Raw genomic sequence first — 144,179 nt, 5'->3', positions numbered from 1 at the left:
AAGAAATATTTACTATTGTAAGATAAGCAGTCTTATAATGTATAAGTAATCTCTCTAATCGTTTCTTCTAAAATGGCTGAGGTTACTTATATTTTCAAGTAATGTTCAAATCACAAGACATTCTTTAAAAATATACATCAAGAAATGAGAATTTCAGATTCAGAATTTTACTAAAAATTCTCCTTTAAAAAGTTATCACCTGACAGAGCCTTATAAGCTTTTTATTGTGAAATAAAATCCGCATGGAGGAAAAATACAATCATCGCTCTCTATTCCTGAGAGATTAGTTCAAGGTCACCACCATCTACAGATATCAAAATCCATAGATGCTCAAGTCCTTTACGTAAACGGTGTAGTATTTGCATATAGCCTACACATATCTTCCCGTATACCTTAAATGGCCTCTACATTACTAATAATACCTAATATGATGCAAATGATTTATAAATAGTTGTTATACTATATTGTTTAGGGAATAATGACAAGGAAGTAAAAATGTCTGTACATGTTCAGTACAGATGCAACCATCTTTTAAAAACTTTTTTAAAGTATTATTGTTCTGGGCTTATTTGAATCCATGAATATGGAACCCACGAATATGGAGGGCAAACAGTCATCACAAAATGAAGTTCTGCATTTCAGAGTATTGTCACCCAGAAATTAAAAATGACCAGCATGGCAGCCCTCAAATCCTAAAATCCTGAGGCAGTGGCCTCACTTCTGCAGATCAAGGAGGCCACTGAGCATTCACCTTTTCTTTTTTTTTTTTTTTTTGAGACAGAGTCTCTCTCTGTTGCCCAGGCTGGAGTGCAGTGGTGCAATCTCAGCTCACTGCAACCTCCACTTTCCAGGTTCTAGCGATTCTCCTGCTTCAGCCTCCCAAGTAGCTGGGATTACAGGTGCCCACCACCATGCCCGGCTAATTTTTGTATTTTTAGTAGAGATGGGGTTTCACCATGTCGGCCAGACTGGTCTCGAACTCCTGACTTCAGGTGATCTGCCCACCTTGGCCTCTCAAAGTGCTGGGATTACAGGTGTGAGACACCATGCCAGTTCCATTCATTCATATTTAATGCTAATTTTTGGAGATGAAATGCAAGTTGGTGAATTTATTGTTTTATAAGTTGTTAATCAACTGAAATAGTAATGCCAGAACTTTCTAAGCCATGCCAAATTTTAACACTGATTAATCATTGTGATTTGACGCAATTTTTAAGTTAATATAGTAATATTTTAATTTCCAAGTTGAATTCCTATATACAACAGAATCATCTTGTTATTTTCCATTTTTAAAAGAGTTCCCTAGTGATAGATCTGGAAAGGACTGAAGTCTTTGAAATATTGTCTTCTAATCTATATGCTGATTAATTTATATAGAGCTTTAATTTATCTCACTTTTATTTTCTCTGAGAAGGTCTCATATATCACTCCCTATGTTTTTTTTTCTACTTTTCTGATTTTTCAGTTATATCCTAAGTGGTTTATTTTATGAAACATTATTTTTTTCTAAATGTTTGCTGCTTTTTAATCATTATATATTTTAGTAGTTTTCTCTATTGGATTAAGCAATTTGACTTCTATTCCTTGACTGAATATGATTTTCTTTTACTTTTAAATCACAGATGAATTGTGAACTTATCCAAAGCTCCTTCTGCATCTATTGAAGTGGTCATGATTTTTCTCCTTATTCTATGAAAGTGGTGAATTATTTTGAATGTTTTATTCAATGTTAAATCAAAACTGAATTTCTGAAATAAATTTATCATTATTAATAGCATTTTTAGCAGGCCTCAGACTTTAATCTTCTCATTTCTCTGGGTTACAAAAGGCTGCCAAAAGCATTACTAAGACCCATGGTTTCTCAATCCAGAAATTCTAGTGCATATAAATACTGGCTCAATTCCCTGGTCCTTCCAACCTCCGCCAGAACTTAACCTGGTGGTTCTTCCAGGTTTTATTAACTCTCCAGTGTCTTCAAGCAGATTTTTAAAATAATTATCTAATTGCATAACGCAGAGAAGAAGATGCAATATAGATAGGTAGAGAGGTAAATACACAATTTTAAATCTAATAGTATATGCAGATTTTAATAAAATAGTAAATTTAATTTTAATTAAATTCCCTTTTCAAGATAATAATCTAACACATTAATTTAATCAATGCATATAAATATTAATAAAATAACTATTTTTATTTAGTAGCAGTTAATTTTAATAGATACCCCACCACATGAATTGATTTTAGGTAATATACTGATGAAAAAATGTTTCTATAAATTAAAGACTATTTGTACTATCAAAGGACTGCTTAATTCATACCTAATAATCTTAAACAGTATAACCTCTTTACAGTTTCTATGCTCACAAATATATTTATTAGTTTATTGCCACTGAGAAAATTTTCTTATAAATCTACTATTATAAGGACTTGTCCATTTCATCTCAAATTTTATTTTATTAATTTTATGTTTTTAAAAATATATTATTAATTCCTAGGGGCCAAGGATTGTTACATTAGCTATTTAGAACAATTATAATGCGTAGTGACCTACATATATGTCCGTGTTAATTTAGCAATAGTAAAATTTACTTACATGTTTTTAATATAACTGCACATATTTTCTTCTGGTTTGTGTTTGTCTGTTATGCATTGTTTTTAAAACTTTAATCTTAAGCTTCAGGAAAACTCTTCTAAGTGTTACTTCATATCCAATCTGATTATTTGTAGAATTTAGTTTATTTTAATGTATTGTGAAGACATATACTTGGAGTCCTTTCTATAATTTTTTTCTTTTTTTTTTTTTTTTTTTTGAGACGGAGTCTCGCCCTGTCGCCCAGGCTGGAGTGCTGTGGCGCTATCTTGGCTCACTGCAACCTCTGCGTCCCGGGTTCACGCCATTCTCTTGTCTCAGCCTCCTGAGTAGCTGGAACTACAGGCGCTCGCCACCACGCCCGGCTAATTTTTTGTATTTTTAGTAGAGACGGGGTTTCACCGTGTTAGCCAGGATGGTCTCCATCTCCTGACCTCGTAATCCGCCCACCTCAGCCTTCCGAAGTGCTGGGATTACAGGCGTGAGCCAGCGCGCTGGGCCTATAATTCTTATTTTAACTCTGATTTGTTCCACTCTTCTCTTGTCTTCTTTTTTGTTTATGTTTGGCTGATTTTCCTTCGCATTTCAGTTTTCTTTTAACCTATTTGGTGGTGGAGGAGAATGCACACTCTATCACCATAATTCTATTGGTTAAAATGAAAACATTAATATTTAACACTAAAAAATGTGTTTAATTAATTAGTGAATACATAATATTTTAACACTTTAGTAAAATGCAAGACTTTTAGAATGTTATAATTTTATTAGATAATTTATGATTGACTTTTACCCAAATAAATACTTAGAGAAGAAAACTTGGACAACCAATAGTTAAAAACAGTAGTGCCTATAACCGTCATAACAGATTCATAAAAGTTAATTATTAAATTAATCTGTAAAAATTCTCAATATCTTTTATAAACATGGTAATTTTATATGATTAAACCTAATAAAATTGATATTTTCAAAGCAGATTTATAAAAATATAGATAACGTAATTAGAGACCACGTAACTAAAAAAAGTAAGTTCCAGCTAATGGGGATAAGACAAAAAAGGAAATAAAAGGTATATATTTTGGAAAGGAAGAAACAAAATTTTCCTGGTTTGTAGATGACATAATCATCTATGTAGTAAAACTGAAGGAATAATTTTAAAAAGCGAGAATTAATAAGTGATTATGGCAAGGTTGTAGGACAAGGTTAATATTCAAAAGTCAATACATCTCTTATATACCAGCAATGAACAAGTAGAATTTGAAATTAAAAACCCAATACCATTTACATTAGCAACCCCCAAGATGAAATGGTTTGGTATAAATATAACAAAATACATAGAAGATCTATATGAGGAAAACTATCATACAAAACTCTGATGAAGGAAATCAAACTAAATAATGGAGAGATATTTTAAATTCATGAACAGGAAGAGTTGATGGTATCAAGATGTCAGTTCTTCCCAACTTGATCTATAGATTCAATTTAATTGTCCCAAAAATCTCAGCAAGTTATTTTGTCAATATCGACAAACTGATTCTAAAGTTTATAAGGAGAGGCAAAAGACCCAGAATAGCCAACACAATACTAAAGAACAAAGCCAGCAGACTGACCCACTATCAGACTTCAAGACCTACCATAAAGCTATGGTAATCAAGACTGTGTAACCCTGGTAAAAGAATGGGCGAACAGATTAATGAAACAACATTAAAAAATAAGAAGTAGACCCACATGAATATAATCATCCAATATTTTTTTTAAAAAGCAGAGGTAATCAGTGCAGAAAAGATAATCTTTCCCCAAAGTGGTATTGAAATAATTGGGTATTCACAGGCAAAAAAAAAAAAAAAAAAAGTGAGTCTATATGCAGACCTTATACCCTTCCCAAAAATTAACTCAAAACGTATCATAAACCTAAATATAAAATGCAAAATTATATAACTCATAGAAAATAACAGGAAAAAACTTATGGATATGGCAATGTGTTTTTAAACATAACACCAAAGGCGTGATTTATAAAAGAAAGAATTGATAAGCCAGATTTCATTTAAATTTTAAACTTCTTCTTTGCAAAATATAATGTTAAAAGAATGAGAAAACAAACTACAAACTCGGAAAAAAAATTTTCAAACATATCTGAAAGGACCGTCATTAAAATATACAAATAATTCTTAACGCTCAACAATGAGAAAACAAATAACTCTTAAAACTCAACAACAAGAAAACAAACAGCCAGATTACAAAATGGGTCAAAGATCTTAACAGACACCGCACCAAAGAAGACATACAAATGATAGAAAGCATGTGATAAGATGCTCCACAATGTATATAATGGGGGGAAATGCAAGTTAAGAAAAAACAAAAACAACAAAATGACACAATACACCAATTAGAATGGCCAAAATTCAGATAACTGACAACAACTGCTGGTGAGGATGGGAAAAAACAGAAACTCTCATTCATAGCTGGTGGGGGGAGTGCACTTTGTTTAATAGCTTGGCAGTCCTTATGAAACTAAACATACTCTTGCCATACAGTCCAGTAATCACATTATTTGGTCTTTACCTAAAGATGTTGAAAATTTATGTCCACATAAAAACCTGTACACAGATGTCAACAGCAGCTTTGTTGATAATTTTCAAAACTGGGAAGCAGTAGGTGAGTGGATAAACACTCTTTAGTATATCCAAATAAGGGAAAATTATTCAGCGCTAAAAAGAAATGAGTAATCAAATCATCAAAAGGCATGGGGGAAACTTAAATGCATATTATGAAGTGAAAGAAGCCAGTGAAAACCTATGTATATGTATGATTTCACCCATAAAAAAATTCTGGAAGAAGCCAAACTATAGAGACTGTAAAAAAAAGAAAAAATTAATGGTTGCCAGAAGATGAGATGAAGATATATATAGGCAGAGCACATAGGAATTTTAAGGCAGTGAGAACACACTGTATAATACTGTATTTACCACCTATTTCATTATACATGTTTTCGAAACCGTAGAATGTACAACAGCAAGAGTGTACCCTTATGCAAACTATGGCCTTTGGGTGATTATGGTGTGTCAATGTAGGTTCATCAGTTGTAAAAAATTTAACACTCTGGTGGGGGATGTTGGTAAGGGAGGTTGTGTGTGTGTGAGGGCAGGGGATATATGGGAAATCTCTGTGTCTTCTGTTAATTTTGCTGTAAACCTAAAACTGCTCTCAAAAAAGATCATCAAAATAAATTTTAAAATATGGTCAAGTTGAAAATAACTTATTAGCCAATATAGTGCACACAAGTAATAAAAACAATGTCATATACAGTATTATAATACCCTATTTATTAACTACATTGCACAATTATCCTTTCATTTTTTTCTCTCAGATAAAAAATATCATTTGCTAGGACACTTGAAGTGATAACTTTAGGGTTTCTCTTTAATCTCTCTCCTGGCATAAATATGAACCTTGAAAAAATATGTTGATTGAAATTTCTAGCAAGTAATCAAAATTCTCATTTTTCCTGTTCTTGCATTCTCCAGTTTAGGACTCTCTTGATTTTACCAGGACTCTTATCATAATCTATTGCTTGATGAATACTATTTAAAAATGTAAAACGCAGTAGATATAAATGTATAATACAATAATAATAACAGAAAGATGAGTAAAGAATGGTAACTGTGCTGAATTATGTTGCTTTTATCCAAAATGAGAGACCACATATCACATTATTTTATAATTAGCGATAATGTGAGTTTCTCTCTGACTATATTTTAATAAATTTTAGAGCAGATTCCCAGGAGTATTCGAGTATTCAGCTTTCTGTTTCCTCTTTCTAAATCTATTGGGAGCCTATTTTTGTATATCTTTTCTGAACAACCATATATGTGATTTACCTTAGAGATGTAGTATAGTGACCTCGCATTTGATGAAACTGTAAAACTGGAATCTCTTTCCTCCACAGTAGGGCGAACGACATACTATAATGCCAAATACTACTCTTAACCTTTATAAATACATTAAATCTCATTAAGCAGGCAGAAATAGTTTTATTCTAATATGTGGTAGGCTGTGTCAGTGTATTAACCATTCAATTTTTATGAATTATTAATCTGTATCTCAAGTTATTGGCTACTAGATTAATTCATAGAACATTTCATAAACCTCAAGATAAAGGAACATATTACATAATACTAGGATTTTCAACTTACTCTATAAATTTACCATAGACATATATTTATACTATGCCCAGTTTAACATTTATGACTCATGGATATTTTAAAATTTAGATTTTTAAACACATACTCTCTCTCTCCATCTCTATATCTCACTTTATCCCAACCTTAGAACTCGTGAGTTGGCAATCTCTTCCACATAAGCACTCATCAGCTATCTATAATGATCTATAATGGCCAACTGTTGATGTCTGCAGACTAACTCTCTTGCAGAATATCATCTAGTATAATTTTAGTGGTAGAGATTATATATTTTCCCAGCCCTACTACGATAGTTTTGGGTATTCATGACTTTGAACTCCTCTAACCTGTGTTCCTGTCAACAGAGGTTAATGATTCGGGACCACATTCTTTCAAAGCCACAAGGCAATATTGTTAGTCTAGTTGAACACTGCTCTTAACTCTGTCCACAACTTTCAATCTTACTGTGTTCATGTATTCAAGAGAGATGCTCTTAATAGTTTTTTGTTTCTTTGTTTGTTTGTTTTTGGTTTTTTTTTGAGAGACAGAGTTTCACTCTTGTTGCTTGTTGCCTAGGCTGGAGTACAATGGTGCGGTCTTGGCTCACTGGAACCTCCACCTCCCAGGTTCAAGCGACTCTCCTGCCTCAGCCTCCTGAGTAGCTGGGATTACAGGTGTGCACAACGATGCCTGGCTAATTTTTGTATCTTTAGTAGAGATGAGGTTTCACCATGTTGATCAGGCTGGTATCGAACTCCTGACCTCGGGTGATCCACCCACCTCTACCTCCCAAAGTACTGAGATTACAGGCATGAGCCACCATGCCCAGCCTCCCATTAGTTCTAAAATGATAAAACTTCATGGGAGATAATATAAGAAATATTCCTTTAGCATTATTAAACTTTAAATATGCAAATATTGCTCCAACTCATGATTTGCATATATGAAAAATGGCAAACAGTGAAAAAGTGCTAAATTGTTTTTCCACCTACATTTTATTGAAAAGGCTATATATGTCATTCTCTGCATAATGCTGGTTCAGAGTTCTTATTCTTTTAGGCCATTTCTCTCAGCTTTGTAAAACACACATTCCACTTAGATTCCTATGATAGCCTCATTCCTCCTGGTTTTAATGATGTTGGACATTTTTTATCCTCTCCTATATTTCTGTGGGCATATTAAGAAGACTAACAGCGTTATACAAGAGTTTTTTTAATTTGAAATATAAGCTTGCCTTATTTAATTTTTTCTATTGTTAAGAAATTTATCAACACAATGTACATCTGAAGAATTCTTATATTGTTAGAATAATGTTTATGAAAAAAGCATTATTTGTTGAAAATAATCAGGGTTCTTCAACCTCAGCTCTTTTAACATTGCGGGTCCAATCTTTCTTTGTTGTGGGAAGCTGCCCTGTGTGTGGGAGGATGACTGGCCTCACTGTTGTCATCTACCAGATAGATGCTGGTTACACCCTACACCCAGCTGCAATGACTGAGTGTTTTTGGAGACATTGGAAACCTACCCTGGTTGTGAACCGACAATTTAAAACATCTCAATTCTCTATAGTCTATAAATATATTTCTTGATTTTCCAGAGATCCCATCAATACTGGCAATGTTTCCCCACAAAGCAATTGGGCATGTCTTTATTCACTCTGCCTGAGAAGTGGTTATCTCCTTCCTCGCCCAGAAACAGATGCAATAATATACGCTAACAAATACATTGCATTATTTAACTTGGATATTAAACATCCATTGACAGCAATTCATTAAATGACTATAGCCATATTAAATAGTTAGTGTAGCTATTTTACATGGCATTATCTTGACATAATAGGCCAGGCCGTGGTTTTCTAGACATTTATTTTACTGGAAGTTCCTTCATATTTCATGTTCACCAGTGGAAGGGCATAGCAAGTTCAATTGTAATTCAATGGATTCTAGCATGAAAGCTATGGCTACAACAAATATAGGAAAGCAACAGCAAAGAAAGGAATAAAATACACATCTATACATATAAAATAATTGCATATTCACATGCACAAACATATTTTATGTTTTTATTTTTTAAAGAGTGAAATTTTATGTTATTGATTAAATACAGTAATTATTTTATAATATTGTAGAAAGATTTATTTAGTAGTTTATTCTAATTATGTTTGCCATCTCCTTAAATTAAATTTCAAATATATCTATAACAGCTAATTATTTACTATATTTAACAATTTTTTTTGAACGTCATGATAAGTTTTCTTTTGTTGCTGAGAAAAGGGCAAGCCTCCATTTTGCAGCAGAATACTATATCATATGCTATTTACATCAGGCTTTGAGTAATTTAGAAATTGCTATAACTATAAATTTAAATGTGTGTTAATTGTGTTCACAACAATAATACAAACATATATCGTTGATATTTAAATTTTTAATTATTTTATACAAATTTAACATATTTAAGTTATACTACAGCCAAACCAGTTTGTTCTCTAAAGATAATTATTTTCATATTCATATATCTATTTGCAGATCATGTTGGAGGTGTTTCCATATATAAATATTTATATATAAAATAAGAAATGTTACTTGAGAATTTTATTAAATGTTATATTAAATTACCATTTAATTTGCTTATTAAATATGTGTTCTCAAAATATTTCCATGTTAGGACACTGAAAACTACATAATTTTTTAAAGTATCTGTAGGATATCATAGAAAACTTATTCTAAGTCCCTATAAGATTGTCAATATTTTCTTGTTGCTTTTAAAAAATAATGAATGAATTGCCATTTCTTATCTCAAGATAATAAACATATATTTTATGCATTTTCAATATTAAATATGTATTTTATGATTTATTTGTTGTAGTGCAATATAGTAATTATCTTAGTTAATATTTTTTTCTAAATTGCTCCAATTATCTCAGCCTAATTTACTGAGAAGTCTGTATTTTGCCATTGATTTAGAAAGCTTCCTTTCTCAGATGCTTTATCACTATTTGTGTGTTTAATTCTGCATCATTTCATCTGTTGTGTTTGATCTTCTTTTATGCTTCAAAGTTATTTTTACAGCTTTCAGTAGAACTTGATATATGCCAGAATAAAATACCCTTTTCCTTATGAAGGGTATTTATTTGTGTGTCTAATTATGCATAATTTCAACTGTTGTGTTTGATCTGCTTTTATGCTACGAAGTTATTTTTACAGCTTTCAGTAGAACTTGATATATGGCAGAATAAAATACCCTAGTTCTTACGACTATTCACAATGTGCTTTAATTTTGCATTGTTGAGTAAATAAACGTAAAAGACTCAACAGCACATGTAAGAGCCATGGAACAGCATTTATAGATAAAATGTCTAGAGAAAGAAAGAATAGAAGTGATCTCGTTTCTTTATTCCTCATCATAACATTGGGTTGTGAACAGGGACTTAGCAAAATTGAACCTCATCATTTTGATAAGAGATTTAGGACTATGATACTTAGAATTTTTGTAGTTGAGAGTTTTAAATTACCTCTGCTTCATGGAGAAAAGTTGCCCATAGTCTGTCCATCCCCTTATCATTAAGAATGAGGTGGTGAGTTTCACCAGCCCCTTCCTTGGTCTCATTAGGGACTGGGGTCCAAGTAGGCATACAGCTGTGAAATCTGTCAGATTTATGCAACTTTAATGTTCTATGATTTCAGTCCTTTATTCAGTGATAGGAGGTTTTTCTGTCATCCAAGGGTTTCATTTTTCAATTGCTCCTACTCTATATGAGATCATCAAAGACTCAGAGATGCAAGACATCTTGCAAATAATAAATTTCAGATGTTAACTTTTGTCATGTCTTATATATTAATATAGAATAAGGTGGTAAACTGCTCAAAAGTCTTAAGATTTCTAAATAGTTGACTCTGAGTTTGAAGGTGGGAGAGGAATTGGAGAAGTGGTATCTCCCAAGTGGAAGATTAAATATTTTTCATTTGTGATAAAAGTTGATATTCCAGCTAATCCAGATCTATTTTTATGGCTTTTATTTAGAAAAAGGAGTATAGAGATAGTGAATATATTTTATCTTCATTTAAATAGAAGACACACAGAGAAAATAAAGAAGCATGGAAAAGACAAGGTGTCATGGACTGTACGTTTGTGTTCCATCAAAAGTCTCATGCTGAAGCCCTCACCTTCAATGTGTTGGTATTTGGACATAGGGCCTCTGGGAGGTACTTAAGGTGAGATTAGATAATGAGGATGGAGCCCTCACGATGGCATTAGTGGCTTTACAAGAGAAAAAGGAAAAGGGATTTCTCTCCCTCTCTTTCTCCGTCCATGCTCTTGCAGCAAGGAAAGGCTATGTGAAGACACGGTGAGAAGGCAGCCATCTTCACACTAGGAAAAGGGCCTTCACTAGGAAGCTCCAGTAGCATCAAAAAGAAATGTCTTTTGTTTAAGACAAAAGATGTAAAGTGTGACATCAATAATATAAAATGGGGGTTTGAGATTAAGTAAAAGGGCAGATATTTTGGATGCAATTTGAAGTTGTTATAAGCTTAAACTTAAAATAGACTGTTACAATTATAACATGTTTTCATGGTAACCCTAAAAAAAAAACTGTAGTAAATTTATAAAATATAATGAGGAATAAATCAAATACCACTACAAAAACAATCAACAAATCACAAAGGAAGACAGCAAGACAGGAAAAAAGGAAGTACAAATCACACAGAAAACAATTAACAAAATGGCAAAAATATGCAAATGTGCCTAACTAGTAGATTAAACAATAGGGATAGCTAGATTGCATTATGACATAAATTTATAATTTAGCAACATGATCTTATGTGACATCTTTCATAATTGCAAAGGAATATAATTCTAAAGACAAGAAATATACCAAAGGAATACTAAAAGAAGAAGACTGCTTTAGACTATCATTTTGTTACAATAACACTCTATAAATAAAAATGTTTTATTAGGGAATAAAGAAGATCCTGGCATAAGGTTACTATTTTATAAATAAGGTATGGTACAATTCACTAGAAAATTATATGTATACATATGTAACTAACCTGCACGTTGTACACATGTACCCTAAAACTTAAAAGTATAATAATAATAAAATAAAAAGAAAATTATATGACTACTAATGTATACACTTAATAACTTAGTCTAAAATACGTAAAAAGCAAAAAAGTCACAAATCACAGCATTACTAGGAAAAAATGTACATCTTAAATCTTACCATACCTCTGAGTAACTATAAATAAAACAGGAAATTATCAAATATGTTCGATTTCAATAACACAATTAACAAAGTTGATCTAATACTCCACAATTGGGAAAGATCCATGTTTTGAAAAGCACAATACTTCTAAGAAGTTGGAGTAGATTCATTTTTCCTATTTTTCCCACTGAGGTTAGATAAAAACCTTTGGACATTATATGTAAACAAACATAACAAAATTCTGAAGAATAGAAAGAAGAAAACAGACAGCTAAGGGCTTTGAGACCAAACATGCTAAAATAGAAAAATCACATACTTACATCAAATTATACCAAAATAAGAATTTGATAAAATTCAGCACCCATTTATGATTTTTTAAATCTTATGAAGTTAGGAATAGAGAAAGTTTCCTCAACTTAGTAATATTAACATATAATATATAGCAGGTCTAGAGTTTTATTATTTGTTTTCTATTTCTCTTTCTGTGATCCTCCTTTTCTGCCTTCTTTGGTATTAATTTATTTTTAAAATAATTTTAGTGAAATCTATATGTGTGTGTGTGTGTGTGTGTATGTTTTGGGGAGATGGGTGTTTAAGTTACAACCAAGTTAAGTTAAATGGTAATTTCAGGCATTACATGTATATTCTTATTTATAAAACTTTTATGATTGTTAAGGTTGTAACACAACACAAAACATATATTCATTAATTTAATTTTACTAAAATGTGTATGTGTATAAATTCAATGAAATTTCATAAAATTTTTGATATAAAGTTATATACAAGATTATGAAATTCAGAAAAGTTGTGTGTGTTTGTATGTGTGTAAAACCATCTTATGCATCTGAGTTTCAGTCTGGTTTCATTTTCCTTCAGATTGAAAATCATGCTGTAACTTAACTGTCCTTATAGTGAAGGTCTTCTGATAAAAAATATATAATATTTTAATTGAGAATGTTTTCATTTCCCCTTCAGTTTTGAAAAATATGTTCACTCATGTAGAACTCTTGATTGACATTTTGCCTTTCTTTACATTTAGCACTTTAAGATGTTGTGTCTGGATGTATAATTTCTGACAAGAGGTCAATAGTGTTTTAGAAATTGTTGTCACTCTATACATAATGGTTTTTACCTCTCCCTATACATTTTGAATGTTATTTTTAGATTTTAAATATGTAATTGAAATATGAAAATGATATTTGGTGTGTGTGTGTGTGTGTTTATCCAGGGTGTTCTAGCTTTTAAACCCATGAATTAATGCATTTAACCAAATTGAATAAAAGGTCAAGTATTTTTTCAATATTTTTATTTCATTTTTCTCTCTTCTTCTGCAACTTGAATTTCAAGCATGTTGGACCATCTAAGATTATCCCATGACTCTCTTTAATTTTGTTTTGTATCTGTTTTTTACTCTCTTCGAAATGCATAACTTCTTTTGATTTTCTATAGCTTACTGATTCTTATTTCATTTCCTTTCTGTAGTTAATCTCATAGAGTATTTATTTTTCCATTTCAGCTATTTTATTTTTCTATTTCTAAAATTTCCTTTTTAGTTATTTTTTATAATTCTATTTTTATGCTGAGATTTCCTGTATTTTTCTTTACTACCTCCATAATTTATTCTACTTCTTTAAGCATAGTCATAATGGACATTTTACAATCATTGCCCACTGATTCTAAAGATCATATTGGTTGCATTTTCTCTTGAGAATAGATAATTTTCTTTTCCTCTAACACTGAGTAAATTTTATTACATTCTACATATTGTGAGTGACGTGTTAGAAGCACTCTAGATTCTGCTACGTTCATCCAAAGAGTAATGGTTTTTTAATAGGTAGCTAACATTTCAGAAATTAAATTCCGCCTCCCCTATAGTGTGTAGCACTGAAATATGAATTTAGTTCTTGTAGATGAAATTTGGCCTCTTAGAATACCTGCTGGAATCAGCCGGAGACGTAAGCAGTATTCATAGCAAAATTTAGATTCTCCCTGACTAAATCTCTCCATTCTAGAATTCACTCCTTTCCTTTAGTGGTGGTTTTGTTGTGAGCAAGTGGAATTTTAGAAAATATTTTAGTGTTGTAATTGGCCATATATTTGAAATGTGCTATCATAAGAAAAAAGGAAACATGTGCACCTAACACGAGTCTAAAGATAAACTTAGAACAATTAAAACAATCCAGTACCTTGGTCAAACAAAATACATTTGTTAAACTATTTTTAAAAATTCTATCAAAACAATGTACACTTCTAAAACTGATATACAATCTAAGTCCAATTTGATAGTATATACACTGTAACCCATCATAAAAACATTTTTGTTGTTCAAAAAAGTTGTATATGAATGGCTTCATTCAAGAAAAACAAAGATTTCCTCCGTTTTCTGCCTTAGTCATTTTTGGGTAACTAAAGCAAGGAGCTACCTACCATTCTAACATCATCTCCCAGAATTTACTATTTTTGTAGACAGAAATATTTACTTGAATCTTCTCCTGAATCACTTCTTCTGTAGCTTCTCTCTAAAGCCAATTATTCTTATATCCAGCTGTTCAATCATCTTCCACCCACCCTGGCAAGAGATTTCTGCTCTTTTTGAGATCATGGAAAATTGTATGTGGGACTCGCCTTACTTCCTTTTGACCCTCCATTCTTTCATTCCCCTGAACACTGCCATACCTCACTGTAAAGGCATGTTTCAGTTTTTTCAAAGGAGACCGTGAGTAGACCCCAGGGCTAATACATTCAATACAGTATAAACAGTTTAGAATATGTAGAATGAAAAACGTTACCTTACTTAGTTATTTTTGTAAACCACAATTAACTTTTGTGTATTTTTTAAAATATATGAAAAACATTACCTTTCATGCGCGTCCGTGTGAAGAGACCACCAAACAGGCTTTGTGTGAGCAATAAAGCTTTTAATCACCTGGGTGCAGGCGGGCTGAGTCCGAAAAGAGAGTCAGCGAAGGGAGATAGGGGTGGGGCTGTTTTATAGGATTTGGGTAGGTAAAGGAAAAAGGGGGGTTGTTCTCTGGCGGGCAGGAGTGGGGGTCACAAGGTACTCAGTGGGGGAGCTTTTGAGCCAGGATGAGCCAGGAGAAGGCATTTCACAAGACAATGTCATCAGTTAAGGCAGGAACAGGCCATTTTCACTTCTTTTGTGGTGGAATGTCATCAGTTAAGGCAGGAACCGGCCATCTGGATGTGTACGTGCAGGTCACAGGGGATATGATGGCTTAGCTTGGGCTCAGAGGCCTGACATTACCTTATTCAGTTATTTTTGTAAACCACAATTAACTTTTGTGTATTTTTAAGTATATTTTAAAATAAGTTGGCAATTATTACATTAAAAGGCATTAGTTCAATCAATTATAAACCCTTTTGACAAATGATGAAACTGAGGTTTAGAGAAATAATGAAAGGCTGAAGATCAATATAGATTTTCTGTGCAACCACATTCACCTAAATGTAGAAATTGAAAACTTAAATCATTTCTATCAATCCTTTCAGTACAGATTCAATTTCAGAGAACTTACTTTGTAGTTTAGATATCACTGCGATAACATCATTTAAAAAAAGATTATAAATTAACTTGAACCATCAGTCCATTTGTAAAAGGTTAGCTTTTAAATTCAAAGAAACAAGCCTGTCTTCTTAAATTAAGATATCTCAGACAAAAAATATGTGCTCACTACTGCGATTTCTGTAGAGGATCTATGCCAAATATTTTCAATCCTTCTGTATGTATTTATCACAATTGCACTTGTCAAACTGTTAAAAATTATATTCATGGTAATAAACAAATCACATTTTTTGGTTATTTATTTTTTAATCTAAATTTTGTTTTCACTTTTACATCTCTCAATTCTCAAGAGAGCAGAATGTTATGCTCTCTATCAAATAATTTTAATAGAGTTTTTTTTACAGTTATTTATTTGTTATCTATAGATAACATCCAATTTTATTAAGGGATACTTGTTGAGAATTAGACTCATATGCTATTTTATTCCTTATTTTGTTTTTAACCTTATATTTCTAGCTATTTATAAAATAAAAGAAGTATCAGGCAAAATTAAGAAATTATTTTAACAATAAGCAAAATATAATTAACTCTAATTTTAAAACTTCATTTGTGTAAATAAAATAGCAACTAATGTTCTTCTATAATAATATTTTGTTTAGCCACTATCATCAACACAAGGTTTTTTCTCTAGACAATAAGACTTGCATTTTTGGTGCACATTGAAAGGAATACAATAAGAATAAGTGATGAAGCTCTTACTACATATGTATTGATGTTGTGGTAAGCCACTTACGTTTCAATTTAAATCTAAATTATACATTAAAACATAGATGTTTAATTTGTATCAACATTATGAAGAATATCAGTAATTACTGAGTGGAGGAAGTAAAATTTTAATATGAAACCATTATTGCTTGAATAGTATACATATTTAGGTTTTTTAAAAATTAAAAAAGGCAAAGAAGCTGAAATATCAAAAAAAGAATTTCCACTTAAAATTTACATGTTAATTTTAAGATAGCACTTGTCTATCTATATTCGTATTGAGGTTTTCTATGTATATATTCTTATTCACCAGAGACTTTCAGCAATGCATGCAAGCTATCAAGGCTCATAAATTTAACATCATAATTAAAAACAATAAAATGGAAAAAAGAAAATAGAAATGATCCGATTCTATTGATCAGTTTACAGTTAGAGCTTTTTTGTGAAACTTTTTTTTAAGGTGGATGTAATAGATAATTCACAGGAAGGGAATGAAACACAATAAAGATGTATATTAGTACACAGTACACATTAAGATATTATACATATATATTTATGTACTTATGTGTACACATTTGTGTATATCTTTCTGTGTATATATATATTTAATAACATTTTGAACATATACTGTACTACTCAACATATTTACATTTTGCATATTTAAATTCATTCCTGAGATTTATGTATGTTTTTGGAAACATCTGGCATAGCTAATGTTAACGTGATAAATAAATCATATGTATGTTTATATGCCATTCTTCATTGAACTCCAGGTGAATGCTACCTTATATTTTTAAACATTTTTTATATATTGTGATTTGGAGCTTGTGGCAAAGCCTTCTAGGGGTATTAGAGAGGGTTCCTCAGCACCCAGCACTTAATTGGAACAGCATGTACTTTTAAAAAGGAAAACTCTCCCCATTTCCCAGTTTGCATGCTAAAACTGTTCCCCTAGGCATGCTTCAGTTCCTCTCTGTTTCCTTACTTTAAATATGCATGGAGAAGTAAAGTGACAGTTGTTTTGCAAATTTGGGATTGAGTCACTGGGCATGTTCAACTCTGTTTGCTTTTGCTCTTCTTAAACCTTAACTGCTTTCAACTCTAGGCTTTTCCTATGCAAGGAGGCCTATTTGAAGCAGCGCTGTTTGAGCATGAAATGTGCAAGGATAGCATTTCTAATTCTGGGATAATACTCGTGCCAAGCCCAGCTTGGTCGTGGAGACCCTAACCCAGCAGCCCTAGAGGAATTAAGACAAAGACACAGGAATAGAGTATAAAGGGGGAATCAGGTGGCTGACAGCCTTCAGAGCTGAGAGCCACGAACAGTCTGACCCACACATTTATCGACAGAAAGCCAGTGATAAGCATAGTTTCTATAGTTATAGATTAGCTAAAAGCATTCCTTATGGGAAACAAAGCATTCTTAGCAAGGAGCAGAGAAACAGGCCCTGGCTGATTTTCTGCAGCAAAAGCATGTTGTTAGGGCACAGGCTGCTCCTGCTACTGTTTGTAGTTTGAGTAGTTTTCCGCTCCAGGCGGACCAGGTTTTCCCAGTCCTGCTCCAGTAAACCAACAACTTCTAGCAGTGTGCGTGATCGCCATCACGAGCGTGTCACACTGCTGCAGAAATCCTGTTTATGGACAGTTTCTTTAAGGCTTATGACAGGGTTAGGGCTTGCTACCAGCAACTCTACTTCTCTTTCTCAGCAATAAGAGTGATTTGGGGGCCGGGCGCGGTGGCTCATGCCTGTAATCCCAGCACTTTGGGAGGCCGAGGCAGGCGGATCACGAGGTCAGGAGTTCAAGACCAGCCTGACCAACATGCTGAAACCCCGTCTCTACTAAAAACAAAAACAATTAGCCGGGCGTGGTGGCGCGTGCCTGTAATCCCGGCTACTCAGGAGGCTGAGGCAGGAGAATTGCTTGAACCTGAGAAGCGATGGTTGCAGTGAGCAGATAGAGAGCCACTGCACTCCAGCCTGGGTGACAGAAGGAGACCCCGTCTCAAAACAAAAAAGGGGGGATTTTGGTTCATCAATAGACATGCCCTTATTTTATTTCTTAAATTCTTCAGAATCCTGGTGAGGAAGAGGCGAACATTTTATTGGGTATCAAACATATGGTGGAGACTCCAGACATGTGGCAGTTTCTATACAGGTAGCGCAGGGTGGAAGTACAGTGTCTCTGACAGGCGTCAGAGAAAGAGCACAAATGTCTGAGAATTCATGGGCTAGAGGCCTAATGAGCATTTTCAGCTAAGGCAAGAATTAAAGAGAGAGGGTAGCAGGTACCACAGGAAGTCTCACAGCTACAAACTGCAGGAATAGTAGGTTCAGAGGCAAACTTGGATATGGGGGAAATAATCTTTATAAGGCTTTTAAGCATTGCATAGTTTGCCAAAAAAAGCATGTGATGCCTTTAAACTGGAAGACACTGAATTCCATGAGCTACAAAATATTGGAGAGTTTCTACCTTTACATGATCAGTGCCACATTAAATAGGCAGCATTAACCCACTGTTCTATGTTCTATTCTATATTCAAGACTGGGGAAGGAGGCCTGGAAGGGCTATGCTTTGATCTACTCTTGACCACAAACTCACAGAATGGCATTTTGATGTTTGTTATTTGTGCTTTCATTCAACTTCGGAATTTTACAAATTAAACTTCTAGTATTCAAAAAAAAAAAACAACTTTAAAAAATTGAACTTATCTAAACTTTAATATCTTTGAACTTTAAATTTCAAGAGGGAGTATTTTTGAGATTTTGGGGCACTTCCAAATTTTATTTTAATGCTATTATTTATTCTCATAGAAGAAGCCCATGCATTATTTTCAACATAGTGGTTAAGCATAATTTAGAAAAGGGAGTAGAATAAGGTGTGAAAATTCAGCCTTGGATACAGACTATCCTTGAGTCTGATTTCCAAATGAACTATTCTGATCCACATAGGATCTTTCCAGGTAAACCTTCTGAACGGAAATTGGACAGTGTACTTAAAGGTGTCAGTGTCATAGTCTGAATTGAAGAAATGACTTCATAAAGTTGGGGTGAATACTGTCCTAGTAAATTGCTCAACACCTCCTCTGGTTGACTACAAGTGTTAAAGTTTAGCCCAGTGACTGAAGAGAAGGAAAATATTTTAACAGCATGTTATAAGGGAACCAATTTTCCCACTTATAGTTTCAGTTCAAGCTTCAATCAGCCTTTCTTTCCATGCTTAGAGCACTCTAATTTTTTTCAGCTACTCTCAGAACAGATTCAAGGTTTGGGGTTATTATGAACCTTGTCTTTTAACTAGATCTTTTTGACTCCCTCTTAGCTCTCACTCTCAAGTTCCTTTGATCTAATCTAGTCTCATCCCAGCATCTCTTTCCATATTGCCTCAAATAAATCTTTATAGAATGAAGCTATTCATTAAACCAGTTTATAAAATGGCAATACATATACAGAAATAGGGCAAAAAATAAAATACATAACAAAAGCAATCTGTTAAGATAAGCAATATGCAAAAAACTCAGAGTTGAATATGTTATTAATTTTCAGCAGTTATACAGATTTTTTTGGTATAACTTTTTATTCAAAAACTTTACTTCTTTGTTTTACTTACAATTTTAATATTTAAAAAAAATCTAAGAGTGATTCTAGGTTTGATGGAATAGAGCTGTAGTTAAGACATGCTAGGTCCCAGCTCTCAGAGTATATTTTAATGGGAGGGAGAAGAAACAAATTTAAAAAGACAACTAATAAATAATTTCAAATACAAATACTTGCCTACATATATACTAAAATAATTTTCATACGATTTCAAGTACTATAAAAGAGGGCGGGGAATTTTTGCCTTTGAGAGGAGATCTGGATATAAGCAATCATGCAAAGCTCTGTGGGAAGAGATACTTTGGCAGAATAAAAGCATTCTCCAGGATTCTGTGACTGAAAGAAGTGTGCTGTGTTCAAGAATCAGAAAATAGGCCTGTGATGCTGAATGTTAGTGAAGAAGGAGGGAGCACTGTGAAATTTAATTAGAGAGGTAGAGTACCACACAAAATTTATGATACAAAAGCAGAAATTGTCTCTGACTAAATTATGCAGACAGTGAATGTAATGGAAAGATATTGGAATTTCAGAGAATTGACAAGAAAAATTCAGGCTACAGCTTCCAACACAGCCATTAATGTGCTACTTCGTCAGCCTGAGAAGGAGGTCACAACTGGCTTCATTGTGTCTACATCTGCGTCACCACTACCTGGACTCTGCCATTTCACATCACTCTTTCAAAGCTCAAAGAAACAAGTATGAATGCTCAACTTGATCCTGTCATAATATAGTTGCCAGGAAGAAAAGGAAAGCAAATGTCTGTGTCTCCCCTACAGTTTTCCATAGCCACAAGTGGGGGCCTATTGTACAGCAATTAATGCACCATGAGAATATCACCCCAAGTGGGAAGGAATTCATGATGCTGGGTGAGCCAAAATATAAAAAGTCCATTACATGGCCCTTTTATTGGCTGCTCTACATCCACATCTACACCTCTACATTAAATTTTAGGAAAAAAAATGCTTCTACTTAACTACTGTAGCCCTTTTTTCCTTCTATTGTTCTCCAGATATCAGTAATCTCCAGTATGTGTAAGCCCTAATTATTCCTATTTCTTTTTTCTAGCATATTCTTAATTTTGTTAATTTTAATACTAAATTGTAGATATATACAAACATGTAGCTAATTATACACACACACACACACACACACACACACACATATACATAAATTTTTAGGCATCACATTTTTACTGAAGATCTTAAAATGAAAAACAAGCCTCTTGTTGCAATTTTTCTCTGACTTGGTTTTGTTTCACAGAGGGAATCACTTATAACTGTTTCTCTTTTTTATTTTAATCTAAAGAAACTGAAAAAATCCCTAAATAACACTATTAAGATATGATCTCCAGTATGTGTAAGCCCTAATTATTCCTACTTCTTTTTTTCTAGCATGTTCTTTATTTTGTTAATTTTAATACTAAATTGTATATATAAACACATAACTAATTATATACACACAAAAAAATTAGTCATCACATTTTTATTGAAGATATTTAAATGAAAAACAAGCCTCTTGTGGCAATTTTCTTCTTACCTGGTTTTGTTTCATGGAGGGAATCACTTATTACTGCTGCTGTTTTTGATTCTAATCTAAACAATCTGAAAAAAATCCCTAAATAACATATATAAAGGTATGTTATCCTATGACAGTTATCCTAGAATAATGGTTTCAACAAAATAAAACTTCGTTGTTCTTTAAAATTAAAATCTAGCTGGGGAAGTGCAGTATGTGATAAGATGTTCCATGTATTAGGGATGCAGTTTTTAATCTAGTGTCTTCGATAAGTATGACCTCAATATCATACACACAGAAGATAGGTACTATCACCTATTTTCTAGGTATTAAGATGGAGAGGTAGACTTTATTTTGGGCAGTCATATGCCTAACTAAACCATTATAATTAGGATACAGCCAGTGGTCTGCAAAAGTCTTTCTCTTTAGCCATCTAATGTGTTTAGCTTTCCATTCACAAGCACAGTGCTCTTGCCACCATCCTCCAAGGGAGAAAACTGGAAAAGTTCATTCAGCTCATGAATCCACCCCAAATCCAGGACCTCTGAGTGATTTCCAATATGGTTCAAAGTTCTGAATGTGGCATCTCATGGCCATGTAACCTAAAAACTAAAGATGCAAAATATCTGTTATTACTATTACTAAATCATTCTGATAGAGATATTCTTTACAAATTCATCACAATGCAGTCAGCAGTGTGCTATCTCTTTATCTTTATTAAAGCAAATATTTCATTAACTCAGAGAGATGTCATATTCTCATTTTAAAGACTAAAAACTGAGGCATAGAGAAATGAAATAATTTTCTGAGGAACTCACATCTAGCTAATACAGAATTATCATTTAGAATCAAGTTTTAAATTTCTACTCTTTCTTCTCTCAGTGTCACACTTACTCCATGAGTAGCCATCACCCTATTGGTCAAAATGCCTGAATTTCTCTTACACATAAGATATCTACAAGATCTTCTACTAAACTATACATTGTCAGACAGCAGCATCTTATTAATCTGAATATCTCTTACCCGACAAAATACCTGAAATATAGTAGTTGCTGAATTGATGTTTACTAAAGAAATTAAGTATTAAATTTGATGCCTAAACATATTAAATGTTTATTTCAAGTACTTTGAAACAAAAGAAACTTTTATAAAAAATCATATAATACTGTACCAAACATCCAAAATTCAATATGTGTACTGCAGTAGAAACATGATGAATACTGTAAAAGTCACACTTGGAGAAGGGAGTAGAGTGGGGAATTAATGCAGAAACAGTTACTAATAACAATTATGAAAACTCTACCCTAGAACTTGAGTTCCTTGGTCAGACCTAGACTGGTCTGGTTATGCTGCCTTGAAAATAGATATTTATAGATATAGTGGCTTAGTCTGAACTTCTGATCTTTTACTGACTCATTTCTGTGCTTCTCTCATTTTGAGCTCTTGACATCATATAAAGCTAGCCACCTTGGAGTAATCTGTATTAGTTTTCTATTGCTGTTGTAACAAATCACCACAAAATTATTGGCTTGAAACAACACACATTTATTATCTCACAGTTCTAGAAGTCATAAATATGGGTTGTCTCTGTTGAATGTTCTATTTCGAGTTTCACGTATTAGACATTGAGGAGTTGGTTTGCTAGAATCTTTTCATGAGACCCTGGGATGAATCTGCGCCTAAGCTCATTAAAGTTGTTGGAGGAGTCTATTCCCTTGGGGTCATGGAAATAAGATTCTTTATTCTTTGCTAGATGTCAGCTGGTGCTGCTCCTTATATCTGAAAACAGATTTACAACTTGTACAAGGACAGTGTTATAACTGGCTAAATTTGAGGGAAAAAAACATTTTGCTTTTCTACTCTCCAAAGCTCCAAAGTGGAGTGAACCCAGTGAGTGAATTATTATGTCTCTATTCATAGATGGAGGCTCTACTTTCAACTCCTCTCTTTCATATATGCTTTCTAAGAAGAAATTGTTAATACACAACCATCCTCCACTTGTCTCTATAGGTTTTCCTAATGCTTGGGCCTCAGTTGCAATATAGGCTGATTTGTGTCATATTACAGATGACAGTCTCACTGGGTATGTTATCACTGCATTAAAGGGATAAATACATCATAGCTTTCCAACTGAAAAATCCATCTTCTTACCACTTCCTAAGTCAATGCCACTGTTTAAGCATTAGCATTGGCAGGACTCTACTTTCAGGAAAGAAATGTTGTATTAATAAATATCAAGGTTATATAAAAATGATAGACAAATGTAAAAATGGCATTTATACATGTAAATGGCATTTATACATGTAGACGATGTGGACAATGTATATATTTGTTCCCCTTCCTCTCACAGGTGAATTTGGTGGAGGCAGTATAGGGCTAGTGGCAAGTTCCTGTTGTTAGATGCCAGGGTGCTAGGTCCTTTCATCTGTGCTCTTCTTTCTGTAGCCTCAGTCTCATAGTTTAAGATGTCACCTTTCCTTTTCAAGGAGGCACGCAAAGGAAACCGTTTTGCAGAAAGACAGCAAAAGACACAGCTTTGCTCTCTCTTAAGGAAGCTTCCTGAAGCTGTGATACAATATTTATACTTACAGATCATTGGTCAGAAAACACACATATGCCCATATCTTAAAAAAAGAAAAGATAGGTGAAAATTAGGGATTTCAATATGGGCTTCCTTGAAGTTAAAAATAAAGCTGAAAATTCAGAATTTACATGAGTGACCCAGGCCTAAAACCTCTTTTATCCAAAGCCTGAAAAGTCCTTAAATTCCCTTCCCTCATTGGAAAAAACCAGAGTAGGCAGGCAGAGAAATCAACAGGAGGGACTGAGTCAAGGTAAGTCAGCAGGTGCAGAAACCCATCTTCTGTCCAGAAGCAATGGTGAACAGAAATGAAAAGAGAAAAGCAGCTACAATAAAAAGTCTGGCCCGGAAAGCCGCTTCGAACTTTGGATTGAAAATTCCTGTCCTGAGAAATAGGACTCACAAGGAGCACCTGTGGGGAATATTGAGCGAATGTGCCCCCACAGAGAGCAACCCAGAAGCCAGGCCTGGAGAAATCTCTTCTGCCCCTTAGAGAAGGCCAACAGAGGTCAGAGAGTGGCCCAGCAGCACTGCACAGGAAAGGCTCTGAGAATTAAACTGCCATTTGAACCACAGCTTATAAAAGTAGGACAAGGCCTGCATGAATCTCAACAAGGTGACTGACTGTTAAAGATTTAAATAGGAATTAGACTTGTCATGTATAACAGACAAAGTATCGAGGATACAATCTATGATCACTCATTATAAAAAAAAAAACCAAGAGAATCACACTGGAATGAACAATAGACAATGTAACTGATGCTACCACTGAGATTAATCAGATGTTGAAATTATCTGACAAGGATTTTAAAGCAGCCGTCAAAAAATGATTAAAGAAACAGTAAAAAGAAACTCTTGAAACAAATAAAAAATAGATAAGCCCAGCAAAGAAACAGGAATTATAGAAAAGAACAAATTGAAAGTTATAGAACTGAAAAATACATTAAGAGAAATATAGCAACTCACTGGATGTGCTCAATAGTGGAGCGGAGATGGCAGAGGATAGAAACAGTGAACTTGAAGACAGATCAATACCGTTCACCCAGTCTGACCAACAGACTGAGGAAATAGGCTGAAAACAATTGAACAGAGCCCCAGGAATCTGTGAAATAATACCAAATATCCAACGTTTGCCTTAAAGCCCAAAATGAGAAAAGAGGGAAAAAAAGAGTTGGGCTGAAAGAGTATTTACAGAAATAATGTCAGAAAACTTCCCAAATTTGGTGAAAGACAGAAATAACTAAGAAATTGAGAGAATACTAATTGAGATAAACCCAAAGATATTCATGCCATGAAAAATACTGTGTTGAAAGCTGAACAAATTGCATTATATTTAATGGTGAAAGACTGAATTTTTCCAAAGTAAGGAATATCCACTCATCACTGTTAGTCAACAATAATTGAAGTTCTAGATGTTGCTAATATACAAGAAAAGTAAGAAAGGCATGCAGATTGAAAAGGAAGACGTAAAACTGTCTATTTGCAGATGATACGACTACATAGAAAATTTCAAGGAATGTGAAAACCAAAAAAGGATACAAGATCAAACACAAAAATCAATCTCATTTCTGTGCACTAACATGAACACATAAAAAGCAAAAACTAAAAACTGAAAAAAAAAAAATTTGCAATCTCTAAAAAAAGGAAAGAAAAAAAGAAATACTTAAGTAGACACTTAATAAGACATGAACAGCTTCTATATGCTGAAAATTGCCAAATACCAATGAAAGAAATCAAAGACCTAAATTGTTGAAGAGACACACTCTTTTCATAGATTGGAAGACTTAACATGGTAAAGATGTCGATTCTTTTTAAACTGACCTGTAGGTTAAATGCAATTCCTATCAGCATCTCAGTGGGACATACAAGATACATAAGATCCATGTAAAGTTTATAAAGAAAGGCAAAGGAATTAGAATAGTTACCATGATTTTGATGAGAAAAGTTTGAAGAATCACTCTATCAAACAATAAGACTTAGTATGTAGCATCAATATTCAAGATTGTGACTTATTAAAGAAGGGATAGACACACAGGTTAAAGTAACAGAGCCAACAACACAGAAAGAGGCCTGAAAACATATGCTCTATTTATTGTGACAAAAGTACAAAAACAATTCAGTAAAGAAAGGCTAGCTTTTCAAGAAGTGACAAAGCAATTAGAAATGCATATGACAAAAAACCAAATCCAAGACAAAAACTCTATACAAAAACAACCTCACAATTTTTATTAAAATTAAGTCAAATAGATCATGAACTAAAATAAAACATAAACTCTAAATGTCTTAGCAAAAAACATGAAACTTTTTCAAGATGCAAGGCTAGGCAAAAAAGTTTTAGATTTGATGCCAACAGTATGGATATTAATAGGAAAAGCCGATAAAGTAAATTTCATTAATATTAAAAACTCTCTCCAAAAGTCTCTGTTAAGAAGATTGAAAGACAATCAAAAGACTGAGATAAATATTTAGAAAAGATCTACCTGACAAAGTACTAGAATTGAAAATATTTTTTAAAAAATCAGAACTCAACAGAAAAAAATAAAATGAAAAATGAAACAAATTAGAAAATGGGCAAAATAGCACTGGAGAGCATATACAGATGGAAAATATGCACATTAAATGATGTTCAACACCATTAGCATTAGAAATATGCAAATAAAAGTCACAATGTGTTATCACTACATACTTGTTACAAGGCTAAAATAAAAAATAGTAACACCACCAAAAACTAGAGAGAATATGACAGAAAATATAAAATAAGGCAGATACTTTGGAAAATAGTTCAGCAGTTTCTTATTAAAAAAAAAAATCACCTAAACACTGAATTACTATATTACTCAGAAATTATACATTTTAACATTTATCACAAATATAAATTTCTCTTCACACAAAAACCTATACACAAGTGTTGATAGCAACTTTATTTGAAATCATCAAAAACTAGAATCAGTTCTATTGTCCTTTAGCATTAAGAAGGAAGGAACTATTAATGCATGCAATAGCGTGAATGAATCTCCAGGGAATTAACTGAGTAAAAAAGACAATGTCTCAAGGTTACACATTATTTGATTCCACTTGTATGTAATATTTGAATTGACAAATATTAGAAGTGGAGGACAAATTAATGTTTGACAAGGGTTAATAATTGGGGCTGGGTGCCAAAGGGATGTGTGTCATCACACAATGGGAACATGAGGACTCTTGTGCTCGTGGAGCTGTTCAGCATCTTGATTTTGGTGATGGATACATTAAATTATAAATTTGATAACATTGTATGGAACAAAATACACAAATATGCACACACACAGACACACACACCACACACACACACGAGTAAAAGTAAAACTGGGGAAATCTCCATATGATGGTGATTTGTGTTAATGTCAACACAGTAGTCCCCTCTTATTTTGGGAGGTTGTGTTCCAAAACCTCCAGTGGATACCTGAAACCACAGATAGTACCAAACCTGATTTCTGTTAATTAAAACACATTTTTGTTCATGTCTTCCACCCAAACATTTAATGCATTTTCTATCTTAACTAAGCACATATCACACACTGTGGGCTTAACTATTGCAGTCTGAGGTGCAACAACAAAACTAGCATAAATTTCTTTTACCCTTCTTCATAATTTCATGCATAAAAGACCAGTTCTTACTGGAGATCTTAGTAACCTCACATATGATTTTTTTTTATTTACATATTAAGTTGAGAACTTTCTCCTTTTCACTTCAAGGGAGCACTTTCTGGCTTCTTTTTGGTATATCCGAATTGCCAGTGACACCACTCTTCTATTTTGGGGCCATTATGAAGTAAAATAAGGGTGACTTGAAATCAAGTACTGAGATATCACATCAAACAGTGCATCTGATAACCCAATCACTCCAAAGTGACTAATTAGCGGGCAATGTAGAGAGCTTCGATGCACTGGACACCAAGGGAGGGTTCTTGTCCCTGGCAAGTTAGAGGGGGACTGCATAAGATTTCATCACACTATCCAGAATGACCTTCAATTGAACTTACAGATTGTTTATTTCTGGAATTTTCCATTTAATATTTTCAGACCACGGTTTAACATAGGTAACTGAAATCCCAGAAAACAAAACTGTGGATAAATACAAAACGATATTTTGGTTGTAATATTATAAAATAGTATTGCAAAAATTGTACCATCAGAGGAAACTAGGTAAATATATATTGAATCTCTCTGTTTTACTTCTCTCAACTGCATGTAAATTTACAGTGATTTAATACAATTTTCAGTCAAGAAACAAATAAGAATACAAACAAAAATATTAATATGTTGAATACTATTAGATAATTTACCACTCTTTCTTTACACACACACACACACGCAAGAAATGTAGATGACTTTGTTAAGGTTTTATTATTATGACACATAATATAAACACTTTTCTGGTGTTTATATTATATATTTAATATAATATATTAAAATACATATTTAATATTTAAATATTTTAAAACATTAAATATATATTATCTTAATTATATATTATATTATATATAATTAATTAAATATATATTAATTAATTTAATTAAACTAAATTAAATATATAATATATTGAATATATAAAATATGTATTATATTTAATATAATATATAAAATATGTATTATATTTAATATAATATATAAAATATGTATTATATTTAATATAATATATTAAATATGTATTATATTTAATATAATATATTAAATATGTATTATATTTAATATAATATATTAAATATGTATTATATTTAATATAATATATTAAATATGTATTATATTTAATATAATATATTAAATATGTATTATATTTAATATAATATATTAAATATGTAACATATTTTATATATATTATATATAATATATATATTCTATATAATATATATTTTATATATAATATATATTAATATAGTATATATTATATATTAATATATAATATATTAAATAGGTAACCTATTTAATATATTAATTATATAATTATATAATATATTTATAATATATTATAATATATTATATTATATTAAAAATATATTAAATATATATTTATATTATATATTATATTAAATATGTATTCAATATAATATATTAAATATGTATTATATTCAATATAATAATATATGAAATATAATTTATGTAATACAATTTATGTATTATATAAATACAATTTATATATTATATTAAATACAATATATATTATATTAAATATAATATATATTATATTAAATATTAAATATATATAATATATATTATATCAAATATTAAATATAATATATATTATATTAAATATTTGATATAATATATTATATTTAATATTTGATATAATATATATTATATTTAATATATAAAATATATATAAATATATAAAATATATATTTATATATAAAATATAAATACATAAAATATATATTTATATATAAAATACATATATTATATTACATATATTATATTAAATATATTTATTAAATATATATTATATTTAATGTAATTTAATATATATTATAGTTAATTTAAATATTTAATATAATATATATTATATTTAATATGATATATTAACTATAATATATAATAATAATATAATTAAGCTATAGAATACTTGACTATGGCTTAAACAAATGAAAGATACTTATCTATTTGTTTGAATAACAAGAATGGTACATAGTTTAGCTACCTTGCTATATATATATTATATATTATATGAACATAGACCACATCTCTTGAGTCTCCACTTTATAAAATAAAAATTAGGCCGGGTGCAGTGGCTCATGCTTGTAATCCTAGCACTTTGGGAGGCCAAGGCGGGTGGATCACTTGATGTCAGGAGTTTGAGACCAGCCATGACCAACATGACAAAACCCTGTCTCTACTAAAAATACAAAAATTAGCCGGGTGTAGTGGTGTGAACCTGTAATCCCAGCTACTTGGGAAGCTGAGGCAGGATAATCTCTTGAACCCGGGAGTGGAGGTTGCAGTGAGCCCAGATCACACCATTGCACTCCAGCCTGGGTGACAGAGCCAGACTCTGTCTCAATAAATAAATAGGAGGAACCTTATTAACTTCTCAAAAGTTTCCTTCACTCACTCTTCTACTTTCCAAACTGTTTTAGCTGGTATCTTTTTAAGGTACATAAATTTACATTTATTTGAAGCTGTAATGGCATTTTCTATAATTTATTCATAGGTAAATTTGAAAGGTTGTGTGTAAAGAATAATTTAATCTTTAAGTTATAGAATACTTGACTATGGTTTAAACAAATGAAAGATACTTATCTATTTGTTTGAATAAAAAGAATGGTACATAGTTTAGCTACCTTGGTTTTAAATTAAAGGCAATAGGAATTTATCAAAACATTTTAGAATACAAACAAATTATTAAAAATTTAAACATTTTTAGTATGATAAAGGGCAGGGATATTACATTTTTTTTACACAGCTCATTCCTTGGCTTGTTGAGGGTAGTTATAAATTTTGTTCCTTCAATCATAATATTTTTTTCTTCAGATTTCTGTTACAATTTTGTATTTATAATTTTCAAGTGAGTTCTACTACAATATGCCTAGGTATAGTTATGTTTTAATTATTACACATCCTGCGTAGATATGTACAAATTGTACAAATTTGTGTTGTGATAGTTTCCAGCATTTTCTTTAATAGTAAGCTATTGTCTTTTAGATATCATTTATTTCACATTATTTCTTAGCTTTCCTTTTTAGAAATTCACTTACATATATGTTAGATTTTTACCTGATTGATAGGGTTTGGCTGTGTCCCCACCCAAATCTCAACTAGAATTATGTCTCCCAGAATTCCCATGTGTTGTGGGGGAGACCCAGGGGGAGGTAGTTGAATCATGGGGGCTGGTCTTTCCTGTGCTATTCTCTTGACAGTGAATACCTTTCATGAGATCTGATGGATTTATAAGGGGTTTCCACTTTTGCTTCTTTCTCATTTTTCTCTTGCTGCTGCCGTGTAAGAAGTGCCTGTCACCTCCCACCATCATTCTGAGGTCTCCCCAGCCATGTGGAACTGGAAGTCCAATTAAACCTCTTGTTCCCAGTTTCAGGTATGTCTTTATCTGCAGTGTGAAAACGGACTAATACAGTAAATTGGTACCAGTAGAGTGGGGTGTTGCTGAAAAGATACCTGAAAATGTGGAAGCAACTTTGAAACTGGATGACGGGCAGAGGCTGGAACAGTTTGGAGTGCCCAGAAGAAGACAGGAAAGTGTGGGAAAGTTTGGAACCTCCTAGAGACCTTTTGAATGGATTTGACAAAAATGCTGATGGTGATATGAGCAATAAGGTCCAGACTGAGGTGGTCTCAGATGGAGATGAGGAACTTGTTGGGAAGTAGAGCAAAGGTGACTCTTGTTATGTTTTAGCAAAGAGACAGGTGGCATTTTGCCCCTAACCTAGAGATTTGTGGAACTTTGAACTTGAGAGAGATGATTTAGGGTATCTCACACAAGAAATTTCTAAGCAGCAAAGCATTGAAAATGTGACTTTGAGTGTTGTTGAAAGCATTCCATTTAAAAAAGGAAACAGAGCATAACAATTCAGAAAATTTGCAGCCTGACAATGCAGTAGAAAAGAAAAATCCATTTTCTGAGGAGAAATTCAAGCCAGCTGCAGAAATTTGCATAAGTAGCAAGGAGCCTAATGTTAATCCCCAACACCATGGGGAAAATGTCTCCAGGCCGTGTCAGAGACCTTCATGGCAGCCCCTCCCATCACAGGCCCAGAGGCCCAGGAGGAAAAAGGGGTTTCATGAGCTGGGCCCAGGGTCCCCATGTTGTGGGCAGCCTGGGGACTTGGTGCCCTGTGTCCCATTTGCTCCAGTCATGGCTGAAAAGGGCCAACATAGAGCTCAGGCTATGGCTTCAGAGGGTGGAAGCCCCAAGCCTTGGCAGCTTCCACATGGTGCTGAGCCTGCAGGTGCACAGAAGTCAAGAATTGAGGTTTGGGAACATCCACCTAGATTTCAGAAGATGTATGGAAATGCCTGGATGCCCAGGCAAAAGTTGGCATCAGGGTCACGGCCCTTATGGAAAACTTCTGCCAGGGCAGTGTGGAAGCAAATTGTGGGGTCAGAGCCCACACACAGAATCCCTAATGGGGCACTGCCTAGTAGAGCTGTGAGAAGAGGGTCACCTTCCTCCAAACCCCAGAATGGTAGATCCTCCAACAGCTTGCACCATGAGCCTGGAAAAGTCACAGACACTCAGTGCCAGCCCATGAAGGCAGCCAGGAAAGAGGTTGTACCCTGCAAAGCCACAGGGTTGGTGGAGCTGCCCAAGACCATGGGAACCAAACTCTTTCATCAGTGTGACCTGGATGTGAGACCTGGAGTCAAAGGAGATCATTTTGGAGCTTTAAAATTTGAAGGTTTGCTGGATTTCAGACTTATATGGGCCCTGTCACCCCTTTGTTTTGGCCAGTTTCTCCTATTTGGAATGGCTGTATTTACCCAATACCTGTACCTTCCTTGTATCTGGGAAGTAACTAGCTTGCTTTTGATTTTACAGGCTCATAGGTAGAAGGGACTTGCCTTGTCTCAGATAAGACTTCGGACTGTGGACTTTTGAGTTAATGCAGAAATGAGTTAAGACTTTGGGGGACTGTTGGAAAAGCATGATTGGTTTTGAAATGTGAGACATGAGATTAGGAGGGGCCAGGGGCAGAATGATATGGTTTGGCTGTTTTCCCACCCAAATCTCAACTTGAATTGTATCTCCCAGAATTCCCACGTGTTGTGGGAGGGACCCAGGAGGAGGTAGATGAATCATGGGGCCCAGTCTTTCCTGTGCTATACTCGTGATAGTGAATACATCTCACGAGATCTAATGGGTTTATCAGGGGCTTCTGCTTTTGCTTCTTTCACCTCCCACCATGATTCTGAGGCCTCCCCAGCCATGTGGAACTGGAAGTCAATTAAACCTCTTGTTGTTCCCAGTTTTGGGTGTGCCTTTATCGGCAGTGTGAAAACAGACCGATACACTGATTCTCATATGATTTTTATGTTATTTTATGTATTTTATGTCTATCTCCTTTAGTGTTAAATGTTTATTTTTTCAGATCTACTTTTCTCTTTAATTACTCCATTGATACATTTTTTGTAGGTTCACTTTCCCTTGAGTTTAAAAAAAAATTCTTAGACTTTTAATTTATTTTATACATTAATTGTAGCTTTTTATGTTTGTGTGTGTTAACTCTAATATCTGTAATTGTGGGTGATTTCTATTGTCTGCTTTTTTTCTCTTAGTTTGCAGTCAAAATGTCTTTTATATGCCTGAATATTGAATATTTTAAGATTTTTTTAAATAATTTTTATTGTTTTGGTTGAGTGACAAATGTAGTATATGAAAAATCATAGAGCTCACATAAGGGTGTAGGTTGTTCTCTTCCTCTGGAGAGAGTCCACTTTTGTTCAGGAGGGTGGTTCTGCTGACAGCAATAGAATGATTGGAAGCTGTAATTGGGTCACTTGGCTATTGTTTCTGGTTCTTTCACTGTCAAAGGTATTTAATTTCGGTATTTTAAGTGAAACCTTTATGTCTTATTTGGAGCCTATCTTCCTTTGTGATCCCTGAACCACCGTTTTGTCTGGTACAGCATGTAAATTTATCTAATGTTCCCTTTGGCTTCTCAGTTTCTTACCGATGAATTTTAGAATTACCAGATGCCTCATGAGGAAAAGTGGGGCCAGAGGCTGTGTTTATTTCCTTGTGCCTCCCCTTTTCCTCCTGATCTTGTCCCACACATTCTTCCTGCCTTGGTAAATCTATGATGACTTCAAACAGTTTTGGGTTTTGGTTTTTGCTTTTGAATAGACTGCCTAATTAGGTATAGGTTTTCAGTAGGAAATGTGGTCTAGAATAAACTGGTCTACCATTATTACAAGTCACAATACCACTAACAAGCTTTAGAGGGCAAGGTAATAGAATTGGGAGTGTTAAAAAATATTCATGACACGTATTAAATAATAGGAAATCACACTTTTTGTAGGGGAATTATTGTGATAGATATAAGGACTATTGCATTGGCAATGAGGTTTTGAACTAGAGAAGAGAAACTGGGCTGAACTTAAAATAAAACAAAGTGGGAGTTTATAGCCAAAAAGCAGGGTCAGGGTCAGTGGGTGAAAAAACGCTAAGAGAAAACATCAGAGGTAAGGGGAATTTCTGGTTAAAATGACCTAACAGGAATCTGGCCAAAGGCAGGCCAGGATGAGTAGCTATTATCTGGGGAATGGTGTAGGATAATAACATGGATAGCTATGTTGAATTATAGGTCAATAAAACCTCTTTCCTTTATATAAATTACCCAGTCTTGAGTATTTCCTTATAGCAATGTAAAAACAGAGAAATACAGAAAATTGGTACCAGCAGAGTGGAACACTGCTATAAAGATACCTAAATATGTGGAAGCAACTTTGGAACTGGGTAATGGGCAGAGGTCAGAACAGTTTGGAAGGGTCAGAAGAAGATAGAAAGACTTGGGAAAATTTGGGACTTCTTAGACACTTGTTGAATGTTTTTGACCGTAATGCTGATAGTAATATGGGCAATCAAGCCCAGGCTGAGGTGGTCTTATTTGGAGATGAGGAACTTCTTGGGAACTGGAGCAAAGATCACCCTTGCTGTGCTTTAGTGAAGAGACTGGAGGCATTTTGTCCCTGACATAGAGATCTGTGGAACTTTGACCTTGAGAGAGATTATTTAGGGTATCTGACAGAAGAAATTTCTAAGCAGCAAAGCATGCAAAATGTGGCCTGGCTTTTTCTGAAAGCTTACAGTCATATGCATTCACAAAGAGATGATTTGAAATTGAAACTTATGTTTAAAAGGGAAGCAGAGCATAAAAATTTGGAGAATTTACAGCCTGACCATGTGGTAGAAAAGAAAAACTCACTTTCTGGGGAGAAATTCAAGCCTGTTGCAAACATTTGCATAAATAATGAGGAACCAAATTTTAATATCCAAGACAATGGGGAAAATGTCTCCAGGGCATCTGAGATATCTTTGCAGCAGCCCCTGCATCTGAGATATCTTTGCAGCAGCCCCTGCCATCACAGGCCCGGAGGCCAAGGAGGGAAAGGTGGTTTCCTGGGCCTGGCCCAAGGCCCCACTGTTCTGTGTAGCCTCAGGACATGGTGCCCTGTATCCCAGCCACTCTGGCTCCAGTCATAGCTAAAAGGGGCCAACTTAAAGCTCAGGCCATGGATTCTGAGGTGTCAAGACCCAAGTCTTGGTGGCTTCTACATGGTGCTGGGCCTGCAGGTGTACAGAAGAGTTGAGCCTTGGGGGCCTCCATCTTGATTTCAGAGGATGTATGGAAATGCCTGAATGTCCAGTAAGAAGTCTGTTGAAGGGGGCATAGCCCTCATCAAGAACCTATGCTAGGGCAATGCAGAGGTAGAATGTGGCATTGGAGCCCCCACACAGAGTCCCCAGTGAGGCACTCCCTAGTGGAGCTGTGAGAAAAGGACCACCATGCTCCAGACCCCAGAATGGCAGCTGACAGCTTGCACTGTGCTCCTGGAAAAAACACAGGCACTCCGTCTCACGTGCTTTAACCAGAAGAGCCACAGCGGTGAAGCTACCCAAGGCCATGGGAGCCCACCCTTGCATCAGTGTGCCCTAGATGTGAGACATGGAGTCAAAGGAGATTATTTTGGAGCTTTAAGATTTAATAACTGCCTGACTGAGTTTCAGACTTGCATGGGGCCCCGGACCTCTTTGATTTGGCCAATCTCTCCTACTCAGAATAGGAACATTTACCCAATGCCTGTACTCCCATTGTATCTTGGAAGTAACTAACTTGTTTTTGATTTTACAAGCTCAGAGGTGGAAGGGACTAGCCTTGTCTCAGATTAGATTTTAAATAATTTTAACTAATATATTCTATTTTTTCTAAGATGAATAATTACTGAGTATTTTGATAACAACACTTAAGAATACATTTGTCTCTTTTTTGTATTAAAATATACTTCTTATTTAAATAATTTGTATTTTTAAAATATTAACTCCCACAATATCACTGTAATGTTGGCAGTTGTAATATCTCATAATATTAATAAAACATAACTTTATACTCTTCCCTGCAAGGTAAAAATAGATTTAAAATAACAGGCTTATGTAATTCATGTGACAGAGTTTTGGAAGAACTTAGGTATCTTTATTTTCTAGAAAACTATTAAGATAGCTAGAATTCATTACTTTTATTCTTCTGCATAACATGACACTGTAAGCAATTAGCAATAAATTTATATATTTGTCGATAAATATTGAACACTTTAAAATTATATTTTAATATAAATACTATTTCATTTGAATAATATGAGTTCATTCACAGGTAGATTAGTATAATGTGGCTTTCAATGTGAAATATATTTTTAAAATATAACACTTTTACTTCATTGACTGTGAATATACACATATGAGATCTGCTTATTTAATGCTATATGTATGAGAAAATATAAGCATGTCAACACTATCAGGACATTTAAAGTTATCTTTCCCAGCTTATTCTCAAAATGATAAATAATTGCACATAAACAGTAAGAGGATTTCTAATGGACAAAATGCAGTTACTCTTTAAATGCAAATATTTTTTAAAAAGTATTCACAAATATCATGCAATCATTAGAAGTCCAAATATAAATAAATTCTAGAGTTTAAACTCAATTACGAATTTCTTAAAAGTGGTGAGAGAAGAAATGAGAGATCATGAGAAAACTGCATTTCTTGACGTGCCTCACAATTTATGTGTAAGATTTGATGCAGTGTTTCATTCCACATATTTTCACTCTCTCAAGGTTGTTTTAACTAAAAGTCAGCTTTAAATTTTACTTATTAGTGGCCATTTCTCAGTACTATAATGGTAATTGTATTTTTTATCATGTAACACCGAGTGAGTGATATGAAGAACAGAAAGTTTTACCTAAATTATTGCTAATTATTTTTCAACCAGTCAGAAGGCTACTGTTGGCTGGGCAAACTGTTTCATATCTGTAATTCCAGTATTTTGGGAGGTTAAGGCAGGAGGATTGCTTGAGCAGAGGGGGTCAAGGCTGCAGTGGGCCAAGATCACCCTACGGCACTCCAGCCTAGGTGACAGAGTGAGCCCCATATCAAAAAAATAAATAAATAAACAAATGGCCATTGTTGGTTAGGAGTATAGATTGTGGCACAGTTAGAAAAAATTCTGCAGCCGGGCGTGGTGGCTCACACCTGTAATCCCGGCACTTTGGGAGGCCGAGGAGGGTGAATCACGAGGTCAGGAGATCGAGGGCATCCTGGCTAACACAGTGAAACCCCGTCTCTACTAAAAATACAAAAAATTAGCCAGGTGTGGTGGCGGGTGCCTGTAGTCCCAGCTACTCAGAAGGCTGAAGTAGGAGAATGGCACGAACCCGGGAGGCAGAGCTTGCAGTGAGCCTAGATCGCGCCACTGCACTCTAGCCTGGGCGACAGAGCGAGACTCCGTCTCAAAAAAAAAAAAAAAATTGTGATTTCTCAAAACAGAATACATGAACTTAACTCATTAGATAATATACTCACAGGGAAGACAACATAAAAGGCCAAACTAATTTCATATTATTACAGAAGCAAGCTATAACTTCTTGCAATACAGAGAGGTCCTCGAGGTTAGCGTCCTTGAAAATAGAAACTTCAAAAGGAGTACCTACTGAATCTCCTTATTTCCTAGACACTGAGAAGACACTAGATTGATTTCCCTGGAAGCCTGGGGCATCAAAAAAAATTACATTGAAATTCAAGTATTTGAATTTGGGTAAATGGATATTGTCAGAGCAGATGTTCTTTAGAAACAAATCTGTGGTTTCCTTTGATCAAATGTTCATGAACATAAGAATTCCATGTGATTTATTAAAATGACCTTGGGGAAGTTAACCTAAATTTACTGAGTCAGTTTTCTTTTATATAACATGGATAAAATATTAGCTATGTAAATATACTAGGAGATAAAAATGAGATACATATTTTTAAATGCCTTTGCAATTTAAGTCCAATTTAGACCAGATAACCAGATGAGCATGCAATAACTCAACCTTATAGTAAACATCAAATGTTTAGTCGGACAATAACTAATTTTGTCAATCAGAAAATGAAAAAATTAATTTCAGAAACTCGACTTACACAAACACACACACACATAAGGACACACACACACTCACGTATTTAATTTTTGTTCTGGTGTTATGTATTCAGTTAAAAAGGGAGATAGCTCCTTGTGCATGAAGCTAGCATCTCTCCCTCTGCTCCTTATTCCAGAATTCTTGTTACATATATGCCCTGAATTTAATGAGCTAAGGGTTTAAGAAAAAAGAAATATTGAGGTAAAATCTGATACTATGCATAATACAGTTGGATGCATCTACTTATTCTTTTTTTTCTTTTTTTTTTGAGACGGAGTCTTGCTCTGTTGCCCAGGCTGGAGTGCAGTGGCACAATCTCGGCTTACTGCAAGCTGCGCCTCCCGGGTTCACGCCATTCTCCTGCCTCAGCCTCCCAAGTAGCTGGGACTACAGGCGCCCACCACCACGCCCGGCTATTTTTTGTATTTTTAGTAGAGACGGGGTTTCACCGTGTTAGTCAGGATGGGCTCGATCTCCTGACCTCATGATCCGCCTGCCTCGGCCTCCCAAAGTGCTGGGATTACAGGCGTGAGCCACCGCGCCCGGCCCATCTACTTATTATTTTCATTTATTTCTACTGTTTAGTCAAGAAATTGTTACGTGTAAGTTAGGGAAATTCCTCAGACAACCTTAACCCAAAGGGAAATTTATTATCATGTGTATCCTTTAAATGCAGGAGCTAGTAGTCGGCATGCCTGAGACATAGTGTCTCTAACAAAGTTGTGAATTTCTAAAACTTTATGTCTGGGCAATTTTTTCTCTAAGAATAAAATTAATTAATTTGTTTTTCTGTGTGTGTTTGTTTGCCTGCTTATTTATTTTCAGTCTTGAGTGAGCTAGGGAACATGGTTTCAGATATCCCAAACTTTCCACATTCTCATGACTTGAGATTTCAGAAAGTGCCCCCAGTGTTATGCCAAATTATGGAAAACACCAATGCACTTGTTTTGTGATGCATGGCCATCCCTCAACCAATAATTTTGTAATTATATGTATTGTCCCACTGGGTCCCATGCTAATTACTATAGGCATTGGGATGTGTGAATACACCGGATGAATACCTCCTCTCAAGACATGGATTGGGACATATGTAATTTCCCAAATGTCAGGCAAAAAAAGGTTTCTATACCACAAGAAAATTCAAGCTAATGCAAGTCAACAAAAACATTAAATGTCTTATCTGTATGTACTTCTTGGCTATGAAGCATACACATCCGCCATTTTCCTAGACATATAATTTTAAAAGGAAACTGCTACATACAACCAGGAAAAGTAACTGAAAAGCAGTATTGCATTGGCACTGACCAATCAGAAAGGATCCCATCTAGAAACAATATTTTGTCATAAGGCATATTGACTAAATATCACTAGACAAATAAATCTCAAACAATCCTTTGCTTGCTGAAAAACAAACAAACTGAGTGTTATCAGGGTGTGTCTTTCTGCCTTAGTTAATTTCAGCAACCAATGAATAAAAGACAAAACCACTACCAAAATGATGGCTATGCAGTGTTAGGACAAAAAAAAATGGGATACTATAATAGAATTTCATATTTTAAAAATTACAAGTTAAGCAGTTATATGAGATTTTATTTCAAATTATATACCACATCATAATGGACAAACACTGCAAGCACAACTTGATGTTGTAGCAAATTGATTTCATTGATCAGACTGACTGCTCAGAGTTTTGTTCTCAGAAACTCTCTTTCAATTGTTCTATCCAATTGTCGTGTGCATTTCATATCTCCCATTTGTGCCTCCTGATCCATTCCACATTTATCACTCTGCTTTCTGCTGTACTAAGTTCAAGGTTACTACATTATCTCTTGCAGTGACTATATACCTCTTGCAGGTTGAATTGTTATCCCTCAAAAATCTATGCTATGAGTCCTAATCCCCAGTACCTATACATGTGATGTTATTTTTGAAATAGTTTCTTTGTCAATGTAATCAACTTAAGATGAGATCATAATCAGACTAAGGTGAGCTCTTAATCAAATGACTGTTGTCCCTATAAGGAGAAAGAAATTTGGAGACACACAGAGATACAGAGGAGACACAGACAGGGGAAAATGCTAAGTTAGAATGGAGACAGAGATAGGAATAATGTAACTATAAGTCAATGAACATTATGGATTTTGAGAACCATTATATGCCAGGAGGGAGTCATTTATTGATTCTCCAATAGGGTATTAATAAAGAACCAACTCTACTGATGTCTTGATTTTGCCATCAAGCCTCCAGAACTGTGAGACAATAAATTCCTATTCTTGTATACCATCCAGTGGTGGTAAATTTTTATGGTGGTCCTGGGAAACTAATACAGCAAGCAACCTTTGGAAATAGTCCTTGGATTACTTCCACTGAGAAAGAGGCAAAGTATCAGGTTACTTTCAGCAAGAGCCCAGCATCGAGGTCACATAATATCCTGAGACTTGTCAAAGGCTATTGAGAGACTTGCAGTCATATGCTAGGTGACTGTTTACTGTGGAATAATATAATTAATATAACAATAATAATTTATATCAAGGGTCCCCAGCCCTCAGGACACAGTCTAGTACAATCTATGGCATGTTAGGAGCCGGGTTGCACAGCAGGAGGTCCGCTACGAGAGAGCATTAATTACCATCTGAGCTCTGCCTCATCAGGTCAGCAGTGGCATCAGATTCTCATAAAAGCACAAACCCTATTGTTAACTGCATGTGCAAGGGATCTAGGTCATGCATACTCCTTGTAAGAACCTAATGCCTAATTTTCTGCCCCATGGAAAAAATCGTCTTCCATGAAACCGGTAATTTGTGCCAAAAATATTGAGGACTGCTGATTTAGATTATAAGTAACAAAAATTGAGGATATTATATAATTACTTTGAGATTTGCTGATCTTCAGAAATTCAAAATGCCATAACTGGCCACCAGTCATAGTAGTTTTAAATGAAGTATTAGCCCAAGTGTCTTCTAACGATGGGTCCAATGTGACTATTGAACCGTTCTATAATTATTTCTTCCAACTCAAAACAGGTAGCCAGGATAGATACACTTAGCAATTGAAAGAATCTGCACACTGGTGCCTAACCTATGGAATGATAGCACAGACAGGAATCATAGCACATAGATAGGACTAGTTAGAAGCTTCTGGAAATGTCCACACTTTACAAAGAAGGTGAGCCATACCAGGATTGCATCCTAGAGTGAACTGTAGAGATTACTGTTACCACAAAAGACTTGAGAGATTCAGAGCTGATATTCGCTATCTTATCTCCATTTACACCTTTTAATCATCACTAAACCCAGATGAATTATAAAGAATTACCATGATACCATTCGTAGGTGGTGATGCTAATCATGGCTTGTGCTCCAGGTGTGGCGTCTTTATTGAAATAATGAAAATCTTGGCATCTATTATGCAACTTATTTCTGTAAGTTAGAAAAGAATGATAATTTAAGTTAGGCTAAGATCATGCTTGGTGTCCTGCCGCAGAGCTATGTCAATTTCCTTTCTCTTTGTCATAGAAAAGTTGAGAAGTGAGTTGATTATCTAAGACATCTGAATTCAAAGGGTCAATGGGTGTTGTTTTTAAGTAACAGACTTCCTGTTCCATCCACAATTTTGAAAAACGCAAAAGTCTTGATTTGTCTCCTTGGATTTTGGAGGAAACATATATCACAATTGGCTATGCTGCTTAACCCATTTATCAGGTAACCCATAAGGCTGCCAATGTTGAGTGGGTCTTGGAGAAAAAGACCTCTCTGCATCAGGTTCAAGCTGTGGTGCAAGCTGTCCTGCTTTGTGATCCATCAAATAAAAGAGTATTAGAAGTATCAGCGGCATTGATAGATTCTGTATAGAGTCTTGGGTGAGTCCCATTCAGAGAATCACAGCATGGATTGTAGTGTTTTGGGAGAATGCCAAGTTTTTGCCTGAAAATGAGCACTGGTAAAAGCTAAACTCCTGACTAGGGGACACCAAGTGACTATGAATCTCTAATCAGTCCTCATAAGCATAGTGTATAAGATAAATTAACCTGTAAAATTACATGTGTGTAGTTGCACTCAAATTTAAGATCAAATATCTATAATTCACATTCTACTCTAAACATGACTTTGAAACTGTAGGTCCTGAGAGTACATGTCAACTGCATAAGAAGGTGGTTCAGACCCCTGTTATACCTACCTGTTATAACTACTTTGCTACCTTTCTCTCAATTCATACCTAGGGTGTCATGGCGAATTGCCTATGACCTGTGCTTGTTTATAGTTGGATGTGATTTATTTTCCACATACAGCTGAACATGTGTGGCTGCTGCACTACAGTGTGACTTAGAGTGCCCTGAATGACTTTAGTGACAGGAAATCCTTCCAATAAGCAGATTCTTAGGTAAAGTTTCTTGTCTACTTTGTGTGGAAGTATATATGACCTGAAATGTGACTATATACAGGTAGGATTCTAGATAGTAACTATTAAGTTGGCCAGCTTGAGTAGAATTTGGAAAATAAAATAAAATTAAAAAATTAATGTAACAAAGACATCTCTGAGGAAATAAGTATGTTGGTGTTACTCTTTGAGTGGGCACATGTAGAGCGATTTATGGCCAATGTATATGCCTGCCAAGAGGCAACTATGGTGAAAGATCATGAGCTCCAATACATAGACTACTCTCCAGGATTTATCTGCATAATTTGGCTGAGTGTAAAACCTGCAAGCATGACAGGCCAATGCTATTATCCTGAAATGGTATCATTACCATGCAGTGACCAACTTTCTGTATAGTGGTAGCTTGATTACATCTTTTCTATTTTGAGAAGAACAGTGTTGTTTTTCTCATAGGAATGGAAACATATTCAGGATATACATTTTCCTTTCCAGGCGGCAGCACTTCTGCCAGCATTACTAGTTATGGAGTTACAATAATCCTCGTCTATTGCCATGTTGTACGACTCAATGTTGTTCCTGCTCAGGACACACTTTTCACAGTTTAACAAATGCATAACTTCCACATCTGACCAAGATGGAAAAACAGAGCACCCAGATTCATAAAGCAAGTCCTTAGAGACCTACAAAGAGACTTAGACTCCCAGACAATAATAATAGGAGACTTTAACACCCCACTGTCAACATTAGACAGATCAACGAGAAAGAAAGTTAACAAGGATATCCAGGACTTGGACTCAGCTTTGCACCAAGAGGATCTAATAGACTTCTACAGAACTCTCTACCCCAAATAAATATCATATACATTCTTCTCAGTACAACATCTCACTTATTCCAAAATTGACCACATAGTTGGAAATAAAGCACTCCTCACTCCTCAGCAAATGTAAAAGAACAGAAATTATAACAAACTGTCTCTCAGACCACGGTGCAACCAAATTAGAAATCAGGATTAAGAAACTCACACAAAACCACACAGCTAATGGAAACTGAACAACCTGCTCCTGAATGACTACTGGGTAAATAACGAAATGAAGGCAGAAATAAAGATGTTCTTTGAAACCAATGAGAACAAAGACATGACATACCAGAATCTCTGGGACACATTTAAAGCAGTGTGTAGAGGGAAATTTATAGCACTAAATGCCCACAAGAGAAAGCAGGAAAGATCTAAAATCGACACCCTAACATTACAATTAAAAGAACTAGAGAAGCAAGAGCAAACACATTCAAAAGCTAGCAGAAGGCAAGAAATAACTAAGATTAGAGCAGAACGGAAGGAGATAGAGACACAAAAAACCCTTCAAAATATCAATGGATCTAGGAGCTGGTTTTTTGAAAAGTTCAAAAAACAGATAAACCACTAGCAAGACTAATAAAGAAGAAAAGAGAGAAGAATCAAATAGATGCAATAAAAAATGATAAAGGGGATATCACCACAGATCCCACAGAAATGCAAACTGCCATCAGAGAATACTACAAACACCTCTATGCAAATAAACTAAAAAATGTAGAAGAAATGGATAAATTCCTGGACACATACAACCTCCCAAGACTAAACCAGGAAGAAGTTGAACCCCGGAATACACCAATAACAGGCTCTGAAATTGAGGCAATAATCAGTAGCCTACCAACCAAAAACAGTCCAGGACCAGATGGATTCACAGCCGAATTCTACCAGAGGTACAAAGAGGAGCTGGTACCATTCCTTCTGAGACTATTCCAATCAATAGAAAAAGAGGGAATCCTCCCTAACTCATTTTATGAGGCCAGCATTATCCTGATACCAAAGCCTGGCAGAGGCACAACAAAAAAAGATAATTTTAGATCAATATCCCTGATGAACACCAATGCAAAAATCCTCAATAAAATACTGGCAAACGAATCCAGCAGCACATCAAAAAGCTTATCCACCATGATGAAGTTGGCTTCATCCCAGGGATGCAAGGCTGGTTCAACATATGCAAATCAATAAACGTAATCTATCATATAAGCAGAACCAAAGACAAAAACCACATGATTATCTCAATAGATGCAGAAAAGGCCTTTGACAAAATTCAACAACCCTTCATGCTAAAAATTCTCAATAAATTAGGTATTGATGGGACATATCTCAAAATAATAAGAGCTATTTATGACAAACCCACAACCAATATCATTCTAAATGGGCAAAAACTGGAAGCATTCCCTTTGAAAACTGGCACAAGACAGGGATGCTCTCTCTCACCACTCCTATTCAACAGAGTATTGGAAGTTCTGGCCAGGGCAATCAGACAAGAGAAGAAATAAAGGGTATTCAATTAATAAAAGAGGAAGTCAAATTGTACCTGTTTGCAGATGACATGATTGTATATTTAGAAAACCCCATCGTCTCAGCCCAAAATCTCCTTAAGCTGATAAGCAACTTCAGCAAAGTCTCAGGATACAAAACCAATGTGCAAAAATCACAAGCATTCCTATACACCAATAACAGACAAACAGAGAGCCAAATCATGAGTGAGCTCCCATTCACAATTGCTACAAAGAGAATAAAATACCTAGGAATCCAACTTACAAGGGATGTGAAAGACCTCTTCAAGGAGAACTACAAACCACTGCTCAACGAAATAAAAGAGGACATAAACAAATGGAAGAACATTCCATGCTTATGGATAGGAAGAATCAATATCGTGAAAATGGCCATACTGCCCAAGGTAATTTATAGATTCAATGTTATCTCCATCAAGCTACCAATGACTTTCTTCTCAGAATTGGAAAAAACTACCTTAAAGTTCATATGGAACCAAAAAGAGCCCGCATTGCCAAGACAATCTTAAGCCAAAAGAACAGAGCTGGAGGCATCACGCTACCTGACTTCAAACTACACTACAAGGCTACAGTAACCAAAACAGCATGGTACTGGTACCAAAACAGAGATATAGACCAATGGAACAGAACAGAGCCCTCAGAAATAATACCACACATCTACAACCATCTGATCTTTGACAAACCTGACAAAAACAAGAAATGGGGAAAGGATTCCCTATTTAATAAATGGTGTTGGGAAAACTGGCTAGCCATATGTAGAAAGCTGAAACTGGATCCCTTCCTTACACCTTGTACAAAAATTAATTCAAGATGGATTAAAGACTTAAATATCAGACCTCAAACCATAAAAACTCTAGAAGAAAACATAGGCAATACCATTCAGGACATAGGCATGGGCAAGGGCTTCATGACTAAAACACGAAAAGCAATAGCAACAGAAGCCAAAATTGACAAATAGGATCTAATTAAACTAAAGAGCTTCTGCACAGCAAAAGAAACTATCATCAGAGTGAACAGGCAACCTACAGAATGGGAGAAAAATTTTGCAATCTATCCATCTGACAAAGGGCTAATATCCAGAATCTACAAAGAACTTAAACAAATTTACAAGAAAAAAACAATCCCATCAAAAAGTGAGTGAAGGATATGAACAGACACTTCTCAAAAGAAGACATTTATGCAGCTAACAGACACACGAAAAAATGCTCATCATCACTGGCCATCAGGGAAATGCAAATCAAAATCACAATGAGGTACCATCTCACAACAGTTAGAATGGCGATCATTAAAAAGTCAGGAAACAACAGGTGCTGGAGAGGATGTGGAGAAATAGGAATGCTTTTACACTGTTGGTGGGACTACAAACTAGTTCAACCATTGTGGAAAACAGTGTGGTGATTCCTCAAGGATCTAGAACTAGAAATACCATTTGACCCAGCCATCTCATTCCTAGGTATATAACCAAAGGATTATAAATCATGCTACTATAATGACAAATGCACACGTATGTTTATCGCAGTACTATTCACAATAGCAAAGACTTGGAACCAACCCAAATGTCCATCAATGATAGGCTGGATTGAGAAAATGTTGCACATATACACCATATAATACTATGCAGCCATAAAAAAGGATGAGTTCATGTCCTTTGCAGGGATGCGGATGAAGCTGGAAGTTGCTCATTCTGAGCAAACTATCGCAGGGACAGAAAACCAAGCACCGTATGTTCTCACTCATAGGTGGGAATTGAACAATGAGAACACTTGGACACAGGGTGTGGGGAACATCACACACTGGGGCCTTCTGTGGGGTAGGGGGAGGAGGGAGGGATTGTATTAGAAGAAATATCTAATGTAATTGATGAGTTAATGGGTGCAGCACATCAACATGGAACATGTATACATATGTAACAAACCTGCACATTGTGCACATGTTCCCTAGAACTTAAAGTACAATAATAATAATAAAAGTATACTGTTGATTGAATCACTAATTATAAACAAAATAATTAATTTAATGTATGTGTGCATTTTGTATCATTTTTGGTTAGATTTCTTTGAGCAGCTAATTTGGCATTGTGTAGAGCCAATTAGAAATGAAACATATACAAATGATTTCCTGTATTTTTGGAAGAAATTCATCATGTCAAAATTTATTTAAATATTTTCATAGGTACATATGTAAAATATTAAATTATTATATAACTACATATTTTAATAATTTCTATCAGTTAATGATTTTATTAACCCCTTTTTTCATTTTGAGAGACATTGAAGCTACTGTTTTACTTTCATTGTAAATCTTAACATGCATTCATCTCTTAAAGACTGTGCAGGTTGCTTAGCAAAGGAAGCTTTGTGCTGTCAGTACTTTATCATAGAATAAATGATCATGTCTATATACATGTAAATAGTACAAAGACTAATCCTGCCTTGGTGTATCAAAGCATCCCAATTCTGTTTCTAAATGATAAGTGGCATTGTACAGAGAAAGGTATCTAAACCTTCTTAGACATTCTGCATAAATAAGAAATGTTATTTAATTGGAACTAGCTGCATGAAAATGGGGCTTCTGTTTGGAGAGATTAAGGTGTGATTTATCATATTGGTAAGAGTCAGATTCTTGCCAATCCTGATCCACCATGTCAGCTGCCTCTAGTATATTCAGAAATTCTTTCTTCAAAATCAAATAAGCCCATCCACATTGATACTATTTAAGTGAACCCTTGATGCATTTTGAAAATTTGAGCAAAATTACAAATATTTTAAATGTGTTTTTCATCTTTTTCATCATTATTTTCTACAATGCGTCTGGACTGTTTTTCAGCAATCAGCAGCTTCATGTTTGGGAATACAATTCTATCCAAAATTTTTTAACATTTCTATTGGAGAAATTCATTGAAACTCCAGTGTTTTTACCTGATTTAGAATGCAATCTTGTTCCTGAGAGAAAATACAAATGAATCTCAAAACTATAGCCTTCTTGCATTTGATATTTCAGAAAAGCTTCTCAGAAGCCCCAGCTGTCAGGAATTGAGATTTGGACCTGCTTTAAGTCACTACGTTCAACAAATACACCTGAAGGGGATTATAAACAGCCACCACATCCCTTGTTATCACTTTGTCTGATGAACACTTTATTATCTTTGAAACCGTATAAGGACTTAGGTTGGCAAGTGTTGCCCTAAATTGGATTTGACATACTAGATTCTTAAAGAAAAAAATTATCAGCAGCCATAAGGAATATCATATTGACAAGAAACAGAGAAAAGCCTTTAGAAATAAGGTAACTGGAAAAATATTTTTCAAATTACCTTTGTTTATCTTGCCCCATTAAAAGAAAATTAGCTAGAAAATGAAAAGAGAATTAGCAGTAAAAGATAATTAGCGACAATACTACAACCCTTAGTAAAATTCAACATAACTGTAACAGATGAAGATAAAATATAATATAAATTAACTTAAACATTTGTTTTCCCACAAATCTTGGTAACATCATCATATGGAGTGTTCACATTCCAAGTAACTTTAATCTCACATATATAAGTTGTGCATGCATATTTATTCAGAAATCTGAATCTTTTTAGTAAGTTTTAGAAACTATGATATAGAATTTCTTGTCATATTTCCTAAGAAGCAAATGAAAGTAAATTCATTCATGCCGTCTTAATGAAAAATTCATGCTTTCACTTATGTTAGCTTAATTGTAATGATTTAGAATTTTTAGACAAGTCATAAAACCAATGTAGTATGAAGGTTCTTAACTTTGGAGCTAATGGCGAAGTCAATTTCATTGCAGTGTTTATTGAAGGCAGAGTGATTATATTAGAATCATTTATATGAGGATGCCCATTGCTGGTTGTCTCCAAATTAGAAAATAAAAAAGATAGTCAGTCTCCCATGATGTTCTTAAAGCTTCAGAGAAAAAAATGAATAAAACATGAACTGCATCTAGCAACGGGATAAAAAGATTAAGATAGCATTGATCACAATTTATATATCACAATATAAAGAGGTTCTGGCTCCATGTCCTTTTTTTCCCTTGAACTCCATTTTAGTTATAAAGACTTTGTTAGAAGTCTTCCTTAATCATAGCTTCCATTTTCAAATTGTTTAAAATTAATGTTTACATTAATAAAGTCATTTTATATACAAATTAAAATGAACAAATTTATGACTAGATATATTTTTACTTACATGAGATAAATATTCAATGTACATTCTTGACATTCCATCAATCTAATTTTTAAAAATTCAATCCAATAGCATAAAAATCACATTGAATAAAAGATTTTTTGAACTCATTTAAAACCCAATGATGGAATCAGGAGAACGATGTATACACTCTCGCATTTATTGCTTTATCTGTAGGCCAGGGAGAATTGGGGAAGGCCAAAACTGCCCTAGGAACTCCATGAACAGGCGAAGTTGGGCAGTAGTAATTATTAACATTATCTTCCTTGTTTAGTAAAAGAAAACAAAACAGGTTTATACTCTTTATGATGATGGTTGTTTAGGTTTGCTCGTTAATGATATCTTTGTTCCTCATAGCCACTGCGCATTGGAGTGCAAAATGCTAGTGTAGATGGAATATGGGCTAGCAGTGACGTGTAAAGTATCAGTGGGTAAGGCTTTGTTCAGATACATCCTAATTTAAGCCCTGTGACAAATGCTTTGCATAAGTGCTAGCAACATATTCAAATAATTCTTTGGGAACTAAACATGTACCTCTGACTCAGCAAAGAGGTATTTTCTTTTTCTATATAGTATCATAGGAATAACAAATTGCAATATATGTGAAAAAACAATATTGAAATATGAAAAATAAATAAAATGAGAGTTGATTTCCCAAGATGAAACTGTAACATTAATAAAAACTTTAATAACAATTTCTATATTTTTTACCAATCATTATCACCACATTTTGTGTTCATTATTATATAATAGCTAGTAGTCTTTCTTGAAAAAAATCATTTTTATAAAGTAATAAACAGAAACAATTTTCAATAACAATTTTGAATGAACATAAAAGCAGATATATGTAATTGTGATATTTAAGCATCTTTTAGTGAATTTAATCACACCACATATAGAAAGAGACAACAAAACTATAGTTGCTTTCTAAATGTATAATTACCATATCTGTGTATTATAATGAGAAAATGTTTTATCATTGAGCTAAATACTAAGACCACCCTAATAAGCCAACAAAATTAAAAATTTAAATGAAATTCAATGTAAGTGGTTTCTCCATCTTCATGGTAATAGTGAAATGACCAGTTCTCAAAAATGGCATGCAATAAAAACATTTACCATGTTAATTTTAAAGATTTAAATAATTATTTTTCTCATTCATATAATCTCAAACATATAATGTCATTTGTATTTTATGTATCATTTATTTTGCATACAAAAATATATAGTGAAAGTACAACAAAGCAGGTCACGGTTATTTCAGGCAGCCTATGTTAGACATAGGATGTAAACATGAAGAGATATAATTTACATAAATTCAGAACCTAGATTTGATTTAAATGGTAGCACACTATTCTACTTTTCCTGCAGTTTCTGAAGTTTTCTGGAACATTTTAAGCAGACTCATCTTTTCTATTCGAGGAAGTGGATTTAATTATCTAGTCCTTTAATTCTACCCAGTGATAAACATTACTTTTCAAATTTTATATTAGCAATAAACCACAATAATAAAATTATTGATTAGAAATCCATGTATAATAAAACCATTCATGTATTGACAGGAAATTATGTTCCAGGGATTGTACTAGCTATTTTAGAAAAGAATCGTAGTTAGAGATAAGAACCTAAAGCTTAGCGAGAGTTAATCACTTATTTATTACAACATAGCATACAAGTGGCAGAATCTGAATTGAAACTATGTTTCTAAAATTGGCTTTTTCCAATCCTGCCTTACTCCTATATGAATTTTGTTAAAGAAAAGTTCAGTGAAATCCTCTTTCTTTCCATAATATTATTAAAAGTCGATGTAAGTTATTTTTCTTTAGCATAATTGTGCCATGAATATAAGAATTATTTCAGTCATGTTTGGATTCAAGAAATTAAGAACTACTTAAATTTGCCTAATGCTCTATTGGGGATATATTTACTATTAATTGTGTATACATTTGAAAAATGGCTTCAGGATTATTTTTACTGACTGAATCAGAATGTCATTACTCTTATGCATATCTCTATTATTTGATATTTGATATCTAACTGATTAATAGACTATAACTTGAGAATTATAGCATAATGCATTCACAGCTATGTTGTGATCACATTTTAAGAGATCTTCATTTTCATTCCTATTTTGCAAATCGTATCTCTTTTAACATTTATTATTTTAGATGTTTTTATTCAAAAAGTAAGATTCAATTCAGAATATTATTTAAGTTCAAATGGCCTGTGTGGAAAATAATTTTAGTAACCCCTCTAAGTCTCAATGTATCAAGTAGCAGAGGTATTATGATGGTTAACACTCCGTTACTTTCTATAGTTCAAATAATCCCCCTATCAAGTTTATAAAAGCCCTGATGTGTTCCTTCTTTAATCATAACGCTTCTCATCAAACAGAGTAGTTTGCAGCTGCTTAGCTTTCTTGCTCATCTGCTGGGACAAGCATCATTACTGCTAAGAGCTTCCTAAGTCATTCTTCATTTTTCTTAATAACAATGCAGGTTCAGAATTGCAACAATTGTCATTCATTGGGTATCCTCCAGCAATGTAATGAACAAAAGGTGGCTGCTGTCACTTAGCCACTCCATCAGGAATTGTGTTTATTCTATCCGACAACTACAAAGACTTCTAATTTCAGAGAACAATTTCTTTCTGGTTCATTCTAATCACTAAGGACTCTGGTTCACTTTTAAAAGGAAAGAAAAACTGTGCTTTGAAGAATTTCAAGCCTTCTTCTGAAAATCAAGCTCAGTGTTTTGTTGTAATTTTGTTACAGTTTAAAAATACTCTTTCTACAATGCCTGAATATGTGGATTTCTAAAAAAATACAATATGAAACATTTTGCCTTAGACTCTGTTTATTACATGGCCTCTATAGTATCTTACTGGATAGATCTTATGTATATAAGATTCACAATCTGTTAAAATCCACAATCCTTTTAGCATATTTGTTTATAAAATAACTTTAAATACTAATCTCACTTAAATTTTGATTTACTTATTAAATTATAGTGACTTTCACATACACGTTTAGAGATAGCTCTAGAAATAGTGTTACATAAGAAACATTTTAAACCCACGTTTCTCGTTTTTTATCTAACCACTATACACAGCCACATACACAATAAAAAAAAACTAACTAAAAAACCATAAGCATTTATTTTCCTAACCTATATGGTGAGTTTAATGCAATCTTGGTTTGAAAAATATTGGTGTAATACATGAGAATATATTTAAGGCACACATGTAAACAGTGGTAGTTCACTCCAATGCCATTATTACTATGCAAGAAACGTTATAGACTGCTCAAATTTAAAAGAATAAAAAAAGAAAGTACAAATAACAGATTTAGGCAAAAAGTGGCACAGAACATAAACAATATTTGCTGCTTGTCGATTGAAGGGCATACTTGACAATATTTTTGTTATAGACACTAAGATCCAAACATATTGTAGTGGTGACCTATTTGGGATCCTCGAGGAACATTAAACATGAGAGGAAAATAAATACACTTTCAGAAAAATAAAAGCTGAGATAATTTATACTTCTAATTTCCATTTTTTTGTTCAGCCTTTTTGTGATTTTATATTTAAAGTATGCATTTTAGGTAACATATTATTCAGTGTTGCTTTCATCCCGAATACTGAATTATTCTTCTTATATGAAGCATATAAAAGTCAAACGTATAGAACTTACTTCTTTCCTGACTTACTTTACATTAGTTAAATATTTTTTAGTATTCATTTTGATTTATTCTATTGGCACCATAGCTCAGCTGCCTCATTATTTTGCCCATAGGTGCTCTATGGTTATCAGTATGCATTCTTACCTTATCAAAGATTATTTGGAGTTAATGTTGTTACCAATTTACATTATAAAATTCACTTTATTCTTGACACTTTCCACTTACTATGTCATACTTGCCAACTTCCTTCATTCCTCATATTTTCCAGATTCTACATCACATCACATCACCTTGTCTACTTTCTATATTAAAAACTTATAACTAAAAACAATACAATCTCATTTGGCATTGCCCATCCTTCTGCTTTTGTGAGATGTCTTTTCCATTATATATGCATATATACTATATATATATGTACACATATAATATATATACATACATATATGTACACATATAATATATATACATATATATGTAATATATGTTACATATATGTAACATATAAAATATATAATACTTATATACATATATTATATATGTATATTATATATGTAATATATACATCTATAATATACATATATAATATATACACATTATATACATATATAAGTGTATATATAAGTATATGGTATATACACATGTAGACTATATATGCATACATGTATATATAGTATATGTACTATATATGCATATATACTATATATGTGTATATATACATATATATGTGTATATATAATATATGTATATATACATCCTTCTGCTTTTGTGAGATGTCTATTTCATTATATATGCATATATACTACATATGTGTATATATACATACATTATACATGTGTATATATACATATATTACATATATAATATTTGTATATATACACAGATAGATATATGTATATGTACACATATATAATGTATGTATATATACACATGTATATAATATATATTATATATTTTACATATTATAATTATGTGTATATATTATATATTTTATATATTATGTATATATATACATTATAATATGACTACTATGTATGTATAGATTATATAATATATGTATATATACACATATATATAGTATATATGCATATATAATGGAAAGACATCTCATATATACATATATAATATATAATTATATATGTATATACAATTATATATAATTATAATTATGCACATATAATATAATATATTGTATATATACATTATATTATAATATAATTATGTATCTATATATATTATATACATATATATGTATATATACACATATATATTATATATGCATATATAATGGAAAAGACATCTCACAAAAGCAGAAGGATGTATATATACACATATATACGTGTATATACACATATATACATATATATACACATATATACGTATATATAGTCTATATGTGTGTATATATACATCCTTCTGCTTTTGTGAGATGTCTTTTCCATTATATATGCATATATATACTATATATGTGTATATATACATATACTATATATGTGTATATATACATATACTATATATGTGTATATATACATATATTATATATGTGTATATAATATATTATATAATATATAGATACATAATTATATTATAATATAATGTATATATACAATATATTATATTATATGTGCATAATTATAATTATATATAATTATATATACATATATACATATATATTATATATGTATATATGAGATGTCTTTCCATTATATATGTATGTATATATCTGTATTATATATGTATACATAAACATATATACATATATGTATACATAAACATATATACATATATGTATACATAAACATATATACATATATGTATACATAAACATATATACATATATGTATACATAAACATATATACATATATATGTATATATATACACATATATGTGTATATATAGTCTATATGTACGTATATACTATATACGTATAAATACTTATATACTATATGCATATGTATATACTTGTATATGTATATGTGTATTTGGGATTGCGTATACATATACATGTGTAACTAGGATTACAGATGCCCGCCACCATGCCCAGCTAATTTTTGTATTTTTAGTAGAGACAGGATTTTGCTGTGTTGGCCAGGCTGGTCTCGAACTCCTGACCTCAGGTGATCCACCCCACTCAGCCTCCCAAAACGCTGGGTTTACAGGCGTGAGTCACCGTACCCAGCCCAATAAATGTTTAAAGAAGCATCTGTTTTCATCTTTATTTATATTTCTTCACCCTGAGGTATATCAATTAGCATTTCTTGGAATGTTTGTTGAGTGATGATAAAATTCCCTCAGGTATTTTCTTATCTGGTAATATTTTATTTTGGTCTTAATTTTAACATAGTTAAAAGATCATGTGTTAACATTTTGTTTTTATCTTTCCGCCCCTTAATAATGTTATTCCAGTGTCTTCTGGTCCACACTGTCTCTGATTGGAAGTAATTTTTCAAGTATTTTTCTCCTGTGTTTTGTCCTCTGGTTGCTTTAAATGTTGTCATCTTGACTTTCATTTTCGTCAGTTTGATCATGAAGTGCCTAAATGTGATTTTATTCTTTTGATTTTTATGTTGGGATTTGTTCAGCTCTTTGTATACCTGCATTATTCTTTTCAATCAAATTTGAGAAAATGTTTCTATTACAATTTCCTCAAATATTTTTCCATTCCATTATCTCACTTTCTTCCTCAGTTAGGATTCCAGTTAGCCACACATTAAAATGCTTAATATAGTCCCACAAACCCCTGAGCATATTTTCATTTTTATTCATTTAAAAAAATACATTTGTGATTGAAATATTTTTATTAATCTTTCTTCAGGTTCAGTGACTCTCCAATTCTCTTTCTCATTCTGTCATTTCTAGTTTATCCTTAAAGCAATTTCAGTTAATTATTCATCTCAATGAATATAATTTTTTAGATCTTGAATTTCCATTTGTTTCTCTTTTTTTTTAAATTATACTTTAAGTTTTGGGATACATGTGCAGAACGTGCAGGTTTGTTACATAGATATACACGTGTCATGGTGGTTTCCTGCACCCATCAACCAGTCATCTACATTAGGTATTTCTCCAAGTGCTATCCCTCTCCTAGCCCCTCACCAACCAACAGGTCCTGGTGTGTGATGTTCCACTCCCTGTGTCCATGTGTTCTCATTGTTCAACTCCCACTTACGAGTGAGAACATGCGGTGTTTGGTTTTCTGTTTCTGTGTTAGTTTGCTGAGAATGATGTTTTTCAGCTTCATCCATGTCCCTGCAAAGGACATGAACTCATCCTTTTTAATGGCTGCATAGTACTCCATGCTGTGTATGTGCCACCTTTTCTTTATCCAGTCTATCATTAATGGGCATTTAGATTGGTTCCAAATCTTTGCTATAGTAAACAGTGATGCAGTAAACATATATGCGCACATGTTTTTATAGTAAAATGATTTATAATCTTTTGGGTATATGCCCAGTAATGAGATTACTGGGTCAAATGGTATTTCTGGTTCTAGATCTTGAGGAATGGCCACACTGTCTTCCACAATGGCTGAACTTCCCACCAACAGTGTAAAAGCATTTACACTCCCACCAACAGTGTAAAAGCATTCCTATTTCTCCACATCTTCTCCAGCATCTGTTGTTTCCTGACTTTTGAATGATTGCCATTATAACTGGCTTGAGATGGTATCTCATTGTGGTTTTGATTTGCAGTTCTCTAATGACCAGTGATGGTGAGCTTTTTTAACATGTTTGTGGGCCACATAGATTTCTTTTTTTGAGAAGTGTCTGTTCACATCCTTTACCCACTTTTTGATATTTTTTTTTCTTTTTGTAAATTTGTTTAAGTTCCTTGCAGACTCTGGTATTAGCCCTTTGTCAGATGGATAGATTATAAAAATTTTCTCCCATTCTATAGGTTGCCTGTTCACTCTGATGGTAGTTTCTTTTGCTGTGCAGAAGCTCTTTAGTTTAATTAAATCCCATTTGTCAATTTTGGCTTTGGTGCCATTGCTTTTGGTGTTTTAGTCATGATGTCTTTTCCCATGCCTATGTCCTGAGGTATTGCCTAGGTTTTCTTCTAGGGTTTCTATGTTTTTAGGTCTTCTCCTTAAGTCTTTAATTCACCTTGAGTTAATTTTTGTATACGGTGTAAGGAAGGTGTCCTGTTTCAGTTTTCTACATATGGCTAGCCAGTTTTCGCAACACCATTTATTAAATAGGGAATCCTTTCCCCATTGCTTGTTTTTGTCAGGTTTGTCAAAGATCAGATGGTTGTAGATGTGTGGTATTATTTCTGAGGGCTCTGTTCTGTTCCATTGGTCTATATATCCGTTTTGGTACTAGTACCATGTGTTTTGGTTACTGTAGTCTTGCAGTACAGTTTGAAATCAGCTAGTGTGATGCCTCCAGATTTATTTATTGATTGATTGATTTTTTTTTTTTGCTTAGGAATTTTTTGGCTATACGGGCTCTTTTTTAGTTCCATATGAAATTTAAATTAGTTTTTTCTAATCCTGTGAAGAAAGTCAATGGTAGTTTGATGGGGATAGCATTGAATTTATAAATTGCTTTGTGCAGTATGGCCATTTTCACAATATCGATTCTTCCTATCCATGAGCATGGAATGTTTTTCCATTTGTTTGTGTCCTCTCTTATTTCCTGATCTAATGGTTTGTAGTTTTCCTTGAAGAGGTCCTTCACATCCCTTGTAAGTTGTATTCCTAGCTATTTTATTCTCTTTGTAGCAATTGTGAATGGGAGTTCAGTCGTGATTTGGCTCTCTGTCTGTTAATGGTGTATAGTAATGCTTGTGATTTTTGCACATTGATATTTTATCCTGAGACTTTGCTGAAGTTGCTTATCAGCTTAAGGAGATTTTGGGCTGAGATGATGGTGTTTTCTAACTATATAATCATATCATCTGCAAACAGACAATTTGACTTCCTCTCTTCCTATTTGAATACCCTTTATTTCTCTTTTACACGTACTTTAAAATTGCTGTCTGAATTATCTATATTTTATTTACTTAAATGATTTATTTATTATTGTTTATATTACTGACTTTTAATTTTTGAACACATTTTCTGTAATTATTTGAATCAATTTATAACACCTTTAAATTTGTCTCTTCTAACAGTAATATCTGGCTATTAGGAGATCTGTTTCTTGAACTTGGGTCACATTTTCTTGTTTATTTTCAAGTCTAGTAATTATTTTATTGTGCACTTTTGTTTTAGAATAGTTTATAGCTATAGAATAAACGTAATACATATATAATATAATATATAATATATTATAACTGTGATATATAAATATAATAATTATAGAGATTTTTCTATAACACCCAAGTATTTTTAATTATCAATGTTTTATATTAGTATGGTAAATTTGTCATAATTCATGAACCAATTTTGATTCATTATTTCCTAAAGCCAATATGCAACTCAGATTCTCTTAATTTTTATCTAATACCCTCTTTCTCTTCCAGGATCCTGTCTATGACACTACTTTCTTTTTAGTAGTTATGCTTCCTTAGGCTCCTCTCGGCTCTGACAGTTGTAGTTAATTTTCTTTATTGTGTAATGGGCATTACATATGATACACTGGAGATAATTAAATATTATAATGTACCTTTTAGAGGTAGGTCGTAATGTTGTTACCAAAACACTAGGCATTTGGTCTAGTTACTGTGGGTTACCACACAGAAAGCCAGTCACTGAGACAAATTAGTATTGTTAGGGAGGAAGGCCTTAATTAGATGCTGCAGCTGAGGAGATGGAAGATAAGTCTTAAGTCCATTTTTCTGACCAAATAAAATTGGGTGTTTACATAGAGGGAAAGAAATGTAACTACATGCAGGTACACAGAAATTAGGGAGGGGTAAGGAAGAGAAGGTGGTCGCTTAGGCAGTCATGATGAGTGAGGGGTCTAGTGTCTCATTGTGCAGATGCAGTGATCTGGTAAGTTTCAGTTCCTTGATACTGTCTGGGAGGCCTGATGGTTGATTTCCTGAGGAAGAAACTGAGATAAGGCAAACATAACATTCTCAAGTTTTAAGACTAGGTGAGTCAATTTCTATGCTTATTCAAAAGAATCCCATAGACATCAATCCTCTGAGACAACTGGGTCCGTTTCAGTCCCCTACTTTATATTTATTAATTTCTTAATAATAGCAAATCTGATAGTTGATCTTTCTGGCTGCTTCATGCTGAGGAGGGGTATTATGGGCAGCTCCATATCATGGGTGGCCAGGTGGCCACCCAGAAATCAAAGGTTAATCTAATACTATAGTTTTCTTTTGAAACACACACACTCTCTCTCTAGTCTCCCACTGCCACCAAAGACAAATCACGGCAAGACCATCCTAGCTGCAAAATAAGCTTCAGTCATGCTATACTTGTCCTGATTACCTACACGAAGTACAAAAAGAATCATTGTCCATATATGCACTCCTAAATTGACTTTGCTGGAACCTGTCACAAGGAACCTCAGACTCAATCTCCAAAGGCCTCTTGATCCCAGCCAAAGACTCCTCTGCACCTCCAGTTACCTGCATGAATTGGGAGAATGCTTCTTTTCTGTTGGCCCCCAAACAACTTGAGGTCCCTGGTTCTGTCAGAAAGTGACACCGTCCACATACCACAGGCCAAGAACCCTGCAAAGGAACTGTGTAGACAAAGTAAGAGGCCAGAACTTTTACAGGGTTTTCATTGGCTCTGTAATCAATATCAATTTCTCAAAGCAATGTGTTCATATATGAAAACATGCCATTTCAGTCAAAGTCCTGAGAGAATAACCAGTTTCTTCAACTGTGTCCTTTATCAAAGAAAAAAGATTCTTATTGAACTTATGCAAACAACTACATTATCATGAATTATCAATATTCACAAATAATTTCTGTGCTTTGGAGAACTCAGGCACAGAGAGAGAAATATGTCTTAAATTCTGTTGACAAGAGTATACTCTACTCAGTTGTTGAAGGCTATAAATAGCTCAAAAGAAAAAGTTCTCCAGATTCTAAAAAACAAGATGACAAAAATCAGCAATATGTTAAACAAACAAACAAAAAAGCCAAAAATATATTTCAGTCCTCCATTAGCTCAGTCCATGCAATCAGCTTCTGCTCTGCTTCATACTGGGCCAGCAATTTTTATGAACGCATCAGCCTTTTGACCATACTGTAAAAAGTTTGACCATACTGTAAAAATTGTATACAAATTTCATAATTTTTTAAATTAAAGATCAGATTAATTCTCCAAGAGAACCCTCTTATTCCAACACAGAGGTCCAAATGCTGGCCTTCCATCAGTGTGCTATTGACATTAATGTTTAATTTATAGAAAAATCCTGAGCTAATTATATCCCTCAGAATTAGCCCTTAAAATCTTACATGTTCACCTCTTCCATGATAGTCACCGGGCCTAGATGGACTTACTAGTTTTAATTTCTGGCCACATGTCTCACAAAAGCAGTTTATTTTTATTTTCACCTCCTCACGGTCTAAAGACAAGGCTTTGACTAGTGTCAATATTCACAACTTAGCAGAAGTCAATGCCATTTTCAGAACCAGGAGTCAAATCCCTGTAACTAAAGAGCACAAGGATTCGTTAATAGAACATTTATATGGCAGAAAATCCTATCATTCTAGCATGTCACAAATTAAAACACCATGATATGGTGTCTACTCAGCACTTCAAACCACTTAGTTTGTTGAGTTTACTCCTTGCATATGTCTAATTGCTAGCATTCTAGTGATAGAACTATGACCAAAAGGATACAAAATGTGATCAGTACTATACCAAACTTATTGAAGTAAAACAACTAACTTTTCTTTGCAACAACCAAAAAATGGTAAATGCAAATATTAGTTCTGGAAATTCAGTCTAAGGATAAATAATCTTTCACTCTAAATACTATACAACAAAACAAGGACAAAGTAAGAACAGGCTCACAATAATTTCTTTTCAGCTATTTTAAGACTATCATCACACATTTTCAAGATTCCTTTTTAGGTACAGTGCTAACAACTTATTAGGTAACTTTAACCACAAGACTCTTCAAACCATTGCAACACTTGTACATATTTTCTTTTCAAGTATACACGTGAAAACCCAATAGTGATAAAACAACTACAAAGTTTCACTGTTTTTTTCTACTACTTAATCCAAGTAAATGTCACTTAATTTTAATAATGGTAAACGCAGCTAAAATAGAGAAAAATCTCAGTCAATATAATTTTCTTAAAAATAAGGCTAATCTTTCCTATCATTAATAATTTGTACCCATATCACAATTTTTCCTCATTACCTAAGGAAAATATCTGAAACCAATTCATATTATTGATTGACTTTGGAAATGAACACTGTATTTAAACATTTCTATGTTCGCTTACTTTTCAAATTACAGAACAAATAATATACTATTTCTGTTAAGAAGTTATAAAAGTAAGTATTTTATTTTTTGGCCAGAAACTTCAAAGCTCTTATAGCTCTCTAGATCATTAGGGGTAAGCAAAACGAATCCAATTTTAAATGGCTGGTGTGCTTATTATTTTTTGAAGGCTTGACAAAGAGAGCTTAGGATTTAAATAAATAAAGCAAATGATAAATTATTGGAAATGCATAGGAAACAAAAATTACTATTCATAGAATCAAATATAAGCCTTCCATTAGAAACTAAAAAAAAAAAATCACTGGTTTTATATATGTATATGTAAGTAAAACCCAAAGGAGGACAAACAACAAATAAATAAAAATCAGAAGCACAAAGAAGTAAGCAGGAAACCAACCGCAAATATTTCTCCTACCCAGTTTACCTTAGAGGCTATAGTGTTACCCAGAATCTTAATAAAGCTCATGATAGATATGTTGCTCCTTGTATATAAATCAATGTCTTTAAGTCCACCAACACTGCTATACATTTTGTGCAAGTAAGAGATTCACCTCAGGCATATGACCAGTAAGTACTTTAGTGCTACTACTATCTATGCAGAATAGCAAATATAATGTGAAACAAAGCATTGGAAGCATTTATGAGAAATTTGGCTCCATGTTAAAGCTGACTTCATGCTTAACTATATTAAAAAAGAGTTGCCGAACTGCCAAAATATTTTTTACAATATTTCCTGTTTTATCTAACTTTGTGAGTAGTGTTAATTAGACAAATCTCTCCAATTTTTGATCAGGTTCTAAAGAATACTTTACTACCTAAAGTTTTTCAACTTTTTATTTTCTCTATATGTGCATAAAGATAGACACGTACAGTAACAGGAAAAATAAAAACTGCATATGACTTAGGACAGACTATCTATAACATGTTTGGGCTTTCTGTTTTGTCATAATTTTTCTCTTTATTTTAAATAACCAGTCATCCAAGTTTAGGACAAACATTTGCCATACCAGATTCTTTCTCATACAAAATTCCTCTCTTTTCTTTATAATCTTATTTACCAAAAATACAATTTCATATCATAACTTTCTTCACATCTCTCTCCCCTACTTAATGGTTCCTTTCTACCTAATTTTAAAAATTTCAAGACCGTAATTTGAATTAATCTGTAGATAACTTGCGAATTAGACAAAATTATTCTTTTTCTCAATAAGGATACATATTTTTGGCATATTTTGTATACAGAATTATATATTAACTACAACTCTTATTCTTAGTAACATTACATGTTGCTGATAGACCAGCAATAAATCCTGGTCTATCAAATATTAGCATTTTATAGATGAGAAATCCTACAATTTTGGAAATGACTCAGACATCCCAGGAGAAACAAAAGTAATTTTAAGATTTTTAAATTTCATTTATTCCATTAACATTTTATTCATTTTTAGCAGTTTATCTACACTACTTATGAGAACTGAGATATTAGACAAAACTGGTAATCATTCCCTTGTTAATTATTTTATAACCTGTGAATATCAGGTGCCCACCCTAATAAGAACTTTAAATTTAACTACATGGGTGTTTCCACCAATAACTCAGAAGAGTCAACAATTTTCATTAAACCAACAACATTAAGTTAGTTTTACTTATCAAAAAAAGTTACACAATGATCATTTTGTTTCGGCTGGGTTTATAGTTTTATAATATTCTATGCCAAACTCTGATAATTTAATATATCTAACAGAGACAAATATGTAGACAAACCCAGACAAAAACATATGCTGACAATTCTGAAGATATTTCTATTTTTATCTTACCAATAATTTTTTTTATTGTACTTTAAGTTCTAAGGTACATGTGCACAATGTGCAGGCTTCTTACATATGTATACACGTGCCATGTTGGTGTGCTGCACCCATTATCTCGTCATTTACATTAGGTATTTCTCCTAATGCTATCCTCCCCCCACCCCCGCCCCCCCCACCCCACGAGAGGCCCTGGTGTGTGATGCTCCCCACTCTGTGTCCAAGTGTTCTCAGTGTTCAATTCCCATGAGCGAGAACATGCAGTGTTTGGTTTTCTGTCTTTGCAATAGTTTGCTCAGAATGATGGTTTCCAGCTTCACCCATATTTTTAAAGACAGCATGTTTAGTAAAGATTTACTTAAGTCAAGTAAACTTGAAAGTTGCCTAGACTGATTTACTTAATTTATGAGTGCTGTTTTGTTTGTGGATCAATTTGGTGGACACAACATATAACATAATAAATGAATATACACATAAACAGATCTAAACATGTATAGATACACCCAAAGATCCAATAGCTTTTACCTCTGAACTCTAGTCATTAGGTAGCAATACAAACTCAACAGTTTGCAAACATGTTCACATGGCTAAACTTACTTGCCCTAATAGGTAATCCAATGAGGCTGTGAACCAAAATTTTGAGTAAAGCTATTTCCATGGCAGATTGATTTTTAAAGGCCAAACCTCCTCAATCTTTAAAGAACGCTGGGGCCAAACACACCACAGAAGAACATCAGGTACTAACCAGGCCCAACCCTGCTTAGAACAGCAGCTTTAAGTATGTATAATTCCAGAATTCTCTGCCTATTTGGTACCGCCTTGATTTTTGGGAGTCTGTCTCAGTGAGTGGTTTATGTTTCCACTGTGTGCATACATAAGTGCACACAAGTCTGTACAATGTCCACATGACTGCTGGAAAAGGCAGTAGCTTTGGATGGAGTATAGACATAGAGACTGAAGTTGTTAGACACATATGTATGAGAACCCCCCACCCCCAAGTTTGTAACTAAAACCAGAAGTTGGAAAAGACATGTGTTGTACAGACCAGCAGCCAGAGATCCACATTCCTGTGCTGACATACTGTGTTCCAGGACTCAAAAGAGTCAAAGAATTCTAGATTCAAGCCTACCTTATAAGTTATTTTTTAAGGTATGCTTGTCCATTTAAGAAATAAAGTAACTTTGGCTCACTCCTGTAATCCCAGCACTTTGGGAAGCCAAGGTAGGTGGATTACGAGGTCAGGAATTCGAGACCAGCCTGGCCAATGTAGTGAAACCCCCATTTCTACTAAAAATATGAATATTAGCTGAGCATGGTGGCGCGTGCCTGTAGTCCCAGCTACTCGGGAAGCTGAGGTAGAAGAATCGCTCGGACCCGGGAGGCGGAGGTTGCAGTGAGCTGAGATCACACCACTGCACTCCAGCCTGGGCGACAGAGCGAGTTTCCATCTCAAAAAAAAAAGAAAGAAAGAAAAAGAAAAAAGAAAAAGAAATAAAGTAACTTTTATTTATCAAAGTATTAGCTAGATTTATGATGTGAAAGGTGTAGACAAGGTCTTTGAAGGTCCATCTGTATTTAGCCCAGGCCATATTAGACGCAGGCCTGTTTAGGTTAAGTGGCTTACTGTATCTACCATCATTAAACAAACAAACAAACAAACAAATAAATACTATGAAAATATTCTCTTAATTCTTCAGGCATGTGCAACTGCGTTACTTTAATAAATGTGTTATACTATTAACATTAGAAACAGAAAATGGGCTCTTGGAAATAGTTCATTAAAATGTTTTACAATAAAAAAACAGAAGTACACTGAATAGGTCAGCCTTATATATGGAAATATAGAGGCTTTTAAACATCGTGCTAACCGGATGAATATTTGTAATTATACAAGCCTGACTTCTCTACTTGAAAAAATGAAGTCCCACAAATAGATTTTTACTGTCACAATAATTACCTGAATCATGCAAAGCCTATTTATTGTTGATATACTTAAAATCTAGACGAGCTCTAATCATGCTTGCTCCTCTTCCCAACACTTAGAAAAATAAATACCTTCTTCCACTTCTTTAAATGTCCTTTCTTACTTGAGATAATAAAATATTTTAAGATTATTTCAATATATGACCATATATTTAACATTAGACATTTTAACAAATATTTTTTGCTAATTGTTATATATGAATTTTTATATAGTGATATTGAAGTTCAATGAGAGTATTGCTTATTACAATGATCTTTTCTAATTTCTCTTATATTTTACTATTTTTACTATTCTATTAACATTTTAATCTCATTTATTAGACCTAAACCAATAACAGCATATTTTAGTAGCTCAATAAACTCCATTGTCGGATCAAAACATTTCTTAGAAACATAAATCGAGAACACAAAAAATTACATGCTTATTCTATATAGGTATAAATATATATGTAATGCATGTATGCTTTTATAAATGCATATATTATGTGTATATGTATAATTATGTACACATGCAGTTAAGGAGCAATACGTTTTATGCTATAAAGAAATAATTGGGGCTGGGTGCAGTGGCTCATGCCTGTAATTCGAGCACTTTGGAAGGCCGAGGGGGTAGATGACTTGAGATCAGGAGTTCGAGACCAGCCTGCCCAACATGGTGAAATCCCATCTTTACTAAAAAATACAAAAAATTAGCCGGGTGTGGTGGTGCACAGCTGTAATCCCAGCTACTAGGGAGGATGAGGCAGGAGAATCGCTTGAACCCAGGAGACGGAGGTTGTAGCGAGCTGAGATAGCACCACTGTACATGTACTCCAGCCTGGGTGACAGAGCAAGACTCCATCTAAATAATAATAATAATAATAATAATAATTGGAAAGTGAAAACATTCTATATTAGTGGAACTGGTAAAATAAAGTGCATTCTAAATATTTATAGTAGATATTTATTTAACATAAATGAAATTATCTGTCAGCAAAAACAAATTCAGATTCAGTGCCTCACTTAAAAATCACTGGCTAATAGATAAATTGACTAAACTATTCTCTGAGCACTGAAGAATTGAAATTAATCTACTATTTCAACCATTCACCGTTCCATAAAGATGATTATAAATCCAATATTTAGAATGTCACTTTTTGAGAGATGTGCTTGAATATTCATTCATGGAATCTAGACAGCATATGTTAAAGTTAGTCAATGAGTCACATGAAAAAGAAGGAAACAAATGAGAAAGTAAGATTTCCTTTTTCACATAGGAGACACAATTTGAGTAGTCTTTAGTATAAGATGAGTATTTAGTATAAGATTAGTATTATATTAATCTTTAGTATAAGTTTTTTTAAAAGTCCTCAATGATATGTGATCAATGATATGATGTATTTTATGTAATTAATTCTCATTTTCAACTAGTTTTGGTTGTTATGTGTAAGTAATAAAAGTTAAATAAATGCAGTGAAGTTTTATGGTAAAAATATAAATAACATTTTTTCACTTTTTCATAAATGAAATGAAATAAAATGCTTACTGTGTTCTACTCTTGAGTAAAATAGAAAGCTATTTATCTTTGCTATTATTCTCAAAACAAAATCTGACTCCTGTTTAGATAACTTATTGATTCTATCGGGATTTCATCCTTTTTTTTTGGCTAAAAGATTACTCCCAAATCTCAAGAATGTAATAGCCTCCCTACACTTATGTGAGTTTATTATACTTACATAATATGAAATGGTTTCCCCTTGCTTTTAATGATTTTTCATATAGATTATAATTCTGAATGTTTATTGATGTTTATATTTTATTTTCTACAATACTTTATCTTTTAAATTAATTATATATACCACATAAAGTTTATCTGAAAGAAATTGGTTTATTTTAATGTTGTCCGAAAAAAAATTGTTCTTTTCAATAGCTCTTAAATCAGTAATTTATATTACTTCCAGCACATTTCATCCTAACACCACCTGGGAAGTAAAATTTTCTGGAGGGTTGGCTTTCATTTCATTCTAAATGTCTGATTGATGAAATTAAGCATGTAAACATTTAAAAAGCTGAATTAAGGATTCGTGAAAAAAATAATTATTCTTTTACTGTGTCCCTTTAGATTTGTTGCAAGATGAAGCATAAAGTCTAAAATAAACATTTATAACTGCTGAATTTTTGGCTTAAAATACAACCACATTGCAAGAATGATATATAGACATCTAAACTTAGAATTGGAAGAAACCTAAAAAGTTCATCTAGTTATGCAAATCAAAGTATTTTATTTTACTTCCCAAAAAACTGACATTTATAATGGCTAAGTTTCCTGCCCAAGTTGACGCAGATAGATAATGACAATTTTACCAAGTGTTTTTTGATTGTAAGCCAACATAATTTCTCATAAAATATATCCATTAAACTTTATACAGATAACAGTTTTTTTTACCACAGGCCAAATATGTTGATTTGCATGACAAAGACTATTTGAAAAATTGTGATGAATTCTTGGTTTTAGAATTCTTTGTTTGAAATAGAGAAAACAAATAAGATAAAGCATTTTATGTTTCAAAAGTATGTGAGTTAATGTTACAAATAAAAACAGATGCATTTCTTTAAAATATGGAATAACAAGTGATTAGACAACTTTGTGCTCAATAAGAATAAGATCAGTTTCAGGTTCATTTTTCTATCTGTGAAATTTAAGACAATGATAGCACAATGTAAAGATCAATAGGGGTAGAATTTTATTAAATGGAAAACACTGTGAAACACTGGAGTGAAAATCTCTGCTTAGATAATTGGGCAACAGTTATATTAAAAGAGTGGCAATGTTTTAATATTGAGAGCTTTTCCAATGAAGTAGAAGAAAAAAACGACAGTAGAAGATTGGATTAATTTCAATTGTTCCTGAATGGTGAAGCATGCTCTAAGATATATAAATGAATGTATTCTGTTGATATTGAAAAAACAAATCTCTCTAGGAATTGCAAAGATCAAAGCCACTAAGAAAGATTTGAGAGATGTTAAAATAAAGCAGTGATATAGTCTAGTTTTCAAAAATTGAAGGTAAATTACAAATTAAAGGCCAAAGTCTTTGGTAGAATTTTTCTTTAAAAAATTAGTGATATCAGTGTTAAAAGTGCAAATATCCTTTTATAATAAATATCTGAATTAATTTTCTCAACTTTCATTTTACTTCCTCTTGTATATGGGAAAATATATAGCTATAATGACATTTCTCATTCCTTTGAGCTACAGTCATTGATGTCAATTAAATTCTAACAATTCAGTGCACTCGTGAATTTGAGAGATAAAAGGAGGTAGGTGCCTGGTAGTATAACCTGCAGCATGGTTACAAAAATGTGACTATAAATATATCCCTAAATTTACCTGTGGCTATGTTACAATGTAATTAGGTCTTCAGCAAAATGAATTAACCCTACCTTTGGAGAAATATCATTAATAATCCTTGAGATAATTCTAATCTCTGTAGCTACAATATGCTGCTATGGTACAGCAAATTGGGTAGTAGGTTTTTGTTTTGTTTCTGTTTTTGTTTTTGCATTAGTCTATTTCATGGAGAAACCAGTGAATAGATATTCTGTGATTGTGGTTATTCCCCTAGATCTTCAATCCACAGTCAGAATAGTCATAAGTTTTTAACTGGCAGAATCTATATTGGCCCCTTGCAACATCAGCTCATTGACATGGGAACATACACTTTTACAGTAGGAAAGACCTCATAGGGTCTTAATGAAAAAGCAAACATGAAAAAATATCCAGGTACAAAGTTGGTTTTCATTATATATGCTGCATAAAAAAATGATCACCAAGAATTAGTGACTTAAAACAATAGTTTTATTAGATCTCATCGTTTTATGAGTCAAGAATCAAGACTAAGGCTTTGCAGGTTGATTCCTCTCCTTAATGTAGCATTGACTGTGGCTTATCAAGGTATTCATCAGATTGCTTGCCAAAGTTAGAGGGTCTCAGATGTCTTTACTCATATACCTATGTGAGCATGGATGACTATTAAGTCTAGGCTCCTCTGGGCCTCTCTTCCACTTCCTGTAGTCCCAGAACCCCTCCACATGTCTCTACAAAAAGGTATTTGCATTTCTTACAGGAGGATTCAGGTTTCCTGGAGAACACATTAGCACCTACTCATCCTTTAATAGAATATGCTCAGAACTGGCATTGTGTTACTTCAACCATATTGCACAAGTCAAAGCGTCTCCATGTCATACATCTATGAGACAAGTGTCAAAAACTGAGCCACTTTTAATCTGTTACATCTATCCAATCTAAGACGATCTCAGTAATCAATGATCAAATCGGTTCTTTCACTTCCCAGGTTATAAAAGAGATGGCAATATCCAGAAAAGGGGTATCTGTAAAAAGCATATCTTTTTATTGATGGCAAAAAAAGGTTGTTTGCTGCCTCCTTGCTTGGGGGGTATTGATAAATTAACAGAGCATGAAGAAAACTTCCTGTAAAGTTTTCTTTAATTATTTTTTTCAGGAGAGGCTCACAAAAACATAAACATTTCTATTAAAGCACAACAGAACTTAGCCGTTTTATGACTGATGGTAATTTCTCTTCAGGAGTTATGTGTGTGTATGAAGAATGAGACTGGTGTGGGGACAATGTTTGGAGAAACCTAAGGGAGAAGACTGTTGCAATACAATTTCTAGGTGAGGCCTGAAGAAGGAGAGTAGCAATGAGCACAGTCTGGTCCTATTAAGTGTGGAGGATCAAAGGATAATTTTTGTTGTTGTTGTTTTTGTTTTTTGTTTGTTTGTTTCTGTAGCAATTGGCTGAAATTGAATGTTAAATGTTTAGTTTTGCTTGTCCATAGACTGTTTCCTGTCCTCCTTGGTACAATAAGTTAATTCCATGAGGGATGAAATGTGATTTTTAAAATCTGGCTTCAATTTGCAACCCTTAACTTAGTGTGTATTTTTCCTTGAGATATTTAATTAATATGCTTTAATTAATATATATATTTGTGTGTGTGTTTGTGTGTATATATTTTTAGATTAAATTAATATAGTACTGTAGAGATATGTGAAAGAGGGTAGCAATGGTCACACACATACGTGTGTGTTTGTGTATACATTCTTAGATTAAATTAATATAGTACTGTAGAGATTGTACATTCATATCTCTCTCAATTAACTTATATCATGATTTTTATATGTAACTAATTACTGTTATTTTATTTTAAAGACAACTTATTCAAGCACACTAATGAAATATCTCAAGGAAAAATACGCACTAAGTTAAGGGTTGCAAACTGAAGCCAGATTTTTAAAATCACATTTCATCCCTCATGGAATTAATTTACTGTACGAAGGAAGACAGGAAACAATGTATGAACACGCAATATTAAACATTTAACATTCAACTTCACGTGTGTGTGTGTGTGCGTGCGTGTGCACCCATTGCTACCCTCTTTCTTTATTTGCCACATAGAAATTCTATTCCAGTAGTCTTTTCCCTAAGGTTTCTTCAGACATTGTCCCACACCAGACTCATTCCTTATACACACACATAACTCTTGAATTTAATATGTATATAATTTATATGTATATGGATGGAATTTATTTTTTACGGCAATTTTACATCCGCACAAATATGAGTAGAAAGGTAGAGAGATGTCTCATGTACTCCCTGACCCACATATGCACAGCTTCCTCCACTATCCAATTCCTGCACAAAAGTGATACATTTATTACAATCAATGAACCTATATTGCCACATCATTCTCACCAAAAGTCCGTAGTTTACATTGAGGTTTACTGTTGGTGTTGTACATTCAATGGGTTGGGACATATGTATAATGACGTGTATCTACCATTATATATTATGCAGATTATTTTCACTGCCTAAAATTTATCTGTGTTCCACCTGTTTATACCTTCTTCCCTCTCTCCCCTCTAACTCCTGGCAATAATTGAGCCTTTACTGTCTCCACAATTTTGCCTTTTCTAAAATATCTTATGATTGGACTAACATAGTTGTAGCCTTTGCAGATAGACTTTTGAAATTTAGCAGTATGCATTTAGGGATCCCCCATGTATTTTCATGCCTAAATAGCTAACTTCCTTTTAATGTTTGCTATAGTTTGCATGTCTCCCCTTCAAAATTTATGTGTTGTTAATGTGATAATATTAAGATGTGGGTTTTAAGAGGTGATTAAACTCTGAGGACTCCTTCCTTATTGGTGGGATTAGGTCTTTATAAAAGAAGCTTCACTCAGGATATGGCTGGCTTGTCAGCTTTTTCCTTTGATCTTTTGTTATGTGAAGACACATCATTCAACCTCTCTTCTTCCTTCTGCCATGTGAATATTCAGCAAGAAGGCAGTCACCAGATACCAAATGCTGGCACTTTGATCTTGGACTTACAGCCTTTAGAACTGTGAGAAATAAATTTCTGTTCTTTATAAATTACCCAGTTTGTGGTATTGTATTAGAGTAGCAAAGATAGTCTAAGGCAATGCTGAATAAAATTCCACTGTCTATAAATATCACAGTTTATTTATCCTTTTACCTACTGCAGGACATCTGGTTGCTTCCAAGTTTTGGCAATTATGAATCAATCTTCTGTAAACAATTATGTGTAGGTTTTTGAATAGACATAAATTTCAACTCATCTGGGTAAATAAATACCAAAGAAACTAGTTGCTAGATTATATGTTTATTTTGTAAGAACCATCTCCCAAGCTGTCTTCCAAAGTGGCCGTATTACTTTGCATTCCCACCAGCAGTGAATGAGAGTTCCTGATGCTCCATTTCCTTCTCAGTGTTTGGTGTTGTCATTGTGGTGGATTTTGGCCTCTCTAATAGGTGTGTAGTGATATCCCATTGTTGCTATAGTTTGTAATTCTCTAACAACACATTATGTTGAGCATTTTACCATTTGCTTACTGGCCATATTTATATCTTACTTAGTAAGGTATTTTTGCCCATTTTTCAGTCAGTGTTACTTTGTTATTGTTAAATTTTAAGTGGCTTTTAAAAATATTTTGGATGGGCCAGGCATGGATGGCTCATGCCTATAATCCCAGCCCTTTGGGAGGCCAAGGCAGGTGGATCACCTGAGGTCAGGGGTTCGAGACCATCCTGGCCAACATGGTGAAACTCCGTCTCTACTAAAAATACAAAAAAATTAGCTAGGCATGGTGGCAGGCACCTGTAATCTTAGCTACTCGGGAAGCTGAGGCAGGAGAATCACTTGAACCCGGGCGGCGGAGGTTGCAGTGAGCCGAGATTGTGCCTTGCACTCTAGCCTGGACAGCAAGAGTGAAACTGTGTCTCAAAAAAAAAAAACAAAAAAAAAAAACAGTCCAGGAGCAGTGGCTCATGCCGGTAATCCCAGCACTTTGGGAGGCCGAGGCGGGCAGAACCCGAGGTCAGGAGTTCAAGACCAGCCTGGCCAACACAGTGAAACCCCATCTCTACTAAAAATACAAAAATTAGCTGGGCACGGTGGTGCACAGCCTGTGGTCCCAGCTACTCGGGAAGCTAAGGCAGGAGAATTGCTTGAACCTGGGAGACAGAGGTTGTGGTGAGCCAAGATTGCTCCACTGCACTCCAGCCTGAGCAACAGAGCGAGACTCCACCTCAAAAAAAAAAAAAAAAAAAAGGAACTACATTTTCTCCATTGTTACTGATTGACTTAGCTCCTTTGCGAAAAATCAGTTGACTATGTTTATGTGAGCCTGTATTTTGAATATTCACGAAATAATTGCTGGGATTTTGTTTGGAATTGCTTTGAAGGTATAAATCCAGTTTGGAAGAGATGATATCTTGGCAATATTGAGTTTTTCTATCAACGAAAATGGAATATATATTCATTTATTTAGTCCTTCTTGGATGTCTTTTATCAGAGCTTTATAGTTTTCCTCATATAGAATTTGTACATATTTTGTTAGACCTATACTTACATATTTTATTTTTGGGAGTGCTTCTTTAAATAGTACCATGTTTTAAATTTCACATTCCACTTATTTATTCCTGGTGTAAAGAAATGCATTGGCTTTTTAATATTAACCCTGCATCCTACAACTTTCCTGTAATCCCTTACTAGTTCTAGGAAGTTTTGGATCAATCACTTTGCATTTTCTAAATAGATGATCATCTTTTCCAGAAAAAAATATGTTCTTCCTTTCCAATCAGTATACCTTTTATTTCCTTTTATTGAATTATTACATTAGCTAGGACTATTACTACATTGTTAAAAAGGAGTGGGGAGGGGACATCCTTGCCTTGTTTTTTAGTGGAAAACTTCTAGTTTCTTACCAGTAAGTATGATGTTAGTTTGTGTGTGTGTGGTTTTTGTTTGTCTGTTTGTTTGTTTCATTATCAAGTTGAAAAAAATCTTCCTGTATATATAGTTTACTGAGAAGTTGTAGCTTTTTGTTTGGTTTTCTTTTTTGTCATAAATAGGTGTTGGATTTTGTCAAGTGCTTTTTGTCTCTAGAAGTTCAATGCACTATCCATTGAGCCACACAGCCAGAAATCAAGTGCTTTTCCTGCATCTATTGATAGGATCATGTGATTTCTGTTCTTTAATTTGTTGATGTGATGGATTACACAAATTGATTTTTAAATGTTGAACCAACCTTACATACCTGGTATAAATGCCACTTGGTTGGAGTCTGTAATCCTTTTTATATATTGCTGAGTTTGATTTGCTAACATTTTGTTGAGAACTTTTGTGTCCATGTTCATGAGAGATATTGGTATGTAGTTTTCATTTCTTTTAATGTTTTTGTCTATTTTTGGCATTTTGTAATACTGACTGCAGAGGATGCACTAAAAAGTATTCTCTCTGCTTCTGTATTCTGAAAGAGATTTTACATAAGAGCATAATTTCTTCCTTAAATTTTTGGTAGAATTTATAATAGAATACATCTGGTTCTGGTGTTTCTGTCTTGCAAAGTCATTAATTATTTATTCAGTTATTTTAATAGCGACAAGCCTATTCAAATTGCCTGTTTCATTTTGTGTGAGCCTTGGTAGATTATGTCTATCATGAAATTGTTCCATTTTATCTATGATATCAAATTTATGGGCATAGAGTTGTTCATATATTTGATGTATAGTGATATCCAATTCTTCACTTTTGATTTTTAGTAATTTGTATATTTTTCCTTTATTTCATAGTCTGTTTAGAGGCTTATTGATTTCATAATTTTTTTTCTCAAAGAACCGTATTTGGTCTTCATTGTATTTCTATATTTATTCCCTGTTTTGAGTTTTAATGATTTCTACTTTGAAATTAATTTGTTTTTCTTCTTATATTTTTAATGTGAAAGATTATTCATTTCATATTTTTCTTCTCTTCTAATATAGACATTCATGCTATCCATTTTCCTCTAAGTGCTGCTTTTTCTACATACCATAGCTTTTGATAGGTTGCATTCACATTTTTATTTTGTTTAAATGTTCTTTTAATTTCTTTTGAGATTTCTTTTTTGATTCATGTGTTATTCAGATGTGTATTTTTCAGCTTTCATTCTGTTGCTGATTAATATCAGTTTGATATCATTGTGGTCTGAGGAAAACATTGCATACTTTCTACTTTTAAAAAACAGTGAATTGATAAGGTGAATTTATGGCCCAGAATGTGTGGTTCATCTTACTGAACATTCCATGTGAGTTTTGAGAACGTGTAGTCTGCCATTTTTGAATGAAGTAGTTGATAGATGTTACTTATGTTCAGTTAATTGATGGTGTTGTTGAATTCAGCTATATTCTTATAATTTTTTTGGCTTCTGGATCTATTCGTTTCTTACAGAGGGGTATTAAAGTCTCAAATCATCTTAATAGATTTATCAATTTCTCCCTGCAGTTCTATTAGTTTTTGCCTCATATATTTTGACATTCTGTTGTTAAGCATATACACATTAAAGATTGTTACGTCTTCTTGGAGAATTGACCATTTTATCTTTATGTAATTCCCCAATTTAATCTCTGATAATTTTATTACTCTGAAGTCTGCTCTATATGAAATTAATATAGTTATTCTACCTTTATTTTGATTAGAGTTAGTGTGGTAAATCTTTCTACATGTATTTAGTTTGAATCTACATGGATTTTCATATTTAAAGTGTGTGTGTGTTTGTGTGCAAACAACATATGTAAATCTCTCTGTTTACATTGCCTTACTGTTCTTGGATGCTGTCAACTTTGTCCATTAGAGTTCTTACTGTATTAATCATAGTTATTTTAAATTCATGTCTCATAATTCTATCACCCCCACCACATCTATGTCTGCTTCTGATACTCATTATGTCTCTTCAAACTGTTTTTTACATTTAGTATTTCTTATAAGTTTTTATTGATAGTTGGACATAGAGTATTGGATAAAAAGAACTGTGATAAATTAGGTCTTTAGTATCGTAATGTGGAAAAGTGTGGTGGTTGAGGAATTCTGTAGATCTCTAACTAGGTCTCAATCTTTTAGCGAGCCTGTGTCTCTGCACTGTGAACTTCACAGGTTCTCATTCCTCTTCCACACACACACACACACACACACACATCTTTTAGGTGGGACAGGAAGCCTGCTTAGGCTTGAGAGTGCTGGAGTTGAATGCTGTATTAGTCCATTTTCTTACTGCAGATGAACACATACCCAAGACTTCGCAATTTACAAAAGAAAGAGTTTTAATGGACTTACAGTTCCACATAGCTGGGGAGGCCTCATAATCATGGCAGAAGGAAAGGAGGAACAAGTCATGTTTGACATGGATGGTGGAAGGCAAAGAGAGAGCTTGTGCAGGGAAACTCCCCTTTTTAAAACCATCAGATCCAGTGAGACTTACTCACTATCAAAAGAACGGCAAGGGAAAGACCTGACGCCATGATTCAATTACCTCCCACCAGGCCCCTCCCACAACAGGTGGGAATTCAAGATGAGATTTGGAGGGGAACACAGACAAACTATAGCAGGCATTTTCCATCTCTCACGTGATAGGCTAGAGTAGACTGGAATTAGTTATTTCCTATCTCCCAGGTAGGCTAGGCCCTGAAAATTAAAAAATAGCCCATAGCTTAAACCTGGGTAAAACAGTTTCTCTTGAGAGCAGGTCTTGTTTAGGAGAACAGAACGTTCTGGTGTATTTCAAAATGTCTACTCCCCTCTCTCCTGACTAAAAGAATGAGAGGATTTTTTTCTCCAGTGCTCACTGTGGGAGTCTGGTTGAGCACCTGGAAATAAAAGTCAGAAAAGTGTGGGTATTCCCTTAGTCTGGGTCCCTCTGCAGATTTTAACTAAAACTTGCCACACTGAGGCCTAGTAATCTGTAGATTACAGTTTAGATTTTTCTACCCCCACACTGGTTCCTGCAGAAGTTTCTTATAGGTTTTGGCTCCAGTAAGTTGTGATATTCTGAATCTGCCTGTCTGTATTTCCAGTTTTGAGGGCTGCAGTTTGTCCTATGACCTCTCTTCTCTGACAGATCTAAGAAGAATTATTGATTTCTCAGTTTGTTCAGTCTTTACTAGTTGTTAGGATGGATTAATGACTTCCACGCTTCTCACATGCCAGACCAGAAGCTGGAAGTCCAAGGCTTATATTTTAAATCATGTAAATTATGCTGGCAAATTATGTCTGCCTCCCCATATTCTAATCCAATATTAACAGTTTAGCAGTTATCTTCATGACAGACTGATTGATAATCTAATTAACTGCATGTAAATGTTTAATTTTGTATTTCTTTTTGATTAGATCAATGATCTCGAAAACTTTTTTATCCATACACTCCTATTAGTAAATTAAAAATTGGAACATTAACTTCCACTATCTCCATACTTACTTATGATGTTGAAAAACTGTAGGTATGATACCAAACCCATATAGACTTTTTATATTTTAATGTACAGATAAGATAGACATTAAAAAATATGAGTCTATATGTGTTTCTGTACATACTCACCACATGGACACACATATGTAAATTTATAATGTATAATTCCTGTACCACAATCACAATGAATTATCCTATAAATCCCATGGGTTGCATGCCTTCAATTTTGTGATGATGGCCTAGATAACTATTTTAAGAGATTCAAGCTAATTCTTAATATTCCCCTTGCACATAGCCTCTCTGACACTAAAGAAAAGGGAATATCATGGTATATAAATGTTAGAGTAAACTGTAATCTTCAAGAAATACATTCTATTTGCTATGAATGTCATATAAATTATTAGAATTCAAAAGACACAAGTATTAAAAATTTTCTAATGGGGTACCTTGGAAATACGTGTTTTATGTGATTTGTACTCATATGGGAAATGTTTAAGAGCTCAAATTTCTGCCTCCAGAGAATTTTCTCTTTTTATCAAGATAACTTATTCCCCCAAGATCCACAAAATTTCTTTGTTATTACTCTTTTCTAGATTATTTTGGAACCCCAGGAGGCTGTGATTGCTACAGGAAAGATTTCATGTACTGAAACACACTTTACAACACAATACAAAAATTATCTTAAGGAAAGTAATCATATTATGTTTTTACTGTGATTATATAAAAGTGTACATCATGCACACTTTTATATAATCATATACACTTTTATACAATCACAGTAAAAACAATATTTATCCTACATGTCAATATTACACATTTTAAAGAAATAGTGGTGCTTTTATTTTTCAATTTATGTAGATATCAAGCTATATAATAAACAACCCAATGGAATCAGCACAGGGTTTTCCTTATAAGAAAGTATCTATTTCTTGATATTTTAACAATATCTAAATTAAGATGTATATATTTTAAGTGTATCATTATTTGTATATGAAAATGTAGAATTTTCTTTACAAAATGACATTTGACAGCAGAAATTATTTTTCAAATTACACGTACTTATTATAAATATGTGTCATTTTTAAAAATATTACTAGTATGACTCTTTGACAAATTGCCAGCTGAAAACTGCCATTCAACTGAAAAGAATCTACCTTTGAAGACATAGAATAAGTACATTTAGAGGATGTGAAGAAATAGGGACACTTTTACACTGTTGGTGGGACTGTAAACTAGTTCAACCATGTGGAAGTCAGTGTGGCAATTCCTCAGGGATCTAGAACTAGAAATACCATTTGACCCAGCCATCCCATTACTGGGTATATACCCAAAGGACTATAAATCATGCTGCTATAAAGACACATGCACACATATGTTTATTGCAGCACTACTCACAACAGCAAAGACTTGGAACCAACCCAAATGTCCAACAATGATAGACTGGATTAAGAAAATGTGGCACATATACACCATGGAATACTATGCAGCCATAAAAAATGATGAGTTCATGTCCTTTGTAGGGACATGGATGAAATTGGAAATCATCATTCTCAGTGAACTATCGCAAGAACAAAAAACCAAACACCGCATATTCTCACTCATAGGTGGGAATTGAACAATGAGAACACATGGACACAGGAAGGGGAACATCACACTCTGGGGACTGTTGTGGGGTGGGGGGAAGGGAGAGGGATAGCACTGGGAGATATACCTAACGCTGGATGACGAGTTAGTGGGTGCAGTGCACCAGCATGGCACATGTATACATATGTAACTAACCTGCACATTGTGCACATGTACCCTAAAACTTAAAGTATAATAATAATAATAATAATAATAAATAAATAAAATAAAATAAAAAATAAAAAATTTCCAAATTAAAAAAAAAGAATAAGTATATTTGAACATGGAAAGAAACATAGTAATAATTGATTCATAATGTGAGAAAACACTAAGCAAAGCTACTCCTGTCATTAATGAAACTTAGGCAGCCAGGGTTGCAGATGTTGGGTTAGAAATAAGTCAAAACTAAGTATTTTTGTGGGTAAAAAACCTTTGAATAACATTTAATATATGTCAGCAAATACAAATGATCTACCTCTGGGAGTCAAGTGTATCAGCTAGACACAAACATTTTCAGAAAATCAGGAAATTCTTTATCAAAAGAATACACATACATACTGTTTAAAAACACAAAAATAAAATGACTCATCAGAGTTTGTTTTTATTCAAACATTAGCTGAATTAACAACTCTGGGCAAAGATACTTCTTATTTTAGATAAATGTTTCCAGAATGATTTTGATATTTCAACTACCCTTTCCCTCTTGGTCTCATAGCAGCTTATATTTGAATTTACCATAACTTTCACGATGCTATATAGTAGTCTCGTTAACATGATTTTCCCTGAACAAACTCTCTCTTAGGACCAGAATCATGTTTGCAAGATGATTGCAGTGTTTTTGGTGCTGGCGCACGGTCTGTAATAAATTGCCTCGTACACATGAATAAATGGAGAATTGAATGAATGACTGATAGAATAAACATTTTAGACTAGTCTAAAATTTGCATTTTTTAATTTAACACATTATTTAAAAATACAGATCTCTAAAATAACAGACAAGTGATCAAGACATTACTAACAAACTTGCAAGAAACATAGTAAAAACACACAAAGTTGTATCTGATGGCCAAAATCAAATAAACGCAAAGAATGATAAATATATGCCACCCAACTGCACATCAGTATGAAGCAGAAATATTTTTTTAAATGCCAAATGAAATTGGCTGAACTTTTGCCATGCTTAGGGCGAAGGAGTGATCAATTTGGTAAAAAATAGGGCACTTCTGCAGTCACTAAAACAGAAATGTCATACTGCTTATCACAAATGTAGAATGGCTTTGTTTTCTCTGTTTGAAAAAACAATTGTCTGTTTATAAGTAGTCTGTATGAGATAGATATGAAAGTTTCTAGGAATAGTTTCATGTAATTTTTATTTTAAATTTTTTTAAAAAGTATCACCTAGATAGTCAGGCTAGTGAAGTTTTCAACACTAATAAGACATTTCCAGAGGCACAGCCGGGAGCACTATTTCCTGACAGGTTCTTTCTGGTATGGACTATCTTCAGGAATTTGATTTCTCAGCTCTCTGATTGCCACATGAATTAGAAAAAGAAGAGAGGTGCTAATCACCAGATGCAAGCTATACCATTGCCTGAAATTGTGAGGCATCATTACATGTGGTTGGAGGTTAAGGTTGCTTGTGTGCTTTTGTGTGTGTCATACTCAGAATTTCCTATATACAATTATTATTTTTAAATTTTCAAACAAAAATATGAAAGGCACTGGTTTCATTGAAATCATTAACAGAAAGATGATCTTTCTTTCTGTTTGTCTTTCCTTTTTGTTTTTGGAGTTTTTTTGCCTACATATATAGGCTTCAAATGTTTACCAATTCTATGAGAAGTTTTTAGGCTACCTAAGAAGAGTTACAAAAAATTTAACTACAACCTAAAAATTTTGTGGAGGCTAAAGCCTATTCTCCCAATAATAATATGGAAAACAAAAAATCTGTTTCATTCACGTGAATATTTAAGCTGGTGCTTAGAACATAGTGTATGAATTATCATTAGTATAACTCCAAGTAGTTACTAGAAGTAGTAGTAATAGTAATAATATTTTTTTTTTTTTTTTGAGACAGAGTCTTACTTTTCACCCAGGCTGGAGTGCAGTGGCGCGATCTCGGCTCACTGCAAGCTCCGCCTCCTGGGTTCACGCCATTCTCCTGCCTCAGCCTCCCGAGTAGCTGGGATTACAGGCGCCCGCCACCGCGCCCAGCTAATTTTTTGTATTTTTAGTAGAGACGGGGTTTCACCATGTTAACCAGGATGGTCTCGATCTCCCGACCTCGTGATTCACCCACCTCGGCCTCCCAAAGTGCTGGGATTACAGGCGTGAGCCACCGCGCCCGGCCAATAGTAATAATATTAAAAGAGTTGTCTTGATGTCAGGTACAGAAAATGTTAGAAACAGCTCAAAAGCACTTATAATTTATGCATAAATGTATAGTATAAATTCATGCAATAATACATATGTATTGGATGATTTTGACTGAATATTAATGCCACCATAATCGTTAGAGAAAATGTATTAAAGTTTTTGAGAGGGTCAGAACAAAATAGAAATATGAAAACACATTTTAATATTTCTCTAAATTTTCATGCTAAAAATAGCTAGAAATTGTCAGAACACTATTGAGATTAAAAAGTAGTGAGAATTAACTAATTAAAATAATGCAGCTATTCTTAAAATGTTAAATACCATTAATATATTTTAATTGAAAAGCAATTCTGCTTGAACATTTTAAAATTTTACATAATCAACTTGATAGGTAGATCATTATTGTAAATAAAGTTTAATCTATTTTATACAAATCAAAATGTTAGATAAATATTAAACATGAAATGGGCAAAAGAGGGTAAAAATACAGTAATTATCAAATCAAATAATGAACCACATTAGCACTCAAAATTTTAAAAAATTATAAAATATAACTTTTTTATTATTGTTATACTTTAAGTTCTGTGACACATGTGCAGAATGTGCAGATTTGTTACACAGGTATACACGTGCCATGGTGGTTTGCTGCACCCATCAACCCATCATCTTCATTAGGTATTTCTCCCAGTGCTATCCCTCCCATAGCCCCCCACCTCCTGACAGGCCTCACTGTGTGATGTTCCCCTCCCTGTGTCCATGTGTTCTCATTGTTCAATTCCCACTTCCCACTGAGTGAGAACATGCGGTGATTGGTTTTCTATTTGTGTGTTAGTTTGCTGAAAATGATGGCTTCTAGCTTCATCCATGTCCCTGTAAGGGACATAAGCTCATCCTTTTTTATGGCTGCATAGTATTCCATGGTGTATATGTGCCACATTTTCTTTATCCAGTCTATCATTGATGGGCATTTGGATTGGTTCCAAGTCTTCGCTATTGTGAATAGTGCTCATGTGTCTTTATAGTAGAATGATTTATAAACAAACGTGTTCATGTGTCTTTATAGTAGAACGATTTATAACCTTTGGGGTATATATATACCCAGTAATGGGATCACTGGGTCAAATGGTATTTCTGGTTTTACATCCTTGAGGAATCACCACATTGTCTTCCACAATGGTTGAACTAATTTACACTCCCACCAACAGTGTAAAAGTGTTCCTGTTTATCCACATCCTCTCCAGCATCAGTTGTTTCCTGACTTTTTAGTGATCACCATTCTAACTGGTGTGAGATGTTATCACATTGTGGTCTTGATTTGCATTTCTCTAATGACCAGTGATGATGAGCTTTTTTACATGTTCATTGGCTGCATAAATGTCTTTTTTTGAGAAGTGCCTGTTGATATCCTTTGCCCACTTTTTGATGGAGTTGTTTTTTTTCCTTGTAAATTTATTTAAGTTCCTTGTAGATTCTAGATATTAGCCCTTTGTCCGATGGATAGATTGCAAAAATTTTCTCCCATTCTGTAGGTTGCCTGTTCACTCTGATGATAGTTTCTTTTGCTGTGCAGAAGCTCTTTAGTTTAATTAGACCCCATATTTCAAGTTTCGCTTTTGTTGCTGTTCCTTTCGGTGTTTTAGTCATGAAATCTTTGCCCACAACTATGTCCTGAATGGTATTGCCTAGGTTTTCTTCTAGGGTTTTTATGGTTTTAGGTCTTACATTTAAGTCTTTAATCCATCTTGAGTTAATTTTTGTATAAAGTGTAAGGGAGGGATCCTGTTTCAGTTTTCTGCATATGGCTAGCCAGTTTTCTCAACACCGTTTATTAAATAAGGAATCCTTTCCCCATTGCTTGTTTTTATCAGATTTATCAAAAATCAGATGGTTGTAGATGAGTGGTATTATTTCTGAGGCCTCTGTTCTATTCCATTGGTATGTATATCCATTTTGGTACCAGTAACATTCTGTTTTGGTTACTGTAGCCTTGTAGTACAGTTTGAAGTTAGGTAGCGTGATGCCTCCAGCTTTGTTCTTTTTGCTTAAGGTTGCCTTGGCTATTCAGACTCTTTTTTGGTTCCACATGAAATTTAACATAGTGTTTTCTAATTCTGTGAAGAAAGTCAATGGTAGTTTGATGGGGATAGCGTTGAATCTGTAAATTACTTTGGACAGTATGGCCATTTTCACGATACTGATTCTTCCTATCCATGAGCATGGAATGCTTTTCCATTTGTTTGTGTCCTCTTTTATTTCCTTGAGCAGTGGTTTGCTGTTCTCCTTGAAGAGGTCCTCTACATCCCTTGTAAGTTGCATTCCTAGGTATTTTATTCTCTTTGTAGAAATTGTGAATGGGAGTTCACTCATGATTTGGTTGTTTATCTATTATTGGTGTATAGGAATGCTTGTGATTTTTGCACATTGATTTGCTACCCTGAGACTTTGCCGAAGTTGCTTATCAGCTTAAGGAGGTTTTGGGCTGAGACAATGGGGTTTCCTAAATACACAATCATGTCATCTGTAAACAGAGACTATTTGACTTCCTCTCTTCCTATTTGAATACCCTTTATTTCTTTCTCTTGTCTGATTGCTCTGGCCAGAACTTTCAATACTCTGTTGAACAGGAATGGTGAGAGAGGGCATCATTGTCTTGTGCCGGTTTTCAAAGGGAATGCTTCCACTTTTTCCCATTTAGTATGATATTGGCTGTGGGTTTGTCATAAATAGCTCTTACTATTTTGTGATATGTTCCAGCAATACCTAGTTTATTGAGAGTTTTTAGCATAAAGGGCTGTTGAATTTTATTGAAGGCCTTTTCTGCATCTATTGAGATAATCATGAGGTTTTTGTCATTGGTTCTGTTTATGTGATGGATTACATTTATTGATTTGCGTATGTTGAACCAGCCTTGCATCCCAAGGATAAAGCCAACTTGATCGTGGTGGATAAGCTTTTTGATGTGCTGCTGGATCCGGTGTGAAAATCCTCAAAATATAACTTCTTTTAAATATCTAGCTTATATGTAGCAGTTTGTCACATTCAAAGCCCTAGCAATTAACAGCACAATATCACACACAAAAGGAAGATATATATCAAAGGCATATATTGCTGTATAATTTACTGTAATTCAAAATGTTTAATCAATTTCCTGAAAAGAGAAATGGCTAGGTATATAGTCTGATATATGTAAATACACAGAAATATATATTACAAATTTTAGAGTTATAGTAATATGAAAATACATCAAATAAAACAAGATAGAACATTCATCAGAAATATCTCATAGTTAAAAAAAATAGCCTATTGTATTGAAATAAATAAGTTCCCCAACATGTATCCTGGTAAACTATCATGATTATTTGGGGTGATAGTTTCACAAATATTTTGTTTCTTTATAATTTTCTAACATTAGCCATACTTTAATAATAACCATGAATTGTTTATAAAATAAAAATTAAATATTAATAATTAATCAAATTCCAACATTAAAATCAGTAAGCATCTGGGGTGGTGGCTCACACCTATATCCCAGCACCTTGGAAGGCTGAGGCAGGTGGATCACTTGAGGCCAGGAGTTCAAGAGCAGCCTGGCCAACATGGGAAACCCCATGTCTATTAAAAATACAAAAACATTTGGCCAGGTGTGGTGGTGCATGCCTGTAGTCTCAGCTACTCGGGAGGCTGAGGCAGGAGAATCTCTTGAACCCAGGAGGTGGAGATTACAGTGAGCCAAGATGGTGCCATTGCACTCCAGCCTGGGTGACAGAGCAAAGCTCCATCTCAAAAAAATAAAATTAAAATAAAAAGAATAAAATCAGTAAGCCCTAAATTGTCAACCTCAAAATTAGATCTGATTTATAGTTTCAACTATTATTTAATTCTCAATTGTGGTGTTCAGTATAATGTTTAAAAAAGTGTATATTTTTAAAAAACTTTTTAACTTTTTAAAATTACACGTATATATCAATTTAACATAGACAAGATTACTAATTTGAAAGAAAATGGTTTTTTCTTCTATAGACATTATCTTGTCTGGCTTCTATATCAAGGGTGAAACAAATGACATTTACATACTGTCATAGCTAAATTTTGTTCAGATATAAATTAAGAAAGAAAGGCAATTTAATAGAAGAGAATTTGATTTGTACAAACAATCTAACATATTGTCACATTGTGGAGGAAACATTTTATAATAATCTTATTTTTGTAAATTACCTCTTTGGAAAAAAAAAAAAAAAAAGAAGCTTAACCCACCTGAGTAAGTTTCATATATTTACTAGCAGGGAAAATATAATATTTAAAATAATCTCACTTTTTAAGGACATTTTAGTGGCATGAAATGTCATCTTCTTTCCATGCATTTTTGAAACTAAACATTTTTATCTGTGGGCTTCTTCTTTGCGGCAATTCAGTATAAAAAACAATTCCAATGAGAACTGAAACCTGAGACATTTGCTCATCTTACTGTCTATATTAGCATGAGCTTTCTCTTTGGTTGTCTGCATCAACATGGCTTTACTATTTCAAGAAACTCTTATATAGAAACCTACACATACTAGTTATAATTATTAGCAATAATATCTATATTATATCTATATTATAATTATAACAAATTATATTATATATAAATATATATTTATACATAAAAATAATATAAAAAATATAAAATATATAATTATATTAAAACAAATAATATCTATATTATAATTATTAGCAATAATATAGATATTATTGCTATCTAATAATAACACAAACTTAACTACTCAAAAATAAAAAAAAAAAAACACTAATCACACAACTCAGAATTGGAGATAGATGATTGGTTTGTTGTCTCACAGTTTCATAGGCCAGAAGTCTGGCCTGGCTTGAATGCTCGTGTTTTAAAGTATTGCAAGGCTGAAATCAAAGCGCTGTCCAGGTGGAACTTTTGTCTAGAGACTTTGGCAAAGACTATGCCTCCAAGCTCACTCAGGTTGTTAATTAGAATTCTGCAGCATACCGTTGTAGAACTGAAGCCACCATTTCCTTCCTGGCTATTGGCTGGGGCCTGCTCTCAGCTTCTAGGCTCCCTTATTCCCTGCTGCAGGCTCCCTTCCATCTTCAAGCCAGCAATAGTACTTAGGAATCCTTCTAATGCTTCAAATCTATCGTATGTCCCTTTCTATCATGAATTAGAGAAAACTCGCCTTTTAAATGGCTCATTTGGCTAGATTGGGCCCACCTGGATATTCTCTCTTTTGAATAAGTCAAAATCAACTGATTGGTAGCCTTAATTACATATGCCACATCCCTTTGTCATGTAATGTAACAATCATGGGTATCATATTTCATCATATAAACAAGGGGCTCAGAACTTTTTTGGCACCAGGAAGGTTTCTGGAAAGAAAATTTTTCCACAGAATGGAGTGCTGGGGCTGAGGATGGTTTCTGGATGAAACTGTTCCAAAGAAGGTGGTGCTGGGGCTGAGGATGGTTTCTGGATGAAACTGTTCCAAAGAAGGTGGTGCTGGGGCTGAGGATGGTTTCTGGATGAAACTGTTCCACCTCAGATCATCAGGCATTAGTTAGATTCTCATAAGGAGCACACAACCTAGATCCCTTGCGTGCAGAGTTCACAACAGGGTTTGGGCTCCTATGAGAATCTAATACCCCACTGATCTGACAGGAGGCGGAGCTCAGGTAGTAATGTAAACAATGGGGAGTGGCTGTAAACACAGAGGAAGCTTCACTGGCTCTCCTAACACTCATCTCCTGTTGGGCTGCTTAGTTCTCAACAGGCCACAGACTGGTACTGGACTGTGGCTTGGGGACTGCGGACTTGACTTATAAACAGTATTGCATGGATTTTGGTAGAAAAACATAAGGGTAGCATTTTAGAACTCTTTCTATCACAATTCAAATCAGAAATACAGTTTTCGTTCATTTTAAAAGCTTTCATAAAACCTAACATCCAGTATAAGATGTCACTAAGATTCACACTAAGATTGGAACAATCTTTGGAACAGTAGTCAAGAAATGGGGGGATTATCCTGTGGGATTATCCTGAGGACAGCTTTACAAACAAAACATGCACTGATGTGGTGGAGAGAAACACTTGGGAGCTTTTCTTGTAGAACACTGAATGATTAATAAGCCAAAGGTTTCATGAGGGAATGAAAAAGAGCTTCCTTTCGAGGGAAGGTAGAATTTTGCTGTGCACAATTGGCAGCAGTAGGCAGCAGTAAAGGCCAGGATTATACACAGCAGAACAGAGGGGCAAAGCAGGCAGCACCAGCACAGACCAGCAAAGCAGAACATCTGCTAGCCAGGACGCCAAGATAAATTAAACTAATCAAGAGATGACTCAACAGTTGGAGATTTATGAAGACACTGTTTACTACACCAGTGCTTGGGTGACCAGCATATGCCCTTGAGTGAAAAGAAGGGACAGATGAAGTGGGAAGAAACAATGAAAGACTGCCTGTATCCCCCGAAGTGATTAAACTATAAATTGGACAATAATGACAAAATTAATCAAATCACTAGATCTGACTGAGTATACTGAATTGAAATAAAATTTTTGCTTAGGCAAATTGGGGAAATAAATTAAAATGTAAGCTTGTGTGCAGAAAATAATGAAAATTTGTTTTTATCTACATGTGAATCCCAGCATCTAAATTTGATTCTACTTCAGTTTCAAGAGATACAGTAAACACATGAGAGGTAGAAAACTATTGTGTCAATTTGTGGGTTCAATGGGCTCTGAGGGTCCTCCCATCACACTTGTTTTTTATATCCATTGCATCATTGCAGTGATACAACATCTGCCCTCTGAAATGTAGAAAATAAAGAAAAATTCCAAATAAGCACTCCTCAGTGAGCAAATATATAGATGTATCATCTTTAACATTAGCAACTCCCATATATTTTCTGTGTGTGTGCATGTGTGATTTACCATTTCTGGAAAACTACAGATATGATTCAAAATAGTCCTGGGTCACTTGTTAATTGGTCAACTTGAAATGTCATGAGATTCTCATTCTAATCACCTGTAAGGGATGGAAAAGGTGGCGAGGTCAGTCACTGACTTGGCTTAAAAAAAAAAAAAAAAACAGAAACAGCATGTGGACAAAAAATGCTCTTACAACTTTGGTGAGTTCAGAACCACAAGCAAAGAGAGGTGTTATAGTTAATTTATCTTCCCTTCAAAGAAGAGAGGAATCTGCGGGAAAAATACACCTCAGTTATTTATTTCTTGCTGAGACATATTGTCGAAATCTCATTGAAAGAGCTTGAATACACTAATTCGTATCGTTTCATCCTTTTCAAAAGCCCTACAATAGATAGAGACCAAAGGTGGTGGGGATTTCATTTCAATATATCAAAATTCTCACTATGTATTACTGTATTTTCCAATCCTTTTTATTACGTCCTTCTTTTCTTTTTAAAATCATACTTAACTTTTCAATTTCCACTGGCTGTTTCATATTATTCTAACAAAAGGACTTTTGAGAGTAAGTGAGGCTTTTGTGTTGTTGATAGCCAGACTCATTCTGTGATATTCCCCAATCTCCCTAGGACTGTGGCAGAACACCAGACACTAAAAGTCTTACTCAATGAAAAAAAAAATGCGATGCAACAAACTGAGATATTTAATTATCATAATAGTTCATACACATGTAGTATTTTATATTATCTTACTATGTTTATATTCTGCCACAAAATTATTAAAATGATTTAAAATTAATATTTTTCTAGGCTCTAAGGAAACAAAAATGAAGTCGAAATTTCTGACTCAAAATAGCTCCAACCCTAATGGGTGAGACAGAGAGAAGACCAAGTAGCTACAAGAAATTCTCATAACACACAGACTTACGAGAGTCTGCAGGAGAGATTTCTATTCCAGTTTGGCTGCCTGATTTAGAATCTCTTAGTACGTGCTTCAGCTTCAGGGATAAATCCTAAAGAAAGAATGAAAGTTTTCACAGTAAACAAGATAAGGGGCAAATTTCTCAGATCTCACAAGGGAGAGAACATGGAAGGCCAGTAACGATGTAGTGTAAGAAGTTTGCTCCATTTGTCTACTAAGCACAATTTTAGAATGGATGTGAAGTGAGAGAGAGAGAGGAAGGAGTAAATCATAGAGGATCTTGTCATATTATAAGACCTATATCATGTTATTTTAAAGGTGATAAGAAGCTTCACAGAAGCTTTATAAGAAGAAGATCAACATAATCTATTTATTATTGCACAGTATAGGGGAGCAATATAGGATGGATAATGACTAAATTAACTACTTCTAGACTCTTGAAATGGGTTGCCTATTTTCAAAGCTCTGCCCTGACACATGTGAGCTATATGTACCTGGGAAACTAAGTATCTCTGTGCCTCAATTTCTTCATCTCTAACATAGGATTGGGTAGGGGAATGATAAAATAACAACAACAACAAAAATAAACAAATACAGGATTGCTATGTGAATTAAATTTGGTTAATATAGAGTGCTTAGAACTCTATATTTGTGTGAAAGGACAATAAAATCCTGGGACCCCAAACTCAATATGCCAAAAGGAAAAGTTATGCTTGGAAAGGGAGTCACAGAAAACCTGCCTTTCCTTTTGTTCCTATACATACACCTGGCTAGGTGATCTCCCTCATCCTGACAATGTAGATGAATTGTTTATCTTCATAGGTATGGGACAAGAGGAGACTAAAAATCACCCCTCTGCTCACCCTGAGACGAATGCGTATTTGACTTCTTCCTCAACTCTGTGTTTACATTATGTTAAGTAAAAGTCCAGATTTACTGAGCGTGAGATGAATACATAATTGACTATTCCTCTGCCCCATCTTTTCACCACAACATGTAGATTCAGTGAGTACTAATCAAGGCCTCAAATGAATATAACTACTTGCCCCATTTGTCTACTCTGCCTTTTTCTTCTTTTTTCCCCCTCTGCCAACTTTTTCCCTTTTAAATACTGAAGCCCGCAAAACCCTCTTTGGAGAAGAGCTCAGGCCACAGATCATACTGTGGCACATGTCTCCTTCACGTGGGTGTGTCCTCAACATTGGAAAAATAAACCTCTAATTTGATTGAGAGCTGCTTCAAATACGTTTTCCTTTTACATCTGAAATGCTTGAAAAATAATAATAGTTAAAACTAGTCTCAGTGTTGTTGCTAGAAGGTGTAATAATAAGGAATGCAGAAAGCATATATTAGAATATTGTATTTTTTTAAGAAACATATTGTTGAATCTCTGAGATTGATTATTTGGTTAGAGAAAAAAAGATGAGCTTAAAAACACAAGGATGTTGGCTGAGCGCAGTGGCTCACACCTGTAATCCCAACACTTTGAGAGGCCGAGGTGGGCAGATCACCTGAGGTCTGGAGTTGCAGACCAGCCTGAGCAACATGGAGAAACCCTGTCTCTACTAAAAATGCAAAATGAGCCAGACATGGTGGCACATACCTGTAATCCCGGCTACTCAGGAGGCTAAGGCAGGAGAATCACTTGATCCCGGGAGGCAGAGGTTGCGGTGAACCAAGATGGCAACATTGCACTCCAGCCTGGGCAACAAGAGAAAAACTCCATCTCAAAAAAAAAAATAAATAAATAAATAAAATAAAACAAAACACAAAGATGCCAAATTAGTATAAGATGGTAATTGTTGCAAGTCAAATTTGTTTCTCAGGTATCTAGTTCTGTTGATTGGTGTGCTACAATTTCACACAATAAACACAAGAGTGACAGATTTTTAAGAAGAAGGTTAAAAGAATTTTTGTTTGGAAAAATAATTGGGTTTTTCTATGGTACTGGCAGATAGTAATGCTTACGCAACAACTGGATTCGTGAAAGATTTAGAAGTTTCTCTTACAGTTGTGAATCAGACTTTCTTAAATTTATCTTGTAATAATTTCACGTTGTAATTGTGCTGGTAAGAAGGGATAAATGAAGAGGTATTTTTTAATGTGTTACTAAAATTTGCCTCACTAGGCAATAAATAAACATTAGTTCACTATTTCTTACTGTATGTAATAAAAAATAATGCACTGCTTTTGTTTAAACAATACTGTGGGTAATGGAGTAGAGAAGGAGGATAACACTGTCAGAAAATTAAAATATCATCCTGGGGTAAGACTATTATGGTGTGCATTTTGCTTACACAGATGATTTACTGATATCCTGGGATTAGTATCCATTGTTACCATATTAGTTTTTATTGCAAAGCGATGAATACCAAACCTTCAAATTTTTAACATTTAAATTTAAAAAAAATTCTTGCACATGTATCTATGAGTCAGCTCTGTTTCTGCTGGCTTGCCAAGGCTTGCTTCCATGCTGAAATTTGGGTTCAGATTTATTCCTCGATTTTCCTTATTCTGCAACCAATGGCTCTGTTTCTCTCATGGTGGATTAGAGAAAAACACAAAAAAGCAAACCAAAGCTTATAGTAACATGTACAATATCTGCTCTCATCATATCATGTGGCAAAACGACTCACTGAGCTAAACCAAACATCAAGGTGGCAGGGAAATATATTCTATCATCTGTTTCTGGCATTGGAAAAGTCACATGGAAAAGCATATGGAGACGTATATGCAGAGAGAGAGAGAGAGAGAGAGAGAGGATAGATAGATAATAGATAGATATACTTCTGTTATCAGAAATAAAGGATTGGCCATAATCTATTCTGTAACAACCTTAGTTTTTTTGTGTGTGTGAACAAGCAAATAAATTGGAAGTAAACTTTACTGAAAACTATTTAAACTTGTTTCTTTAAAGCTGTCTGAAAATCCCATGAGAGAAAGTATTAATATTTTCTCCACTGTTAATTCTTCTAACTCACTCACCAGCTAAATGGTACAATTTGTAAATTCAACCCAGATAAATTTATGATTCTTCCTTACAGATTGTGTACAGTGAAAAGAGCCATTTCAGGAGCTCCAACATTTAAATGGTAGATGGAATAAGAGAAGATCACAGAGACTAAACAGGACAGGCCAGAGAGAGACACCGCAGAACAGAGTGGAAGAGAAGAGAGAGCTCAAGAAGAGAGGGGAAAAATATCAATTAAAGATGAGAATAAGAGGTGATGAAGACTGACACATATCTCTTAGATGTGACAACTAGAAGTTCATTAATGACCTAGGCAATTAAGTTAATAAAAATTATTATTCACTTTATAGTTTCCGATTTTAAATAAATAGCAAAATTTAGAAGGTTTTACCAGCCTGAGGTAATTAAAAATGGATTATACAAATTAATTTTCTTGATAGCCTAGGATGATTGGAGTGCTTTTGAAAACATAATTCAATCCCTTAGTTTATGCTTATGACCAGAAAAAAACAATAATTTTAATATTTTTAAAGATTAAGTTAGAGATCAATAGCTTCCATAAGATGTTTAGTGGTTTCAAACTTCATAAAGAAATGCCCTACATGCTGATTATAATCACTGAGCTCATATTTCTACAGATAAAAATAAACCAAAGTAACACATTTCTAATGTAAAACTTTCTATACTTCACTCCAAATATAATTGTTTTTCAGACAATGCTTCAGTATTGTTGCTTTTTATAACTTTAGAAACATCTGATATATTTAAAAACATATGATGCATAAGAATAATTTATAAACAATGTGTTCTTGTTTTGTTCTTTGCTTAGGTTTATTTATAAGATTAATTAGTTTTATATAAAACCTGTAACTTATTTACTGAACTGTTTAATTTATTTCTTCTCGTGTGTTCTGTTTCCAAGCTTACATTTTTAAGGATATAATGTCATTACCAGGAATTGGTGAGCTTTGGTCTATAATTGATTTTAAATCCTGAAAAAGAGATAATTATATTAATGCCAAATATGTGTGTGTGTAAGGATATGTGTTATTACGTAACTGACAGCTTGTTGTAATCACATTGCCTTTAGTCACAAGCAAGGAAAGTAGGGATAATTTCCCATTAGCAATTTTGGAACACAAACATAAATCTTGATAAAAATATTATTTTAAATTTAGACTACATAGAAAATAATTGAGATAAGAGATACCTATTGTGAAAAACAAATGTACATATTTTAAGATCTCTAAATATTTGCTGGATGCATGTAATTTAGTCATCCAGAGAGTACCTCAAAAGTATTGTTGCACACGTTTGCTTTATAGTCAATAAGAGAGAATAACACATACTAAGCAAAAGCTTTAAAAACACTGATACGATGCTAATATATTCTTACATTTTTTCTCACTTCAAAAAAACCTCCGTATATAGTATATGCACTTCTACCAGAGACATGGAATAAAAATTTTCTCAACCAAATCTTCAACAGTTCTCATGTCATTGAACTAACATACGCTTAGAACTTTGCTTTTTCTTTTTTTAAAAAAATATTTACAAGAATTGTTGAGCCTTCTTTCAGAATGAAACATTATACTGGCTTTTCCCTTACTGTGCTGATTTGTGGTTATTTTCATCAAAGGTGTTTAATCAACATATGGCCACTGTGCTTTTGTTCTTTATACTGAATATGAGTCAGTCGATATAATGATATTCACTGAAAATGATACAGAAATATAATTGTTCCAGTAGCTGTGGTTACATAACTAATTACTCCAAAACTTAGTGGCATAAAATAACCCTTTACAATGCTTATGGAGTCTGTCGACCAGGAATTCACATAGTGCTCAGCTTATTTTACTTCTCCAAGGGATAGTACCTCACCTGAAAGCCTAGAAGACTAGGAAATTTGAAAACTCACATACTCACTTGGCTAGGAGTTGATCCTAGACCTTGGCTAAGACCTTAGCTGGGATGGTCACTGGAACACCTACAAGGAGCCTAACCATGTGACTAGGACTTCTTCATTACATGGAAGCTAGGTTCCTTGGTTGAGGGTGAGAGAGAGAGAGAGAGACAGAGAGAGAGAGAGAATCTCTTTTTAATGGCATAGCCTCAGAATGTTATGATCTCATAGCCTCAGAATGTTTCAGATCTCTGAAAAATATCACTTCTGTCATACATATTGTACAGAACAGTCAAAATCCTCCTTCCTTCAAATCCAAGGAAACAAAATTGATTCTAACATTTGATAAAAATGGATAGGTTTGGAAATGTATATGGAAATAGAGATATTGCTGTGGGAACTTTTGGAAAACAATCCGCCTCAATATTGAAAAATCAAATGTGGTAATCTTAGAGATGTTGGTCTAGGGGTACTTATTTATGTTTTAATTTTTATTCTTTTCTTTGTGACACATTTTAAATAATAATCATATATTTCTCCATTAAAATAATTGAAATAAATAATATGGGTGTATACCAGGAAAATCATCAGCATCACACATTTCTTATACAGATTAGAGAAAATATAAAACTATGTTTTATCCCTTTAGCTATTCATACAGTTTATATATATAGCAGGCATGAGAGTTAACCATTTTATTCTGAATGTCCTTTATTTAACAAGAAGAAAGTATAGTAATTGTAGGCTACATTTAAAGATATCTATCAATTTTAAGATTAAGTAGTTGTGAGACCACATTGTGGAATAGAATAATAAAATGGTGATCAATGCTGTGATAACCGATTAATAACAATAAATTTAGAAAATATTATTCCTGCTTTTCAAATTTTTCTTTGTTGCTAAAGTATCAATATTCATTTCCTCAGGGATTTCATAAAAAATTACTACAAAACTTGGCTTGTAGATACATCACTTTGTCTCTTGTAAGGATACTTGTCATTGAACTTAGGGTCCACCTAAATTATCCTAGGATGATTTTCTCTTAAGTCGCTTATTTTAAATACATCTGGAAAGACTGTTTTTCTAAATAACATTTTCTAAATAACGTTTCTCGTTGTAGGTGTGCATATCTTTGAGGGGACAATCATTAAACTCAATACAGTTTCAATGGTTATATTTCTCCAAATATATAAAGAAGTTATTAGTATACAAATTGAAGTCTTTTTGGCTGCTTAATTTTCAGTGGCTATTTTTTTCCCAAAGTTATCAGCATCGTGCTGCTAGTCATCAGTAATTCACATACTTTACAAATTCAGGAAATTATTTTTGATGCTGAATTAGCAATGAATTAATGTTACCATAGATCTCTTGTAATATTTTATAAAGTTATAAATAACACTCTTTGCTTATTCAACTAGTTGGTTTAAAATTCAGTCCACATGTGAACCAGCAGATTAAGATATCTCCCTGTTCACCAAGATACATCCTCCCCAGGAAAACAGAAGGAAAAGAACAAAGAAAAATATGGACTACATAATTTTTTTAAACTCTTGACTATCTACATGGCCTGTAATCATTCAGTTTATTCTAAAGTATAGGTAATAAGTAACAGATAAATTAAATAGATTATAATACCAGAAGTCTAATGTAACCAATTAATTTTTATTATTAATTTTTTATTGATGTGTGCTTGTTGCTGACTTTCAACTTTTCCCAGATAGCCTCATGTATATTACTTTTAAAAAGCCTGATTTTTACATGTTCAAATAAGGTATAAAAAGTTATCTATTACATGTATGTACAAATTTTCACAATCTTTTTCTGACATCATTCCTGTCTCTATAACATTATGATTGAATATAACTTCATGGCGTTTGAAAATACATTATATACAATCTACATATTATAAAATCTAAGATGTTTATTTCCAGGAAAATATTACTTTCTGGATTAATTCATGTTACATAGCGACTGTAAATTTTTGATACTCTTTGTAGATGCTTAGGCTTAAAAATACTTTCAAAATTTGTAGATAGTACAAGAAAGCAAAGTTTATTTGTCATATTTTTGCTTGAAAGTTATTGAAAGTATTCTTCACTTTAATATATGTGTACAGATTCCTGTTGTGACACTTGGTGAATAAATATAAAAGAATATAGAATTCAACACTGATACAGAGAAATAATTTAGATTTTAGAAACTCTGTGAATGAATTGTGTGTTACAAAACAACTGTTAGGGTGTTGAATTGATGAGGACGGTTAGGTCTAATTTCATAGACATGAGAATTTGTAGCTTGAAGAGAACTTCATAAATTATGAACCTAAGGCAGATAAAAGTTAAATAACTAGCTCAAGCCAGTTTTAGGGCAAGTGAGAGAATATTTTGACTTCCAGCCTATTTTCTTTATATTGTATCATGACATTTAAGAAAATGACTTCAAATTGTGCCCCATCTTCATGGCTTCATACTTTAGTTACAGACAAATTATTCAACAATAATTAAATATTATTGTTATCTGAAATTCCATTTGTGCATCATAATGTCTTTGAAACTTCTTTACATTTTTTAACAAAGAAAATATCTTATTTAAGCCAAAGTTAAAATAACTATTAACTAAGTTAAAAAATGTACAATATTATGCAAAATTAAGAGTTTAACTTAAATTGACATATGTAAATTTGAAAAAATAATCTTTTAACTTGAATAGTCTATTTTATGAGTCTGCAACACAAGTAGATATCATAAAACTAATTGTTTTAAAATTTGAAAAAGTTTATGCTTTTATTAGGTTCATAGAGTTATAATGTAATAACTGCTATTTTAATACTTCATAACCTAATTAAATGTGTAGTGTTTATGAATCTGGCTTTCACTGAAACTTTTTCATTGGGTTTTAACTAAAACTATCTTCTATTAACAAAAGGACTGGAAATAGCAATCTTAAAATTGGTCTGCTTTCAAGTAAATTTAATGCTTGAGATATCATATACTGTGTCCATGAATACTTATTGAAAATTTTGTACATTCAAATAATTATTTATTCTTCTCTCCCTCTCCGTTTTCCCACTACACTTCTCAGCCTCTTAGCTTAAGATCTGGAAGGTATCCCTTCTTACTAGGTAGTCCTGCTCTCAGAATCATGAGGGCACTCTCTCAATGTTAACCACTGCTCTTTGTGTATCCTGTAAGGAAAACAAATGACCAATGTACATTCTTCCCCAGAAATCTCAAAGTACATCATTCAAATAAATATAATGTCTTTCCCCACCCACCACGGTTTCTGTTATTTTCTGTTCAATTTTTCTTATTCATTTTTAAAATCAGACACATAGTTTCAAAATTGTCAGATTTATTAAATATATTTAAAGTAGTTAATTTTACCATAAAGTTCTACCTCAATGAAATAAAATTATGGAAGACAATATGGAAGGTCCTCAAAACAATAAAAAATAGTTCTCCCAAAAGATCTAGCAATCTCACTTCTGGGTATACCTCTAAAATGATTGAAATCAGGTTTTCAAAGAGATATCTGCACTTCCATGTTCATTGAAGAATTATTTATAATAGCCAAGATATAGAAACAACCCAAATTCCATCAACAGATGAATGAATAAAAAGTTGTGGCATACACATACAATAAAATATTATTCAGTCCTAAAAAAGGAAATCCTACCATTATTTGCAACAACATAGATACACCTGAAAGAAGTTGTGCTCAGTGAAATAAATCAGTCACAGAAGGACATAGAGCACATGATTTATATGAGGCATATCAAATAGCCAAAGGTATGGAAGTAGACTGTAGAGTGTTGATTACCAGGGAATGGGAGAGAGGGCTATTGGAAATTGTTTAATTGATATAAATCTACAGTTATACAATATGAGTAAGTTGTACTATGCAACATGATTCCTATAGTAAATAATAACGTACTTACTTAAGTACTTAAGCACTTTTTAAGAGGGCAGATCTCATTTTAGGTGTTCTCACCACAAAAACAAACAAAGCCAAAGGGACACACAAAAGCTTTTGGAGGTGATAGATATGTTTACTATCTGGATCGTGATGATAGTAACATGAGTTTATACATACATTCAAACTCATCAAATTGTATGCATTAATTATGTGAATTTTTAATACCATTATACCTTAATAAAGGTGTGGGGGAAAAGAAATCATAGGAAGTCAGACAGACAATGTTGATCTCTGAAAAATAGATTAATAAAAATAGACAGTAATAAAAATTATTCGAGGAGTTGTAAATCATTTTACTAGCTTTAGATTTCATTATGTGAGCATTTGCAACCATTTGGAGTATTTTTTATACAGTAAGTAAAATAGCCTAATATACATTTTAAGAAAATCACTTTTCTTATTTGTTGAGAAATAGACTGAAAGAGGAGGAATTGAAATAGGAGACAAAGCATCATGGATCTAATATCTTTGTATTATCTTAAAGGCAGTGATGTGTGGTAAAGGTTGAACCACCAGACATGTGAGGAAAACCGAGAAAGAGAGAAAGGAAGAAAGGAGGGAAGGAAAAAAGAAGGAAGGAAGGAAGGAAGGAAGAGAGGGAAGGAGAAAGGGAGGGAGGAAGAGGGGAGGAGGCAGTAGGGGAGAGAGTGGAAGGAGGGAGCAGGGAAAGAAGGAAGGAAGGAAGGAAAGAAGGACGGAAGGAAGGAAAGAAGGAAGGAAGGAAAGAAGGAAGGAAGGAAGGAAAGAAGGAAGGAAGGAAGGAAGGAAGGAAGGAAAGAAGGAAGGAAGGAAGGAAAGAAGGAAGGAAGGAAGGAAAGAAGGAAGGAAGGAAAGAAGGAAGGAAGGCAGGCAGGCAGGCCCCTGTTTTGTACCTATAACAATTTCCTTGGGTAAATACTTCTGCTATTGTAAATTTTCAGATACCAAAGTTATGTCAACTAGCCCACAAAGTTCAAAATATTTAAGAATTGAATTTTATAGTTCTGTGTGAGTATATATGAGCCCAGCAATCTCTGGGGAAGAGACTGATTTTTTAAAATTTAGACATGATCTAATAAGTCATGGGAAAATGTTAATGGTTACTGAAAAATATGCATCTGGAGAGTATAATTTTAACTTCCTTAAAACAAGGAAGAAATCAAAAGGTAGTGTATAATTTCTAGGTCAATTTGTTGATAACAAACTTACCATAAATGTAAAATCTGTGTCTCACCAGCAAAGTTATATGTTCATTTCTGATATTTTTTCATGATAAAACTTACATGGAAATAGAAGTGCCATGAAGAGCAAAGGATGTCTTGAATAAAACAGTATATGTGGGATGACTTGTTCTACAGATATCAAGTCACATATTTAACAAGATTTTTGCAGTATAATTTAGGTAGAAGGAATGTACATTTTAAGGTTACAGTTTAATGAATTGTGGCAAATGAATACTATTACCTTGAACCAAAACACTTATTAAGAAATAGAACATTTATATCACCCTAGAAAATTCTTAGCTTTGTCAATCAGTTCCTTACAAATCTGTCCCTGGTAACAACTGCTATGACTTGTAATACTATGTAAGTATTGCAAAGATTATTTTTCAGCCTGCGGCTTGCGGTTTGATTATGTTAATAGATTTTTAAGAGTAATTTTCATTTGGTAAAGTTTAACATATGATTTTTACTGTCATTTTTTTCAGGCAGGGTCTCATTGTGCTTCCCAGGCTAGAGTGAGTGCAGTCATGTGATCTCTGCTCATTGCAACTGCAACCCTCCAGGCTCTAGTGGTCCTCCCACTAGAGTAGCTGGGACTGCAGGTGCTCACCACCAAGCCTGGCTAATTTTGTTTATTTTTTCTTTTTTGTAGAGACCAGGTCTTACTATGTTGCCCAGGCTGGTCTCTAACTCCTGAACTCAAGTCATCCTCTTGCCTTGGCCTCCCAAAGTCTGGGATTACAGGCATGAGACACTGTGCCCAACAAATATGTCCTATTTTTAAATGTTATGATTAGTGAGTTTGTGTGTTCTTTCAAGGAATCTGTTTCTACTCAAGATTCTATTAATAAAATTTTTGTGTTACTCTTTAGAAATTGTACAGATGTTATCTTTGGGCCTATGATCCATTAAAATTCGTTTGTTTATATGGTGTCAGAGTTGGGATTGGTATTCTATGTTTTCATTATATATAATGAGTTGGGCTAGGGCCATTTGTTTAACAAATTAGTCATTTTCTATTGAAGTACATTGCATCTTTGCCATACATCAGCTGACCAGATATACCTCTATTTTGGACTTTTTAAATTCCTTTCGTTCGTCTGTGTTTACATAAATGTCACACTGAGTTCATAACAGTAGCTTTTCAGTAAGTACTGCTACAACTGGGTATAATTTCTGCAAGTTTGCCATTTTCAAAATAGTTTAGGCTATTTTGGGTTCTTTGCTTTTCCAAATAAATTTTAGAATTAGCTTTTTATTTCTAAAAGTCAACAAACAGAATCTCAGTTGGAATTTGATTTGGATTTTATTCAATTTGTTGATAAAATTTAAAATGGATGTCTTAACAATACTGAGTCTATCAATTCATGAACATAGGCCATCTCTCAATTTATTTATATGTCCTTGAATTTCTCTAATTTTTGTAATGCTTTAATATAGAGTCTTAGACCATATTTCACAGAATGTATTTCATTAAGGGTATTTCATATGGCTTGGCTGTGTCCCCACCCAAATCTCATCTTGAATTGTAGCCCTCATAATTCCTGTGCATTGTGGGAGTGACCTAGTGGGAGATAATTGAACCATGGGGGCAGTTTCCTCCATACTGTACTCATGGTAGTGAATAAGTCTCACAAGATCTGGTGTTTTTATAAGGGGAAAGCCCTTTCACTTGGCTCTCATTCTCTCTCTTTTCTGCTGCCAATGTAAGATGTGACTTGCTTCTCCTTGCCTTCTGTCATGATTGTGAGGCCTCCTCAGCCACATGGAACTCTAAGTCCATTAAAGCTCTTTTTCTTTATTAATGACCCAGACTTGGGCATATTTTTATTAGCAGCATGAAAATGGACAAATACAGTAAATTGGTCCTGGGAGTGGGGCGCTGCTGTAAAGATACCAAAAAATGTGGAAGCAACTTTGGAACGGGGTAACAGGAAGAGTTTGGAACAGGCTGGAGGGCTTCGAAGAAGACGGGAAAATGTGGGAAAGTTTGGAACTTCCTAGAGACTTGTTGAATGGCTTTGACTAAAATGCTGATCATGATGTAGACAATGAAATCCAAACTGAGGTGGTCTCAGATGGAGATGAGAAACTTGTTGGGAACCACAGTAAAAGTGTCCCTTCTTATGTTTTAGCAAAGAGGCCAACGGCATTTTGCCCCAGACCTAGAGATCTGTAGAACTTTTAACTTGAGATGATTTAGGGTATTTGGTGGAAGAAATTTCTAAGCAGCAAAGCAATCAAGAGGTGACTTGAGTGCTGATAAAAGTTTCAGTTTTAAAAGAGAAACAGAGCATAAAAGTTTGGAAAATTTTTAGCCTGACAATGTGATAGAAAAGTAAAACCCATTTTTTGAGGAGGAATTTAAGCCAGCTGCAGAAATTTACATAAGTAATGAGGATCCAAATGTTAGTCACCAAGACTATGGGGAAAATGTCTCCAGGGCATGTCAGAGAACTTTACAGCAACCCCTCCCATCACAGGCGAAGAGGCCTAGGAGGAAAAAAATTGTTTGATGGGCCCCTCTGCTGTGTGCAGCCGAGGAACTTGGTGCCCTGCATCCCAGCTGCTCTAGCCATGGCTAAAATAGGCAAAGGCACAGCTCAGGCTATTGCTTCAGAGGGTGCAAGCCCCAAGCCTTGGCAGTTTTCATGTGGTGTTGAGCCTGCAGGTGTACAGGGGTCAAGAATTGAGGTTTGGGAACCTCCGCCTAGATTTCAGAGGATGTATGGAAATGCCTGCATGTGCAGGCAAAAGTTTGCTGCAGGGGCAGGGCCTTCATGGAGAACTTCTGCTAGGGTAGTGCAGAAGGGAAATGTGGGGTTGAAGACCCCACACAGAGTCCCCACTGGGGCACAGCCTAGTGGAGCTGTGAGAAGAGAGCCACCATCCTCTAGGCCTTAGAATGGTAGATCCACCTACAGCTTACACTGTGAACCTGGAAAAGCCACAGACACTTAATGCCAGCCCATGAATGGAGCTGGGAAGGAGGCTGTATCCTGCAAAGCCACTGGGGTGTAGCTGCTCAAGACCATGGGAACCCACCTCTTGTATCCATGTGACCTGGATGTGAGACGTGGAGTCAAAGAGTATCATTTTGGAGCTTTAAGATCTGACTGCCCCCTCCCTGGATTTCAGACTTGCATGGGGCATTTAGCCCCTTTGGCCCACTTCTCCCATTTGGAATGGGTGTATTTATCAAATACCTGTACCCCATTGTATCTAGGCAGTAACTAACTTGCTCTTGGTTTTACAGTCTAATAGGCGGAAGGGACTTGCCTTGTCATGGATGAGACTTTGGACTGTGGACTTTTGAGTTAATGCTGAAATGAAATAAGACATTGAAGGACTGTTGAGAAGGCATGACTGGTTGTGAAATGTGAGGACATGAGATTTGGGAGAGGCCAGGGGCAAAATGATACAGTTTGGCTGTGTCCCCACCCAAATCTCATCTTGAGCTGCGGCTCCCATAATACTTGTTGTGGGAATGACCCAGTGGGAGATAATTGAAACATTGAGGCGTTGCTCCCCATAATGTTCTCATGGTACTGAATAAGTCTCACAAGATCTGATGGTTTGAGAAAGAGGAAACCCGTTTCACTTGGCTCTCATTCACTCTCTTCCCTGCCATCACATAAGATGTGACTTGCTTCTCCTTGTCCTTTACAATGATTGTGAGGCCTCCTCAGCCACATGGAACTGTGAGTCCATTAAACCTCCTTTTCCTTATAAATTACCCAGTCTCTCATATGTCTTTATTGGCAGTGTGAAAACGGACTAATACATATACTTCAGTAATATTTTCTCATCGTTTGTTGCTATTATATGTAGAATTGATTATGTGTACTAACCTTGGACCCATGTCCCTGTAAAATTAATTTGCTATTTGAGTAGATAGCTGTAGATTGCTTGGGATATTCTACATAGACAGTCATATCTTCTGCAAAAAGCAAAGAATTATTATTATTTTTATTTTGCTAAACGTATACCTATAATTTAGTTCTTGCATTATTTAATCTGTTAGTAATATCAGTAAAATATTGAATAGAAGTGGTGAGAACAGAAATCCTTGCCTTTAACCAATTGATCATAGAGGGAAAGCATTTAGCTTTTCACTATTAGTAATGCTGTGAGTTATAGCATTTACATAGATAATCTTTATTAGGTTGAGAAAGTTCTTTAATTCGTAAACTCCTGACAAGTTTTATAATGAATAGGTATTGAATTTTGCCAAATACCTTTTCTGCACCCATTTAGGTGATCACATGGGTTTTCTCTTTTTCATCTCTTTTCTGAAGTTATACCTTCAGAGATTTTGTATTGTTGACCTAATCTTGCATAACTGAAGTCCATTTAGCTATTATGTATTATCCTTTTGATATCTTCCAAGACTTGATTCACTAAATATTAAAAGAAGGTTTATGTGTGATAGTGTGATGTACTTCTTAAAAATGTTTTTTTTGAAGTGTCTTTATACAGTTTTAGTATCAGAAATGTGATAGCTTTATACAATGAATTGGGAAGCATATTGTCTCTTCTATTTATTTAAAGACAATCTGTAGATTAATTCTAATTTTTATTTTTATAATTCACCAGTAAATAATGTGAGGTGAAGTTTGAAGCCAGGTTTTTGATTACAGATTCAATTTCTATGCATTACCTTTTTGATATCTTCCAAGACTTGTTTCATTAAATATTAAAATAAGGTTTATGTTTAACAGTGTGATATACTTAAAAAAATTTTTTTTGCAATGTCTTTATACAATTTTGGTATCAGAAGTGTGATAGCTTTCTACAATGAATTGGGAAGCATATTTTCCTTTTTATTTGTTGAAAGATAATCTGTAGATTGATTTTTATTTTTGTAATACACCAGTGAAATAATGTGAGGTGAAGTTTGAAGGCAGGTTTTTGATTACAGATTCAATATCCTTAACATGTAAAATTTAAACCAAACACATTTGTTCATTTTGTTAACAAAGTAGTTTACAAATGTAACTGGTTAACACAAAATAATTTGTTTGGTGTCAGTTATGGACAACTGTTTATATTTGCCATATACAAGGGATTTGCTCATTTTGCCTATGTTAATTCTTATTCTTCTCCGAACTATGAATTATTTAAAAGTGTTTTTTAATTTCCAAATATTTTGGTTCTTTTCTGACTGTTTTCTTGATATTTACATTTATTTTAATGTTGTTATGTCAGATAATACACTGTGTATTATTTCAGTCTTTGTGGTCTGTGACCCAGAATATTGTCTGTCTTCGTGAATATTTCGTGGTCATTTGGAAGTAATTAGGTTTTTCTACTTTTTGGTGGATACGTTTTCTGTAAATATAAAATAGATCAAGTTAGTAAATAACATTCCCTAAATCCTCTACAACTCTACTGATTATCCCTATCTATCTATCTATCTATCTATCTATCTATCTATCTATCTATCATCTCTATATCTATAAATATATACATATTTGGTCTAACTGGTTCTATAATTACTCAGGGAGTGAAACTAATGTCTCTGATCCCAGTAGTATTGAAAATTTATTTATCCTTTTTATTTTCTCAGTTTTTGCTCCATGAATTTTGAAGCACTATTTTTAGGTCTGTATATGTTTAAGACGTTATGGGTTCCACATGAATTGATTCTTTTAGCATATGAAATGCCCACTTTTACGTCAATGAAGATGAAAACTCTTTTTGTTAAAGTCTACTTTGTCTGATAACAATACAAGGCGTTTTATGCTTACTTTTTTATGGCATACAATTTTCCATATTTTCAATTTCACCTATTTGAATCATCATATTTAAAGTATATCTCTTGGAACCGTATGTAGTTGAATGTTTTCTTATTATCTTGGCTGAATGCATGATTTTCTCATATAATTTAGGTACAATCCCATTTCAAATGTAGATATTGGAATGATATTTTCTCAGATTACTAGCTATCATTGAATTGTTTATGATACCCATTATGTCACAGAAATTGTTACTTACTTTGTAATATAATTAATGCTTTTTGTCAACTGTAAAATTTGTACTTTTTAGATTTTTGCTTTAGAAGACTTTTGTCAATGAAAGATTACTAAAATAGCATATGTTTTTCTATTTGACCTGTATGTTGCTTTGATATTTAAATTTTTATATTCATTTGAAGTATGCTTCATTTGTTGTCATATTTTCTCCAACTTTAATTTTCATAAACTCATTGGGTCAAGTGTTATTCATATAATCTACTACAAAGGTAACTTCAGCCCCTTCTCATTTGTTGGTAACACTTCCAACATGTACAAACTTCTTATATAGAGAAAGGTGTTTTTATTTTGTTTTTCTAAACTCTTAGTACCAATTATTGTTAGGCTTATTTCAAGGAAAATATTTAAATGTTTTTATTTGTATGCTATTACAGTGTGATTTATAGTGTGTTTCATCTGGGAAAAAAACAGTAATTTTTGAATTTTATGTATTCACGTATTTATCATTAATTCATGAATTTCATTGAAATTCTACTGGAGAATTTGTTGTCTATAATACAGAACAAACTTTTCACTGTTAAATACACATGATAATGTTATATAAAATTCAAAGAATGTTAATGATACAGGTGGTTTTTACATTTTTTGTTAGAAAGATCATGCAAAAAAAAATGCAAAAGTAATGTTTAAATCAAAATTCAGTGGGTTGATTTAATTCTCCCACTTATTCAAAGAACTTACCAAATCCAGATGGGAAAGATAATGCCAGTATATGCCAGAATAAACAAATAAAAATTTGGAAGCCAAATTGAATAATTGGTTTTTACTTTAGCTCTCCCAGCTGTCTGGAAACTGATAACTCCAGCCACCTGCCTCATTATAATCACTACTATTCACAATTTGTACCAATATGTTAATGCAAAAGGGTTTTTATAAGACTACTTGTTTGGATTATTTTTAACTATCTTAAAGTATTTTTTGTTTAGTTGCCTTGATTGGCAATATACTGCAATTAAAACACCAAATAATATGTGCAAATATATCATTAATTCATCATTAAAATTTGAAAACATTGTATGATGATGTATTCTTTTACAAGGAGTATACATTAGGCAAGTAAAATACTAATTATTAATTAAAACATATTATGAAAAGCAGCATATGTTAAAATTGAGTGAACCAATAGATAATATCCATATTTATTTATTTCTATGTCTTTCTGAGTAATTGTACATAAGTGAATTCAAATTAATCAGAAAAAGCTGCTACATTTCAGAAATAAGAGTAATTTTCTAATGCCTTAATTTCAAATACTGTGCATCCGATTTGTTGGAACTGGTATAAATATTAGGTTGGTGCAAAAGTAATTGCGGTTTTGCCATCGCTTTCAATGGCAAAACCACGATTACATGTGCAACAAGCTAATAACAAATTTTGAAACATTTTAGGCTTCCAAAAGTAACGTTATACCATACATTTATATTTTACACAACATAAAACATACAAAATAAATTCATTTAGAAATATACTTAATTTGGGCCGGGCGCCGTGGCTCGCCTGTAATCCTAGCACTTTGGGAGGCCGAGGCAGGCAGATCATGAGGTCAGGAGATCAAGACCATCCTGGCTAACACGGTGAAACCCCGTCTCTACTAAAAAATACAAAAAATTAGCCGGGCGTGGTGGTGGGCGCCTGTAGTCCCAGCTACTCGGGAGGCTGAGGCAGGAGAATGGCGTGAACCCGGGAGGCAGAGCTTGTAGTGAGCCGAGATAGCGCCACTGCACTCCAGCCTGGGCAACAGAGCGAGACTCCATCTCAAATAAGTAAATAAATAAAAATAAAGAAATATACTAAATTTGTAGTAAAATACAGAGCATTTTCAATTCTATTACAAACACTGTTCCAATGATATTTTTGCTATATCAGAATGAGTAACTGAAATCCATATGCAAGATGTTGTACCATTAAAATATTAAATGTAGTATATCTGTACATAATACATAGTTATATATTATACTATATATTACTATATATGTAGATGATATATTACATACCATGAATAATTATATATATATTTCTTAATGTGTTAAGCAATTTTCCAAAATACATTTTAAAATCTTTGCATGAATATTCTACCAAAATTTTATTTTTTTAAATTGTGTTTATTTATTTATATATTTTGTGATGGGGTCTTGCTTTGTTGCCCACAATGAAGTGCTGTAGCATGATCATAGCTCACTGCAGCCTTGAACTCCTGGGCTAAAGCGATCCACCAACCTCACCCTCTGGAGTAGCTGCGATTACAGGCATAAGCCACCATGCTGGGCCCCGATCAAATTTTAAATTATATTCTATACCTCACATCACTGACCCAATGTTAATATGCATTTATGTATTGGAACTCAGTGTATAAATAATTATAGTTTACTAGTCATTGCAGTAATTGATTTTGAGAATTATGCTCATTAACAATCAGTAGAGCTGTTTTTGAACTACTCCTTAGATTTTGGAATATGACTGCTTGTATTTGAATATCTGCCTCAGAATTTATCCCATATGTGAATTAAGGCAAATAAGGGAAAAAAACTGGTGAAGCATCATTTTATTCTATTTAAAATAAGGACAACTAAATAATGATTGTTTTGAGAATAATGAAAGTGATTATTTTAGTCTGCTCACATGCTGCTAATAAAGACATGCTCAAGATGGGGTAATTTATAAAGGAAAGAGGCTTAATTGACTCACAGTTCCACATGGCTGAGGAGGCCTCACAATCACGGCTGAAGGTGAATGAGAAGCAAAGTCACATATTACATAGCAGCAGGCAAGACAGCATGTGCAGGGGAACTCCCCTTTATAAACCCATCAGGTCTCCTGAGATTTATTCACTCTCATGAGACCAGCACAGGAAAGAACCCCCCCACTCCCCCACCACGATTCAGTTACCTCCCACAGGGTCCCTCCCATGACACGTGGGAATTATGGGAACTACAATTCAAGATGAGATTTGGGTAGGGACACAGCCAAACCGTATCAGTGATCCTTGATAGTAAGTACTTAGAAAAATGATTCAAATATAAATCAGACCTTTTTGAAGTTTTCTGTTATATTTACAGTCATATGTTGTTGGACATTTTCTGAGAAATGTGTTGTTAGGTAATTTCAACATTGTGCAAACATCACAGTGTGTACATACACTAACCCAGATGTATAGCCTAATGCACACCTTGGCTGTGTTGTATAGCCTATCACGTCTAGGCTACAAACCTGTACAGCATGTTACTGTACTGAATTCTGTAAGTGATAAAACACATAGTAACTATCTGTGTATCTAAACATATCTAAACAGAGGAAAAGTACAGTAAAAATACATGATTATAATCTTATGAGAAGACCACCATATATGTGATCCATCATTAACTAAAATATCATTACAAGGCACATGACTATGACTATATTTTTTTAATTTTTATGTGTTTGTTTTCTTCACTGGTATATATTGTTAGTGCAAGTCCTCTTATTGTGGCCTTTAGTTTGCATGAAGGGCTAATTAAATCAATATTGATTGACCACCTGAAATTCAGGACTTCATTATGGATCATGATTGTGCACCTCCTTAATGATATGTTAATTTACATATAGCTGAGGGCAATGATTCTGATGGTGGGTGTCACTGTTTAATTTAAAATTGTTACTTCATACATTAAATTGCATCCATCTTCTCTCATTCAAGAAGACTGGCTCTGGCACATCCATCTTTACAGTTGTAAGAGAAACCTTAAGAGGAGACTGAAAAATAAAATAGAAGAGAAAATAGTATTGACGAGAAGAAAAGCAGGTGCCAAGGGATTGATAGGTTAGAGTACAGAAAAATTGTGTTCTTCACTTTTTCAACAGATTGAATGAAGTTAGAACCATAAAGAGACAAAATAATTACATCATACTACACTCACTTGGTATTATCTTGAACTGTAAATGCAGTCTCTAGGTTTCATAGTGAATAAGTAAGCTATTTATTGTAGTGTGTCAGTAATACAAAGCCTTTAATTAAATAAGAATGCATTGTGTAATTGGAAGTCTGATTGGTAGTCAGAGTTCTGATATTGGTAAGCCATGGGACAGTAATAATTTAGAGCAATATTGCTGTAAGAGATGGACTTATATTCTGGTCTCTCTCTCTCTCACTGTCTCCCTCTCCCCACTCTCTCTGGCTACCTTCCTTCACACAAGTGAATACCATGGTATGTCCTCAGGAGTGTACCTTTCTGGGAAATTAATGCCTTTTTCTCTCCACTAATCAAACTTCAGCTCTCTGGAACTTTTTCTGGAAGCAACCTCTTCCCTTGGAGGTGAACGTGCTCTAACTGAGGTAGTGCCAGTGCTTACTCTTCCTTTCTCAAAGTCCCCAGTGTTGTAGTGTTGGTGTAGCCAAAATGTTTTCTAACTCTAGCCAGTCTGACTTGCTTTAAACTTGTTTCCAGAGAGAAAATAAAAATGAATTAATAAAGGCCATTGGTGAAACTACAGCAACTCACATTTTAACACAGTAAATGACATTATCATTAAGTGGCATTTTTTTGTCAAGTAAGAAAAGGAAATGCACTCTGGGACTTAGTAGTTGGTATGAAGTCAACCTAAGAAAAATGGGATTCGATGTCCTAATACTGAAGTGAGAATGAACAGAAATAATATTATTTCAACATTCTTCTTAATGATAGAGTTTCTTGACTGACTTCCAAGTTGAGATCAATGATACACATAAGCCCATTTATATATTTAATCATGTGTAATTATTATCTTCTCAGCAATTATCTCTACTTGTTCTATATGCATGATAATGTGTTGGCTGCATGAAATGTTCTAGACGTATGGTTTGCCTGTGGATAATTTTTATGTTAATTCTGTTAAGCTACCACTCTAAGTTCTAATGTCTTAGAAGGATATTTTATTATATTATTATTTTTTAACCTGGTTGTTTCTGTGATTATGGTTTTATGGTTTGCACCTTTGGGAAAGCCTAAGGTTTACACATTTTTGAAAATACCATGTTTACCATGTGAGAGTTGGAGTAAAGCATTTTAACTAAAAGTTTCAGAGCAAAAGCAAGCTTCCAAGTATTTTTCCTTTTCATATTGACATGACTTGAATTTAACCTTACGTTTTTTTTCTGTCTTGATTTTTAGATAACATCAAATAGATACTTGTCACCCTAACTTTGAAGATGTGACTTAATTACTACTGCCAACATTTTATAATAAGCTTCAGGGAAAAAACAATTCATTGTAATAATCTTTAAAACCTGTGATTTTTGAAAATGCAGATTTCTTGACTATTGGAAATTAACAATATAACACATTTTAATAACTAATTTGAAATGCAAGATAATATAGAGAAAGTAAGCTGTTTTTTAAAAATTTAATGTCACTTTTTTTTGTTTCTGTGAATGGATAAAAAAAATCAAACAGTGCATATAAACTCAGTGTTGTCCCATCGTAGACACAGACACTCATCAAACGCTCATTGATTAAATTAATGTTTGTAGCAAATTGGCGAGTGTCCACACAAAATTCAAGTCCATACAGAGCCTCAGAATGTCATCTTATTTAGAGAGAATCCTTGTAGATGTAGTTATGTTATAATGAGGTCATAGTGGATTAGGGTGGAACCTAAATTCAATGGCTGGTTTCCTTATACGAAGAGGAGAAACGGCCATGTGACATACAGGAGAAAAGTCATGTGAAGACAAAGGCAGAGATCTCAGTGACTCATGTATCAGCCAAGAAATGTCAAGTCTTCCTGGCAACCATTAGAAGCTAGAAGTATGGGAAAAATTCTCCCTCAGAGCCTCTAGAAGAAACCAACCCCCAGAAAACTTTGATTTCAGACCTCTGGCTTCCAAACTATGAGAGAATAAATTTCTGCTGTGTTAAGTCTCCCAGTTTGTGTTACTTAGTAAGGGAGCCCTGGGCAACTGGAACAATTAGGCATCTGTCCACGTATTGCTTAGGCCTTAGAGCAGAAATAGGACAATATACACACACACACAGTATCACCAAAAACAAGCTATCTCAAATATCAATATGCTATATGTAAATGAAGACAAAATAATTTCCAAGGATAGAACAATAAGGCTTGAGCTTGACACTTGGTTTGAATACTTCTTAAGGGATGATTGGGATTTGTGCGGAGGTAGATTAGAGAAAAATCCAAATTTAAACTAGAATGAGCAATAGCACAAATTATAAATGTGATTAACACATGCACGTTGTGCTTACAGCATATTATCTGGTTTAATGCAGAGACAATGAATGTCTCAGTGACATAATGAAGCTCTTATTTTTAAAAAGATTCTCTATTTTCATCTTCCTTTCACTCATATTAATATGTCTAAATTCCATTCAGTGTTCGTGACTCAAATGACAACTTTTTGATTGTAGTACTTCTGGATTCTTTTATTCCTTCAGTTCAAATTAAGCTTCCTGACACTTCAATTCAGCCTGCTTTTCCATGTAAATACAATTTTATTATTTCTGTGTCATAGCGGTGTTGGGGTGTTTGTGTTCACACCAGTCTTCTGCTATTCAGCTTCAAATTTGCTGAAGTAGTTTCAGGCTTTTTTTTTTTTCTTCTTTTCATTTATAATACAGCAAATTGTTTTACACAAAGGTGGTCCTTATTAAACATTTGCTGAAGTAAAAATATTATTTACATCTCTATGTATACTTGTTTAAATTCACTGGCAATTTTATGCCTCTGTGGCTTCACAAACACTATAGACAGGTCTTTTAACTACTTAAAGAAAAACTGATATAAAAGTACATTTGCAATTGAATGTTATTAGAAAAACAAGGTACAGGGTATATTGAAGTGAGATTATTTAAAGGGAATTTGCAGCAATTCATCTCTGCTATCAGGATATGTTGATTATGTGGTAAATATGGTTGTAGTATAATGTGCGGAGCCAGTTTTTTATTAAGCAGACGTATACATAGTGGACCAAATGTTTTCAGTTTTAACTAAGGCTCAATTTACACTCACCATTCAAGAATCTCAGCTGAAGTTCTATGGAAAGATTCTTGAATAGTGAGTGTGAAAAGAATGTAAGCAAATACAATAAATTGTAATATGTACTGGTAAAGTGTGTACTGCCATAAATGTTGTCTTTTATTCTATTAGGCTTTGCAAATCGGAATGTTGTACATTAAAAATTTGAATTCAATAAAATGTCAGAAAAACAGGTGATTTTTAGCAAGTAGGCATTTTTATTCGATATTGAGAAATAAACCTTTACAACTTATAAAATAAGCACAAAAATAAGAAGCAGTTTTTAATAGTGTTTTGTAATACAGGCTATTCATTTCATAATGTATTTTCTTTAAAATACTGTGCAGTTATACTGTATAGACTGTTCTTCCTTAATAATTAAGAAGAAACAAATATTTTTCATGCTTGCAACTATTATTTTTACACTGTAATTAGTTGTTTACTTGATGAATTAATTTTTCTTATTTTATAAAATGGCTTTGGACATTGTACAAATTTGGTTTTTATGAAATAAAATTATTTGTGTTTGAATAATTCATGTTAGAAAGTTTTTTCACATGAAATTAATTTTAATTTTGGCATGTCAAAGAAAAGAACGCAAAATAAAAATAATCACTATTTGGTCCATTAATGATTTTATACTTATAGAATATTCAACATGTTTACTGCTCTTTGTGCTAAGAAAAGAAACTAAGTATATTCAACTTAAATATGTAAAATTACACGTCTGATTTTAAAATATGACAGTCTTTTTAAATAAAGTACTTTTTAAAATGACTGATGTGTATATGTATTTGTGTGAATTTAGAGCTTAACAATTGAAGGTTAGTTTTCTTTTCCATTATAACATGTTTGCTATCAGTTATACAACCACAGTTTAATGGTTCAAATACACTCAAATGGTTCAAATACATTACTGAAATATAGTTATATTTAATTTCATATTTGATTATCAATATATGTTTTTATCTGAAAAACATGTTTAAATATTTCTCTAAATATAAACACAGCAAGCCAACTGTTTCTTCTATTCCTTCTCATTACTTTCAGAAAACATTAATTTCTTTACTGATTTTTTTGAACAGATAATTTTTAAAAAAATTTTTGAAACACTGCTTTAACAATGAGCCTACAGATCAGCCAGAGGTGAAAACTTAGGATATTCTCAGTTCTTTACCTTTCTGAACTTACATTTTCCCCTGAGTATACATGTCACTTTCTCAATCCCCCAGTGTACAGGTGGACTTTTGAATGCCCTAATTATGAACAAGCAAATTTCCTCTCAGCTTTACATTTCAGGCTATCAGTGCTCTATACTTTGCTTCTACTTAAATATTTTGCCCCAGGGAACAGGTGGTTGTTCATTTGCCTTTCAAGGAATTCTCACTACTCATTTGTTTCAAGTCAGTTCTGATTTATGCTAAACAGCACCTTGTGTCATACCTTCACAGGGCTCCCAGACAGGGAATGAGACAAATATGATTGTTTGATGATAAATTTTGCTATGTTCCCTCAAGAACCAGGGACGAAGACCCTACACGGGTACCATATGCTGCCATCTTTAAAAATCCTCGGACCCAGGGAGGGAGATAAGGTAAGCACGAGTAAAAATACCACAAACTTTGTTACCATTTTAAGTTGCCTTTTGAAAAATTCAGCATTTATTTTTTATTTTTTTAAATTATACTTTAAGTTCTGGGGTACACGTGCAGAACGTGCAGGTTTCAGCATTTAAATAATTGCTGTAAACCTTTGACTATTTCCCAGACTTGACAAAATTGATTCTAATTGTTTTTACTTGATTTTCAGTGTTGCTGTGAGTAGATGGATCCTTCGGCCTTCCTACTTCACTATTTTCACTGATTGCACTCTCTTTGAGATTTGTTCTACACTCCAGTATACGATCTATCTTGGCGAGTGTTCCATGAGCTTGGGGGAAAAATGTATTCTCCAGGTATGCGATGAAGTTCCCACACATACATTCACATAAATATAAATGTATATATTATAAATCATATGTATGTGTGTATATAAAACTAATAGTATCTAATAGTTAACTATACAAAATACTAATAGTATCTAGTATATATATTAAAGATACCATTAATTTTTTGTCTTGTTCAGATATTCTAGATTCTTGCTAATTTTAGGTGTCTGAATCACTTGCAGGGAGGGGTAGTTAAAAGTCATTTATAATTGTGAATTTGTCCATTTATCTTTTCCGTTCTAACAGTTATAATCACCATAGCTCCCATGCGGACTCATCCTTCCATCATAATGTGATATCCTCCCTTGCCTCTAGTAATTTTATTTCCTCTGAAGTCCGCTCTGATATTTATATAGCCACTTTTGCTTTTAAAAGTTATTTTTAAAAATAATTGAAAGTGTTTTATCCTTTCACTCGGAATCTACCTATGTTATTGGGTTTACAGTTATTTCCTTGTGAACAAAGTACGGTAGTGTTGTACTTCTATGTTCACTCTGCCAGTTTTTTTAGCTTATGTATTTATACCATTTATATATAAATAATTATTGATTTGTAGGGCTTAAGAATGCCAATTTAATTTGTCCTCAGATATTTCTCTCACTTTTTTTTTTTTTTTGCCTCTCTGTCACACATTTTTGCCTACCAATGGGTTATTTGAACATTTCTTGGTGTTCACTCTTGTATTTACTTATATATTCTTTCGGGTATCACTTTTAATAGTTTTCTTGGTGGTCACTGTAAATATTAAAATATACAAGCAGTTTATATCAGTTATCAGCATTTTGCCTGTTTGAATAAATATTTGAACCTTACTTTTCTTTGGTTATTCTACTCCCTTAATTTTTAAATATAAGTGAATCAGTAATATTCTCTCTGTATATCAAACACCTCAATAGTAGATGTTATAATTTGTGCTTCAACGATCAAGTATGCTGTAAGACAGTTATGAGAAGGATATTCTAGTTATCTATATTTTTACTAATTCCTGTATTCTAGTCTTCTATCTTTTCTGGTTTCAAGCCATAATCTCTTATCATTTCTTTATATTTGAAAAGCTTCCTTTAGCCATTTTTCAAGACGTATGTCTGCTGCCAACAAATTCTCTAACTCTTCCTTCATTTAAAAATGTAATTTTTTTATTCTTTCTTGAAGAATAGTTTAATTGGGTATCAAATTTGTCATTAAAATTTTTCTACGAATACTTGAAAATGTTAGGCCATGTTCTTCCAGCACCATGGTTTCATAAGAGAAATCTAAGCTCATTCAAATTGATATCCTCTTATAAGTAGTGTCATTTCTCCCTGAGTGCATTAAAATTTTAGAATTATGTTGGCATGGATTTCTGTGGGTTTGTCCTATGTGGGAGTTGCTCAGTTTTGGTGATGTATTAGTTTATGTTTTCTGGCACAAATGGGAAAATGTCAACTATTTTTTTAATACGTTTTGTACTCCATTCTTTCTCCTTCTGATACTCTGATATAAATTTAGATATTTTCTTAATTTATCATAAGTCCCTTATAGGTGATGTTATTTTTAATGATATTTTATTCCTGTTGTTAAGATTGAGTAAATTCTATTTATTTGTCTTTATGTTTTCTGATTCTATTGTCTCTAACATTGAGCCCCTCCATTGAGTTTTCATTTCAGTTAATGTATTTTTTTTAATTCTGACATCTATCCCATTTTTTACAACTTTGGTCTACATGCTGAAAATTTTTTAATTGTTTCAAGAAAATCAGTAATTTTTTGTTGAATAATGTTATGGTGGATTTTTAGAAAACTTTGTCAAATACTTTCAATTCATCTGTACTGACACAATTGATTGTCTTGTCTTGCTTCTATATTTCTTCTGCATATGATGTTTTCTTGTCTGTTTCTAGATTTTTTTCTGCATATGATATGATAAAGTACTTCTATACATGTGTGTCCATATACGTCAGTAAATGTCACTTGTTAACTTGTTGCTGCTGGGTGCAACGCCAGAAAACATGGTTTTGTTGATTCTCTGCCACTAGGTGGAGTGCCGGGAGATATCCAGTAGACGTCTGCTTTGCTTGCAATACTCCCCTTCCCAAACCGAATGGAAGGAGGCCTCCTGTTTTGCTGCACTTGATGTGGTTTGAGACCTGGCTTTTCCCACCCAGGCTTTTCTCTCTGATAACACCACTGCAGACCAATTGGCTTGTCAGTGTGTGCGGGACAGGAGCGCTTGCTTTGGGGCAGAGCTTGCCCACGTTCTGATGTTTCCATTGCTGCAGGTGATTAGACTCCCATTTCTACTGGTTACTGGTGTTCCTATCAAGTTCCTTCTGGACTTACTTCTTCCTATTTTATTGGCTGTAAAAAAATTTTCTTCATATTACTTTTCTATTTCTAATTCCTGTTAGCATTTTTTTTTTATTTGTAGGTTTCACCCAGTCTGTGACATGTGGGAGAATACAAAGAAATCCAGAAGACTTTCCATAGTGTCGTGTTGGTCCTCTACTGCTAATGTCTCCTCACCACTCTTTTCGTTTATTTCTTTTAGAGTCTTTTTATAATGTTTGTTGAATAATTCCCATAGTAATTTGCTTTATTTATAAGAGAAGAACAAGAAAAAGTAAAGCCATATTATCTTGTCCTGGGACCAGAATTCTCCTTATATAATTTAAAATATAAATGATATAAATTCTGTATCTGACAATAATTTTACCTGTAATTAACAAACACCAATTCACTTACCATTTCCTCCCCACTACAGAATACGCTGTTAATACCATCCTATGGATTTTCATCTCAAGCACTGTAGCTTTTTGTTCTAGAATTTTAATGAGCATTTTTTTCTGACTTATTTTAGGTTCATAGCATACATATGCAGTTTTATTACATAGATAAATTGCCTGCTACTGAGGTTGTTGTGCAAATAATCTTGTCACTTAAGTACTGAGCATAGTACTCAATAATTTTTCTAACCCTCCTCCTTCCCTCCTCTTACTTCTGTTAGTCCCCCGTGTCTGTTGTTCCCATCTTTGAGTTCATGTATATTCAATGTTTAGCTCACACTTAAGAGTGATAACATGTGATATTTGATTTTCTGGTGCTGCATTAATTTGCTTAGGATAATGACTTTCAGTTGTATCCATGTTGCTGCAAAGAGCATGATTTCCTTTTTTATGGATGTGTAGTATTCCATGGTATATATTCACCACATTTTGTTTATCCAAGTTCACTGTTGGGGGGCATCTCGGCTGATTTCATGTCTTTGCTATTGTGAATAGTGCTGTGATGAACACGAGATTACATGTGTCTTTTTGGTAGAAAGATTTATTTTCTTTGGGGTGTATACTCAGTGATGGGATTGCTGGGTTGTATGGTAATTCTGTTTTCAGGTTTTTGAGAAATCTTTAAACTGCTTTCCACAGTGGCTGACCTAATTTACATTCACAAGATATAAGTTTTCTTCTTTCTCCACAACCTTGCCGGCATCTGTTATTTTTTGACTTTTTAATAATAACTATTCTGACAAGTGTGAGATGGTATCTCATTGTGGTTTTAATTTGCATTTCTAATTAGATAATTTTTATATTTTATGTCTTAAATTTATGTGAGTATGTTAATTATTCTTTACTGGGGTAAAATAATCATAACATAAAATTTACCATCCTAATCATTTTTAAATGTACAGTTCGGTGGTATTGAATACATTCATAATGTTGTACAGCCATCACTACCATTCATCTCTATATTTCTTTTTATTTTATAAAACTGAAATTCTTGCCCACTAAACAATAACTCTCCAGTCACACCCTCAACCACCTTTCTACTTTCTCATTATGATTTTGACCTGAGTACTTCATACTATATTACACAAATACTATATATAGTATTTGTCTATGTATTTCCAGTTATGTGTGACTGGATTATTTTACTTCATGTAGTGTACTTAAGGTTCATCCATGCTGTATAATATGTCACAGTTTTCTTTTTAAAGGGTAAATAATATTCCATTATACATATATACTACATTTGCTGTTCCATTTATCTGTTGATGGACATGTGGGTGGCTTCCACATTTTAGTTACATTAAATAATGCTACTATAAACATAGGCATACAAATATTTTTTCAAGATGCTCTTTTTAACTATTTTGGGTATAAAGACTGAAGTGGAATTGCTGGATTACATAACAACTACTACTATATTAATATTTTCTTTTTTTGAAAAACCTTCATATTTTTTTCCTCAGCAGATACACCATCTTACATTGCTAGCAGCAGTACTCAAGGGTTTCAACTTTTCTACATCCTCACCCCTATTTGCTATTTTCATTCTTATTTTACAGTAGCCATCCAAAGTATGTGAGGTGGTATCTTATTGTACTTTTGATTTGTGTTTTCTTAAAGACTAGCAATGGTGAGCATATTTTTCTGTTCATTGGCCATTTGTATTTCTTCTTTGGACAAGCGTCTACTCAAGTCCTTTGTCCACTGCTGAATTGGATTGGGTTTTGTTGTTTTGAGACTGGGGGATTCTCTAAATATTCTGAATGTCAATCTCTTATCAGATAAATAACTTGCAAATATTTTCTCTTTTTCTGTATGTTTCTTTTTTACCCTATTCATAATGCCTTTGGTTATATAATTTATTAAAAATTTTACAAAGTCCAATTTGTCAATTGTTTTTAGTTGCCTGTGCATTTTGTGTTATATTTAAGAAATTACTGTCAATCCAACATCACAAAGCTTTTGCCCTATGTTTTCTAAGAGTTTTACAGTTTTCACGTTACATTAAGGTTTTTGATCCATTTTGAGTCAAATTTTTGTATTTGCTGTTATTTAATGGTCCAACTGTATTATTTTGCATCAGGATATCCAGTTTTCTCATCACTATTTGTTGACAAGACCATCATTTCCCCATTAAATGGTCTTGGCAACCTTGTCAAAATCCAAATGTGAGGGTGTATTTCTCGACTCTTCACCCTAGTTTATTGGTCTATATGTCTGTCTGTATTTCAGTAAATATTGTTTTGATTACTGTAAATTGTAGTAATTTTTGAAATCAGGAACTGTGGGTATTCCAGTTTTGTTCTTTGTTTTCAAGATAGTTTTGGTTATACGAGGACCCTTCAGATTCCAAATGAATTTTAGAATGTGTTTTTCTATTTCTGCAAAAAAAAAAAGGAGGGGGGAGGAATTTCAGGAGGGATTGCATCAAACTGTAGATTGTTTTGTTTAATATTGACATCTTAGCAATACTAATTCTTCCAATCCATGAACATAAAATGTGTATCCATTTATTTATGTTTTATTTACCATCTCTCAGTGATGTTTTATTGTTTTCATTGTACAGGTCTTTGACCTTCTGTGTTAATTCCTAATTATTTTATTTTTGATGATATTTTAAATGGGATTGTTTTTATGATTTCCTTTTCAGATTGTCCATTGTTACTGAATAGAATGCAATTTATTTTTGCTTGTTGACTTTTTATCTTGCTAGGTTTCCAATCTCATTTATTAGTTAAATTGTTTTATATTTCTTTATTGTGTGAAATCTTTGGGGTTCTACATACAAACTTACATAATCTGCTTACAACGATAATTTTATTATACTTCTTTCTTTTCAATTTGGATGTCTTTTATTTATTTTTGGGGTAGTTGCTCTGGCTAGAATGACTATGTTGAATAGACGTGGTGAAAGTGAACATCCTTGCTCAGATCCTGATCTTAGAGAAATATCGCTCATATTTCATCATGTTGGCTATATATTTTTATATATGGTTTTTATTATATTTAGGTAGTTTTATTTCTTTTTATTTCTAGTATTTCAGATGTGTTTATCATTAAAAAGTTTAGTTTTGTCACCTGCTTTTTCTGCATCAATTGAATCATGATTTTATCCCATTTCATTCAATTAAAGTGGTCTACTAGGTTGATTAATGTTATATGTTGGATTATCCTTGCAATCAGGAATAAATCTCACTTGGTCATGATATATAATTCTGTTAATATGCTGCTGAATTTAGTTTGCCAGTATTTTGTGGAGGATTTGCATTCTTTGATGTCCAGGTAACATTAGCGTCATAGAATGAGTTAGGAAGACCCCGACTTTCAAATTTTTGGAAAACTTTGAGAAGGAATGGTGTTGTTATTTAAATACTTGATAGATTTCACCAGTGAAGCTATCAGGTTTAGGGCCTTTATTTATAAGGAGACTTTTATTACTTATTCACTACCCTTACTAGTTGTAGGTTTATTCACATTTTTTTCATTATGATTAACACTTGGTGAATTTCATGTTTCTTGGAATTTGTCCATTTCATCTAGGTAATCCAATTTGTTAACATATGTGTCAATACTACTCTCTTATAATCCTTTTTTATTTCCAGAAAATTATCAGTAATTTCTTCACTTTCATCTCAGAAAATAATTTTAGTCTTCTCTCTTATTTTCTTAGTCTAATTGGCAAAAGGTTTGTCATACAATCTAGCGAAAATTTTTTTGTCTTTTCAAAGAAGCAACTTTGGTTTTATTGGTTTTCTTTATTGTTTTACTATTATTATTTTTCATTTATCTATGCTCTAATATCTTTATTTCCTATCCTTTCTGTTTTTTTTTCTATTTTAATAAGTTGTAAAATTAGGTTGTTGATTTGAGATATTTCTTATTTTTTTAATGTAAGTGTTTAAAATTATAAACTTTCCCCTAAATTATGTCTTTGCAGCATCCCAAAAATTTTGGTATACTCTGCTTTTATATTCATTTGTCTCTAAATGTTTTCTATTTTCCCTTGTGATTTCTTCTATGACCCATGGGTTAAACGTGTGTTATTTATTTTCCACAAATTTGTAAATTTTTCAGTTTTACTCCTGCTATTGGTTTCTAACTTTACTGTGATTAGAGAAAACACATTGTATGATGTCTAGCTTTTAAAATCTATTGACACTTCATTTATGGTGTATTATATGGTCGATTCTGTAAAATGTTTTATGTGCCCTTGACAAAAATTTGTATGGTGTTGCTGTTGGGTAGAGTGTTTTATATATGCCTGTTTGATTAAGTTAATTTATTGATATTTTTAAAATGTTCTTTATTTCCTCACTTATCTTCTGTCTGGTTGTTTTATTCATTATTTAGAGTAGTATATGGAAGTCTCCTCCAGTATTACAGTTTTCCGTTGCCTATTTATCCCCTAAATTATAACAAGTAGTTTTATATATTATAATGGTCTGCCATTAAATGTGTAAATCTTCATAATTTCTATATCTGGTTGCTGAATTAAAACTTTTATTAATATATAATGTCTTTTGAATCTTTGAAACATTTTTTAAATTTAGTATCTATATTATCTGAGATTGATATGGCCAACTTTGTTCTCTTTTTTACAACTGTTTACATGATACATTGTTTCCATTTTTTACTTTCAATAAATTATTTTTTTCATTCTTTTTTTTGTTTAACTTTTATTTCAACTTTCCGGTGTACATGGGCAGGATGTGCAGGTTTGTCTTGAGTCTCTTATAGACAGCATATAGTTGAATCATAGTTTGTTTTAATCCATTCTGCCTATCTTTTGATTGGAGTTTAATCCATTTACATTTAAAATAATTACTGCTAAGGAAGGACTTCCTTCCTTCATTTTTCTATTTATTGTCTTTGTGCCTTATAGCTTTTTGTTCTTCATTACCTGCATTTATTTCTTCCTTTGTGTTTAGTGGACTTTTTTTCGTAGTGAAATGTTTAAACTCCTTTCTCATTGTTTTTGTGTGTATATTCAATGACTCTTTCTTTTGGGGTTGTCATGAGGATTACATTACTATCCTAAAGTTATAACATTGTAATTTGAATTTATACCAGCTTAACTTTAAAAAAATTAGGTTGTCGCAAAGGTAATTATGGTTTCTTATTAAAAGTAATGGCAAAAACCGCAATCACTTTTCTCAAAATGTTTTCTGTACCTGGACCTCTCTCTAGACAGTTATAGTCACTTTCTATTTTTTTCTGTATATGCCTTTATTTTAAAAATATTCTACTGTTTAATGTCTGACTCCCAAAACAGGAAAAGAAAAATTAAGGGGAAAAATAGGACACTGGCTCTTTAAGTCCCCATGAAGTCATTTCTACTGGAGGGAGAATTATCTCCAGGCAATAAACTGCAGCAATTGTTGGGCCTGTTAGAGATTAGTGTCATTCATTGTCTGATGTCCAGTGCTGTAAATTATTGTTTATATATTTTGCTCTGCTTTACAGTTGTTTTAGGTAGGAGGCAAATTCATTTTCTCTCCTTTTGTCTTTGCAAGAAGCTGAATTTCTAATTTGTTTATATTTAATTTATTTAAATATTGATTTGTTATCTCCTAAAACCAATTGTATAAATACATGTATTTTTTGATTCTATTTTCTGTAATATTTACAATCACTGCCATATATACATATATATATATATATATGGCATATACATAGATATATAGCTTGCAGTTTACTTTTGTTCCTTGGTACAGATTATTTGTCTCCATTTGTTCATGTTCTAATTCCCTTTTCTATCCATAATCCTTTCATCCAAAAAACTCTCAACATTAAAAAGTTACATATATGATACAAGAAACTGACTGCCATAAAAATATGCCTGTCACATTTCCTATTTTGAGGATAGCAATTGATTAACATCTCTAGCTGCTACATCCAAATTTGTACTGAGCACACCTTCCATGGGTAACTCAAATAAACTGAGCACAGTAGTGTTACAAAGATATTACTATTCCCTTGAAATTTCAGACAGATTGACTGGGTGACTTTGGCTTGAAGCCTCTCCATTAGTTTCACTGAAACTTTTTTTAGAAATGTATGATAGTTTGAAACCTTTTCTTTCTTCACTCTTCTTCACAGTGCTTAGAACTTCACTGTGGTCTTTTCATCGAGGATCACAACAAATACAGAAATTTATTTCATTTCTTATTTTCAATAATTGCATTATTATTAATAGCTAAAAATAGTTAAATTCTTAACACTCTCACCCATAAAATTACATTTTAATGAAGAAAATTTGCAATAAACAAAAGAAATTTTAAAATCCACTAAGAATTAATGGAAAATATATCTTCATTTCAACCTGTACTCACTTCCAGAAAACAAGGATATTGCAATATTTTAAAGTTTATCTTATGAGTGTGTAGGAAGGAGCATACTGTAATTGATCAGAGTTTTTCTTATAAAGAACATTTCTTTTTTATCTATGCCTGCTAGTAAAAGAATCATAAATCTTACTTATGCTGTTTTATTTCTTTAAATTTTTCTCCATTCATCTACTCATTTAGGAAATTTACGGAACCATTATTGCACATGTATGGACAGTGTACTAGGTTCTGCAGAGGGAAAAAAGCAAAACAAAGCTATAGACTCTTAGGAAACTCTCTTGAGAGAATTGTTGGTTTAAAAACAAAAATTCACACAAAAATTTGCAAACAAAAATTACAACTCCAATAATTGGACGTCCTTGTTACTATGGGAGAATACACAGGAAGAAAATGATATGCTTTCAAAAATTAATAATAATGGGGTTTTTGCTTGATTACTGCATTAGTTTCCCTTTGCTGCTGTAACAAATCACCACAACCTTAGCGTCTTAAATGAACACACATTTATTCTCCGACAGCTCTGAAGGTCAGAAGTTTGAAATCAGTTTCAAGGTGGCAGCAGAGCTTATGTTCTCGGAGGCTCAGAGGGAAGAATCTGTTTGCCTGTCTTTTTCTGCTGCTAGGGGCTTTATTGGCTTATAGCCCCTTTCTCTATCTTGAAAGTGTATCCGTCCATTCTCTGCTCTCATATCACATCAGCCTCTCCTCTCTAATATTCTGTCTCTTCTTATGGGGACCCCTGTGATTATGTCAGATGAACCTTAATGATCCAGGAGAAAACTTTGCTACTCAAGATTCTTAACTTAATCAAATCTGCAGTGTAACTTATGCTATAAGAGGGAGCATTCATAGGTTCTGGATATTTACACTTGGACACCATACGGGGGCCATTAGTAGCCTACCATAGTAACCAATGAAATGTGATTTCATCCCGCAAAGTTATATTTTAGGCAAGTAAAACAGGTATTACACAGAAATTTTAAACAGCTCTTTGAAAACAACAACAAAATACTAATCTAAAACAATTTTTATGTTCTTTTTGGTTGGCTCTACTTACACATCTTTCAGGGAAATTTTTTATATTAATATATTATCTGAGAGAACAGACATTGCTACATATATGTTAATTCTTAGATTTTTCCCTGAGGCAAGTTTCCCTGCGAACATTTGCCAGCTCAAATGAAGAAGAAAATGGAGACTTCAATTTATGTATTTGCAGAGGTGACTCTCCATGTTATTTTTCCCGTGTGCCTCACTACATTTCTGAGAAGTAGATTTCTTTTGAAGTCATTGCGCTCCATCCAGTCTCTCTTTGCCAATTAATCCCTAGCATATCATTTTATATGCCTGGCAGTCTGCCAATTATTGAAGGTGGCTTTTGACTTTAGTTAAATGTCCATTTTTCCATTTTTAATAAGATTCATACTCTGCATAGATATCGCTAAAATACTATTCCTTAGTAATTGTCATACTTATCTTTTTTTCTCATATATTAACTATATCTAAAATTTCATTCCTGTATCTACTAATTTCCTAAAATGTTGCATTAGGCTAAATTTAAATTGTGCACGCATTATAATAGGATCCAAATGAACTTAAATCATTCTCCAATTTTAGGTCTAAATAGGTGAATTTACTGCATCACATCTAGCTGTATCTTAAGTGCCAGCCACACTGTCTGTCCCCCAAACTGGAAGACGAGCATAAAATATATTTTATTTTTGTTTATGTTTCTCCTACTCCTAGTGTTAGAATGAAGCTGATTGAAAATTTTAAGCTCACTTAATTCTAAGATTTTTTTTCTCAATCAAAATACAAACACAGAGAATAAACACAAATTCAAAATAAGGATTACAGGTTTTAAAAAATGTGTTCTTTCCTGAGACACTGGGTTTAGAATATTTCTTTATGTAAATTCATTTAATTATTTAAAATACTCTGGACATTTTAGAATATTTGTGTATATTATATCATTAATATTGATGCAAACCTTATTTGAACATGAAGGTATAATATTACATATCAAAATGTTTCCTAACTTGAAAAATATAAAATATAGCATTTGTCATGGTATATTTTTGTTGCTCTGACTGGATAAAGAAAAGAGGCTTATTTATCTCAAGGCTCTATCGCTCTCAGAAGATTAAGGGCATAGTCCTGACTTCTGAAAAGGCCTTTTGTACTATGTCATAACATGGCAAAGATGGTCAATGGGGAATTACTTCTCCTAGACACATGTGAAGAGAGAAAACCATAGGGCACCCTGGTTTTATGACAACCCAGTCTCATAGGAACTAACTCATTTTCTGGAGAACTAACCTGATCTCACCAGAGGATGAACTCACTCACTACAAGCACAGCAGTACCAAGCGTCTCCTGAGAAATCCACCCCCACGGCCCAAATACATTCCACTAGCCACACCTCCCAACCACCACCACATTGAGTAACAAATTTCAATATAAATTTTGATGAAGGTACACAAACCATATCTAAGCCATAATGATATTTTTAAAGCATGATAGGTTATCTACATATAAATATAAATTATATATATATGTTTTAAATTAAAATTGCATGTTTTTTCTAATTATAAAGGCAGTGATGCTTCATCTAATGTGTGCGTAAGAATCAATTGGGATGAGAGTTTAAAACAAATTTCTGGGCCTATTTAATTAAACTTAAGTTTGACTGAATAGATTTAAAGAAAGATACAGGAGAAGACTTTTTGTTTTAACAAACTATTCACATGATTTGGAAGCAGGCATTAAATACGGGACCATTTGGAAGACGCAGCAACACAGGTGCAGATTCTCTGCAGTTTGATTCACATCTTTTAAAGTTTACTGCCAGTTTAATCTTGTTTCTTTATAGAAAGTTTGGGTGAATCGTGATTTGCTTTATACCAGATTATTAACAAAATATCTTGTTATTAATGTGGGGATTTATCCTTTGTTCCTGTATGATCTGGAAAAATGAGATCTGTAGCATTTGTGACATTGAAATAAATAGGCTTGCTTTTAGTTTCTTTACTACAAACTCTTAGAGAAATCATCTGAAATTTAGTGAGACCATAGCTACTGTCATTGTAATAATTAAATTGATAATCAATATGCCTCCAGAATGTGTTCCATAAAATGCTATTTATTTATTATATAAGAAAAATGGGAGGGGGGGGTGGGAGATAGGCAATGGGCAGAAGGCCTCTGGTTAAACGTGGGGCATATGTGAGAAAAAAAGGATTTCTTAATGACCCATCCCTCATATTTTTAGCAAAAGTTTATTACTTCATGCAACATAAGATTATTAATGTTTTCGGATTTTAAAATGCTTTCTTTGGCATAAGAGACATATTATTTCTCTTTTGAGGGTGTATTGAAGTGTTGTATTCTAAAGCAAGAAAAATATTTGAAAGTAATAAATTTCTAACTTATTAAATGCAAGATTTTTTTCTATAGCAGTAATGTGAAGTAATGAAAAATCTGAACAAAATATGTGTATTCATTGTTCATAGCCTATAAATTAATTTTTGAAAACAAGGAAACTCTTTTGTGTTTAAATAAACCAGAATTAAAATCAGTATTTTTCTTTCAGCTACAATTGGCAGGAGCACATTTCAACCATAGAAAATACAAATGTATCTTACACCACGTGGATTGTTCTAAAAACTGATTGTATTTATTCTGTAGTCTAAAGGTATGATAAGTAAAGTCTTCAATAAATGATGTCAAGCATGATGACTACTTATTTGAGGATGGCCTTAATAGTGTCTCTGTTTTTAACTGATCAAAGGGATAGAACTATTAATTGAAATAATAGTTTTAATTTTTAATTTTTCTTTCATTCTTTCTTTCTGTATTCTAAAACGACATTGATTATGTCTTTTTTACAGTTAAATCAAGTAGAATTTCTGATTGAGTAGCAAAATCCAAAATAATTCATGTTTAAATACGAATTTTAGGAATAATATCCCTAGGAAAGTCAATAGTGCATCAAAATGGAATGGCTTAGCTGGATGATGTTAAATATTTGTGGTCATAATTAAGCTTTTAGAAGCCATTAGTGTGTCTTTTCAATAACAATATAGATAAACATAGATTTACTAAAAATCTTTCTTCTAAGAAAATATAATTTATTATTATTACTGTTGACATTTATTTAGTCTTTATGTGATAATCAATATGTAAAGAATCTTCAGAAATAAACTAATTGATTATATACACAACCCTTCTAAATTTATTATTTTTATCGCCCATATTTTACAGATGAGGACATTGATAAAATATACAAGTAACTTCCTCAAGATTAAAAAAACTAATAATAGAATGTTAAACTAGATGTTTCTTTCTCTATAATGTGAAATCACTGATGATAAACAAGCAATATAGATTCATCTATTATAGTTTGTATATTTACAAACAATGGGGATATTTACAATGATCCATGTAAATTTCCTCTATATAATTCTTTTTCTTGGCGGGGGCAGGGTACTGAGTCTCGCTTTGTTGCCCAGGCTGGAATGCAGTGGCACAATCTCAGCTCATCACAACCTCTGCCTCCCAGGTTCAAGCGATTCTCCCACCTCAGCCTCCCAAGTAGCTGGGACTACAGGCACACACAACAATGCCTGGCTAATTTTTGTATTTTTTAGTAGAGATGGGGTTTCACTCTGTTGGCCAGGCTGGTCTCGAACTCCTGACTTCAAGTGATCTGCTCACCTTGGGCTCCCAAAGTGCTGGGATTACAGATGTGAGCCACCATGCCCAGCCTCCTCTATATAATTCTTATAATGTTTTTTTATTTCTGGTATTGATGCCAATCTATGAAAATAGTGAGTTAAGCATCAACTATATTACTCTACAATTTTTGCAATGCTTTTTTAAAAGTAAACACTGTTCTCTAGTGGCAGCTAACATTTTTGAAAATATGACGTTGACCTTCAAATAAATGGTAAATGGTTGTCTTGTCTGCCAAACATTTTTATCTGCAGTGTAAGCTAAAGGTGATATGGCTTATTGCAAAAGACGAGGGTCATCATGAAAATGAATTTCAATAGTCCTTGATGTGTGTGAGCCATCAATTGTGAAAAAAAGCCTTGAGCATGAACAATGAAATCATAAATTCTCTTGCAGTCTGTTATTTGTATAAAAGAAGAATAAAGATAAACGTAACTATGGATTGCACGTGATAACATCGATAATGCAATGCACTCAACCCATGATAAGGAGAAAAAAATCATGTTTCATCTGTTGATAGGAATACATACTATAGTTCTATTGAAAATGATATTAAAACTTTAAGGAAATACAGATATAGAGGACATAAAAGCTCTAATTTATATGTAATAATAAATGAAATATAGCTGACATATAATAGAGGATAGAAGCAAAAGTACTTACAGATTTAAAAAATAGAAGGGTGAATAATATTGATCTCTTCCAAATTCCTAATCCAACATTACATGATTTGAGGGTTACTTACTGTGACAAAATGTGTTGGATACAATAAAGTATAAATTCGCTTGCTATTACAGACTCTAAAAAAACTATACCACCACCACTATGGTCTTATCATTTCAGCAATGCCCTCACTAATGACTCGGATAACCCATTGATAAACAATTACTGAAACATTTAGACGTACATGGTGATCTTCAGAATCCTGGGGAGAGTCCAGAATATTCAATAGAGGAAGGATACCCTGAAAAAAAAATACAATGTATGTGGGATATCTGTAAAAAATATATATAACAAAGATTAAAATAATTACGCTTAATAGCATCAAATGGTTTGAATAATAATGAAAGCATGGCATATATAAGTTCACTGGTGGATGAGTGCTGCAAGCTGGCATGGTTAGGGAAAACATAATAACTGAATTGGTATTTTTACATAAGAAAGACAAAATAATAACTGAGGAACTAACGAAACAAAATTGTATGAAATGAGATGTCATGAGCAGAGGAGATCTTTGTAGCTACCAGGTCAGCTACAAACTTTGTTTTTATTGCCTAGCATTTGGGTGCGTCAAAACAGTATGTTGACTTTAATTCGATGAGAAAGTGTGTATATATTTTTTATGTCTTAAAATAGACAACAGTAATAATAGAAAATTGGTTTTGAGTGGCAATTTTAAAAAAATATGGTAGTAAACATGACCCAACAAAAAGCTTAGAGATCAGCTTTTTTTAAGAGAAATTACCTGCAAAAAATCCTGATATTATAATTTAATCACATTTTATTGCCTTTAGAAAAATAACATATAGATGATTAGAAATTCTGCAGTTAGTTTGCACACAATTTTAGTATTTTCCTCTTCACCTCCAGATAAGGATATACTGTGTTAGCTATTTCAATCTTTGCAACATAAATAAGATTAGAGTAACTAGTATCAATGTAAGATAATATAAACTGTAAAGAGAAACATTGCAAATTTTTCTTTACATCATACACTAACCTTTAGAATGATAGCTTTCTTAAAAGCTGAAAGAAATGAGTGCCCAGATATTTGTGAATATGCCATTCTTTTCAAAATTCCTTTAATCTAATTCAGTAAATCAAAAATTTTGTGTTCATAAAAACTTTTATATTTCACGGGCAATTTGAGGAATTATCTTTTCTTTATTATACAGGACTTTTGCTTTAAATCAGCCTCTGTAATTATGCCATCCTTCGGAGAAGCGAGAAAATAATCACCTTTTTTGTCATTTTAATGTTCTGTGGTTTTCAGACGTAAAAATGTGGTTGAGAAAGAATTCAAACACTGATTTCAGAAATTATTCTAAGGAGCAAAATGTGATTTCACAGATGAAATAATATTTTTACATAAAGCCTCAATTTTGTGATGCCTCAATCTTGAAAGCACTTCAGTTGGCTTGAGGAGCTGGTCAGCCTACTTCTAGCAGTGACTGTTTGAAATTAACTCTGTTTTGCTTTATATTATTTCCCTGTGTTCACCAGCATTTGGTCCTTGTAAAAAGCCCTCTCTGATATGCATGTATTTAACAACAAAGTTAATATTCACTAGCAACTTTCTTCTATTTTATTTTAGAATATTTTACTTTCACTTTTGCTAACTAATGAGAACAACAATGTTTACTCTAAATCCACTGTCTCCATTCCTATTCCTTGAAAACACTAACCATCAACATTCCTTTGATCTATTGATTTTCGAAATGGAGGTCATCTCGATTGTTGTCTTTGGAAAAATATTCACATTAATCTGGAAAATATATCACAGAATTACAGTGCTTAATGACTGAAAACTATAAGTTAAAATTTCATTTGTTGCATTCAGTTCAAAGGTTACGCCACCCTGCCAGGCGCGGTGGCTCACGCCTGTAATCCCAGCACTTTGGGAGGCCAAGGCGGGCGGATCACCTGAGGTCAAGCGTTCAAGACCAGCCTGGCCAACATGGTAAAACCTCGTCTCTACTAAAAATAGAAAAATTAGCCGGGCATGGTGGCACATGCCTGTAATCCCAGCTACTAGGAAGGCTGAGGCAGGAGAATCACTTGAACCCGGGAGGCGGAGGTTGCAGTGAGCAGAGGTCGTGCCACTGCACACCAGCCTGGGCAACAAGAGTGAAACTTCATCTCAAAAAAAAAAAAAAAAAAAAAAAAGCAACGGTTACGCCACCCATGCCTTGAAAATGTTCCTGATGTTTATCAGGAACATTATTGGGGCATAAATTGGTATGGTAATAATAGGGGAGTTGATTGTAAAATATTGCTGTGAGAAAATATAATTTTATGTATAAAGATATTTGATGAAAATGAATTATTTTTAATTAGGTAGAAAACTAGCCTAGTTTTGGACCCTGATACCTAAAGATATTATCAATATAATCTAATGTTCTAAATGATAGCTCAGTCTATATTTTTTCTGCATTTTTTGTGGTATACAGTACCAGCTGATAAAAGTAATGTATTTTGTGACAATATCTTTTAGACTTACATACATATATGTATATATATGCACACACACTAACATATGATATGATTTTGCAAATATAATTACCCTAATAATTGCTTATACTTTTTAAATGCAACTATTTGTACTTTAACAATTACTTTTTTTTTTGAGATAGGGTGTTGCTTTGTTGCCCAGGCTAAAGCAGTATAGTGGCCCAGTCATGGCTCACTGCAGCCTTGACCTCCTGTGCTCAAATGATCCTCCCACCTCAGGCTCTCAAGTAGCTCAGAGCACAGGTGCATGCCCACCATCCAAGCTTTAAAATTTTTTTTTTTTTTTTAGAGATGGGTCTCACTATGTTGGCCAGGATGGTCTTGAACTCTGGGCTCAGGTGATCTACCAGCTGTGGCTTTGTAAATTGCTGGGATTAGAGGCATGCACCACCACATCCAGCCTAAAAAATTACTCCTAAATAACCAATCCTTGGATCAGAAAAAAAATTAATTTTATTATCTAGTCCTTTGTATCATACAGTAATTCTACAGTATTGCTTGTCCTGTAATTTTCCATTAAATTAATAAAATCATCAGTATAGCTCATGGTGTTACAGGATATTTTCTGATTGACATCTAAACTTTCTTTACTGACAGCTACTTTTTAAAATCATATTCTAAAGAAACAGACAGAAAAGTATAAATACCAAGCTCTCATATTTCCCTTTACAACAAAAATAAATTAGTATGTCAATTTGAGTCAATATGCTTTGTATGCAAATAAGATATTTTAGTGCATGATTCTTGCGTTAATATGTTTTTAAAATATAAGTGCAACAGTTAGAGAACAAACTAGCTAAGTTATTGCCAATGATATCACACATTAAGAAACAAATTATTCAAGATTTTTGTTTAGAACCATATGTAATTATTCCTTTTAACATTGCAGATCACATATGAAATGCAGTCTTGATCAAAAAGAAAAAAATAGCTAGAATAAATTCTATTTATACATGAGATCTAACAATCATTACAGAACATCAGTGCTGTTATCTTCACTGTTTTTATTATTTTTAAATCATAGTGATAATTATGCTAAAAATATTCTTCTATAAAATAGATGATTAAATACAGACACACATTTGAAAAACTCTGAGAAATCTATTATATACAAATAGCGCAGCTAACGTAAATATTTCTGTTTGAATATATAAAATCGTGAACTATTATTCAAGTTATTTTTTTGCCATTATATAAAATACATCTAGGTTTATCTTTCATAGTCTTTAATATGGAAAAGATATATATGGCAAATAAAAAGTACCAGCAATATGCCATGAATTACACCAAATTGAAGATATAATAGTCTTTCTCATTTCATTTAGGTGGTAGGGAAGTTGGAAATAAAAAATTCAATTCTGCATTGCAAAATTGTAAAAGTTAGGCTTGCCAAAAAAAAAAAATGACAAACTGAATGTACATATTAAATTAACACTTAATATTATATACATATTAAACACTGATATTATACAGCTGTATTCAATGTTTAGATATAGATATTACATTAATATATTTATTCATAATATATTTTATTCACAGTATGACTGTGTATATTTGGCTTGAAAATGAGAGGCCATTCAGTAGTGCTATTCAAAAAAGGTCAAGTACAAAGTGATAAATTTGCTTTCATATCTGAATTTCTAACTTGATGATTTTATACTACAATTTTATATATATAAATTGAATTTAAATGCACATTTTATAGAGAAGTGAGGGGTTAGGTCATTATTTCCTGCAATTAATACAAAAGTTGAAAGTCTTACACTAAGAGAAAATGAAATCACAAATATATTTTGCTTTCGTGAGTAGCAAATATGATCATAAATGCATCATAGCATCACTGTGTATATATTAAATATTATTTTATGGTTATAATAAATATACACTTTTAGTTGAATAGAGATGATTATTAATATAATTAAACCAGCATTCCCTTTTAAATCTGCTATTGTAAAAACTTTGTCTGGAAAAAAGGTAAGAAAATTTAAAGTGATGATACCAAGATAATTGTGGCTGCTTGCTCAGAGAGATTTTATTGGTGGCATTGCTCTTTTGCATTTATTTTTATCTGGGCTATGACATTGGTTTTCCTGCCACAGAGAGAGACTAGCCATCCCACCACGAGTAGATTTATCTCTCAAATGTTTCATCCCTCCTATTACACTAATTTACAACATCTGAAAGATAAATCCAGATTCACAATTTATTAGTGTGTAGTGAATAAATAAATTATTCTATGGAAAGAATACATGTTATCTTCTGGAAAATGTGTGAATGGAAATTGCCATGTTTTCATTAGTAACTCATTTATGCCAATTGTATACATGTGGGCACTTTGCTAAGCTCTCACACATGATATGTTATTTAATCCTCACAACAGCCCTGCAATTGAGGGCTTTTACTATTGACATTTTAGATATAAAGAAACTTATTCATAAGGTCAAGTGACTTACTGTACTCATCTATTATCACACTGATATAGAGAACTACCTGAGAAAGGGTAATTTATGGAGAAAGGAGATTTAATTGCTTCACAGTTCTACAGGCCGCACAGGAAGCATGGCTAGAAGGCCTCAGGAAACTTTCAATCATGACAGAAGCTGAAGGGGAATCAAGCACATCTTACTATGGAGGAGTAGGATAGAGAGATAGATAGAAGGGAAAAGTACCACATGCCTTGAAACCATCAGATCCCATGATAACTCACTATCATGAGAAGAGCAAGGGGAAAATTTGCCCACATAATTCAATTACCTCCCTCCAGGCCCATCTTCAAATTCAAGATGAGATTTGGGCAGGGACACAAATCCAAACAATATCATTCCTCCTCTGGCCCCTCCCAAATCTCATGTGCTTCTTACATTGCAAAGTATAATTATCCCTTCTCAATAGACCCCCAGGGATAACTCATTTCAGCATTAACTCAAAAGTTCACAGTCCAAACTCTCATCTGAGAAAAGGTAAGTCCCATACATGTATGAGTCAGCAAAATCAAAAACAAGTTAGTTACTTTTAAGATCCAATGGGGTTACAGGCATTGGGTAAATGCTCCCATTCCAAATGGAAGAAATTAGCAAAAACAAAGGGGCCACAGGGTCCATGCAAGTCCAAAACACAGCAGGGCAGTCATTAAATCTTAAAGCTCCAAAACAATCTTTTTTGTCTCCATGTCTCACATCCAGTCACACTGATGCAAAAGGTGGGATTCCGAGGTCTTGAGCAGCTCTGCCCCCATGGCTCATCAGGGTACACCCTGCCACTGCTTTCATGGGCTGGTGTTGACTTCTTCTTGACTTTCCAGGCATGCGGTGCAAGCTGTCAGTGGATCTACCATTCTGGGGTCTGGAGAACAGTGACCCTCTCCTCACAGCTTCACTATGCAGTGCCCCAGTTGGGACTCTGTATGGGGCCTCCAACCTCACATTTTCCCTCTACACTGCCCTACTAGTGATTCTCTGTGAGGGCTCTGCCCCTGCAGCAGACTTCTGCCTGGACATCCAGGTGTCTCCACACATCCTCTGAAACCTAGGTCAAGGTTCCCAAACCTCAACTCTTGCCTTCTGTGCACCTGCATGCCCAGCACCATGGGGAAGCCACCAAGTCTTGGGGCTTACACCCTATGAAGCAATGGCCTGAGCTGTATGTTGGCCCCTTTTAGCCACAGCTGGAGCTCAAATGACTGAGACACAGGATGCCATATCCTGAGGCTACAAAAAGCAAACAGGCCCTGAGTCTGGCCCAATAAACCATTTTTCTCTCCTAGGCCTCCAGGCCTGTGATAGGAAAAGCTGCCGTAAAGTTCTCTGACATGGCCTAGAGACATTTTCTCTATTATCTTGGCTATTAGCATTCAGCTCCTCTTTAATTATGCAAATTTCTGCAGCAGGCTTTAATTTCTCCCCCAAAATTGGGATTTTCTTTTCTACCACATTGCCTTGCTGCAAATTTTCCAAACTTTTATGCTCTGCTTCCCTTTCAAATGTAAGTTCCAATTTCAGACCATCTCTTTCTTCAAGCATATGACTGTATGCATTTAGAAAAAGCCAGGGTCCATCTTGAATGCTTTGCTACTTAGAAATTTCTTCTGCCAGATACCCAAAATCATCTCTTTCAAGTTCAAAGTTCTAAAGGTCTCTAGGTCAGGGACAAAATGTCTCTAGTCCCTTTGCTAAAGCATAGCAAGAGTCACCTTAACTCCTGTTCCCAGTAAGTTCCTCATCTCCATTTGAGACCATCTCAGCCTGGACTTGATTGTCCATATCACTATCAGCATTTTGGTCAAAACATCGCAACAAATTTTTAAGAAGTTCCAAACTTTCCCACATCTTCTTGTCTTCTTCTGAGCCCTCCAAACTGTTCCACCCTCTGTCTGTTACCCAGTTCAGAAGTCGATACTTTCAAGTATTTTTATAGCAGTGTCCCAATCTCCTGGTACCAATTTTCTGTCTTAATTTTTTTTTCACACTGTTATAAATAACTACATGAGACTGGGTAATTTATGAAAAAAAGAACTTTAATTGACTCATAGTTCTGCGGGCTGTGCAGAAATCATGGCTAGGAGGCTTCAGGATACTTACAACCATGGAGGAAGGTAAAAGGGAATCAAGTACATCTTACAATGGTGGAGTAGGAGAGAGAGAGAGAGAAGGGTAAAATGCCAAACATTTTTAAATTATCAGATCTCATGAGAACTCATTCACTATCATGAAAACAGCAAGGGGGAAACCCTCCTTATTATCCAATCACTTCCCACCAGTTCCCTCCTCCAATTTGACATGAGATTAGGGTAGGGACACAGATCCAAACCATACTACTTACCCGAGTTTAAATTGTTAGTAGATGACATAGCTGTAGCAAAAATCCGCATTCTACTAAGTAACCTCTGTGGTATTACTCTGGCAGATGGCTTGTATGATCAATTGATGCACATTTTTTTTATGGATGCTATGATTATAATTCATTTATAGTAAAGCTTTATTATTCTAGGAGCTGCTATCTAAATTTAAGGTAATTTTACCTCTTTTATAATTATGTGTGGATTGGCTTTTTGCAGGGAAAGACGTAACCAATTTCATAGGGACAACTAATTGTAATCACTTTAAATCTTTCAAATATAAAACAAAGCTTCACAATTTCAGATTTGCTGACCCATTAAATAAACATTTTATAAAGGTTGATTTTTTTCTCTGAAAAAACTGAACATTACCTTTCCAAATATTAAAGTGTGAAGAAAATATTAATGGATTGAAAATAGGTTAGCTTCTTCCAGGCTACCAATTTTCTTCAATTGCAATATTTTAACAGCTTTTTATTTTCTATTTTAGTACCCATTCTTGACACCTTCAAAATGATCACCCATGTTGCAAAATGTCTAGAAATGAAAATCATAGAACGTCACGTCACATCTTAAAACTTTCTCAATTATTTTTTAGGAAAAAAAATCCATTATTCTTAAAATGATCTAAAACATCTTGCTTCATCTAGCTCCTCACTACATCTCACCACGTGCCACAATCCCCTTAATTCTTATGTTTTTCTATTCAGGTTCTCAAACATAGGTTTTCTCCTGACTCAGAGACATAGTTATATTCCCTCTTTTTTTTTTTTTTTTTTTTTTTGAGACAGAGTTTCACTCTTGTCACCCAGGCTGGTGTGCAATGCTGCAATCTCGGCTCACTGCAACCTCTGCTTCCTGGGTACAAGTGATTCTCCAGCCTCAGCCTTCTGAGTAGCTGAAATTACAGTTGCCTGCCACCACGCCTGGTTAATTTTTGTATTTTTGGTAGAGACTGGATTTCGCCATGTTGGCCAGGCTGGTCTCGAACTCCTGACCTCAGGTGATCCATCCACCTCAGCCTCCCAAAGTTATATTCTCTTGTCTGCAATATTATAAACTCAAATATAGTCAAAATAAGTTAAAATTCTTCTTCATATCTGTTATTAAACATGACTTCCTCTGCAAATTCTTTAGATATGTAGCATTGACTTAACTCTTTTTGCTTTTTATACTGCTATATAATTATATACCTTGTAATCAACATTTGCTCTGTCTTTATATATGTATAACTGCTTTTGCTTTTGATTTTTGTATTTACCTTTAGGCTAAATATTTTCTTTAAAAAGATACATTGTCTAGTACATTATTCCCAACAGCCACCATATTGCCCGGCATAATGCATTTTGCTGAACTAAATAGTTCTTCTATTCAAAAGAATAGTGGGCTCAGGATCACTGAGTAGCTGGAGTTGTCACCCTAGATGACGTGGCCATGGTATTTTAAAATATTGAAAACTGTCTTTGTATGTGTATGAGGGAGGTTGCTCTATTTTACATTCTATCAAACACTATATTCATACTAAATTATTGAAATGTTTCCTAAATTGATTGAGTTTTAGTATCTTCTTAAATCTCTTTACAGAAATATTCTATACAGGATCTGGGAAATGGAGAACTCAGTGAAATAGAAACAACAACAAAAACAAACCAAAAAACAAATTTTACTGTGTTCTCCAGAACTTTTTTAAAAAGGGCTTTGATAGGTCCTGGTGAGGTGACTCACACCTGTAACCTCAGCACTTTGGGAGGCAGAGGCAGATGGATCACTTGAAGTCAGGAATTCAAGACCAGCCTGGCCAACATAGTGAAACCCTGTCTCTACTAAAAATATAAAAACTATCCAGGTGTAGTGGCACACACCTGTGATCCCAGCTACTTGGGAGTCTGAGGCAGAAGACTCACTTGAACCCAGGAGGTAGGGGCCTCAGTGAGCTGAGATCACACCACTGTACTCCAGCCTGGATGACAGAGCAAGACTCTGTCTCAAACAAAAGGAGGGTTTTCATAGAATTTCATCAGTATCTTTACTGATATTAATTGGGGTAACTCAAAACAATAAAATATGGTTGACAGACCTTGATATTACTCCTGTCTGAGCCAGTTTATGTGCATAAAAACATAATGATAACATAAATATCCAACATTCAGCTATGTAAGAAATGTGCAGGTGGGATAGGGAGTTAAAAATCAGAAATAAGCATAGGTAGACATAGATAGTGAGGACTAAGTTCTGATTTTTTATCTTGCCCAAGCTCCTACCTAAGGGGCCTACGGAATCATTCCCTGCAAACCATAAATTCTCATCAGGTGGGTTTTATTTGACCCTATCATGACTTACTTTTCAATCTAACTCTAGCATAACATTATGAGAGAAGAAAAAAATATTTAACCTCAAAATATATTTTTTTGCCATACCTTTAAATTGCCTTGCAAAGTATCTTGTGGGAAATATCCATATTCTACAGAGAATCTTCTTTCCCCTTTGTTTTCCTTCCTTTCTTTGCAGATCCAGAAGATAACCAACTAAGAGCCAGGCACCCATTTAGGTCTGATAAGAAACGTTTTACAACCTGCCCTCTCTCTAAAGTCTGGTATCTGAGAGGTTGCTCTGCACAATAAAACTTTGTCTCCACAATTCTTTACCTTAACCTAAACATTCCTTTCCATTGATCCTAGGTCTTCAGATAAACTCAACCAATTGCCAACCAGAAAGTCTTTAAATTGATCTATAGCCTGGAAGCCCCCACTTTGAGTTGTCCCGCCTTTCCGAACAAAACCAATGTTTTTCTTAAATGTATTTCATTGATGTCTCATGCCTCTCTAAAATATATAAAACCAAGCTATACCCCCACCTTGGGCAAATGTTGTCAAGGACCTCCTGAGAGCTGTGTCAAAGGCCACGGATATATTTGGCTCTGAATAAATCTCTTCAAATATTTTACAGAGTTTGACTCTTTTCATCAAGAATAATCTGGCGCCCAAACACATGGAGCCTCAGAGAAGAATCAGGACCCCAGAGGAGTTGCTTGAAATGGGAGCTAAGGTACTAGCAGGGGCCCAATGAAGGCCAAACGAGTTCAAGCTTCTCCTCCAGTGAAAATGGTTAGTCCTCTTGAGCCCTGGACTTCCCTTTGGTTGACAGTCCTTGGTTTATTCTAAGCTTTTTTTTTTTTTCCTGGGAAGGTGTTGTTTAAGGATCCTAATTCAAGTTCAGAGATGCATTTCTAAAGAGTCTTCTCAATTGCTTTTCTCGGAATTAACTAAGAATAAAGAGAAAACCAGGAGAATGACCCCCTTTAGAGCACTCCGTAGGTTTAATGGCACCTCTACTTGAAGTAATATGGTCTTTGTGCACAGTTTACATTAAGGCAAAAGAGTCCTAAGGTCGACCTGGAAACTATAGAGTTTCTGAGTTCTCATTCTCTATTTTCTTTTCTGCATGCTTTAAATCTGCTATTACTTTCTACTGAGATAAAAACCACTGTTCGGATCTAACAGTGTTTTTTGAAACCTGGCAAAGTTGAATTTATCTCATGGCTAAAGTACTGAAGTAATAGCTATGGGAAGTTTCTGTTTGTATGTGTGTGTATGTATTTAAAGACCTTTATAATAGACTTCTATAATGTTATGTTCAATTGGCAATTGAATCCATTTTAATTTCCCTCTAGCACACCAGACTTTCTCCCCATACCTTATGATGTAAATTCTGCTCTCTGATCTTCACCTGAGTTGTTTCCTTTAATATGCAAATTTAGGGCTACTTAGCTGACAACTGCCTAGGGTGATGTAACATATTATCAAGAACTTCCAAAATAGAAAATAAGTGGGAAAAGGAAGTCTTTCATGAATCTATAAAATACTTCTATCAGCATGCTTAAATACATCTATTTATTTATGTCTGTGTACACAATAGATTCACTACTAAAAATATATGAAGAGCTCTAATTAATTGGCTTTAAAAAAAGAAAAACTAGTCAAATGATTTTTCAAGTTCACGTGACTTCAGTGAAATCTTTACTAAATAAGCAGTCTTTAAAATTATTAGTAAGATAATATCAGCAATGTCTTCAGAATGTTAGCATTTTGTTTACATCTATTGATCAAGTGGTTTCCTGTTTATTTCTGCAAAATACTATAAGATTTGCCATAAGTGTTATAAGCTATAAAACCCAGCCGAAGACAGAATAATCTTTGCTTGTATATGCTTATGAAATATTGTTGGCTTAAATGAAAACAGCTAAATGCTGAATTATTGGTATAAATACCTGAGATGAGAAGTCTTCTCCCTATCAAAGGTCTTTTCTCAATTGAAGTGATCGTGGTCTCACAGGCTTCAAGGAATGAATCCGTGGACCGCAGTAGTGAGTGTTACAGCTTGACTGGAGAAACGCGTGTACCCAACGAGTGTGCGGCGGCAAGATTTATTAAAGTGAAAGCGAAAGTGAAAGTAAAAGTAAAGTTTCCACTTGGAAGGGGACCCAGAAGGGTTGCTGTTTCTGGCTTGGGTGTCTTACGCTTATATCCCCTTATGACCCTTCCTTTTTTCCTTTTTCTGTCCTATAGAATTAGCTTATTTTCAGTCTGCTTGTGGGTTTGCGGGCCTGATTGGTTAAAAACGTCAGGCTGCAGGCTAGAGCTTAAACTCCCTGTATGATTGGTTGAAGTTTCAATCCACAGCTTCCATCTGTGACTCATTTTGGCTTAGGGGAAAGTCCTTTTTGATTGGTTGAAGTTTCAATCACTTAGCTTGCAGCTATGACTTATTTTGGCTTATGGGAAAGCCCCTTCGGGAAGTCCATATTGACCCAGGAAGTCCAGCCAACTTAGCCACTAGTCCCTCATACCCTTAAAACTAACCAACCGTAAGTTTTTTTACTTAAGTAAATACCTGAAATTCACAGCTACAAAAATGGTTAGTAGAAAAATAACTTTAAATATTGGCTATCACAGTTGTTTTTGTTTGTTTGTTTTTTGAGAGGGAGTCTTGCTCTGTCCAGGCTGGAGTGCAGTGGCGCCATCTCAGCTCACTGCAAGCTCCGCCTCCCAGGTTCACGCCATTCTCCTGACTCAGCCTCTCAGGTAGCTGGGACTACAGGCGACCCCCCACCGCACCGGGCTAATTTTTTTGTATTTTTTTTCTTAGTAGAGACAGGGTTTCACCATGTTAGCCAGGATGGTCTCGATCTCCTGACCTCGTTTTTTAATAAATAATCTAGGTAAAGTATTAAATTCAATCAGGTAAATGTAATGGAATAAATGCTTGTAAACTAACTTGTCATAGTTTAGGATCTAAGGTTATTAATTGACATTAAGTATCTGGGCAATTTCCAATTTAAGAATTATAGAAAAACATTTTTTAATGTTCCTAATGGTAAAATATTGTTAAAAATAGTGATTTTAGGCAGATAGGAAAAGGGGTTTGGAAAGTTTTTGTTTCATTTAAAGTAGCTCCAGAAATGTTTCTTGTCTATCAGGAAAGCCCTAGCTCTTAGAGCCAGGCCAGCAAGCTTTGATATGCAAATTCAAGTCATTAGAAACTGGGTCCACCCAAACATAGCGATTCCCGCTGTCTTTTCCTTGTTCCCACATGTGCCTGGCAACATGGCCACCCCCACATATCCCCATGTGTGTAGAACATCACAGAGCCCTGTATTTGCATATTAAAAGGCTAAGGTGAGAGGGCCAGTTTTTTCACGGGCTACATGAATGACATGTCTGATCAAACCAATCCCCTGAGCCCTATGCAAATCAAACACTACCTCCTCCAGCCTCCACATGTAAGCAGCCACTTTTCCACCCCACACAGGTTTTTCTCTCTATTCGAATCCACCCTCCCTTTGTTTCTGTACAGGGGAGCTGTTTTCTTCTTCCGTCCCTCTTTCTTGCCTATTAAACTTTTTGCTCCTTAAAACCATTCCACGTGTGTCTGTGTCCTTTTATCCAAACTGGTGCAAGACCAAGAACCCAGGTGTTCCTCTAGTCATTGGAGCTGTATCAATATCTTTGTCTAATTCAAAGCTTATTTAAGTGTTATATATGAAACAAGGTAAAATAAATCAGTAAATAAGAGAGATATAAAGAAAGTTATAAAAATAAAGAGGTATTTTTGGTAAAAAAAAAAAAGGCTTAAAGAAAAGTAATTTTATATAAGAAAGAATCTTGTGTGGTAAGTTTTTGTCCTAAGATTAAAAAAATGATGAGTTGTACAAAAAGAAGGAATATTTTAAACAAAACAGTATAAACATGTTGTGAATGAACTATGTAAGTCATAGTAAGGTCAGTAAGAAGGAATTTTTAAGAGGGATTGCATAACTCAGTTGGCTATGATTAAGAAGATATTATAATAGTCTTTCTAGAAATGGGTCTTTGATATTAAAAAATACACAAATACTAAACTAAAAAATTAGTTAAAACAAGGTTTTTATTACAAATATTTAACTTTTAATGCAAAATTTTTAAATTTTTGAATTCTATAATCTGTTTATTTAACATTCTTCAGATTGATATCTTCAGATTGATATCGAAAAGGCCTTGAATGATGGCTCTCTCCTTCATATTTTGTTGCCTCCTGTAACTTTTACTAATTATCTAAAGTAGGTGAGAAAATGTTTGAAAACAGGCAAATAAAATACCTTTTGGACCTGTCGTTTTTTCTACATGCCTGTTATATCTCTATCTTTATATGTGTTATGTAGAAATGATATTTTATTAAAATACCACATGAAAAACTATTAATTAGCTTAAAAAATGTAAATGCTTATCAAATTGGCAAACACTAGCTCAGATGTCTTTTAATTCACATGACTTTGGTAATCTTTGGTAAAAATAAATTTGGTAAATTTAATCTCAAAACTCTCTCCAGTAATTTAATACCTTAAAGTCATGTTAAAACCTCAGTTCCGTGACCCCCTCCAATGGAAATTTGGGTAACTAAAAGTTAAAATAATAGGAGCATAAAGTACACTTTGGGTAAAATTTTATAAAACACATGGATGTCAATTTTCAAAAAACAAATGTAAGGGTTTTGGTTAAGGAACTATTTAAGAGTTGCTTTATAATGAAGGAAATTATACAGATAAAACTAAATGAAAAAAAAAGACATCTAGGGCAACAAAACTCTGAGCCCTATGGTTACCAAGAAAATAGTTGATATGGGGGAATGGCAAAATCAAGTAACTATTTAAAACCAAAGGGTGTAATGTAAAGGAATTGTTCCATTTTGTAAATTGGTTTCATTCAGCTTTGAAAAACAATAACCACAACAACAACACCCAAAAATCAGAAAAAACCTTTACTATAGTGGATTTTGGATTGTAAAAATAACCACTTTAAGGGCAAAATTCTTAATTTTAAATGCTATAGAATTTAGAGCTTGTTTGGATGAATGCAGGACCCACAGTTCATTCATGAACAATGACTGAGTATATGTGATCCAAATGCACAGGGGGTTATCCTGAGAAAGCAATCAGCCTTGTGGGCCAGATAATTCCATTATAAGATCTGTCTTTCCCAGAGAAGGGGACTGCCCAACCCTCCCTATAAAATACCAAGTGAAGTGCCCCAGATGAAGCAGTTGATATGTTTCATATGCAAGCCATGTTGGACTAGGCTTTATGATAACTGGAATATCCTCCCAACAAATATGTCTATTACCCAGAACGTGGTACATTTGGGGGTTAAGAGGGCCCTTTTACATGGGTGCCCATCCCACAGAATCAGAGGTCTGTGTAAGAAGCCTTATCTAATCTGCTTTCCTTCATAGGTCTTTCAGATGCAACTCCCTGCTGGGAACCCAAACCCGTTTCACCAGAAAAGGTAAAAATGGTCTGGGGGTAAAAAAAGGCTTCCTGGGACCAGAACATAAAAACATACAAGATAATAGAATTATAAAATGTAAGATGTTTAACAAGCTTTATATAAGGTAATTGTAGCCCCTTTTATCTAAATGTCTTATGAAAATGGATACTATATCTAGCTGGGGGATGTTTTCCCCTTTCTAGTACTATAAAACTAAAGACATTTACATCTGCTCATGTAAATCCTCCACTGCATAGCCTTTTGTGTGGAGCATTTATGGGGGTGATGGCAAAACTGTGAGTACTTTTCAATAACAACGACTGAGCTAGAGAATTTCTACTTGATGGGACATTTACTCCCTTGCTACAGAATATTAACTGAAGCTACCCCTATACTGATGGAAATAATGTTTCCCAAAAAGTTCCATGATGAAATAAAATTGATTTACATAAAATATTGCTACCTTATAAGCAGAGAGCATTTTTTCTAGGACTAATGGGGAAAAGCTGCTAAATTCTATAGCGTCTAATAACTCTTATGAGCTGTTTGGTTTATAAATACCATTTCCAAAGTAAACAAACATCTTGTCTTAAAAGCTGCTACTCTGATTAAAGGGGGGTCATAAAAATCTTTTTCTTTTTTGTTATTTGGGTAAAGTATGTTTATGTAAGCAAATTTACCTTTCTGAGTCCTCCAAAATTCAGATTGTAATTTTATGTAATATAGTTGTCTGCATAACTATATGTAATATAGTTGTCTGCATAAGTTCAATAATTTTTTTTAACAATTGGAGACATTGTTTATTTTTCCAAAACTGAAACTAAAATAGCTTATTTTTAGGTAAATTTCAGCAAAACCAACTTTAAAGGAGTCTATATGGCAAGTCA

The 144,179-nt window shown here is 33.7% G+C and overlaps 1 long non-coding RNA gene across 1 annotated transcript; it reads right to left on the bottom strand.

The window, feature by feature from the left end:
• Positions 1-41,423: 41,423 nt before the first annotated feature.
• On the bottom strand, positions 41,424-93,603 carry LOC109023844 (uncharacterized). Its single transcript, XR_008672985.2, has 3 exons — positions 93,426-93,603; positions 90,132-90,229; positions 41,424-41,527 (listed from the first exon to the last, which is right to left on the bottom strand). It is a non-coding gene; the product is annotated as an uncharacterized lncRNA (long non-coding RNA).
• Positions 93,604-144,179: the final 50,576 nt, after the last annotated feature.

Source organism: Gorilla gorilla, chromosome 19 (genome assembly GCF_029281585.2).
Source record: "Gorilla gorilla gorilla isolate KB3781 chromosome 19, NHGRI_mGorGor1-v2.1_pri, whole genome shotgun sequence".
Taxonomy (NCBI): domain Eukaryota; kingdom Metazoa; phylum Chordata; class Mammalia; order Primates; family Hominidae; genus Gorilla; species Gorilla gorilla.
The sequence above is the reverse complement of the archived record's forward strand: the minus strand, read 5'-3'. Positions and strand labels throughout refer to the sequence as shown.